The sequence below is a fragment of the Schistocerca piceifrons genome, chromosome 3, assembly GCF_021461385.2.
Source record: "Schistocerca piceifrons isolate TAMUIC-IGC-003096 chromosome 3, iqSchPice1.1, whole genome shotgun sequence".
Classification (NCBI taxonomy): Eukaryota; Metazoa; Arthropoda; class Insecta; order Orthoptera; family Acrididae; genus Schistocerca; species Schistocerca piceifrons.
In genome coordinates, this window is record NC_060140.1 from 742,134,913 (window position 1) to 742,245,791 (window position 110,879).

The following is a 110,879-nucleotide window of genomic DNA, read 5'->3' on the forward strand; positions in this document are numbered from 1 at the left end:
GACCACATGACGTCATCGCGCGTCAGCTACCCCGACACAATGGAGGTCGACCCTTCGGCCTCTACTGTCTTTTTACGGGCGCATACACCGCATGTTGACGTGCACCCTGGACTAGGTTTTCAGGCGTTTCCTAGCTCCCCTCGGACCGAATGGCCGGGTGCGGGTGGCACAGCCTCACCTGTTGTTAGGCTCCCCACCTCATCGCATACGTCAACATGGGGTCCTCCCCACGGCGGGCGGAAGCCTTATCTCACGACCGTTCGCCGATTTGCGGGGGAGGAATGTGGTGTCACCGCCAGACACCACACTTGCTAGGTGGTAGATTAAATCGGCCGCGGTCCATTTAGTACATGTCGGACCCGCGTGTCGCCACTGTGTGATCGCAGACCTAGCGCCACCACAAGGCAGGTCTCGTGATACGAACAAGCACTCGCCCCAGTTGTATTACGGCATTGCTAGCGACAATACGGACGAAGCCTTCCTCTCATTTGCCGAGAGCCAGTTAGAATAGCCTTCTGCTACGTCCATGGCTACGACCTAGCAAGGCGCCAATTGTAACAGTGCATGTATCTTACGAGTCGCATTTGTATAGTCAAGAGAGATGTATCACAAGTCCCAGACAGTAAAGTTAAGTATAAAGCAGCTACGTACTTTTCTTGCTACCATTCAATAGTTATCCTGTTCCAGACTTGACGCCCATCGGCGTGTGTGTACGCGTGCCTTTCTTTTGGCTACCTCAAGTGGCGTAACAGTCTTGTTACGTCACTACAGTGTTATAGTTGGCACATGAGCGGTGGGACACAGCATCTCTGAGATGGCGATGAAGTGGTGATTTTCCCGTACAACCATTTCATGAGTGTACCTTGAATATCAGGAATCCAGTAAAACATCAGATCTCCGACATCACTGCAACCGGAGAAAGACCCTGCAACAAAGGGACCAATGACGACTGAAGAGAATCGTTCAACATGACAAGTGCAACCCTTCTGCAAATCGCTGCAGATTTCAAAGCTGTGCCATCAACAAGTATCAGTGTGCGAACCATTCAATGAAATATCATTAATATGGGATTTTGGAACTGAAGGTCCATTTATGTAGCCTTGATGACTGCACGACACAAAGCTTTATGCCTCGCCTGGGTCCATCAAGACTGACATTGACTGTTAATAACTGGAAGCATGTTGCCTGGTCGGATGAGTCTTGTTTCGAATTGTATTGAGCAGATGGACATGTATGGGTATAGAGATAACCCCATGACTCCATGGACCCTGCATGTTAGCAGGGGACTGTTCAAGCTGGTGGAGGCCCTGTAATGGTATGAGGTGTGTGAAGTTGAAGTGATATGGTACCACTGATACGTCCATACAACTCTGACATGTGAGACGTATGTAAGCATCCTGTCTGATCACCTACATCCATTGGTGTCTATTGTGCATTCCAACGGACTTGGCAATTCCAACAGGACAACGCAACACCCCAGACATCCAGAATTACTACAGAGTGGCTCCAAGAACATTCTTCTGAGTTTAGACGCTTATGTTGGCCACCAAACTCCCCAAACATGAAGATTATTGAGCAAGTCTGGGATGCCTTGCAACATGCTGTTCAGAAGAGATCTCCTCCACCCCCCCCCCTTGTACTCTTACTGATTTACGGACAGCCCTGCAGGATTCATGTTGTCAATTCTTTCCAGCACTACTTCTGACATTAGCTGAGTCATTGCCACATTGTGTTGGGACACTTCTGCGTGCCCATGGGGTCCTACATGATACTAGGCATATGCACCAGTTTCTTTGGCTCTTCAGAGTAATTGACGAAGGATAAAGATCATCAACTAGCATTTTGTTAGTGGTCTCGTATTAGAATGTATGTCCCTTTAAACCAACAACCTGTACCTTTTAAACATTGAAGTCAAATGTTTCCTTGTCCAGCGACCGTAAGTTACAAAATAACATTTTAATTGTTTTAATTACGAGAGCCATTATTCTCTTGAGGCTTTGCAAAAATCACTGCAAAGAATCACCATAAAAGTCAAGCAAAGTTACATTAATACTAAAACTAAAAGTCTATTTGAGAGATGGCAACTCAAACCTGTAATACGAATATTTATCTCATTCCACAAATAAGCCAACCTTTATTTCTCAGTATTCATAGCTGGTGCAGTCTCCTAAACTTCCTTTCCACAGAACTCGATACATCAGAAATTCTTTTCATATATGCCACTATCATTATTGTTATTATTGTCATTATAATTATTACTAATATCACTATTAGTGGCAGCAGCAGTAGTACTAAAAGCACTGCCACCATTGACTTTATTATTTCATAGGCCGTATTATTTTCTCATACTGTCAATATAGACACTCAGATCTGTGGAACACTACTTGTCATATTAAAACTGTTATTTCTGAGATAACTGTGATATAAAAAATGTACTATATGTGTGAAACACTGGTTCGTTGTAGGAGAGTACGATATTGCAGTGCCTGTGGTGTATGCATGTCCGAAGGAACAGGCAGTTGCGAAACATACAACCATCAGCTGTATAAGGGAATGAAAATGAAAATATATGATGGACTGGGACTCGAACACAGAGTTCACGCTTTTACGCGAGTGGTCACCTAACAGCTTTGGCCATCCATGCAGGACTCACAACCAGACCCAAACCGAGCGAGATGGCGCAATGATTAGCACACTGGGCTCGCATTCGGAAGGACGACGGTTTAATCCCGCGTCCGGCCATCCTCATATAGGTTCTTTTCCGTGATTTCCCTAAATCGCTCCAGGCACATGCTGGGGTGGTTACTTTGAAAGGGCATGGCCGACTTCCTTCCCTAACTCAAAATGAGACCGATGACCTCGCGGTTTGATCTCCTCCCGAAATCGACCCCCAACCCAACCAGACCCAATTTTTCGGGCCTATTTTCCTGCTTTTTTTTTTTGGTCAAATATACATATACAAAACTTTTCGGTTCTTTCTACGAACTGAACGCAGTCGATTGTGTCTTATTCAAACATGAGATTTTGTGTCATAGTATTTGTTCCCTTAATGATCAGTAACAAAGTATACAGGTTCCTGCAATGATCTCTGGATTCCTCTTTTTGCACTTTCATTTGTTCAATGTGTAGCCAACGTTAGAAATGTCAAGAAACGGGATAGTTATTGAAAAATGAGCACGATTTCTACGACGATTGTGGCATTTGATCACATGTTCCTGCGTCCATTTAAATTTTACTAACAACTTTACAAAAAATTTTAATTTTTGACTTTGGACTGTAATTTTCTTCAAAGGAAGATAACAAACAAAGGTCGCAGCCGGATGGCACATTACACCATGAGACGTTGGCTGCCTGCGAAAAGTCATTTGTTTATAAGCAAGGGAAAGCTCTTTGCAGTCTATAATTTGTGTACAGCGTTATGATTGTTTAATGATTGGAGTGTTAGTACGGCATAGTTTTCGCTATCCTGTTACGTATAAGAAGTTGTGAGCTGTAGGTTTTGCTTCAGGAAAATGTGAATCACATCTAAGGTAGGAATTATCTAAGGTTTATGCCCCTGATTGACAGACAAGGTTTTGATTGTAGCGACAGTTAAAATTGCAAAATAGAGGCGTCGCCTCTATACTGTGCTGTGTAGTAAATAATTCGACTGCAAGCGGTACAAGCGAAATTTAGGGCTCGATGAAAATTGTTCTTTTGAGTAGCTAAAAATCCATTAATTTACGTAGGCGTGTATAATTTATTATGCGCCTTCACATATTCTCCTGTTTATCGTAGTTTTAATGTGGTGTTTAGAATGTATGTATATGTAGGATATTATTTTTTGTGATCGATAATTTGAAAGCCGAAGTTTGCTGTGGCACTTACTTTTTTCACAGTAAACAGCATAACACTGTGAATACAAGTTTCATGTATTCGCTTCCCCTACCACTCCCTGTTAAAGAACTGGATTTTCGTGTGACCTATGTATTTTCGTCATTTTTATCGATACTCTTGCTTTCTTGTATGTTGGTGCGGTACGTAACGTTAAGAATGAAAGGATGACACGTGTAGGGATGTAATGTGAACTACATTGCAATTGAACGCGTAAGAATACGGTTACTTCATAGAACATCTATACAATCTCCGATATTACAGCAACATAGAAGCAGCAGCAAGCCAAGTGGTGGCAGAGTTTGCTCAAAATTGATTACAGTTATACCTGTCTGCTTCTGTTTGCGTTTTTTATAGTTAATGTAAGATACTGTACACAAAATGCGACTGGTCTGTTACCATCACTCCCTGTTAGTGTGCCACATTGAAACACAATTTAAGCAGGCTTTGATGCTACTTACCTTCTTGCTATTTCTGAATTACTGTGCTATCAGACAATGCAGAGATAGTTTATGGAGTAACTACTTTTCCAGTAGTTACCGTTTTTCACATATATTCAGCAGCCTGTGTGATAGTACTCAAGACACACAATATTTATAAAGAGCAAAACTCATCTGAGTGACTCATCGTATTAATTGGGTCAACACTATCCATTGTAGTATAATAATGATTAAAAAGACCATATCAGCAGAAAATTTGAGTTAACTATTTACCAAATTCACAGCAGTTAATGTTACTGTATTCATTAGCTGGTCTGTATGATGAGATTAGTGCTGTAAATCATTTCCATTTAGGGCTACTGAAAAGTATGTGTATGGTAATAACAAAAAAGTTTTAAAAATGACTCATGTGACATTACTATAAGGAAAGGGGTATCCGAGCACGTGTTGATGCAATACCTGTCTTTCGGACAGTGCAAGTGGATTATGTAGTAAAGATATATAATGAAGGCATTTTTTTAATTTAATTGTCTGCTAATATCATGAAATTGCAATCTGTGTGTGTTAATTTATCAGATAATATTTGTATTTTGTTCTCAGCTGGTTTCATCACTTACAGTATAGTACCAGCTCCCCCCCCCCCCCCCCTCCCTTTTCCCCTCCCAGACAGTTTGTTTCATCAAGCACATGTGCTGCTTGATACTCCTGCAATACTGTAATCATATCTGCTTGTTATTGCTTGAGTCTTTTGATATATAGCCAGCCTTTATAAATTAGCTTATACTGAGATTTTGATTTGATATGTTCCAGAAATGCAAGACTGTCCCTGTTCGAGAACATGCATGTGCTGTTTGTTGAAGCCTGGGAAGCAAAACAAGAATTGTGAGCAAAGCAAGTTTGAAAACAAGGGCAAGCCCATCATATACATGGCATCTATTTCACATCCTGTGTAACACGTATGAGGATAAGTGACTTATTTGTAACTGAGTCCTAATGCAAAATAAAAGTTCGGCCAGAACAGTTCATATTAACCTGTCGAGTGCAGTGGAGTACCCACACACTCGGCTCGACACACAACCGAAGGAATCGTATATATTTTGTAGAACGTCAAAGTGTCCTCCAACTCATGACGAAGTCTGCTATCTTCTTCAAACAGAAGCGGCTAAGAGAAACCAACACACACCCTTTAGAAAGAATAACACTCTACTTGTGATGATATCAGGTGATAGCAGTCTCTCTCTTTGCTAGTGGAGTGTTGCAGATGAGTTAGAAAGGATCTCTTCATGAATGTATGGTTCTGCCATTAGCAGAAATTTTGTAGCTGTAGCGTATGTTGCCATCACCTGGTGCAAGTGCAGGGCGGCTGCTGGCACGGCTTTGGGTGGGTGATCCTCGGCCGCCAGGCTGCTCTCCACCATCTGCGCCACAAACTGTCAGTCGTGGCACTGAGACAACACCTCCAAGGCATACCCATCGTCCATTTGTGTGTGGGCACTGCGGTAAGGCTTATGCACAGTCATCACACCTAGCACACCACGGACGTACACACACCGGAGAGCGTCCATTTGCATGTCAGTTCTGTGGAAAGACATACATGCAGTCATCACATCTGACCCACCATCGCCGCACTCATACTGGCCAACGTCAGTTTGTATGCAAGGTGAGAATGTTATATATGTTGGCACTGGTATTCTATTAATGATTTTTCTTATTCAGTCCTCCTCCCTACGCATCCTCTATATTTATCCTGTCACTCTCCTGATACATCCTCCTAGTGCATTCACTCTTGCAGCATATTTTCCCATAATCCTATAATCTGTAGGTGTGTTTATGAGTTGCTGATCCATATTTTATTCTAAAATTGTTTCAAATTTGAATCGAGAACAACTGTCAACACACTGAGCAAGGTGGCGCAGCGGTTAGCACACTGGACTCGCATTCGGCAGGACGGCAGTTCAGTCCCGCGTCCGGCCATCTTGATTGAGGTTTCCCGTGATTTCCCTAAATCGCTCTAGGCAAATGCTGGATGGTTCCTTTGAAATGGCACAGCAGACTTCCTTCCCTAATCCGATGAGATCGGTGACCTTGCTGTCTGGTCTTTTCCCTCAAAAACAATCCCAATTTCCAACCTAGTAACTTAGAAGCAGATATCCTCAGTGTAACAAAGCTGGTTAAAGTACTTCATAATGGCAAGTGTTCTGGGCTAGATAGCATACTGATTGGGTTGCTATCAGAGTATGCCAATACACTAGCCCCATACTTAGAAATTGTTTAAACTGCTCACTCAACAAAAGACCCATTCCAAAAGGCAGAAATTTGCTTAGGTCACATCAACACTCAAGAAAGAAAATAGGAGTAATCCACTGAATTACAGACTTATTTCACTGGCATCAATTGGCAGAAGGATTTTGGACCACAAAGAAGTTTTACAGGCCCTCTGCTGTTCCTAATGTACATAAATGAATGATTTAGGAGACAATTGGAGCAGCACTATTAGACTTTTTGCGTGTGATACTGTCATTTACCATCTGGTAAAGTTATCAGAATATCACAACCAATTGCAAAATGATTTAGACAAAATATCTGCATAGTGCGAAAAGTTGCAGTTGTCTCTAAGGATAAGATCTTCCACAAGAGCACACAAGAAATCCGTTGAAGTTTGGTTACACGATAAATGACATGAATTTAAAGGCTGTCATGTCAACTAAATACAGAAATTACTACGAACAACTTAAATTTGAATGATCACTTAGGTAGTATTGTAGAGAAGGCAAATCAAAGATTGCTTTTCATTGACAGGCCACTTGGAATATGCAACAGGGTCGACAGAAGCGTCCGATCCAACGCGTCGGCTTTGACCCGTGACGTAAGGGTGTTGTCGTGTGTGACGTCATGACGGCGCGGAGTTTGGTTTGAGTGTGGCTGTCTCCAGTTCTGTTTTATCTTATTTTATTTACTTTTCTGATCTGTTCGTTCTATCTCGTGAGATTTTTTTAAATTTAAAAACACTTATTACTTGTTTTAATTATCTGTTTCCTCGAATTTCTGTTTTAGTTTATTATATTTATCTTTCTGATCTGTTCGTTCTATCCCTTGAGATTTTTTTTAAAAAAGACAAAAAACACTAATCAGCTACTGAAGCATCTTTCTCTTCTATGGGTTGCAGGGGTTACGACCCCTGGGGAGGTGGGTGGGTATTCATGCATGGCTGTCTTCACTTACACGTTGTAGCTACGCAAGGTGTCTAAATTTGTTTATATTTAGTTTGCCCCCCACCCAAAACACCCCATTTCCCGCGCTTGTCCCGTTAGTGTCATTAGGCTTCTTGTGGAAAGTGTGTGTGTGTGTTTGTTTTTGTTTCCGTCATATTTGTGGCGTCATGGGTCAAAGCAGACGGGTGGGATCGGATGCTTCCGTATTTCCTATGCAACAGGTCTGCTAAAGAGACTGCCCACACTACGTTTGTTTGTCCTTGCTAGAATATTGCTTTGCAGTATGGGATCCTTACCAGATAGGGTTGACAGAGGACATTGGAAAAAGTCTAGAGAAGGGCAGCTCATTTTGTATTGTGGTGAAATAGGGTAGAAAGTGTCAGGTATATGATAAGCGAGTTAAGTTGGCAGTAATTAAAACAAAGGTCTTTTGAAGTGTGACGAGATCTTTTCATGAAATTTTAATCACCAACCTTATTCTCCAAATGTGAACTTTTCAGTTTGTTTTCAAATTTTACTTTGCTGTCTGTCATTTTATATCACTGGGTAAGTGATAAAAATGTTAGTTGCAGCATTGTGCACCTCTTTTTTTTTTTTGTGCTGAAGATAACCTTAATGTGAAGTAATGAGTGTAAGTTTTTGTGGTGTTGTCATTATGTAAATCATTGTTCCTTTTGAACTGCAGTGGATTATTTACAACAAACTTCATGAGGAATAAATACACTGTGAAGCAGTAGTCAAGAGTGCCCAACTCCTCAAACACATGTCTACAAAATGTCCACGGGTCAGCACCAGTTATTATTCTTACAGCATGTTTTTGAACTATGAAGACTTTCTTAAAAGATTAGTTACCCCAAAACATGATTCCATATGACATATTTGAATGAATATATGTCAACTTATAGATTTGCCACTCCCTAAGATTTGCAGTGATCCAAAGTGCAAATGTGGCTGAACTGAGTTGTTTTAAGTGTTCCAAAATGTGCTTATTCCAGTTTGAAATTTCCACCCTATTCATTATTTCCTCGCCCTCTTACACATGTAATTGGTGTAGTATCCCTAGATGAGCAAAACTCGATATATTGTGTCTTTTTAAAATTCAGAGTGAGACCATTTGCATAAAACCAGTCAAACGTCATTGTTCACCATTTCTTCTTTTTCCGTATCTGTACTTGGATTGATTACAATATTAATGTCATCTTCAAAAAGAACTAATTCTGCTTGTTGCATATTAGACGGAAGATTATTTACAAATATGAGGAGCAATAGTGGATCTAACATCCAGCCTTGGGGAACCCCATACGTGATTTCTACACAAGTCAGAATAACAACCACAGTCTGTATTGGTTGAATTATGAAGTACAAATTTCTACATTCTTTTTGTTGAATAAGACATTATCCGCTGGTTGGCTATATCGTCAATATTACAAAACTTCCATTTATACAGGTGAATACTGTGATTCACATTATCAGATGCTGTAGGTAGGTCACAGAAAATACTAACCAGTGCTATTTTATTATTTAATGCTTGCCAAATTTTGTGACTGAACGTGTAAGTGGCAGTCTCAGTAGAGCAACTTTCCTGAAATCCTGAATGTGATTCAATGATTATATTGTTTCTCAGGTGAGATAATATTCTAAAACACATTACCTTTTCAAAAAATTTGAAAAAATGATGCCAACTGTGAAACGGGTCATTAGTGTATGACATCTCTGCTATTGTCTTTCTTGAATAGGGGTTTGTCAATGCAATATTTCAATTTCTCTGGAAAAATGCCTTGAGATAGTGATGCATTACACATTTCAGATAAGACTGAGCTTATGTGGGAACAAATCTTTAGTACTATATTGGAAAGACCACCAAAACCGGATGAGATTTTATTTTTTAGAGAATGGAATTTTTTTTTTTTTTTTTTTTATATCAGAAGGAGAAGTTGGTGCATTCATATGATTGAATTTTATGAGAGTTCCTTTCTCAACATACTGCTGTGATTTTTCTCTTGAATTTTTTCTCCCTGATGTTTGTAATATATTTAAGAAATGATTTACATGTATTTGCTACCCATGACCCTCCATTCATTTCAGTAGTCATGTTATCCTGTTCTGTGCCTGGTTGTCCTGTCTCTTGTTTCACTGTTTCATATAGCATTAAGTCTGTTGTTGGAATTACTATATGACATTATGTGCATGTTTCTTGTTTTTAATAACTTTTCTTACTAGTTTTGATTTGTTTTTTAGTGTACAACTAGTGCATAATGTCTAGTTGTTCTTGCCAGAAGGTACATTTCTCTTTTCCTTTCACAAGATACTTTAATCTCCATAGTGATTCATGATGCTTTACATGGATGTTTAATGTCTCTTCTGACTAGCTTATGCAGAAAGCTATTTTCAAATAATGATGTGAATGTACCACAGGATAGATTAACTTTTATGTTGGCATTTGGTTCATTATAAATTTCATCCTAGGAAATCTCTCATAAACTATTGATGAAATCATTTGTCCTCGAGTCATTAAGTATTCTGATTTCCACTGACAATTTTAAGGCATTGATATTTATCCTAGCTGTGCATCATGATTAGACAGAGCATTTGTTATTGAGGAAATAGTTATGTTCTTGTTTTGAGCATTATCAAAGAAAAGATTATCAACTAGGATCCTACTGTCTTTCTCCACTCGTTTTGTAACTTTAATTACTGAGATCAAATTGTAGGATCCAAAAAATATTTCAATGGCACTTTTCCTATTAGAATTCCTTAGAAAATTGAGAGGTGTTAACTGCTTGCTCTTGTGTGACAGCATACTAATAAATCAGGATTCCTCATAAACAGTTTAGTTTCCCAGTGGGAGTCTATATACAATTTCAATTAAAAGTTAGATATTGTTTAGCATTAATTCACAAGCACACACTTCTATGTGTTGATCACTAGAAAATATACTTGTTTCAATGTTTTTGAACTTGCATTCTGACTTAGTATAAGTAACAACTCCTTTTCATATATTAGCCTTACCTGAGTAAGATGCTAGTATGTAATGTTTTGTATGTAACTGATCTAACCCTGTGGTTGTGTGGTGCTCAGATAGGCACCGAATGTCTATCTTTTCAGAGTACTCTTAAGTTTTTGAAACAGACAGAAAGCTCTTGTACCTTGTCACGCAGTCATCTAATATTTAGATGAAATAAGCTAACTTACTTTTTTGTGCATTCTTAAGCATTTTTAGGGCTGTTTTGTTATTTTGACTTCTTTTAAATCACATTGCCTGAATTCTGACTCTAATCTAGAAAAAGATACCTCTCTGACGCCAGTAACCACACGGGTCTTGCTTATGTGATGGTGCACGACTGCCCCACTCCCACCCTCCCCGGTATGTTTTCTGCAAGAAGCTCAGCTAATGTATCTTTCCCTCTCCTATTCAGGTTTAGGCTGTGTCAAGTGTATCCTCGTCTCCCAATTATAGCAACAGGTACTGCAGTCTTATTTGATTTAATTTCAGTTAGCAACATCTTCTTCAACTCAGTGTTAACACAGCTGATAGCGATGTTAACTCGGGCTGTTCAAGACACTGTGGGACCACCACCACCTCATATTTGTGCGTATAGTTGCCATTCTTATTTCATTCTGGTCATCCCATTGCTGTAATTGCTGTCCTTAGTCAGACTTTCCCCACTCCACCTACTACAATAACCTGATCCTATGTGCCAAAATATTTGCACAAATTCCCTGTATCTTCTGTCTCCTGGCTAAGCACAGCATATGGCTTCACAATACTTGTGATCCTGTTCCTGTCCTGTACCACCTGGCATACATCCTTCCTGTGGCTACTATGTAGCAGCAAGGCTCTTCTTCCTACTCTGTTGGTACCAAGTTACACTGAATTTCTTTGCTAGAGGTCTGCTGCACTCAACAGTGGCCTACTTCTGGTAACACATTAAACTTATTCGATACTGCAAGCTCAGCTGTTGGTGAAAAAGTTGATGAACTCTTCCCCTTGTGCCAATTGCTTGTTACCTTTACCCGGTTCCCACAATCTTTTCCCCCTTCAATCTATAGATTTCAGATTTCGCATGTTCTTATTCAGCCTGAAGGGTACAGATCTTGTCTTCTAGAGTGTGGGACAGCTGAGAAATAGTCTGAAAGTGTTTCGAAGAACCCCTTACCAGGCATTTAAGTGTGAATTGCAGGGTATTGATGTAGATGTTAAGGAAAAAAGAGAAAAGTATTGGTAATTGTGGTATTGCTTGTGCATAAATTTGCAACCAGCTCATCTTTTTCACTTTTTATGTGAAAAATCAATCCATTATTGTGTGGAGTGTTAAAAGTAGATTTTTACTATTTTGATGAGATTTATCTGGTTTCTTTCAGACTCTCAGGTCATGTCCAGTAAAGTAAACTATTATGCAAATAAGTTTATCGTGTGGTAACTAATAACACAATACAGTTTATTTACTGTATACTTTGTTAAAAAGAAATAAGATTGACTGTAGTAGCTTGCTCAGTAATTGTTCCATTGACATTGGCTGATGTTTCCCCCCGTTATTTTATTTTGTGTTTGTGATTCTTGATGCATTTTAGGCAATAATGCAAATAGGATGTAAATTCAGGCAAATGTGATGTCAGTGTTCTGTAAGCGTTCTGTAATATCAGTTTTCTCCATATTTTTTTGTTGTCAAGGAATAGTGTCTATACTTATTGTTTTATCTCTGCTGATATGTAGACTTTTTAAGTATTTAGAAAAGTACTGAATTAGACTACTTGGAACTGGTGTGCACAGCCCAGAAATAAGGTATAACTGTGATTAGCAGTTTGTTGCTGTCTTTTGTATCATCATCAGTGTTTTGTCTGTTGATGCTATTGAATTGGAACATATCTGTTAGTCTTTGGATTTCAAGTAGTGGTGATAGAGGTACAGTAATAAAATAACTTAATAAACAATTTACCAATACATTTAATTTACAGAAGAGGGAAAACTTTGTTTATATAGTTATTTACATGTCAAGTTCTGTAGGATCAAGTTGAGGAGCAAATCTCACAGGTCATGGAACGTGTCAATACGTGAAATTACAACATAAAAGTAATAAGATAAAAATAAAATATTTATGAACCTGAAAAAGTCAATCCTTAAGCTTAAGTAAACATAATTAACAATACAACAAGAATCAGCGTAATTTTTTTCAAGGAACTAAACAGAATAGGAGTGACCCACGAGGAAACTCTTCAGTTTTCATTTGAAAGCGCATGGGTTACTGCTAAGATTTTTGAATTTGAGTGGTAGCTTATTGAAAATCGATGCAGCAGTGTACTGCACACCTTTCTGCACAAGTTTTAAGGAAGTCCAATTCAAATGCAGGTTTGATTTCTGCCAAGTATTAACAGAGTGAAAGCTGCTTATTCTTGGGAATAAGCTAATATTGTTAACAAGAAATGACAATAAGGAATATATATATTGAGAGGCCAATGTCAAAATACCCAGACTCATGAACAGGGGTCAAGGGGTTCGTGGACTTCCACTTATTGCCCAAACCGCCCATTTCTGAGCCAAAAACATCCTTTTAGAATGGGAAGAGTTACCCCAAAAAATGATACCATACGACATAAGCGAATGGAAAATAAGCATACAGTATTTCAGAATTACCGGTAATACTAGAAGGCATATAATTTATATAAATAAGGAACAGGAGTGGCCCCAACACTGATCCCTGGGGCACCTTTCATTTGACCGTACCCTACTCAGACCCCATATCACAGCCGTTATCAACATTGTGAATAATGACCTTTTGGTGTCTGTTGTTAAAGTAAGAGGTGAACCAATTGTGAGCTACTCCCCATATTCCATAATGATCCAACTTCTGGAGAAATATTTTGTGATCAACACGAATGCCTTGGTTAAATCAAAAAATAAGTCTAGCATTCGAAACCTTTTGTTTAATCCATCCAGTACTTCACAGAGAAAAGAGAATATAGCATTTTCAGTTGTTAAGACTTCTAAAGATGCAGCCTTTTCAATAACTTTAGCAAACTCTGATGGCATTGAAATAGGTCTAAAATTGTCTACATTATCCCTACTGAGTACTTTAAGTGTTCAGGAAACTGACCATTCCTAAAGGAAAAATTACAAATATGGCTAAATACAGGGGTAACACTTGCAACACAGTACTTTAATATTCTGCTAGGGACTCCATCATAACCATGAGAGTCCTTAATCTTCAGTGATTAAATTGTTGACTCAATCTCCCCGTCTGTATCACAGAGGAGTATTTCAGACATCAATCTCAGAAAGGCATTTTCCGAGAAAGTTATATGATTTATGTAGGAACTAAATTTTTATTTAATCCACCAGCAATGCTCAGAAAACGATTGTTAAATAAGTGTACATATATGTGATATATCAGTAACAGAAATATTTTTACTACGAACTGACTTCATATTGTTGACCTTGTGCTGCTGACCAGACACTTCCTTCACAATTGACCATATGGTTATAATTTTATCCTGTGAATTAGCTATTCTATTTGCATACCACATACTCTTTGCCTTCCTAATAAGATTTTGAAGCACCTTACATTACTGTTTGTAATGGGCTATTGTAGCTTGGTTGTGACTATTTCTAGCATTTTGATATAATTCCCACCTTGTTCTACATGACATCCTTATCCCACTAATCATCTACCCGGGCTGCCTGTTACTGCTAGTACCCTGTTTAGAACATTCTAATAGAAAGCAACTCTCAAAGAGCATGAGAAATGTGTTATGGAAAGCATTATATTTATCATCTTTGTTATCTGCGCTATAAACGTTCTACCACTATTGTTCCTTAACGAGGTTTAAAAAATTCACTGTTGCTGTTGGTTTAGCTTTCCTACATAGTTTTTAATTATATGTGACTTTTGTTTGAGCACAAAAGCCTTTTAGTGTTAAAATTTGTGCATCATGGTCTTTTACTAACAGAATGCCCGTGTAGTAGTGAAGAATGAATAAAAATATTTTCTATGGCTATGCTACTGTTCCCCTGCACCCTAGTTGGAAAAAAACACAGTTTGCATCAGATCATATGAATTTAGGAGATCTACCAACATCCTTTTTCTTGCACAATCATGTACAAAATTAATATTGAAGTCAACATATAGAACTACTTTTTGGTGCTTCTTACAAAGTGAATCAAGAACCCTCTCTAGCTTGAGCAGAAATGCTCTGAATTCTGAGTTAGGGGACCTAGAAACAGCAACAATTAGAAGTTTAGTTTCACTACTTTCAACTGCCCCTGCACAACATTCAAATATCTGTTCAATGCAGTGTCGTAATACATCTATGGACCCAAATGTTTTTTACGTAGGTAGCCACACCCCCACCCCGCAAAGAACTCCTTGGAAAAACAGCCAACTAATCTGTATCCTGGTAATGGAAGCCTCTGAACTGTCAAATTACTTAAGTGGTGCTCCGATATACCAATAATTTCAGAGTCAACATCTATAAGCGGTTCACTAACTTTATCTCTAATACATCTAATATTTTTATGAATTATGGTAATTCCTTCTCTACTAGGAAACATGACATCCTCTGAAGGTGAGCCCTTCTCGAGGGACTTCCATTAAGCAGGTATACCTATCAGCTGACTTCAGTCTAAAAGAAGTGCACCTCTAACACCAACTACTACAGGAATTTTTCCACAAGTGATTCCACTACCACCCACTACACTGTAACCTATAAACTTCGCCAGCCTCCCCTTCCCATACCTATTGAGATGCAGGCCATGCCTGGTGAAAACTGATCTACTGATACACCCAACTGGCACCACGAAAATGTGACCCATGCCCTCCGCCATCAGTGCCTAAAAGCCGCATTAAGATGAGGCTGATCATGACGCTGAAGCAGTTGTAGGAAATGCACATTAGCACCACCAGTTTGAATAGGTATCTTTACCAGGTCACCACTGACATCATATTCCCCGTCCCTATTGAGATTGTTTCCTGCTCCACCCACTGTCACTAACCGATCCTCCTTTGTAAAATTCCTACATAATTCCCCTTTGCTGTCAGTCATTTGAGCCAACTCTGCACTAGGCTTCACAATGCTGATGACCTGGTACTCAATCCCCAACACTTCCTGCAACTGCTGGCCCACACCTCTACCATGTGAATCTGGATACTGATAGTCACAAATTAACTTGGAGGCATATTTGCAGTAGAAAGGATTACCATGAATCTGGAGGCTGCATGAAACATTTTGCCAACAATGTCCACAAGTTTTGACTGTGGTATGATAACAATACTGTATTTTTAAACATGAATGTTTGATATGTTTGAGCTTAATATTTACATTGTAGGAAAAGATAGATTGCTGCTTAGTGAAAGATGACACATTGACCTGCACACAGGCACAACTAGAAGACCTTTACGCATTAGCTTTCAGCCACAGCCTTTATCAAAAACAGAAAACACACACACACACACACACACACACACACACATTGATACAAACGAGCAAAGCACATTTCTCTCATCCATGACTACCATCTCCAGTAGCTCGGACTGGAATGAAACCGTCATGTAGAGTGGAAGCAGCAATTTGGAGAGGAAGGGTGAGTAATAGAAGTGTATGGGTGGAGGGAGAGAAGAATGTGCAGCATTGGGAGGCTGTGGGGTGAGGATGCAAAGGAGGAGGGGAAATAGAGTGAAAACAGAGAGAAGCTGGAAAAGATGGGCAGGGGCTTTGGCAGAGGATGGGAGACAAGAATAGTGAGGAGGTGATAGGAAGGAGAGGGTGGAAATTGTTGGATGGAGGGTGTGGGGACAGCATGTTACTGAAATTATTCCGGCTTCCACCTAAGGTAACATCAACGTACAGTAACATACTGCCCACACGTGCTCCACCCAACAGTTTCCACCCCCTGTGTGCTGTCACCTCCTATTCTCACCTCCCACACACTTTGTGTGCTGCCAATTCACCACCCCCCCCCCCCCCATCTTTTCCTGCTCCTCTACTTTCTCACTCAGTTTCCCCTCCCTCCATCCTTCCCCAACAGCCTCACAACACTGCACCTTTTGGAAGTCTAGTACCTGCACAGTGCTCTTCTCTCCCACATGGCCCATACACTGCTATCCCCTCACCACCACCTCCACCACCACCACCACCTGATTACTGCTTCAGTTCTATGTGACAGTTGCGTTCCAGCCCGAGCTGTTGGAGGTGGTGGTCACGCGTTGTGTAAGGTGTGCCTGCTTGCTTGCTTTTGTGTGTGTGTGTGTGTGTGTGTGTGTGTGTGTGTGTGTGTGTGTGCGTGCTTTTCTGGTGAAGGCTGCGGCTGAAAGTTAATGTGTAAGTGTCTTTTATCTGTGTCTGTCTGCAACTCAATGTGTCACCTTTATGGCAAGTTGCAATTTATCTTTCCCATACACTGTTAATATTCCAGCCCAAGAGTTTCCATTGTTTGAGCTTAATATTTTTCATGTACTTTCCATTCTCATTTTTGAAGTGCTGAGTAGAGTCTGTTTCAGATGTTCAAATAAGTACATATGAAAACTGTAAGAGACAACATTGTGATAATATGCAGTATTTGTTGTTGTTGCGCAGTCACTTTCGGATTCAGTTTTGGTTGTTCTTAGTTGTACTTCATTTCCTTGGGTGCATCTGAGCTAATTCCATACACACAAAAATCTTCTGTGGGAGAAAATGACACACATCAATGGAATAGGTGAAATGCTGTACACCCTCTCATAGTCATAGTTCAAAGGGACACTATAGTGAGGTTAAAAAACTTGCAATTTTGGCAGTTCTGTGGATAATGATTGAATGGGAACATTGCTGCCAGAATGCACCTACCACTTGCCTACTGCAATAGGTGCTTTGTTGTTACCCAGCTATCAGAGAAACAATGTTACATTACTTTTCACTTGGGCTGATTTGAAATAAGTCAGATTTGACAGTGCATGAAAGAAAGGGTATACAGGAAGCCTAATTCTGCTATGCACTTCATTCATTTTGTCGAGCTGGAAGTGTGGGATTTTTGGCTGAGACATCTTTACAAGTTCTCTTAACTCTGCTGTATTTGTGCTAGGTTCAGAGTCCTCTGATGCAACACTTTTCTATATCAAAAATAAAATATCTGCTTTCCACCGCTGCATTGTTGGAACTTGATACATAATGGAATGGTGTGACACATGTCCATTGCTGTTGTTGAATTCTGAGGAATATTTTGGAGCAGAAAAGTAGAGCCTCTTTCATGGAAATTTTGGCATTCATTACACCATGAGAGTCACTTTGGAAAAACACAGCAATAAGCAGTTTCGAACACAGTCAGAAGCGAAACCAACATGAAGCCCAAGTATTCTACTACATTTGCCTGATGTTTTAGTTGTTTCTTTGGTCGTGTAATCTGTGCAGTCTTTTGTCAACATGTGTCATTCAGTAACCCACAACTCGGCAAGCCACATGATATTTTCAAATGAAATGCTCCTCACAGTAGATAACTGGCATTTCTGAGCTACTATGTCATTTCTGTTGATGATAAACATTAAGGACAAAAGTTTTAATGCCAAAAACAAGCTTGTGAAGATAATTTCAAAGAGACATCTTGCTCCCAGTAAATTGTCTTTATTAAAAGTGGGTTATTACTTACCTTGATAATGACCACACACGTTGCAAGATTACATCTTGCTGGAATATGTTCTTCGTAGTTATCCATCCAGCAAAACTTCTTTCCTTGTCTGGTGGTTCAGGGGAAGCGTGACTTCATGTTGCTTCATCATTCACATCTTCTTTTCTTTCCTTTCCTTTCCATTCTATTCTAATTCTCAGCACAATAGGTTTATGAATGTTAAGTGGAGTGGCATTTCTGTCCACCAAGCATCTAAAACTAGCCTTTCAATTCAAAATACACACAGAGTACACAAATTCACAGCTGTGTTCATGGATTGGAATTCCACTTCCAACCCAGCTGCATTCAGATTGTGTGTCGGCGGGATGCACTGTAACTGCTGACAGTGACCTGTCCAAAATTTGATTATAGTGTGTACAGTAAATTTTGACATTGCTGACAAGGTACTAGCCTTTGTGCAAATTAGTGTCATTTTATTGCTAGTTGCTGATATGGAGTGTTCACCAAAGTTTTTTATGTCAGAGTTCCTCCCTAACATTTCTGATAGAGGTTTAGTATGCCAAATAAGGGCAAGTTTACTTAATTTTGTTGGATATAAATCACAACCTCTTATGACAAAAGCATTTTGTTTGTACATTTTTCTTACAGTATTACAAGGTTTCTTTGTACATTTCTGTGTATACAACTGCTATTAACACATATGAAATTTATTTCTTTGCTTATTGAAGGATGCTAAATACAATTTGACTGGGTGTTGTATCTCCAAACTCTGTCCGCCCACTTACCGCCATGTGTCTTCGTGTAGTAGTCCTAGAAAATAGGAAGAATTAACCTTCCTTGTGGTAAACAGTTATGATGTAGCAAAAAAATAAAAAAAAACTACATCTATACTCTGCAGACAACTGTGAAATGTACAGAAAGGGATTTCCCATTGTACCAGTTCTTTCATCCATGTATGAAGCACAGGAAGAATGATCACTTAAAAGCACAACCTCATGCACTGTAACTAGTCTAACATTGTTTTCATGATCTGTATGAGAGTGAAATATAGGGTCCTGTAGTAAATTTATAGATTCGTCATTTAAAACTGGTTCTTGAAACTTCATAAATAGGACTTTGTGAAATAGTTTGAAGTGCTTACCATTTCAGTTTTTCAGCATCTCCTTGGATCAAACAAACCTTTGACCATTTGCACTGCTCTTCCTTGTGTAAATTCAATATCCCTCGTTTGACCTATTTGTTACATGTCTCTCACATTTCAACAATATTCTGTGATGGGTAGATAAGTGTTTTGTAAGTAGTCTCCATTGTAGACCGATTATATTCTCCCAATATGTTACCAGTGAAGCAAAGTCTTCTACGTACTTCATGTACTGCTGAGTCCCAAACGATCTTTAGATTTCATATCCCAACAAATTGTAACACCAAGTCTACATGTGAGCTGATGGATTCCAGTTGACTCGTTCATATTGTAGTATTAGGATACTACCCATTTTTGTTTTCTTTTGTGATGTGCACAATTTCACATTTCTGGACACTTGGAGTATGTTGCCTGTCTCTGCACTACTCTGAAACCCTGTCAAGATCTGACCGAATTGTTGTTCAGTTTTTTTTTCATGCAGCACTTAATTATAAATAATTACATTGTCTGTGAAGAGTTTGAGGTTACTACAGTGTTGTCTTCAAGGACATTAATATACATTAACAGAGAGTGCCACAATACAATTTTGTAACGCGGTTTACTGCAGGGTAGGAGTAGGTGAATGGTTCTCAGCTGTAGGTTGGCTATGTAGCGGGTGAAGAAGGCAGCAGTCAGTTGATTAAACACTTTATTAATGAACACAAACAGATGCAGTTCAGGACATCTGAAACAGACTACAGATGATGGGTGGTGATCCTCGGTCCCCAGTACTTGGGTATGGGTGTGTCGACGCAAGCGTTTCCTGTGGTGTAGCAGTGAGCCAGTGTCTTTGTGCCTGGGTTGAACACTAAAGATAGTACTTGTTGATTCACATGCTGGTGGAGGCAGTGTCATGGATGAGGTGATGACTGTCACAGGCTGAACAACCCAACTGTTAAGACTTGCTGAGGGGCTGGTCCTAGTGGTTTAAATCCCATTTCCATGTGCTGAAGATCATGTTTAACGAGGCCGTGTCATAATATCTGTAACCAGTCGATGGACTGGTGTAGCGCACTCAGGGGGTTGATCAGTCATGCAAAGGGAGTCGGTGTGACATTCCTAACGTGAAAGCTCTGACTACAGAAGCTGTGTCTGCTGATGCTGCTGAGCTGGCAGGGCATTGGCAAGCAACTGTGGCCTGACTTAGGTTGCTGGGCTGTGGTACTGGCTCTCAGTATTTGAGCTGTTACATTTCCTCCCTCCTTGGATTAATCTAGTCTTCTGGATTCTGGTTTTGTTGGTCTGACTAACCAGACACTTTCACATGTATTCGTTGCTTGAATAAGACTTTGCCGTGTCCTCCTTTTCATTATATTTACAGTAGGTACGGTATTTCCCCTCTTACAGTGCTTAAGCAATGAGTTTCTACACCCTTTTTTCTTTCACAATTTGTTAATGTTCACTATGGTTGAGTCACTACTTCACTGGTACTGGGATGACTGTTGTATTGTTGTGGATCCGCTGCCTGAAGGAAGGTAAGGATAGGATTTGGGCAATTCTACATCCGAGGTGGCAGTACACAATACTTACTATGTTCAGAATTACACAAATGGCAGATGTGGTAATCCCTACAGCTTTGAATTGATCTCTTCATTTGTTCTTATGTTCCCTGATGTGGTTGAGTAGATCTTCCATTGTCACATGATCATATTGTGCTGCTATCATCTGGTGCAGGGTAGCTAGAAGAAGTGCGTCTAACATATTGTTTAGGAAAGACGGGTTTTCCTTGGGCAGGATTTTGAAAGGTAGGTCCGGAAGATGAATTAATGAGTAGCTGGTGTTTAGAGTTGCGGTTCTGTTAATAACCAGAAAGTGAGATCTGAAATGTTGCATTGTGTACCATTCATTAGCAATCCCTGACCTTGTAGCTTCATGTGCTGGGCACTGCCAAAATGTCCTTGGTCACAGCAGGTGGCAATGACTACTATCATTTTCAGTACTTAGAGTTCAGCCAGTGTGACCCTATCTTCTGGAAAAATTCAGTTTTATTTGTAATGACCTCTTTGACCTTAGTTGTGGGCTTCTCAGAGCAAAACGTGGGGCAAACAGTGACTTACCTGGCACAGCACTCCAGTGGCTCAACGGTGGAGAGTAGTACTTCCTCAAATCCCTCATCTTAAATGGCTGAAATGACCAAGAAAACATCAGTTGTAAACAACCTTCAACCCTTATGGCTACACACCAAAGCGTGTCACACATATACTCACTCGCTACCAACCCACTTTCTGTCTGCTTAGCTGCTACTATACCAGCTACATATAAAACAAAACAATTTATTTAAATTAGACACACTAATGTTCTATTAACAGTTCTATAACCAATTTCCTATACGCAAATGTCCTCCATGAACCGTTCCTGTAGAAATAACGCATCATAAATATAGGCATAATTCAAACTGATCAATAATTACAAACATTCAACTCGCCTCATGATCTTAAGATGTATGAATGTGGTGGAACAATCTCGGGTACACTCTGTGTCATTTTCTACCCTTTTGTTATGCTTTCTTTACTCGAGTCCCTTCCCCCTTCAGAAGGAGTGCCAGCAATTGAGGCAGAGCTTCCAGCCCACCTTGAAATGGGCAGTTTCTACTCAAAGGAAAACTGTGGTTGTATTTAACATTAACTGGGGATGTCGTTTAGACTACGTGATAGGGTCTTTAGTATTTCAGGATTAATTTCTCTGTTTTACCCATCAGAACATGAGGGTTATACATCATAATTCACTCTCCAGTGTGATACTTAGATAATTTTGCTTTCTTATTGTGAATGTTTTCCTGTCATTAAAGAGTCTTTGTGTCCTTTTTTCACTTGACACCTTATTCCTTTTAGCCTAACCTTTCAGTAACGTTCTGAACATAGGATACAGCCTCCCCTGGAAATAGGTTGACATAATTCAAAATATGAGGATGTTTTTCTACCAAAAAGGATCTCATAGAGTGTAAGATATGTGGTTTTGAGGATTTTTGAATTATATGCACTAATGACATGCAGTAACAGGGTGTCCCAATTATCATGACTACTATTCTCATAATAACTTAGTATTTTGCTCAATGTCCCATGCCCTCTCTCATGTTTTATTGTTCACTTGAAGGGCAAGTTTGTAACTTCTTAATGTGCAGTAGTCGAGATAGCTGTTTAAAAAATTCAGACATAAAGTTTGTGCATTGGTCTGTTGCTATTGCTTCCGGTGTGCCGAATTTCAATAGCCAGTGGTTAATGAAAGCGTGAGCCACTGTGTCTGATTCTTGGTTTGTTATGGCAGTCATGGCCAAGTACATTCAAAAAATGATTGATTATGTTTAGTAAAAGGTTTATCTGCTTCATGATTATGTTTAGTAAAAGGTTTATCTGCTTCATGCAGCCTTTGCAGTTGTATTTGCGAACACTCTATGAAAAATCTTTGAATGCAATGGATGAAGCTCTTTATGAAGTCCTCAGTGTATTGTTTCCACTGTGACCACCAGTAATTTACCGCAATGCAGTAGTCCATGGCTCCTCATCCTTTGTGCTCAGCTGTTTCCAGGTCTGCTGTGCACTGCTGTGGATAGTCTTTAGTGTGATGTTTATTCAGCAAGCCCAGACCCAGAATGATGACGTAGCCAACGCCCACGAAAAGCAGAACTTCCGTGCACATTCAGAAGTCTCTCCCTCCAGCCACCATTACCTGTGATCCTGTATCCAAAAACAGCTTACAAGACCTTTCCTTTATATAGCTAAATAGAGAAACGTATGTTACTGATTTTGCACTAGGATCTCCCATAGTCAAAACTTACTGGGAGCGTTGCACAGTGGTCACATCACCCCACAGACCGTTTAACACAGAAGGCAAGTGTTGCACTGATTTGGTCATCTATGTGCGTTTGAACATTTTTGAAGAGAGTGCTGCTCCGCCTTTGAAATTGTACTTTCGTATGGAAAAATTGAATTTGTCCTGGAGCACCATACCTGTAACAGTCTACCAGTGCATTAAGGGATACCCATTTCTCCCTGGGTCTTCTACAGAATCAAAGCTACTGCAGTTGTCACTGCTTCATCCAGGTCTCTTGGAAACTCCATGCATACTTTCTGTAACATTTCAGATGGCAGGCCCTGCAGAAAAGCATCATGTGCACATTGTTCTGCATCCAGCAAAGTGGCTTTATTGGCACAGTCATCACTCATTGATTCATAGGCATTGACAAAGATTTGCCCAATATGGTCCACAAAACTCTGACTGACTCTCCCTGCTGCTGTGATACATCATTAAATTATTCGCAGTAATGCTGCAAGGTGTTCTTCTTTCTACAAATGTCCACTAACCTTTCCTGAAAGTCTGCGAAACACTGAGCATCTTGCTATTTCTCATTGCACATAGTGTATGACTTGGCATTCCCTACTAATTTTAAATGAGCTCCAGTTCCCTAATTTCACATCCGTGTCCAAACTGTCTGTAAATACAAAACTACCTTCACCAGATCCCAGTATCACCAATGAGGCCATACCAGAATCAAGGATGGGTGAAGACACAACAGATGGCCTTCCATTCTTTCTCCCTCTACACAAAACTTCATTGTCATCTCTAACCTTAGCTACCTCGTCAGCTCTAGCCTTAGCTACCTCATGTAGTAGATGTTGAATTGTTTCCTGGGTTGTTGCTTTCTCATGTACAGCCATTTCGCTCAACACTGCCACCACAAGTGTATAGTTTAATCAAAATAGACAGGAAAGGACAGACACAATGAGACAGGCCCAAAATAAAACATTTTGTTCTGTCACTTACATAAAAACTTGCACAGACCACCACTGCTGCTGCACATCTTTCACTTCAATGCCCCATTGGACAACATTTACAGTTCCAGCAGGTATTCTGACACAAAATATTGTAACAATTTTTATTGCAGCATAGGAGTGGGCGACTGTTTCTCTATTTGAGGTTGGTAGTGGAGAAGGCAAAGAGGGCAGCCAATATGTTTATATATCACTTTATCAATAAACACTAACAAATATGGTTTGAACCATCTGATCTCCATCCCTCAGGTGTGCCAATGCAGCATTCCTCGTGGGGAGTAGCAGTGGCCCAGCTACCACAGTATGCTGGTGAATGGCGGCTGATGATCGTAGGATGGGGTGGTAGTGTGGCAGCAAGACGACATCTCTTTGCCCGGGTTGGATAGTCGGGCATCAGTCATTGGTTTGTGGTCCTGTGAAGGCAGTGTCATAGATTCAGTGACGACTGACACAGGCTGTGTGTCATAGGGTGACTCAGCTGTGATGACTTGCTGGTGGTTTAAATCCCATTTCCATTTGCTGACTGTTGTTGAAGGACACGTTAAGACATATTGAGCAGGATCAGTGGCCTGGAATGGTGTAATCAGTAGTTTGGTCGATCATGAGGCGGGACTCCGCTTGTTGTCCCCCACGCAGAAGTGTCAGCCGTGGAACCCCCCTCTGTTGATCCGGCATTGGCTGGTAACTTGTGTGTGTGTGTGTGTGTGTGTGTGTGTGTGTGTGAGAGAGAGAGAGAGAGAGAGAGAGAGAGAGAGAGAGAGAGAGAGAGAGAGAGAGACAATACAGAATTACAATGAATGTTGTTTTTCTGTGTTGACTGCCATTCTAATTGTTTGTGTTTGCAGGTATGTGGGAAGTCGTACTGCTATTCATCTCACCTAGCAGTACACACAAGGACACACACAGGTGAAAGGCCCTTCACATGCCAACAGTGCGGGAAGACTTTCGCACAGTCATCGCACCTGTCACATCACCGCCGTACTCATACAGGAGAGAGGCCATTTGTGTGTAAGGAATGTGGGAAGTCATACATGTACTCATCCCATCTTGTAGTACATCGACGGTCTCACACTGGTGAAAAACCATTTATTTGTCGAGACTGTGGTAAGGTCAGTACTCCGAAATAACTCTTGACCAATAATAAATATTTTAATTCCAAGTTATTATTTTCTTTTGTTTTGAATAATTTTAGTTTAACAGTTATGTTGTAAGACATGATCACTATTCAGAATTTGTTTCTGTGTCATCTGCTACCTATCAATACAGAGGAGGTTTTTGATGTGTGACACTCATGAATGTAAGCATATGGCTTAGTGCTACAGGAAATGAGTGACAGTAGAGGCTCATTCCAGAATATTGCTAAAGTGTGTGGTACCCATACCAAATAGGACTAACAAAGGATGTTGAATATATACAGACAAGGCCAGCATGAATGGTCACAGGTTTGTTTGACCTGTGCGAGAGTGTTATATTGATGCTGAAGAAACTGAACTGGCAAGACTCTTGAAGATAGACATAAACTATTCCAAGAAAGTCTATTAACAAAGTTTTAAGAATTGGCTTGAAATGATGACTCTATGTCAACGCACACACAGAGCCATTCAAACACTGACTCTTCTCGTACTCATACGTGAATGGACCAGGAACAAACACTAATAACTGGCACAATGTGACGTACTCTCTGCCATGCAGTTCACCGTGGCTTGCAGAGTAGTTCTAGAAATTTATTTCCTCATTCTTATCTTTTATGCCATGCGAAAGTGACTTCATATTGATGCAGTTTGGAAGCTCCACATATAAAGTGTTTGCCTCTAACAGTGAGATATTGCATCATTCACAACTTCAGAAGTTGCCTTGTGCCTGCAAATGTTCAGATGTTTCAGTGGAATGTAGTATATCGTATTTATCAAGGTTCGTAACACCTCCTCCCTCCTCCCAGGTTCTCTACAGAGTAATTTACATGAAAAGGAGACTTCAGCCAAACTCTCCAGAGGTACAATAGAGGATTGGAAAAGGCTAAGGAATGCTCAGCTGCACACATAAAAGCTTCTCATAAGCAAAAATGTCTTTATTTTATACAGTGTATTCCATCCTCCCAAAAATAAATTAAATCAACACAATATTTATTTATGAATCTATTTGGTACATCCCTTCACAAACCATGAATCTTGCTGAGGTGGGGGGCATGCACGCCTCAAAGATACAAGGAACTGTGGATGCAACCACCTTGGAGGGTTATCGTTGAAGAAGCTAGACCAATTACTGAAAAGAGGCAACAAACCTTTTCAGTACTTTTATGGACAACAGTCTGGGTAATAAACTGATCTGGCTATGTAACATTAGCTAAAATTCCTTGCTAAGTGCAAGGGTAAACTACAGCTGTTCAATTTCCTGTGGACATGCAGCTCTGCTATATGCCTGAATGATTTTTGTGCCCTCATAAGTAAAATATTCTAGAGGTAAAATAGTCCCCCATCTGGCTCTCTGGGCAGGCCTACTCAGGAGGATGTTACAAGGAAAAACAAAATTGGTGTTCTGCGTGCCAAACTGTGGAATGTTATAACCCTTATAGGTGGATAGATTAGAGAGTTTATAAAGGAACATGGATAGGCTAAAGTTAAATATAATGGGAATAAATGAAGTGCGGGGACAGGAAGAAAAGTATTTTTTGTTCTGTGAGTACTAGGTTAACAACACAAAATCAGAAAAGGGTAATGAAAGAGTAGGTTTAATAATGAATAAGAAAATAGGAATTGTGAAAAACTGGTATGAACAGCCTAGTGAACACATTACAGTAGCCAACTTCCGTACAAAACCAACACCCACTACAGTAGTACATGTTTATTCCTTCACAGACCTCCCCTGTGGGTCCGGGGGTTAGAACAGGCCCGAGGTATGCCTGCCTATTGCATGAGATGACAAAAAGAAGTCTCACATGTTTCGGCCTTTATGTGATGATCCCCTGTGGTGGTTTGACCTCCATTTTTCAAAATTTTCCTGAAGAGTGAGCCAATTGGGAAACGGCGCCTTACATGGTGCATCGTGTCCATCGTGCCTTGAGATTTTTAGCCCACTTTCTCGCCGGCGGACTGCAGTCCAGCTCATTCTCCATCTCTTGGGTGAGGACGCCTTCCTGGGTGCGTTTTCTACCAAGCACTATGCAGTGTCGCTTTTTGTGCCGACGATGACCGTGGACTTCTTTGCACCTGATATCCAGCACGGTAGCCAGTCCATTGTGGTGAGGCCGCCATGTACCCTGTTGGTTGTAGCCCCCTGATAACACAGGGATTGTTCTGCTGATGCCTGCGCCGTTAACTCCCCACCCATGCCAGGGTGCCTGTCACCCTGGGGCATCGGGACTCCCAGCAGTGGCCATCCTGCCAGGTGGCCTTTTGTGCAGCTCGGTGGCGCCCATGGGGGGACCCCTGGTCGGAGTGGGGGGCATCAGGGCAGATGACGCGCAATGAAGCATACCACGTCATCACTTGCTGGTGATTAAACACCAGCAGTCTCTAAGTGTTCCAAGTCTCAGTACAATGCAACAAAGTACTGATGGGGACTCATTTGTTTCGATGAAGCCACAGTTTTTTTTTTTTTTTTTTTTTTTTTTTTTTTTTTTTTTAGAGGAAAAGTTTGGGGAAGTGGAAGGCTTTTCCAAAATGCTATCTGGGTCAGTATTGATAAAAACAGCATCCTCTGCCCAGTCACGTACTTGCAACAAGTTGGGGAATGTTTCTGTTACCATCATGCCACATAAGAGCATAAATATGGTCCACGGTATTATCTTCCACAGGGACCTTTTTGTGCAGTCTGATGATGAGCTGCACGCCAGTTAAGAGCGACGAGGTATTCATTTTGTGCGGCGCATCCATTGGGGTCCGAGGGATAATGAGGTTGCCACTGGTGACTCTATCTTGGCCTTCAAGGGTGACACCTTACCTGAGAAGGTCAAGGTGATGGTCTACCGCTGTGATGTCAAGCCATATATCCCTCCCCCAATGCGGCACTTCAAGTGCTGGAAGTTTGGCCGTATGTCTTCCCGCTGTAATTTTTAACGAAATCGTCGAAATGAATGGAATTGATTTGAAATTTCGTTAAAGAAGAATAATAAATTTTATCTTTTGCTTTTAAGTTAATTTTCTTTCGTGCGAACTTTGTTGTAGAACCACTCTCTTATTTTCGTGTGGTAATAAAAATTTTTACTTTCTTAAGAATTACGTACATTTAAAGAAAAAATAATATTTACGTGAACTCATATGAACTGGTTAAGAATATTAGGTTGAGAATTGAGTCCTTTAAATCTTTCGGCCTTGGCATACACTTTCCAGATGCAGTGGGTTTTTTGTTAAATATTTTTACTGAATTTTATCCCGGCACTAGCCATAGAACACAAGATTACCTCTATTAGCAGAAAATGTTTTAATTATTGCCAAGCCGACATTTATCACTGATCAAACCTACTTCACTATGCATTTGAGTTATTTTAAAGAACCAAACTGTTTAAATTTCAATGTTAACTAACATTAACTATCCGCCTACGAATGCACAAACGTATAATTAATTCAAATTTTATCAGCCACAGGATAACTGAAAAAGAAGAACAATTTCTTAATTCACTATTGATTTTTATGCATCTGTTCCCGATTTACGGCTTTGATAATTTTTTAAATGTGCCGCCTCTGCTATTGTTGGTCGCGGCACAGCCCAGCAACACCGCTAAAAAAATGCTGAAAAATTCTTAAAGAAATTTTATAGATGACGTGGGCAAGCTAATTTACATAAATAATTCACACTTTTGATAAACTGTAATATATTTAGATCAAACAACAATACGACTCACATTAATTCGTAACACATCGTCTAATGGCGGCTAAGTCCAGACAGAGACAAAAGAAGTCTACACATTCGTAAAAAACTCTTTCACAGTGTCCTACCGCAATGACTTCTGAACAGAGAAGACCAAAGAATACATAATGCATTGTGCTTAAATAGTATTGCTGACTATTAACATTTCTTTGCAAATTGACGATATTATTCTCTTCTGACAACATTTTATATCTCTGCTATCGCAAATACTGACACATTTTACAATCACATAATAAATACAGAAAAATTCCTATCCTAAATACAGAGAAATATTACAACAAAAAATAGGATAGGTAAGACAGAAAGATGTCAAGTTCTACGAGAGGTCAGGATTGAAACAAATCTTCAGTTTAGGAAAGAAATTAAACAGCACAATTCTAGCACATTGGATCACCTATCACAGCTATCAATTATAAATTTTCACCAATCACCAGAAATTTTATCTCCACCAAGTAGTATCTCAGTCCTAGGTAATTGCATTGATGAATTAAAGTCACTCAACCCAGTTGACATAATCTGCCTCTCTGAACACCATGTGACCACTGGTATAGGAACTAGGCCTAAGCACAATGAGAAACTCAGACAGGAGAGTACTGCAAATGTTAGAATAAGGAAAGGTTCTCATAAAAGAATAATTAAAAATAATGTAAGTATATTTCATCAAAATATTGGGAGTTTAAAGAATAAAGTAGATGAGCTTCTGGTTTGTTTAGAAGATTTAGAAGCTGAGAATGAAATAGATATACTATGCCTGTCTGAGCATCACATTGTTACTGATATGGATAAGGTAAATGTAAGTGGTTATAAGCTCTCTGCACATGTAATGAGAGAAAATATGGAGAAAGGAGGAGTTGCCATATATGTCAAAAGTTATCATTGTGCAAAAAGTATAGAAACAAAAAAGTTTTGTGTAGAGAAACATACAGAAGCATGTGCCTGTGAGCTTAAATTAAATAAAGGCACATTTATAATTGTAACTGTATATAGGTCCCCCATCAGGAAAGTTTCATCTATTTCTGAAAAATTTGGACTCCTTGTTGTGCTATCTGTGAGACAGGGGGAAGCAAATTATTATTTGTGGGGACTTCAATGTAGATTCTCTGAAAGAGGGTAATAGGAAAAATGACCTTGAAGTATTACTCGGTTCTTTCAATTTGACACCCGTTATTGATTTTCCTACTCGGGTGGTAAAGGATAGCAGCTCACTGATAGATAACTTCTTTATAGACCAAGATAAGTTTAACCAGATAAATGCTCAGCCTGTTGAGAATGGTCTTTCTGATCATGGTGCACAGCTAGTTACAATGTATGACATAGCTCCATTCAGCAATACTAAACAGTCCTCCAAAGTAGTACGTTCAGTCAACGATTTAACAACTGCAAATTTCAGGGAAAGCCTACAGCAGTTAGACTGGGATGAGGTGTACCGTGAACCTGATGCCAATTTAAAATATAATTTATTTCATGACATTTTTGTAAATGCATTTGAAAACTGCTTCCCCAGGAAAATAGTTAAATATACTCATAAGAAACCTTGTAACAAACCATGGCTTACTAAGGGTATAAAAATATCTTGTAACCGGAAAAGGGAAATGTATCTGACAGCAAGAAAGAGTAGTGACCCAGAAACTATCAAAAATTATAAAAACTACTGTGTTATATTAAGAAAAGTTATTAAAAAATCCAGAAGTATGTGTATCATGTCTGAAATCAGCAACTCTGATAATAAAATTAAAACAATTTGGAATATTATTAAGAGAGAAACACGTCAACCAAGAGCAGAGGAAGACAGTATTACCATCAAATTGAATGAAAACTTTACGAACAAAAAGTCAGAAGTTGAAAATATTTTTAATAATCATTTTCTAAATGTTGTGGATATAGTAGGATCCAGGTGTTCATTAGAAGATGCTAGGCTGTTAATGGAAGAGGCCATACCTATGCAGTTTGATACAATTGAAATCTCACCCACTTCTCCCTCTGAAATTAGGATAGTAATAAACTTGCTTAAAAGCAAAAACTCACATGGAATTGATGGCATTTCCAGCAAAATACTAAAAGCTTGTTCTCAACAGATAAGTAAGATTCTCAGCCACCTGTGTAATAGCTCTCTGGAACAGGGCATTTTCCCTGATAGACTGAAATATGCTATTGTTATACCTTTGCATAAAAAGGGGGATAGATCTGATGTCATCAATTACCGTCCAATCTCCCTTCTAACAGCTTTATCCAAAATTGTTGAGAAAGTAATGTATTCAAGAGTAGCTTCACATATCTGTAAAAATGAAGTACTAACAAAATGTCAGTTTGGTTTCCAGAAAGGTTTTTCAACAGAAAATGCCATATATGCTTTCACCAGTCAAATTTTGAATGATCTGAATAACCAAACACCACCCATTGGGATTTTTTGTGATCTCTCAAAGGCTTTTGATTGTGTAAATCATGAAATTCTGCTAGACAAGCTCAAAGTATTGTGGCATAAGTGGGACAGTGCACAAATGGTTTAATTCGTACCTAACTGGAAGAGTGCAGAAAGTTGAAATAAGTAGTTCTCGTAACATGCAAAGATCAGCACATTCCTCAAACTGGGAACTATCAAGAATGGGGTTCCACAAGGGTCAGTCTTGGGTCCTTTGTTGTTCTTATTATATATTAATGACTTGCCATTCTATATTCATGAAGAGGCAAAGTTAGTTCTCTTTGCTGATGATACAAGTATAGTAATCACACCTGAGAAACAAGAATTAACTGATGAAATTGTCAATACTGTCTTTCAGAAAATTACTAAGTGGTTCCTTGTAAACGGACTCTCACTGAATTTTGATAAGACACAGTACATACAGTTCTGTACAGTGAATGGTATGACGCCATTAATAAATATAGACCTTAATCAGAAGCATATAGCTAAGGTAGAATATTCCAAATTTTTAGGTATGTCCATTGATGAGAGATTAAATTGGAAGAAACACATTGATGATCTGCTGAAACGTTTGAGTTCAGCTACTTATGCAATAAGGGTCATTGCAAATTTTGGTGATAAACATCTTAGTAAATTAGCTTACTACGCCTATTTTTCACTCATTGCTTTCATATGGCATCATATTTTGGGGTAATTCATCACTGAGGAATAAAGTATTTATTGCACAAAAGCGTGTAATCAGAATAATAGCTGGAGTCCACCCAAGATCATCCTGCAGACATTTATTTAAGGATCTAGGGATATTCACAGTAGCTTCTCAGTATATATACTCTCTTATGAAATTTGTTATTAACAACCAAACCCAATTCAAAAGTAATAGCAGTGTGCATAACTACAATACTAGGAGAAAGGACGATCTTCACTATTCAAGATTAAATCTAACTTTGGCACAGAAAGGGGTGAATTATACTGGCACTAAAGTCTTTGGTCACTTACCAAATAGTATCAAAAGTCTGACAGATAACCAACAAGTATTTAAGAAGAAATTAAAAGAATTTCTGAATGACAACTCCTTCTACTCCATAGAGGAATTTTTAGATATAAATTAAGAAAAAAAAAGAAAAAACAAAACAAAACAAAAATATTAAAAAAATAAAAATAAAAAATAAAAAAAAACAAAAAACAAAAAAATAAAGTTGTTATTTAACTTAAGTATGTTGTTAAATTAACCTAATTATGTCATGTATTGGAAAATTCGACTCGTTCCACATCATTACGAAATATCGTATTCATGATCCATGGAACTATTATTAATCTAATCTAATAGGGAGAATAACAAATGTCTTTAACACCACATTCAGTAATATTTTTGTTCAATAATTACGATATATACAACTTGCCCAGAGCGGCGTATATGGTACAAATAAACTCTTGTTCTTTAATAACGTGAGTTTGCCAGGGAACGTTACATTGCCCCCTGGCAGCATTTGGCAAAGAGTTTTTACACTTTGACACAATGGTGCCAGTAACATTCTTTACACTTGTATATTTTACGGAATGGCTCTTTTATTTAGTCCCAGGGTTATATAAGTTCATGGCTCCCCCATTTGGGCGTAGGCAAACAGGAAACTTGGGCAAAACTGTGCCGGAGCCCAGCCATCCCAGTTGGTTCATGGTCAATATTGTCTCTTTAGCAGTTATTCATTTGAATTAAATTAGCAGTTCGTCACAAACGGTTACACAATTACACAATATCACAGTCACATACAGTTCAAAGGAAGTTTTTGTGTGTGACACTATTATTCTTGTGATACACTACAAGGTCACTTGTCCTAGGATATATCACTTACGGACATACATAGTAAATGTTCAATGTTTATCGAAATGAAGTCATTGACATGTTATTCAGTTTATGTGAACATAAAAAAAATCAGTAATGCTGTATTTGGTGAGCGGTGCGGAGTGATTGTTGAGCGGCGCTCGGCGCGGCGCGCTGACTCCGTGTAGGTCACCGCCCCCGGCGTTGACAGCTACGGCGCGGAGGGGGCGTGGCTGTCTGTCTGGTCTGCTACGGGCTGCTGCGGCTGCTGCATAGCTGATGTAGCCGGATGCGCGTTGGATATCCGTTCGCCCGTGCGACGTCTTCTTGCAGTGCTCCAGGAAACATGCAACAAGTTCAGAAACAGTGTACTATCCTTATAGGCATTTTTCCTGCTGTGGGAAAGAACGCACACAGTTAGTGGCAGTTATTACTCAGTAGGCCTTCACTAGTCTGGTTTGCACAATGTTTCGTTGTCACAGTAACACGTTTTATGGGCATACAATATTTTTCACCATGTCATGACTTGTCATTAGTCACACGCAAGTTTTCACCTTAGGACAAAATGTATCTTCGTAGTCAATGCGCTTTCCTAGCGTCCCTTGACACACAAAGAGTTAAAGTTTGACACTAATTTGATCCACCGTCCGTTATCGGCTCACTGTTCGTGTCGTGCTAGTTCCTTGTCCATTTGCACACACGGCGATGATACAGTTTTTTATCACTTATACACAACTACTCCGTGACGTATTGCTGCAGGTTTAACAGTCACTGTCTGTCTCTGCCGCACAATACTGCACTTTTGTTAAAGTTCCTTTATTTTTATTTACAATGTCCGCTGTACAATTTTTTTTTTTTTTTTTTTTGTAACAGCACATTCGTAACTCTTTACCAAGGTGTGATATTTGCGTACATGGTAACAAAATATTAAAATTTGGTATTAGTTTGCCCAAAAGTCATCTATATTCGTGTTCGAGTAGATTTTATTTGTGCATTCCAGCCGGATTCAGGCATATTGTTCAATAACTCCTTTGAACTCATGTCACACTTTACTATCAACGTCCTACGTAACTACAGTGTAGTCTCTGTTGGCAAAAATTGACTTGGACTGTATCTGGCTAGCTCTTTTTTACTGTTTGAATCTGCACATGCTTCAATTGAAGCTTCTTTGTGCGTAACTTTGCATTACATAAATTTGCAACAAGTTTGCCTCCCGTGGTGCCCTCGGGTCACTACTGGGTGCATTATTTTCTCTAATAACATTGGTGAGATAATAAAGTTCTCAGGGCCTCATATTATTGATATTATTCTGGGTTCGAATCTGTCAATCTGACAACTACACATATATACATACATACACATAATAGAAAAGATTGTGCCAAGAAATATTTCAAATTTGGGCACATAGAAAATTATGTAGTACACTAACTAATCATTACTAAAATGTTCTTTTTGATTGAACTCTGTCACAGCTTAACACTACAAATAATTGCACTAATCAGATTATCTGTGCAAACATTTAGAGCATGTTCTAGATAACACAAATTAAACGAGTACATAACACAAATATCCATACACATGAGAAAGTCAATCATATTCTTATAACTAAACACTTCTACACTAGTACATTATCTCTAAAGATCACACATCATTAGTGTTCATTATTTACAAAAGAATGGTGTCCACATAGGACTATTAGTCTTTTACTGTAGGAATGCTTTTACATCCTTACGCGGATACAGTCCCCGTACTCTCCCTGAGTGGGGATCTGCTAAGAGATAGCTACACTCATGTGGCACACTTACTACTCTAAAAGGTCCATTGTACACCAATTGCCACTTGCTATTCTGTTTCAAGGATGCCGAGGACTTAGGATGATTGTGTAAGAGTACCAAGTCCCCAACACTAAATTTTTGGTTATTCGTCACATGTCGATTATATTTTTCTTTCCTTTTCTGAGCGCACCTGGTAAGGTTGCACCCTGCTTTTCTTACCTTCTCTTCCTTAGGCTCAGGAATGACTGGGACCTTAGGCAAAGGTGCCAGCCACTCATTCAAAACTCTATTATTATTCATTATAATCTCGTTTGGTGGATACCCCGTAGAAGCATGCGGGGTTGCGTTGTGAACTTCTACAAACTTAGGTATCAGATCTGGCCATCTTGTGTGTTTATATGCAATGTATAACCTGAAAAATTTATTTAACTCTCCAAATGTTCTCTCTACTAAACTTGCTTGTGGGTGAAAACGGGAAATTAGTATATGCTTTATATCTTGTTCATGTAAATAGTTTTTCCAGGTATGGCCTGTAAAATAGGAAGCATTATCTGATATTATCGCTTGAGGCTTACCCACTTGTGTAAAATATTCCTTCCCTAACCATTTAACTATTCCACGAGCAGTGGCTGATTTAAGGCAGTATATTTTTAAATATTTAGAGAAAAGGTCATACACCGCTAAAATGTACTTCAATCCACCCCTGGCTCGTGGGTAGGGTCCTGCTATGTCTATAGATACTAACTGAAGTGGTCGATGAGGCACTATAGGATGCAGTTCAAACCTTGTGGACTTATTTTGAAACTTAGCTTTTTGGCACAGAGGACAAGTCCTGATAATGGTGCGAGTCTGCTGGCTTATCCCCTTAAAATAACAGAATTTGGACAAAATCCTTATTGTCTTGCCTATCCCAGCGTGACCCCATGCTAAATGCGTGTGCCACACTACAGCTGGGATAGCCTGTTGTGGTATACACACGACTCCATGGTCATTTGACACACCTGTTTTATAATACAGAATATTATCTACTATTTTGAAATTCTGAACACTTTTAAGATTGGTTCGTTCTTTAATTTTACTAATGATATCTCGCCAGATCGGATCAGTTTCCTGCAATATAGACATATTTTTACACATATGTAAAAAGTCCCTCCTATGTACCTTATCTTGTACTAATAGTATTCGATGTTCCTCCGATTGTTCCAAAATATTTGACATTGAGGATTGCCCTAGTGGAAGCCTCGACAAGGCGTCTGCTACAACATTATCTTGTCCTTTTAGGTACATGATTTTGATTTTATATTCCTGTAATGCTAACCTCCATCTTAGCAAGCGGGTATGGTATAATTTGCAAGTCATTAAATAGCTCAGAGCCTGCTGGTCACTGAATACTTTGACTTCTTTACCATAGATGTAATAGTTAAATTTCTTTACCGCCCAAACCACTGCAAGAGCCTCTAATTCGGTAGCGGAATATGCTCTCTCGCAGCTGTTTAGTGTGCGGCTGGCAAATCCGATTACATTGATTGTTGTGGGGTCGTTGCTCCTGTCCCACTGAAATAAACACGCGCCCAGACCGTATGAACACGAATCTGTCGCTATACAAAAATCTTTTGTCATGTCTGGGTGTCGCAGTATGTTTGCGTTCACCAAGGCATTTTTGATAGCGTCAAATGCGCGTTGACATTCTTCTGTCCACACCCAGTGCGCATTTTTACGCAACAGGCTCAATAAAGATTCGTTATTCATTAATTGGTTGGGAACAAACTGTCTAAAAAAAGATGCTAGACCTATAAATGCTTTGAGCTGTTTCTTAGTTCTCGGACTAGGAAACCCACGAATTACATCAAGTTTTTTGCTGTCAGGCTTGATGCCTTGTGGTGTTATTATGTGACCTAGAAATTTAATCTGATTACGTCCAAATTTGGATTTATCAAGATTCGCTGTTACTCCCGCTTGCTTAAACCTTTCTAAGACTTTACTCAGTAGTTCTACGTGCTCCTCCCAGGTGGCAGTGGCAATCACTAGATCGTCTACATACACTGTTACCCTTTGCAGCAAATCCGGACCTAAAACCGCGTCGAGGGCTGTTATGAAAACTCCTGCACTTACATTTAAGCCGAAAGGTAGTACCCTAAATTGGTAGCTCCTTCCCCCAAATATAAATGCAGTATATTTCCTCGACTCGGGTGTGAGCAGGATTTGCCAGAATGAACTTCTCATATCAATAGATGTCAAATATTGCACTCCATGAAATTTTTGAATTTGCTCATCAAGATTTTCCGGATGAGTCCTAACGGGTACAATAATTTCATTTATGTCTCTCGCATCTAGTACTAACCGTACCTGTCCGTCTGCTTTTGCTACCGCCACCAAAGGACTACTATAAGGGGACAAAGACGGTTCTATTATTCCCCACTCAATCAGTTTTCTTATTTCTTTAGCTACTATTTCCTTCTTGGACCAAGGAATGGAGTATGAGGCTCGACAGTAAGTTTTGTGAGGCTTCACCTCGATATTGTACTGATATCCCTTAACAATTCCTGGTTGTTCTGAAAATACGTCTGCATAATTAGATAATAACTGTACCAAATCCTGCTGTTGCATAGAGTTCAAATTTTCGGACTGTGATACTTTGTTCACAAGTGCGTCCACATTTGCTTTTAATTGATCACCTTGTACGTCAGGATAATAGAGATTCTGTCCTAGACAATGATTGTCTAAATGTAGTATCGACTGATTCCTACACTTCATGTTAATAGCATTACAATTAGGTACAGGTACCTCTTCAGATCTGAGCATGGACAATTCTATTCTCCTACCAGCATTCATCAAACTTAATTTTCCCCGAGAAAGGTCGATTATTGCGTCCCTTTCTCCTAAAAAATCTACCCCCAAAATGCAGGCTACCTTTAAACCCTTTACTACCAGGAATGAGCACGCTATGGCTTCATCCCCTAAATACATCTCTACCCGCACTTGGAGTTTAATTATTTGTCGCTGTGCACTTATGGCTCCAGTGACTTTACAATTATTCACGGGAAAAGTCAGCATACGCCTTTCCTTCCCCAGTACTTTGAATAAGTCCATACTCATAACACTAACAGTAGCACCTGTATCTACGACCGCTTGCACATCAATATTGTTAATTTTGATCTCTATTATCGCTTGTACTTTGTCTTTGTGCTCCTTTATGCATGTGGATGGTTCAGTTATTAATTCATCTCCCATCTGTACCCCGTCATTATACCTAAGGATACAGATTTTGTTTGGTGTTTTGTTCTGTGTCGGGCTGCTCTCACTCCAAACCTCAGCCGACGATGGAGAGCGTATCTCGGCTGCATCTAGTTTGTTGAATTATTGCTAGTGGATGGGCGTGGCTGCTCTGTGTCACTGACCTCCACTATGTGCACGTTGTGTTGCGTCGGCCGCCACGGTTGCGCAATTGGCGCATTTTGTGGTGGCGGTCGGTTATTGTCATATCTATCACTGTTTTGCCAGTCCGGACTGGGCCTCTGGTTCTGCGGCCAAGTTCGGTTTGCATCATTATAAGTATTAGTGTTGCTCGGCCCCCTGGCATTTTTCCATCTACTATTGCTTGGTGGGCCTGTTTCATACCGGTCATCGAACCTCCTTTTCCGGTCATTATTCACCGGCGGACTATTGCCGTTCCGGCCTCTACCTCTATTTCCGTTTTGTGCATACTCTTGTCTCCTATTATTACCTCCGTCGTTTCCATTACTTGGTGGAGGCGTGTTATTTCTACCACTTCTATAACCATTTCCGTTACTTCTAGCCTGTTCAGAGGCTGCCTTAACGTCCTCCTGAATCAGGTCAATTGAGTCCAGAACAGACAAGAAATGTTCCATATCATTTTCGGGCACGTGTATAAGTTTTTCCTTTACATGTATCGGCAAGTGTTATTTCAAAAGTCTGATCAAATCCCGGGATGAAATCTGTTCGTCCCAGTAATGGGTCTTATTAATGTACTTCTCAAAATATTTTCGCAAATTGCCTAGTCGTGGAGAATACGGCTCTGGATTATATACCTCCTTCCGTAATCTCTCCTGGATACATGTTGACCAATATTTGGCCAAGAATGCTTTTTCAAATTGCTCATATGTATCGCAACTATCAGCTGCTTCGGTTGCCCATAATGCCGCATCTCCTTGTATGTAAGACATAACGAACTGTATTTTCTGGGTATGACTCCAAACGCTAGGCAAAATGTTTCTAAATCCCTTGATAAACACTACAGGGTGAACAGATTTCTTCTCCGTTGTAAAGATCTGAAACTGTCGGTTCCTAATCAAGCTTTCTTCAATCACTACTTTGGAATGACATTTATTTGTTTCGCTTACATTGGTTGCCTGTTCTGTCTCGCAGTCGCAATTTTTTACTGCAGTATTTATATGCCTATCATTGTTGGACCTGTCTGGCGTGACATACGCCCGTGCCTCGTCATGCCGCAAGCCAAGCTCCATCTCGGCAAGACGACGGTCCACACTCCGCTGCCACAGCGGAATGTCTTTGTGCACTATCTTTTTTAGATCCTGCACATCCGCACTTGAGCCCACATCTCTGGCCTCAATTGCAGCGTGCACTTTCTGATCTATTTCTTTTATGACTTCATTTTCTACTTTGTGCACTTGTTCGATCACTTTGTTCTCAATTACTTGAGTTGTGTCAATTTCTAGTTGTTCGACCCTATTAGTCAGGACACTGATTTCCTCTACGATATTGGCGTTAGCCACTTGAATACTGTCTACTCTTTCGCTTAATTCATGCACTGTTTTGGGTATGGTTTCATATTTTTGTTTCAAACTAACAAGCTCACTTTGCATAACTTCTAAAGTTTGCATCAACTGCAGGTCCCTCTCATGCAGGCGTCGGTCACGCTCTGCTTGTTTAGCATCACGTTCTTTATCGCGTTCTGCTTGCGTACATGCAAATTCAGCTACCAATCTCTGGTCACGCTCTGCTTGCATATGTACAAATTCAGCTTGGAAATTGAGCATGCGCTCGAACATAACTCTTAATGATTGCACTTCTGACATCACACCACTCTCTGGTCCGTGTCCAGTGCTTGCGGATGGCACAGTATTTCCGCTATCAACTGAATCACTGGGTGGCAGTGGCAACATTTCTTGTCCTTCTGCCCCCAGATTCTCACATTGTACTTCCTGAACTACGTCACTAACATTACTTTGTGTCCCACTTTCCAACTCGGTATCACTACTTACTGACTGTTGCTCATTATCCATGTTGATATCTTTCTGACTACGCAATCTAACCATAGTAAACAAAAGAAATAAAATCTGAACTAAATATCCTAACACTCAGGTTTCACTGACATAATCACACAAGAAATGGACATTAACTAATACACACTTACTATATACTACAATGACTAACTACCTAAATGTCCTGTTATTTTAAAACAAAGTACTAACAACAAGCACACCACTAATGATCCGAGAACACTGCACTGAGGCTACTTTACTACCCACAGGACAACTACACTGTAGCTTTACCTTTTGGTGATCTATCTTGGGTGCAGCTGCCCCCTGATATTGTGGTAGGTAATTAATTTTTCGAAACATTGAGCTCTCTTCTTCAGCTTGCCTCTGGGTACATAGTGTTCTCATGCAAAAAATCATACACAGGTATTACCACACAATATTGGTTATGCAATACATACAATACATAGAAAAATTATTAAATGTTCTGCAACAAAGTTCGACTATATTAATTCCCTAGTTATCTCACGGGTATTTAGTGGCCACGTTATAACTTCCAGTGTCACATGTCACAATTGTGGACGTCCATCACATCCCAATAATCCATGTGCCCCGCCTCCTACCTGTGTCAGTTGCGGAGAGCATCATTCACATTGCTCGCCACACTGCAGGATTTTACAGAAAGATAGGAAAATCGTGGAATACAAGAACCGGGACTGCCTGACCTACACTGAGGCTAAGAGAAAATATGAGCGCCTACATCCTGTGGCTATGACCTCCTCATATGCCACTGCTACGAGAACAGTTGTAGCCCCATCAGTTCCGCGAATTCCAATCAGCTCTCAGAGCCAGAAGGCTGCACCTGCCCCCTTGATGGTGGGGGGCACTTTCCCCCCTGTTGCTGCCACTCCCCACTTCTCAGCCGGAGAAGCCTAAGTCTTCTTCAGCTCCTCTTGCAAAGAAGGGGTCACACCCTTCCAGGTTTCTGCTAATGGGAGAGATGACACCCGCCAGTGGCTGAAGTGCCCAAAAGCAGCTGGTTGTAGGGCTTCACATTTATCAGTCCCGGAGACTGAATTAGTGAAGTCCTCCCAGCCAGAGAAACCCAAGGAGCAGCGAGAAAAGTCCAAAAAGAAGGTCCTGAAATTGTGGTGGCACCTACACCACCGCTACCTATAAGCTCTGCGTCTGGGGATAAGTTGGAGATTCTGGCGTCTGCTGAGGACATAGATCTTGCCGGACCCTCAGACTCGATGGATATAGACTGCTCAGGCAATAAGGCAGTGGCAGCAGGTGACCCAGAGGTGTAAACTGCCTCATTGAATGTTCCATACCTTCCCAGTCTCATGATGACTTCATCCTCCAGTGGAATTGTGGCAGTTTTTTCCACCGCCTGGCTGAGCTGCGGCAACTGTTCAGCTTTACACCTGCTTTCTGCATTGCTCCCCAGGAAAACTGGTTCCTGGGAATGCGGACCCCTGCCCTCTGTGGCTATAATGGATATTACAGGAACCGCAGCGACTATAATCTAGTGTCAGGTGGAGTTTGCATTTATGTTGTGAACTCAGTCTGAAGTGACACTGTGCCCCCTCAAACCCCTCTTGAAGCTGTGGCTGTCAGAATAAGGACAACGCAGGAAATAACTGTCTGCAATGTACATCTTCCTCCAGATGGTGCAGTATCCCTTAATGTATTAGCTGCACTGATTGACCAACTCCCTAAACCTTTCCTACTATTGGGAGATTTTAAGGCCCATAACCTCTTGTGGGGTGGCACCGTGCTTACTGGCCGAGGTAGAGATGTTGAAACTTTACTGTCTCAGTTCGACCTCTGCGTCTTAAATACTGGGGCCGCCGCCACATTTTTGTGTGGCTTGTGGTAGGTACTCGGCCATTGATTTATCCATTTGCAGCCCAGAACTTCTCCCATCTATCCACTGGAGAGCACATGATGACATGTGTGGTAGTGACCACTTCCCCATCTTCCTGTCACTGCCCTGGTGTCAGACCCATGGACACCTGTTCAGATGGGCTTTAAACAAGGCAGACTGGGAAACATTATCCTCTGTGGTCACCATTGACAAGGTAACATTGATGTGATGGTTGAGCACGGGACTACAACAATCGTTACTGCTGCAGAAAACGCGATCCCTCGCTCTTTAGGGTGCCCCCGGTGAAAGGCAGTCCCTTGGTGGTCGCTGGAAGTCGTTGAGGCAATTAAGGAGCATCGACGAGCCCTACAGCAGCATAAGCAGCACCCTTTACTGGAGCACCTCATAAACCTTCAAGTGGCTCTGTGCCAGTGTTCACCAGCTTATCAAAAGACAGTAGCAGGAGTGTTGGGAGAGATACGTCTCGACCGTTGGATGCCATACATCAACAGCCCAAGTCTGGATGAAGATCAGACATCTTTCTTGGGTACCAGACCCCAACTGGTATCCCCGCCATTAACATCAATGGCGTGTTATCTGCTGACGCAAACACGATTACTGAGCACTATGCTCGAGGCTCTGCATCGGAGAACTACCCCCCCCCCCCCCTTCCTCCCCCAGCCTTTTGCATCTTCAAACGGCAGATGGAAAGGAAAGTCCTCTTGTTCGCTACACGCCACAGTGAACCCTATAACACCCCATTTACATAGTGGGGGCTCCTCAGTGCCCTTGCACATTGCCCTGACACAGCTCCTGGGCCAGATCTGATCCACGGTCAGATGATTAAACATCTCTCATCTGACTACAAGTGAGCTATCCTCCTCATCTTCAACCACATGTGGTGGTGTCTTTCCGTCACAATGGCGGGAGAGCACCATCTTTCCGGTGCTCAAACCCGGTAAAAACCCGCTTAATGTGGATAACTAATGGCCCATCAGCCTCATCAATGTTCTTTGTAGGCTGCTGGAACGTATGGTGTGTCAGCCGTTGGGTTGGGTCCTGGAGTCACATGGTATGCTGGCTCCATGTCAGGGCGGCTTCCGCCAGGGTCGATCTACCACTGATAATCTTGTGCCCTGACCGAGCGAGGTGGTGCAGTGGTTTGCACGCTGGACTCGCGTTCGGGAGGACAATAGTTCAATCCCACGTCCGGCGATCCTGATTTAGAGTTTCTGTGATTTCCCTAAATCGCTTCAGGCAAATGCTAGGATGGTTCTTTTGACAGGGCACGGCTGACTTCCTTCTCCATCCTTCCCTAATCTGATGAGACTGATGACCTCGCTGTTTTCTCTCTTCCCCAATTCAGCTCAACTCAACTTTTGTGTCCCTTGAGTCTGCCACCCGAACATCCTTATCCAGATGCTAACACCTGGTTGCCGTCTTTTTTTTATTTAAGAAAAGCGTATGACACGACCTGGCGTCATCATATCCTTGCCACATTATACAAATGGGGTCTCCAAGGACCGCTCCCGATTTTTATCCACAGTTTCCTGTCACTTTGTACTTTCTGTGTGCAAGTTGGTGCCTCCCCTAGTTCCCCTCCATAGCCAAGAAAATGACGTCCCACAGGGCTCCGTATTGAGTGTATCTCAATTTTTAGTGGCCATTAATGGTCTAGCAGCAGCTGCAGGGCCGTCCGTCACACCTTCTCTCTATGCAGACGACTTGTGCATTTCACACTGCTCCTCCAGTACTAGTGTTGTTGAGCATCGCCTACAGAGAGCCGTCCACAAGGTGCAGTCATGGGCTCTAGCCTACAGTTTCCAGTTTTCGGCCGCAAAGTCGTGTGTTGTGCACATCTGCCGGCATCGTACCGTTCATCCGGAACCAGAACTTTACCTTAATGACGATTCACTCACTATAGTGGAGACCTATCGACTCTTAGAACTGGTTTCCGACACCCGATTGACTTGGCTTGTTCACCTCAGTCAGCTTAAGCAGAAGTGCTGACAGCACCTCAATACCCTCTGCTGCCTGAGCAACACCAACTGGGGTGCAGATCGCTCTACGCTGCTGCAGCTCTGCAGAGCCCTTGTTCAGTCCCACCTTGACCATGGGAGTGTGGCTTATGGTTTGGCGGCACCCTCAGTGTTGTGTTTACTTGACCCAACGCACCACTGTGACATTCACCTAGCAACAGGAGCTTTTAGGACGAGTCCGGTGACCAGTGTCCTTGCGGAGGCCGGAGTCCTTCCATTGCAGGTTAGGCATGCGCAGTTGTTCTCCAGTTACGTTGCACATGTTTGTAGTTCTCCTGTGCATCTGAATTACCGTCTCCTTTTCCCACCCACGGTGGTTCATCTTCATAATTGGTGGCCCAGGTCAGGGTTAACAATTGCAGTTTGTGTGCGATCCCTTCTCGCTGAACTAGAGTCCTTGCATTTACCACCTGTACTTGAGAGGTTCCTTCACAAACACCTCCATGGTGTACACCTAGACCGCGGCTTCGCCTGGACCTTTCACATGGCCCTAAGGACTCAGTTAACCCTGCGACTCTCTGCTGTCACTTCCTCTCGATTCTCGACATGTACTGGGGCCATGAAGTGGTTTACACCGATGGCTCGATGGCTCGATGGCTGATGGTCATGTTGGCTTTGCCCATGTTCATGGAAGACATGTAGAACAGCACTCCTTACCAGATGGCTGCAGTGTTTTCACTGCAGAGCTGACGGCCATATCTCATGGTCTTGAGCACATCTGCTCATGCCCAGGCGAGTCATTTTTCCTGTCTGCTGACTCCTTGAGCAGTCCACAGGCTATCAACCAGTGCTACCCTCACCATCCTTTGGTAGCAACTATCCAGGAGTCCATCTAAGCCCTCAGTCCAGTCGTTCAGTGGTGTTTGTCTGGACACCTGGTCACGTCGGAATCCCAGGCAACGACAGGTTGGCCAAACAGGCTACGCGGAAACTGCTTATGGAAATTGGCATCTCTGTAACTGACCTGCGTTCAGTATTAAGCTGCAAGGTTTTGTGGCTTTGGGAGACAGAATGGCGTAACCCCAGTACGCGCAACAAGCTGGGTGCCATTAAGGAAACTACGAATGTGTGAAAGACCTCTGTGAGCACCTCTCGTAGTTATGTCGTCTCTGTATTGGCCATACGTGGCTGACGCATGGTTACCTCCTCCGTCATGAGGACCCACCTCAGTGTCGCTGTGGCTCACGAATGACAGTCATCTCTCTCTTGCTGGAGTGCCCACTTTTAGCTGCTCTGCAGTGGACTTTTAACCTTCCCAGCACCCTACCTTCGATGTTGGGCGACAATGCCTCAACAGCAGCTTTAGTTTTAAGTTTTATTCATGAGGGTGAGTGTTATCATTTGCTCTCAGTTTTAGCACATGTTCTTTGTCCGTGTGTGTCCTCCACCCTAGTGCTTTCAGGGTGGAGATTTTAATGTGTTGCAGAGTGGCTGGCTTCTCCTTTTTTATTTTCATTGTCAGCCAGCCATGGTAACCTGCTTTCTTGTTTTAACCTCTTCTACGTGTTTTGTGCTTCTTTGTGGTTTTCTTCTCCCCTTTTGTCTGTTTAAGTGTTTGTTGCGCTTCAGTCATTGTTGTGGTTTTTCCTTTCACTCTGTTTTGTGTTGTAAGTCTCATTGACTTATTCTCACCCTTGTGACATTGTTTCCTTCGGAACAAGGGACCGATGACCTCGTAGTTTGGTCCCTTCCCCCCTCTTTTAAACCAAATTTCACAGATGACGAAGAGACCGAAAGAATTTGTGACGAGATAAAGCAGTACAATTTTGCTCTAAGCATAATTTAATCATTGCTAACAGTATAGTTTAAGAATCCTTATAGGAGGTTGTACACATGAAATACACCTGGAGGAACCAGAAGATTTCAGATAAATTATATAGTGATAAGGCAAAGATTTCAAAAAGATTAAAGCTAAGGCAATTACGGAAAGGTAGAAAGTTAAAGGAGACAGGATCAGGACATTTTAAAAGAACCAGAAGTTGAGTTTCAAAGATACACAAAGCTGTGCAACGGATGCAACCAAAATGGGGGAAATGAGTACAATACAAGATGGATGCATAGCTCTGAGTGATGGAATCCTATGGACAACAGTGAATCAAATAGACAAATAGAGAAGGTCTAGTAGAAGTCTGTGGACCAGACAAAAGATATTGACTGTAACTGGTGAAAGGAGAGAATATAAAAATGAAGTGAATGAAACAGCCAAGATGAAATATATAGGTGTCTAAGAAATGATGACATAAAGTGCAAAATTAGGAGACCGTTGGAGAAAAGAGAAGCCCTAATGAATATTAAGTGCTCAGCTGACAATCTAGTACTAAGGAAAGAAGGAAATGTTGGAAGGAATGTGTGGAAGGGCTATACAAAGGAAACAGACTTGAAAAATGTTGTAGAAAGGAAGAAAAAGTAGATGATCAGATAGGTAATATGATACAGCAAGAAGGATTTGACACAGCAGTGAAAAATCTAAGGGAGTAGATGTCAGGCCCTCAGAATTATTGAGATTTTTGGAACAGCATAAAATATGAGTAAATTGTCCCACCTTTTATGCAAAATATGAGACTGTTGAGTAACCTCAGACTTCTAAAACAATTAATTCAAATTCCAAAGAAGGCAGGTGCTGACAGGTGTGACTGCTATCAAGCTGTTAATTATGTCATACTTATGAGAGATACTGACAAGAGTTACTTACGGAAGAATGGCAAAACTATTGGAAGCCAAGCTCAGGAGAGACCAGTTTGGGTTCTGGGGAAATGTAAGAATATTCAACACAGTACAGACCTTATGTCTGGTCTTAGAAGTAGATTGACAAAATTTAGAGAGCTTTCGACAATAGTGACTGAAACATACTCTTAGAGATTCGGGAGGTAACAGATATCAAATACAGGGGATGAAAAGAGACTGATTGAGAAGGGAATCAGATAGGTTTATAACATGTATCCTCGATGTTATTTGATCTGCCCTATAGCAAGCACTAAGGGACACCAAGGAGAAATTTAAAACTGGAATTAGTTGGGAGAAAAGAAATAAAAGCTTTTGGGTTTGCTGATGGTGTTGTATTTTTGTAAGATAAAGTCTGTATTATTAAACCACTCTACTGCCTGCTGCACTGTGACTTGTAAAATCTGTGGCTCTTGGGGGCCCAGACAGGAATTGCTCACATTAGATTCAGTTTTCATTCCAAAAATGAGTTCTCGTGGGTGTGGAACATGTCAAAAAGTATAACATACAAAACTTAGAACATTTGAATATAATACTCACTTCCCTGGTCAATGGTCAGGATATTGTCGAGATATGTGAATACATTACAGTAAAGTGGAACTGCAAATATTTAACAGGATTAATATACTGTCAGAATGCAACATGATTATGCACTTTTAATAAATTTATCATATACAAAATACCTAATCTTGCCTGTTGTGACAAAGTGCCGTGAAACTGAAATCTAACACACATTTTTACTGGTCTGACAGCTCCTATTAAGATATTTGTCTATAGATTAGGAAGAGTTTCCCTACCAAAATGTCTTTAACTCTGTTTGAACTATGATTTAGCTGAAACCAAGTTTCTGATTGTTGCTCGCAATTTATTGAAAATTTGTGTTCCTGAGTATTGGACTCTTTTTCTGGTTTTAGGCCTTATTAGTAGTATTGACACTAGGTATGAAGCTGTTGTTTGGAAATATAGATATATTATTTGCAACTAATTTAATTAATTAATAAATATACTGAGAAGCAGTGGCTAGAATACCCTGTTCTTGAACAGGTTTCTACATTATGTTCTTGAATTTACACCACAAATGAGTGTTATTACACACTTTTGCACTCTAAAAATGTTAGCTCAGTTTGACAAGTTTCTCCAGAGTATGACCCCATATGATGTAATAGACTGAAAGTAAGCAAAGTAATGCAAGTTTTTTATATTTATATCTCCTACATACGACATTATTCACAGTACAAATACAGATTTGTTTAGGCACTTCAGCAATTCTGTGATATGCCCTTCCCAACTGAATTTATCGTCAAATTGTAACCCCAGAAATTTAAAATCTGTACTTGACTTCCTATTTATTGCAATGTTTGTATCATCTGCAAACCAAACAAACTTAGCATCTGTCAGTGTAACATATGAGAGGTCATTGATGTATCCAAGAAAAAGCAACAAATCCAGGATGGAACTTAGAGGAACCCCACATGTAATTAATTCCCAATCAGAAGAAGACTGATTGCTTACTCCACAAGTATTTTGCAACAACCCCCTTTGTTTCCTGTTAGTTAGGTAAGACTGGAACCATTTTGTGACGGTGATTCACATCTCCAAACTCTGTATCATCACATTTTACTTAATCTGTATAAAATTGGGAACAGCTAAGCAGCTCTTGATTCGTCTGTGGACAGGAAATTCCTTCAAGTGATAATAAGTGATAAATGTTCAGTCATAATGAACAAACTAACTGTTCATTCATTAGAGAAATACAATTACCTTTGCATTCTTCAAAGCCCCAAAGTGATCATGATGGCTACGACTGATAATATTCAGACTTCGCATAAGTAACAGATTCTTATACTGTCTAAAAAATTATCACAGTCAGACTTATCCAAATATATGAAGTCCAAAACTGAGTACTTGACGTAAATGAAGTCCAAAACTGAGTACCACGTAAACTAAGTTCAGAGTATCTGCAAAATTAAACTGTCCAACATGACCCCAAAAAATAATCAAAAACCTTATGAAAATTCTTCAGGATCCAGACTGTGTGGCTAATGTGCTTTGAATATTGAAAAAACTGAAAAACCCTCCAGGGGGTCCACAACTCTTTTGTGGATACATGCGTAGCGAGCACGGGACCCCGAGCTAATGTGGCTCTCCTTCCTTTCCGGGCTGCATACCTTCCTTTACCGCATCCTACCCTATCCCCCATCTTCGCCCCCTCTCCCCTCACCTCTGGCTCTTTCCTTCCCCTTCTCCCCCTCTGGGAGTATGGTTTGTGCCTATGTCCGGAGACGGACACTCGTCAATGTAATGCATTCCTCGCCTTCTCTGCTTGTATGTCTTTATCCTTCCTTTGTCCTTCTCTTTTCCTTACCTCTTCTCTTTACCCTTTTCTCCGCTGCGGTGTTTGAGACCTCTCTTCTTTCCTTTCCCTTTCTTTGTTTTTCCCTTTCTCTTTCTTCCTCCCTGTGCGTGTCTGAAGGCTGACCCACGCATTTTCGTGCGTAGCTGGTGACGGGGTAACGCGTAATTCCCCGCCCCGGGTAGACAGGTAGGACACGTACGTACCCCCTGGTAATGGCCAGGCCCAGGGAAGGGTGATTACCTGTGCTGATAACTTCCGAAAGTGCCGATTGGTCCCTCCGTCCGTTTGTCGGGAGGTGTGACCTGAAGTGTGAACAATCACCTAAGGCGGGAGTGCCCTCAGAGAGGGCTCCCACAAGGGAGGAGCGTGCCATCGGAGACGCCGGTAATCATGGGGGATTCTTCCGCAATGGTTTCCTCATCTTCCACTATGTCTGCTCACAAGCGTAAGTTCACTGAGTCTCAGCCACAGACAGTTCTTCCATCATTGCCACAGTTCCTTGTTGTTTCTCGGTCTGACGAAGGTCACGACTTCTCCACGGTCAACCCTTTCATTATTCAGAAAGGTGTCGACGCAATTGCAGGTCCTGTAAAGTCTTGTTTCAGATTACGGAATGGCACCTTGTTGTTAGAAACAGTCAGTGCCCTCCAGGCACAAAAATTGCTGCGTACTTCACTGCTCCACACCTTCCCTGTCCGGGTGGAAGCGCACCGCTCTTTAAATTCCTCACGTGGAGTCGTTTATACACGCTCCCTCGACGGATTGTCTGACGAGGAAATTCAGCACTACCTGTCTGACCAGGGCATAACGGCTGTCCATAGAGCTATGAAAAGGGTTGACACGAACATTGTTCCAACCCGTACGGTCTTCTTGACATTTGACAGAGTTCAACTCCCATCAAAAATAAAAGCGGGCCATGAAATAATTTCCGTTCGCCCCTATGTCCCAAACCCTACGCGTTGCTATCGGTGCCAGCGGTTCAATCACACCAGCGAGTCTTGTTCCAACTCGGCCAAATGCGTTACGTGTGGCAAGGATGCCCATGAGGGTGCTTGTCTACCTCCATCCCCTCGTTGCATCAACTGTATGGGTGACCACGCTGCTTCCTCTCGAGATTGCCCCATTTTTAAAGACGAAAAGCTCATTCAGGAAATCAGAGTGAAGGAAAAGGTGTTGACCTTTGCTGCTCGAAAATTATTCGCAAGTCGAAAGCCCACTGTGCCTCAGACAGGAAAATACAGCACTGTCCTTGCCTCTCCTCGGCCAACAAAGGAGGCGGCCACGCAGACTTGTGATCTCACCTTTAGTGACACGGTCATCAGATCGGCCAGCGCAAAGATCGCCCGTTCAACCTCCCCACTTTCGCCTGCTCAATCTATCGCTCACCCTTCATCGGGTTCTGCTAAATCTCGATCCCAAAAGTCAGACACTCGGATTTCCAAAAAAGAGCATACTCTTGAAGATTTTTTACATACCCCAACTTCACAACCATCGGTTCCTCCTTCATCTAAACATCATGTTTCCAAGAAAGCTAATAATATACCCAGTTCCTCTCATTCTCCGCCACGGCGTGTCTCATCTACAGCACCACCTGGCGGTAACCGCCCTTGGCCGTCTTCTGTGTCGCCGAGGCGCACTGCTGGCGGCCGATCAACCGGCTGATCGCTGGTGGCAGGAGCTGCTCCTGAACAACCTATGGATCAGGATGTTTTGCCTTCGGCTGAGTGCCGTTCCACACTGTCGGTCGCAAGCTCTGAGCAGTCGTTGAGTTGACGGCACCCTTGGTCACATTCTTCCATTTTCTGTCCACCCTATGTCCATTATCCATTGGAATATCCGCGGCATTCGAGTCAATCGGGATGAATTGACGATCCTCCTACGATCCTACTCGCCAGTCATCTTCTGTCTTCAGGAAACAAAGCTGCGTCCCCACGACCGCTTTGTCTTCCCCCATTTTCAGTCAGTCCGATTTGATCTCCCCTCTGTCGAAGGCACTCCAGCACATGGAGGACTCACAATTCTTCTCCACAATACTCTCCATTATCACCCAATCCCCTTAAACACTTCCTTCCAAGCAGTCGCTGTCCGTTTTTCCCTTTCTGGATACATCTTCTCTCTTTGTACTGTATACATTTCATCGTCCACATCAATGGCACGAGCTGATCTCCTTCATCTTCATGGTCAGCTTCCACCCCCCTATTTGCTGATTGGGGACTTCAATGCCCACCACCCGCTTTGGGGATCTCCACATCCATGTCCGCGTGGCTCACTAGTGCTAGACGTTTTCCACCAAGCGGATCTTATGTGCCTCAACACTGGGGACCCTACATTTTTGTCTGCCTCCACGACAAATTTCTCTCATATGGACCTTTCAGTCAGTAGTGTTCCGCTAGCTCGGCACTTCGAATGGTTCGCACTTGCTGATACACATTCAAGTGACCACTTTCCATGTGTCCTTCAATTGCAGCCACAACTACCATATATGCGCCCGAGACGCTGGAAGTTTGCCCAAGCCGATTGGACACTTTTTTCGTTTCAAGCGACATTCGATGACCGTCACTTTCCTAGCGTCGACGATGAGGTCACTCATATTACAGACGTTATTCTTACAGCTGCGGAATGTTCAATACCACGCACCTCCAAATTGCCCCGGCGCCCCACAGTTCCTTGGTGGAACGAGGCATGCCGTGACGCAATACGTGAGCGGCGACGTGCTCTTCGCGTTTTCCGCCACCATCCTACTTTGGCCAACTGTATCCGCTATAAGCAGTCCCGTGCGCGATGCAGTCGCGTCATCCGCGATAGCAAGAAGGCAAGCTGGAAATTCTTTACTAGCTCATTTAACACCTTCACTCCATCCTCGGAAGTTTGGAGTCGGATTAGACGGTTATCTGGCGCGCCTAGTTTCTCCCCAGTCTCTGGGCTCACTGTCGCACATGATACGTTAGTGGACCCCGTCGCAATTTCTAACTAATTGGGTCAACACTTTGCTGAGATTTCGAGCTCTTCAAATTACCCGCCAGCGTTTCTCCCGAAGAAACGTGCAGCGGAAGTGCAACCTCTTGCTTTCTCCTATCAAAATCGCGAAAGCTGTAATACTGTTTTCTCCATGCAGGAACTCCAACATGCACTCTCTTCTTCTCGCTCCTCCGCCCCAGGACCGGATGGTATCAGCATCCAAATGTTGCTGCATTTATCAACCCATAGTCTGCGTTACCTCCTTCGCCTTTATAATCGAATTTGGACCGACAGTGCTTTTCCCAGACAATGACGGGAAGCTATCGTCGTTCCTGTTTCGAAACCTGGAAAGGACAAACATCTCCCCTCTAGCTATCGCCACATTTCTCTCACGAGTAGTGTATGTAAGGTTTTGGAGCGCATGGTGAATTGCCGTTTAGCTTGGTGACTGGAGTCCCGCAGTCTTTTAACACCTGCCCAATGCGGTTTCCGAAAGCATCGTTCTGCAGTTGACCATCTTGTTGCTCTCTCCACTTATATCATGAACAATTTTCTCCGGAAACGCCAAACAGTAGCAATATTTTTTGATCTGGAGAGAGCATATGATACCTGTTGGAGGACAGGCATCCTCTGCACACTGTTCTCTTGGGGCTTTCGAGGTCGGCTGCCACTATTTCTTCGCGAATTTATGGCAGAGCGCACATTTAGAGTGCGGGTGAACACTACTCTCTCCCGTACTTTCTCCCAAGAAAACGGGGTACCCCAGGGCTCCGTGCTAAGTGTTATACTGTTTGCCATTGCCATAAATCCAATTATGGACTGTCTCCTTCCCGATGTCTCAGCCTCCCTCTTTGTGGACGATTTTGCGATCTACTTTAGCTCTCAACTTACCAGCCGTCTTGAACGACGTCTTCAAGGCTGTCTCGATCGCCTCCACTCTTGGAGCATCAAAACAGGCTTCCGCTTTTCTCCCAGTAAGACCGTTTGAGTTAATTTTTGGCATTGTACGGAGTTTCTTCCACCCTCCTTACATCCAGGACCTGTCAACCTCCCGTTTTTGGATGTCGCTAAATTCTTGGGTCTTATGTTTGACAGAAAACTGTGCTGGTCCTCCCACGTTTCCTATCTTTCGGCTCGCTGTCTGCGATCCCTCAACACCCTCCGAGTCCTGAATGGTACCTCCTGGGGAGCGGACCGAGTGGTCCTTCTCTGCCTCTATCGCGCCTTAGTGCGCTCGAAATTGGACTATGGAAGCATAGTTTACTCCTCTGCTCGGCCATCTATTCTTCGGCGTCTCGACTCTATACACCACCGTGGATTACGTTTAGTGTCTGGAGCTTTTTTACACCAGCCCTGTGGAAAGCCTTTATGCTGAGACTGCTGAACCTCCGCTGTCCAATCGGCGAGCAGTCCTTCTGAGTTGTTACGCTAGCCATCTGTCTTCCATGCCTGCTAATCCGGCCCATGACATTTTTTCGACGCCTCCTTGGATGTAGGGTATGCAGGCCGCCCTTCCTCCCTACTACCACCGGGAGTCCGCTTCCGTCAACTGCTCCATTCTCTTTCCTTCCGCTTTCCTAAAACCTTCTTGACAACTTGGGGTACAGCACCGCCTTGGCTCCGTCCCCGGACCTGCCTGCTCCGTGACCTTTGTCAATTTCCCAAGGATGGTACCCCTTCACTTGTTTATCGTCGGGCATTTGCTGCTCTATGTGCACAAATGAAGGAAGCCACATTTATTTACACTGATGGCTCGAGAACATCGTTAGGTGTAGGGAGTGCCTATATTGTTGGCGACACCCCAAATCGATTTCGGCTTGCCGGCCAGTGTTCGGTTTATACTGCCGAACTTTACACTGTTCTCCAGGCTGTCTAATACATCTGCCACCATCAGCGGATACAGTATGTTATCTGTCCAGATTCTCTCAGCTCTCTCCTCAGTCTCCAAGCTCTCTACCCTGTCCACCCTCTGGTCCACCGGATTCAGGACTGCCTGCGCTTGCTCCACTTGGGGGGACGTCTTGGTGGCATTCCTCTGGCTCCCAGGACACGTTGGTGTCTGTGGAAATGAGGCGGCCAAGGCTGCAGTCTCTCTTCCTCGCCCAGCTATTCGATCGATTCCCTTCGCCGATCTACAGAGTGTTTTATGTCGTCGTGTTGTTCTTTTATGGCACGCACATTGGTCGACACTTCCCCATAATAAATTGCGGAACGTGAAAGCTCTTCCCTGTGCTTGGACCTCTTCCTTCAGAATGCGTCGTCGGGAGGAGGTAATTTTAACTAGACTTCGGATAGTGCACTGCCTTTTTAGCCATCGACATCTTTTAAGCGGCGATCCTCCCCCACTCTGTCCCCACTGCTCTCAGCTGTGGACCGTAAGGCACCTTTTAATTGAGTGCCCCTATTTTTCTCCGTTCCGCGCCCGTCTACAGCTGTCGCCTGATATATCGTCCATTTTAGCAGATGACACGCGTTCTCGAGTTTATTAGTGCCAGTGAGATGATGTCAGTCATTTGAAGCTCTTTTTGGGGACAACCAACCCCTTTCTGTAGTGGATTTTTAAGCTTTCCTTATGCTTTTAGTTTCTCCAATTTTTTGAGTTTCGTTCCCACTGCTGCTGGTTTCCATTTTCGTTTAAAAAGACGAGGGCTAGCAGAAATCCTTGGGTAACAGATGAAATATTGAATTTAATTGATGAAAGGAGAAAATATAAAAATGCAGTAAATGAAGCAGGCATAAAGGAATACAAACGTCTCAAAAATGAGATCGACAGGAAGTGCAAAATGGATAAGCAGGGATGGCTAGAGGACAAATGTAAGGATGTAGAGGCTTATCTCACTAGGGGTAAGATAGATACTGCCTACAGGAAAATTAGAGAGACCTTTGGAGAAAAGAGAACCACTTGCATGAATATCAAGAGCTCAGGTGGAAGCCCAGTTCTAAGCAAAGAAGGGAAAGCAGAAGGGTGGAAGGAGTATATAGAGGGTCTATACAAGGGCGATGTACTTGAAGACAATACTATGGAAATGGAAGAGGATGTAGATGAAGATGAAATGGGAGATACGATACTGCGTGAAGAGTTTGCCGGAGCACTTAAAGACCTGAGTCGAAACAAGGCCACCGGAGTAGACAACATTCCATTGGAACTACTGACGGCCTTGGGAGAGCCAGTCCTGACAAAAAACTACCATCTGGTGAGCAAGATGTATGAAACAGGCGAAATGCCCTCAGACTTCAAGAAGAATATAATAATTCCAATCCCAAAGAAAGCAGGTGTTGACAGATGTGAAAATTACCGAACAGTCAGTTTAATAAGCCACAGCTGCAAAATACTAACACGAATTCTTTACAGACGAATGGAAAAACTAGTAGAAGCCGACCTCGGGGAAGATCAGTTTGGATTCCGTAGAAGTACTGGAACAAGTGAGGCAATACTGACCTTACGACTTATCTTAGAAGAAAGATTAAGAAAAGGCAAACCTACGTTTCTAGCATTTGTAGACTTAGAGAAAGCTTTTGACAATGTTGACTGGAATACTCTCTTTCAAATTCTGAAGGTGGCAGGGGTAAAATACAGGGAGCGAAAGGCTATTTACAATTTGTACAGAAACCAGATGGCAGTTATGAGAGTCGAGGGACATGAAAGAGAAGCAGTGGTTGGGAAGGGAGTAAGACAGGGTTGTAGCCTCTCCCCGATGTTATTCAATCTGTATATTGAGCAAGCAGTAAAGGAAACAAAAGAAAAATTCGGAGTAGGTATTAAAATACATGGAGAAGAAATAAAAACTTTGAGGTTCGCCGATGACATTGTAATTCTGTCAGAGACAGCAAAGGACTTGGAAGAGCAGTTGAACAGAATGGATAGAGTCTTGAAAGGAAGATATAAGATGAACATCAACAAAAGCAAAACAAGGATAATGGAATGTAGTCTAATTAAGTCGGGTGATGCTGAGGGAATTAGATTAGGAAATGAGGCACTTAAAGTAGTAAAGGAGTTTTGCTATTTGGGGAGCAAAATAACTGATGATGGTCGAAGTAGAGAGGATATAAAATGTAGACTGGCAATGGCAAGGAAAGCGTTTCTGAAGAAGAGAAATTTGTTAACATCGAGTATAGATTTAAGTGTCAGGAAGTCATTTCTGAAAGTATTAGTATGGAGTGCAGCCATGTATGGAAGTGAAATATGGACGATAAATAGTTTGGACGAGAAGAGAATAGAAGCTTTCGAAATGTGGTGCTACAGAAGAATGCTGAAGATTTGGTGGGTAGATCACATAACTAATGAGGAAGTATTGAATATGATTGGGAAGAAGAGAAGTTTGTGGCACAACTTGACCAGAAGAAGGGATCGGTTGGTAGGACATGTTCTGAGGCATCAAGGGATCACCAATTTAGTATTGGAGGGCAGCGTGGAGGGTAAAAATCGCAGAGGGAGACCAAGAGATGAATACACTAAGCAGATTCAGAAGGATGTAGGTTGCAGTAGGTACTGGGAGATGAAGAAGCTTGCACAGGATAGAGTAGCATGGAGAGCTGCATCAAACCGGTCTCAGGACTGAAGACCACAACAACAACAACAACAACAACAAAAAACCATTTCCTAAGTCACAGACCGGGCGCTAATGACCATAGCAGTTTTGCGCCCCAAAACAAAAACAAAAAAAAAACTGACAACTACAGACTGCCCTCCACACCTGCCCCACTGGCTGTTAAAGATACCAAAGCTAACTGTCATTAAAAACATATTTGATTACCTAATTTATCAATAGATGTTTCTTTCTGCCATGCATCTGCCAATATGCCCACAATTTTGATATGATTAATACCATTTTAGTAATGTTTGAAAGAATGAAATGCCTTTTGTCTTACTAAACTAGAGGGTCTGGCAATAAAACATCCCGCATTTGATGTAGCAAGCGTGCGAGTTGTAGTGAGGATACGGATGTGGAGTGTGTTTTGTTTGAAAGCAGTGTACGTCCAATTTTAGGTGTGCACCATGGCGTGGCTTGGTGAGCATCGTGCATTTGCTGTGGAGGAATTTATCTGTAACGGTTGTTCTGTGATTGGTACTCAGCTAGCATTTCGGAGATGATTCGAACTTGGCAGACATGATTGTGTCATGGATAGAAAACCTATTCAGCTGTGGGTGTCAAACCTTAGGAAGACAGGTTCAGCACTGAAAAGAAAACCTACTGGCTGTCCTTGGACTGCAACAATGCCAGAAAATATGGTGTGCGTGCATGTGCGCGCGCGCACACAAGTCGCGAGTGCATTGAGCACTTAAACATGCAGCTGCCCTGGGATTATCTGATAGGAGTGTAAGAAGAATTCTTCATAGGTAACTTCATATGCACCCCTTCATAATGATTGTTACCCAGGAATTAAATGGAAAAAGATTTTGAAACTCGCAGAGCTGCATGTGAGGAAATTCTTCAAAATATTCCACTTTGCGCTTTGTTTATTTTTTCAGATGAGGTCCATTTTCAGTTATCAGGAACTGTAAACAAACAGAATTTCCCCTACTGGGCTTCAAAAAACTCTTGTGAAATTCATCAGTGACCACTACACAGCCCTCATGTGACAGTTGGTGCACCATTGCTGAACGTTTTGTGTGGGGACCATATTTTTTCGAAGAAGGTGGCCACACGGTAACGGTTAATTCAAACTGTTATTTTCACAGGCTAGCGACCTTCCTCCAGCCTATGCTAAACCAGTTTATTGCAGATCATGAAGATCAAGAAGTGTGGTTCCAGCAAGATGGAGTGACATCCCACACCTCTCAGCATTCTACGGAAATGTTGAGCGAATTGGTTCCTGGTCATCTTAATTCTGTGCTACTAAAAATACAAGAAACATAAGAAATTCACTATTTTGCCTAGGAATAGTTAATGATTTGCTATTTGATTCTTAAAGTCATCTTTAATTTCAGGTCCATGCTGCACTTTGTAAAGTTACAAATTTTCATTCATAAGCCTTTATCTGTCTTCAATGCTCTGTAGCTTGTGAAGAAATCAGGCTATCACATACTGCCTTGTCATATTTTCTTTCTTTGGGGCCTTTCTGTTGATGTACCACATTATTACACAAACTATTACTTCGCATATTACTCCTCTCTTGTGTGAAAATAAGTGTTATTGATCCACGAGAGTTGTGCATAATATTTAATAATCGCTTCTTCCCTCTAGTCAGCAAGTTGAATTGCAGTATTACTGGTACTGGTTAGTGTGAAGAACTCTTGAGAACTGATGTAATAGAATACTAGATCACATGCAGCTACAGAAAACAAGCAAAGGTCAAATGGAACCAATTGTTAAAACACTAAAGAGTAAACATTTCCATGGCTGTAATGAAATTTCAAGTAGGATTGTGGAGGTCAGGACAAATACATAATACTCAGTCATATGCGCAATATGTCTTTCAGGTATCGTCAGTATCCTCACAGATTGACACACTCATTTGTGAAAAGACTAAAAATGGTGAAAGTGATTATTTAGAGCATTAACAGCGATTTTTTTTTTTTTTTTTTTTTTTTTTTTTTTTTTTTTTTTTTTTTTTTTTTTTTTTTTTTTTTTTTTTTTAATTATTATTATTATTATGAGTGTTTTGGAAATGTTCTGAGAAAACAGTGTATTATAAGAAAGTAATGACACAGGTCACAGTTTGGTTTCAGGAAAGAAGTATCCTGAGAATGCAATTTGTTCTTGTACCTGTGAGGCACTAGAAAGGCTAACAGATAAATTGATAACAGTAAGTATTTTCTTTGATTTAACAAAAGCATTTGATTTTACGGACCATAAGTTGGAACATTAGGAAGTAGGTTGTCCTCCAGTGTCACCAAATAGGGTTAAAGTTTATATCTGATGGGGGTAATATAAAGTGGGAGGGAGCATACTACTCTGATTGGTGGAAAAATTACTGAAAAATTTTATCCCTTTGCAGTACAGTATAATTGGATGGACCAAAAAATCTATTAACACTAACATTTATGCGTGTTTTCCCCTGCTTCTACTTAGTGAGTAGAGTGTTTATCTACCCAGTCAGTCCGTGCATGATAGTGCACAGTTCCAATATGTTCCAAAAAGCCACATGTGAAAATGCAGTTTTTTTGTGGGGCTCATAACTTGGGCTCTATTGATCACAGAGATAAGGGGTTAAGTGTTTTGGATAGCCCTTGGCCTAGTAACCAATTGTATGCCTATGGAAGAGTGGACATACTGTAGCTATCCTACAGTACAGGGTCAAAATTTAAACATTATGCACTTCTTCTATCCCAGGACAATTTAGCAGATTGGTTGGTTCTTTCGCATTACGTGTGGTCTAGCGTGGCCCTTTGGTGGTGTACAAAAGCACCATTTGTTTGAGAGCAGTTCCTGGAAAGGAAAAGAGAGAGAGAGAGAGAGAGAGAGAAAAATACTATATGTTCTCAAGATTACATTCTTGAAGCTCATTGAAGCCATCTTCACCCCCCCCCCCCCCCCCCCCCCCCATTACCGAGATCCAGAGGTTCAAAACTATCATACTTATGCAAATAGTATCCAATCTGAGACATAAATGTAGTTTTAACTGTTATAGTGAACACGTGGCAAGGGTTCTAGGGTCATTGCAAGGGATCTCAGGTCACCAAACTATGTTTTTAGTAAATAAAAATTTGACATGCTGCCTCTGCGTAATGAGCACTTCATGCTTATACAAATATGCCCAATGTGGTACTGCAGTGACAAAAAATGGACTAAAAGGGGTCTCAGCATTCCCAAAAAGAACTTAAAATGATAGCCAAAAACAATGTAAAATTGGGAAGACTGCAAATATTTCTGATAACATTTTTACTTTTTTTGAGATACAAGTCGTAAGCAAGGCATTTTCAATGAATTGCGATCAGTGAGCAAAGAATCCAGAAAAAATGCAAATCAAATGATTTTGTGTTAACCTTATATTATGGTAATTATGTGTCATTTATATTTGTTGAAGTACGTAAATGTGTCGAAGTATATAAACTGTCAAAACTTTACTGTTCTATAGAATTTGTTTCATGTAAGCAGCACTTCCTACTGTAGCATGGAAAAGAAGGGAACCAGTGGAAAAATGCTCTTGTTTGAGCACAAATAAAAGGTAAATATCTTCCTCTTTAGAAGATTAACAGGAAGATGAGGAAACAGCTGTCTCAATTCTCATTCCACCATTGTCACAAAAAATTTTGGAATGCAAACATATTCACACTTTCGTGTGCTGAAAGAGAGTAACGGAGACAGTCACAGTGAAAAAGAGAAGAGACAGTACCAGCGGGGGGGAGAGAGAGAGAGAGAGAGAGAGAGAGAGAGAGAGAGAGAGAGAGAGAGAGAGAGAGAGAGAGAGAGAGGAGAGAGTGGGGGGGGGGGGGTGAAGACAGTAACAGTGTAGGAGCCTGAGAGGAGATATTGATGGTCAGTTGGACCACAATTTTAAACACTTGGGTATAGGGGAAAAGGAAGTTGGACCTTCAGAAGTTTTGAGCTGCTGAGGTATGGTGCACATAGAGGCAATGGGAAAAGCAGCACGAGGAGACAGTGTGAGAGAGGAGGCGGTGACAGTGCGATACAAGGTGTTTGAGAAGAGTAATGAGATCACTTTGTATCTACCAAAGTTTTTATTTTTTCAAACAACAATACTGTTGCCCACAAAGTTGTTCCCTTTGGCAGCTGTACACTTTGCACTGGTGGAGTCATTGTCCCCAGTCTTGGTAGCAACACTGAAAGGCTTCAACTTGTAGGGCCTTTAATATGGCAGTCACATTCTTTTGAAAGTCCTTATAAGTCCCAAAATGACATCCTTTTAAGACATATTTTAATTTAGGAAAAGAAGAAAGGTCAAAAGGGCTCAGATCATGTGAATAGGGAGGCTGTGGAATAACAGGAACACCTCTTGAGGTTAAAGATTCCATGATGGAAGCGGCCTTGTGACTTGGGGCATTGTTATGATGCAATGTCCGGTCTCATTTGAGCCACCCTTTCCCTTGGCTTTTCAAGGATGTCTTTGTAAAACACCTGGTTGACAGTTTGTCCTGGAGGTACAAATTATATATGCGCAAACCCAGTACTGTCAAAAAAGCAAATCAGCACTGTTTTCATCTTTGATTTGCGTATTCGAGCTTTTTTCGGTAAAGGAGATGTCACGTTGTGCCAATCCTAAATTTCCAGCTTTATCTTGGGATCCTATTAAAAAATGCAGGATTCATCACCTGTGGTCAAACAACTGAACCATTCATGGCCATTTGCAGTCCTCTCAAAATAATCACACACATTGTTCTTTGATTGCCCTTGTGCTCAGTTGTGAGGTTTTTCGACACCTTCTTGGCACAAATCTTTCGCATGTGCAAAACTTGGGTGAAAATTTGACACAGTGAAAGTGTTTAACAAGTCCTTGTTGTTAAATGTCTGTCTGCTCTCACAAGAGCGCACACACATTCAACTTTTTTGTTGGTTTTTGAAGTTCTGCCTGAGTGAGATTCATCTTCAATGTGTTCTCAGCTGTCCAAAAAAAGATTTGTGCCAGTGTAAAACTTGTACCCTTGATAAGGAAAGTTCCCCATAGGCCTGTTCTAAGTTTTCAAAGGTCACATTCACAGATTCCCCAAATTTAACATAAAATTTGATTGCATAATATTGTTCTAAATTCCACTGTTCCATTTTCAGAATGCGCAACAGAATCACAACTTCAGTAATGGCAGTCTCAAAAATCACGTAATGGTTGTATGGAGTTGAAATTCAGCCTGAGCATCTGGAAGGGATGAACACACTGGTTTACACAAGTAGAACAACACAGCATTGCCAGATCACTTGCAGTGTTGTTAGTCTCATTTTTTATCCGCATACCTCATATACTAGGGGAGAAAAGAGACAGTGGAACAGAAACGTATATAGACAGTGGCAGTGATCAGGAGATGCTGAGTATGAAGGTTTGACTACAAAGAGAGACTGGATAAAATTATTTAGCATGTTCTTTGTTAAAAGAGCATGAATGTGTTGATACGCCAAAATTTTTAATGAGGGAGGCAAAATAAGGATTGAGGCAGCTGTTTCCCCACTTTTCTGTCAGTCTTTTTAAAGAGGAACATACTCACCTTTTTTGTGCTCTGGTAGCAGTATTTTTCCACTGATTTATATTATATTTTCAAAATTTGATTATTTTCATTGATGTCTTGCCCTTTGCAGCATTATTTTGAAAGACGTAGAATGTAGTATAAATGATGTATCCAATAGTGTTTTTCAACCTCTGTGTTGTGATACATTGGTATGTCGCAAATACGTGTCAAATGTGCCACGAGATTTTTAGTGTCTTCTGTACTTCTGCAGATAAAGTATCGAGAACATAAAAGATTTATCACCAAATTGTTTCTTGGAGTAGCCCAATGTGCAATAAATCATCCATCATTATACAAGATTATACACATTTAAATATGTATGTTATAATAAATACATTTTTTGCATTTATCTCCAGACTGAACTATCTCTCACTCCATCAAAAATCTTCACACAAAAATTTCTCATTTATTGCGGTTGGCAGCATCCTTCAATCTTTTGTTGGACTGGCCGCCATTGTCTTAGACTCTGTCAGTATTGTCAGCTGTGTCAGTAAAATATGTTCGTGGATACTCAAAGTGGGGTTTCTGGAAATTCTGGATTATTCCTCTTTCAGTTCGCTACATATGTATAAAAAGGTTGACATCATCATCTCAGTCAGTTTTTCTTGGTAATCAATCTTCACATGTCTTTAGTTTTACTGCTTGGTAAAATTTTGTACTAGTTTCAGTAGTTTAATGTGTGTGCAATTCACTAGTCCACTATTCTCATTGTGGACAACTTTGTATGAGGGTAAGCTGAAAAGTAACGTACACCTGCTTGCAGAACGTAATCAAAATGACCTTGAGAAACGTTCTAGGTGGCATATGCAGATAACATTCCCCTGTATAAAAGAGCGCGGTTTTAATATGTTGGGTTTATCCAGTGTGTTTTGAATAGCAGAGGTATGGGGACATGCTCTAGTGCTGTTCCGTGAGTTAAACAGCACGTTGTTATCAGATTTTTAATTATTGGGAAAGTGAGTCCTAGCGATATTCATCATGGTTTAAAGGCTGTTTATGGTGACAATGCTGTTGATAGGTCTGCTGTTAATCAGTGGCATGGTTGTGAGCTGGAAAAGTCACAATTATTGATGGAACATGCAGCAGACATCCAATCACTGCCAGAGACATTAAACTTTGATTCAGTGTGGCCAGCAAAATACTCAAGAGTATTGCAAACTGTATTGGAGTATCCAAGGAGTCGACTTCATTATTGAAGTGTAAGAATGCTGTATCGTCAAACGGGGTGATTTCGGATACTGGGGCGAATTTGGACAGTATGACTTATTTGCTCCTTGCTACTGCATAGAAACAAAGAGTTACTTATTTTAACATCTGTGTGCCAGTTATTTTAAACGCAAGATTGCATTTACCACTTTCCACAACTTTTATTTTGTGTCAGTTGTTTCCATAGGTGAATAATTGAGGAACAGTCTGTGTTAAAAATCCATTCATTATCGTAAAGTGGAAACTTTCTATTTTTGCGCCGAGCGGGAAGTTATTGTAACTGTAATTGTCGACGCGCTCAGTAGCTAACAGCATTGAGACAATTTCTGTAAAAGTTCGTGAGTTTCTCGTGCAAGGTTATAAAATAACGACGGTTTTTGTAAAACTGTGTATAGTGTGGGGTGTTTTCGGGCAATGCTAAGAACGTATAAGAGCAGGAGAGGTGCTACAGTACGGTGTAATTATGACCCAGAACTTTTAGATAAAGCTGTTTGTAATATTCAGAGTGGTAAATTTTCGTACAGAAAAGCATGTGATTTGTGTGGTATACCTAAATTAACCCTACAAAATAAATTGCAGGAAGCACATCCGAAAAATGGGACAGCCATTGCTAAATAAAGAAGAAGAAGAAATGTTGAAGTAAGGTATCTTGAGGGCTGCACATTGGGGATTTCCCTTCACTAAATTGGATATTAGATATTTAGTTAAAGGCTACCTTGATAAATCTGGCCGAAAAGAGAAGAAATTTCGAAATAATTTGCCAGGAGAAGAATGGGTGCATTTATTCCTCAAACATCAGTCAGAAGATCTTTCCGTTCGCTTAAGCGAAAATATTAAACGAGCTCACACAAAAGTGAACAAAGAGACTGTTTATTTTAATTCTTGCAAAATAAAAACTTACCTGTAATATATGAAATTCATATCATCATTCCATATCACTTATTCGTAACAAAGGGCTGTCTTAAAATGCCACCGAAATCAAATGAAAAGCATGTAGAATTTCTTTTAAAAAAAAAAAGGCAGTAACTGTCCGAATTCACCCTCTATATATTGCAACTTTGGACAAAGATTTAAAAGACATGTGTCCGAAATCACCCCAATCCATGGGGTGACTTCGGACACTTTATTTAACTGCCTCAGATAAATATACCTACACATACACTTTCTGGTTCTGGGATATTTTATTTGTTCCACATATACCCTACCACTTGCGTAACCATAACAATCAATTTAATCTAACAATATATACGAAAGTTACAATCAAAATAATGACAGAACCGTCCGAAATCGCCCCGTTTGACTGTACAATCTGTGCATGAAGGGGCACCATGCCTTCTCACAGACAAGAACTAATAGCACTGATTGGAATACTGCAAGAAACTTTTACAGTGCTACCATGACGAAGGAAACTACTTCCTTTTGAATATTGTGACAGTGGGCAAGACATTGGTCCATCATTACAACCCAGAAGAAAAGGCACAAATGGCAGAGGGTATGGCTCAAATTCCAGTGGGGCCAGTTGAGTCTATCAATAGATCAGGTTTCACTTGGTATGGCTTGCATCTCAATAGGTATTGGAAGGGGAGGCTGGCAAAACTTACAGGTGACAGCGTAGTGGGTGGTAGTGGAATCACTTGTGGAGAAATTCCTGTAGTAGTAGTTGGTGTTAGAGCTGCACCTTTCTTAGATTGAAGTCAGCTGATAGGTACACCCTACTTAAAGGAAGTCCCTCTAACAAAGGAATCACCTTCAGAGGTGGTCAGGTATCCAAGTAGAGAAGGAATTGACGTATTTCATTGAAATATAAAAGGTAGTAGAGATAAAGTTAGTGAAGTGCTTGTAGACATTGACTTTGACTTTATTGGTGTATCATAGCACCAGTTAAATAATTTGACAATCCAGAGGCTTCCTTTACCATGGCACAGATTGATTAGCTGGCTGTTTTTCAAGGAGATCCTTGCAGAGTGGGGGGAGTGTCCATGTACGTAAAAAAACATTATTCAATTTGAGTTCATAGGTGTATCACAGCTGTGCACTGAACAGGCATCTGAATGTTGTGCAGGGGCAGTTGAATTTTGTGCAACTAAACTTCTAATTGTTGTTGTTGTTGTCGTCTGTAGGACCCCTAACTCTGATGACTTCAGGGCATTTTTGCTCAAGCTAGAGAGGGTTCTCGGTTCACTTTATAGGAAGTTCCAAAAATTAGTTATATGTGGTGACTTCAATATTAATTTTGTATATGATTGTGCAAGAAAAAAGATATAAGTGGATATCCTAAACTCGTATGATGTGATGCAGACTGTGTTTTCTCCAACCAGTGTGCAGGGGAACAGTAGCACAGCCATAGACAATATTTTTATTCATTCTTCATTACTAGATGGGGATTCGGTTAGTAAAAAGACCATGATGCACAAATTTTAACACAAAAAAGCTTTTGTACTCAAACAAATGTTGCATATAATTAAAAACTATGTAGGAAAGCTAATCCAACAGCAATAGCGAATTTTGTAAACCTCGTTAAGGAAATGGAATGGAGGGATGTTTAGAGATAGATGACAAATATAATGCTTTCCTCAATACATTTCTCATAATCTTTGAAAGTATCCACAATCAAGTTACAGTACACCATTACAAACAGTATTGTAAGGTGCTTCAAAATGTTTTAGGAAAGCAAAGAGTATGTGGTACGCAAATAGAGAAACTAATTCACAGAACTAAATTAAAACCATATGGTCAGTTGTGGCGTAAGTGTCTGGTGAGGAGCACAAGATCAACGAAGTAGTCAGTTCGTAGTAAAAATATTTCTGTTACTGATAAGTCAGATATATGTACACTATTTAACAATCATTTTCTGAGCATTGCTGGTGAATTAAGTAAAAACTTAAGTTTCTACAGGGGATCATCTAACTCTCTTTTAAAATGCCTTTCAGAGACTGGTGTCTGAGATATTCCTCTGTGATAGTGACAAGGGAGATATTGGGTCAATAATTAAATCACTAAGGTCTAAGGACTGTCATGGATATGATGGAATACCTAGCAGAATATTAAAGTACTGTGCTGCACTTGTTAGCCCTGTACTTAGCCAAAATTTTAGTTTTTCCTTTAAGGATGGTCAGTTTCCTGAATAGTTAAAGTACTCAGTAGGGATAATGTAGACAATTTTAGACCTATTTCAATGCCATCAGAGTTTGCTAAAGTTATTGAAAAGGCTGTGTATGTAAGGATACTTGAGCATTTTGTCACATAATTTGCTATCAAATGTACAGTTCAGCTTTAGAAGTGGTTTAACAGCTGAAAATGCTGTATTCTCTTTCCTCTGTTAGGTACTGGATGGATTAAACAAAAGGTATCGAATGCTAGGCATATTTTTTGATTTCACTAAGGCATTTGATTTTGTTGGATCACAAAATATTGCTCCAGAAGTTGGACAGTTATGGAATACGGGGAGTGGCTCAGAATTCTTTTCACCTCATACTTTAACAATGGACAGCTGTGATGGGGGGTCAGGGAAGGTTACGGTCAAATGGAAGGGGGGGGGGGGGGGGGGTGCCGCAGTATTAGTGTTGGGGCCAATCCTGTTCCCTATTTATATACAGGTAGTTCTAAAATATTTTTGTTTGCTGATGACACTAGCTTGGTAGTAAGGGATGTTGTGTGCAACATTGGCTTGGATTCAAATAGTACAGTTCGTGACCTAAGTTCATGGCTTGATGGCTTGTAGAAAATAAACTAACACTAAATCACAGTAAGACTCAGTTTGTACAGTTTTTAATACACAATTCAACAAAAGCTGACGTTTTAATTTTACAGAATGGGCATATTGTTCATGAAACTGAACAGTTCAAATTTCTAGGTGTTCAGATAGATAGTAAACTGTCATGGAAAGCCCATGTTCAGGATCTTGTTCAAAGACTTAATCCTGCCATTTTTACTATTCGACAAGTATCTGAAGTAAGTGATTGTTAGACACAAAAATTAGTCTACTTTGTTTATTTTTATTCCCTTACATCATATAATATTATATTTTGGAGTAACTTTTCCCATTCCCAAAGGATATTTTTGGCTCAGTATTAGGCAGCTCGGGCAATAAGTGGTGTAAGTTCATGAACTTCTTGTCCACCTGTAACGCTGCGCTTTGTGCACACACGATACTCTTTAAAGCCTGTACTATGGTAAGCTGACGGGCTTCACCTTGTGAGAAAGGATTTTTGTATAGATATTGACCGCGTGTACCTGAATGGAGGCAAATCAGACTTACATCCACTCTGTAATAACAATGATACGTCAAGCAAGTCCGAAATGCAACTACACGTCAGGACGGACCAGAAACAACACAGAAGATGATACCAATTTGTTAACAATACGGTCGCCAGCCTAAGTAGGCATTAACTGAGTACAAGTTGATGCACGTTCGTGCAAAACAACACGTAGTAACACTGCATAATGTGGTAAATTTTAGAACCAGAAAATCTACTGAACTGATAATTTCACTTTCTGTACTAATATGGATAAACCATAAATACATAACATTACACTATAATGTTTACTATAAAACTTCGTACTGCCTATTTATCTGATTAAAATCGGGCATAGGTTACCCTAGAAATAGCACTTTCAAAACACACACACAATGTCAATCTTTGATAAAGGTAAAACACTGATAAATTTTGGCCTTTATATTGGCTTTAACTTTGTTGGTCAAATCAGTTCAGTACACTTCAGAATTCAAATGAATAAGAAAGGGGGGGGGGGGACCTTGAAACTGTTATGATCACTGTATTAAAACAACCAATTACTGAAATCATTATGCACTCAAGATTTCCAATATATGATTTACTACTCTTTTTGTCTTATTTCCTGCTCATTTAAATACCATTATATCTGTCTCGAAATAATTAAACTTCATTACTAAATAAATTTCAAAATTATCTTCCAACTTTGTCAGATCTTTGTTATTCGTCTATTAGTTCATTAACAAAAAAGTTCTTTAAACATCATTCTAACATAGCTAGGTCTGCAGGTAATTATTATTAACATAAACTTTAATTCTTCATTTCGGGACACTCGGATTGCACAACATTTGGAAAGGACCCTGGGTAGGTTAGTTGTGAGGATAATTAAATGATAGGACAGTTCTGGTAAAATTTAAGTTGTTATTGAACAGTATGGAATAAAAGTAACACTGGTCCACACGAATACAATACTAAAAGTTTCAACCTGTTTGTATCGATGTGGTGGTTGGCGGGCAGCGAGATGGCGAGGCACAGGGCACACATACAATCACAGCCATGGCTCTTGATGTATCGGCACTTTATTTCTTCATAGCGTTGCAATACTTTTCCATTTAGTGCCTATGGAATTTTGCCATGCTGTATAGGCGTCGGAACGGCATATCCGAGACTCAATGAAACTACGTCCTCCGGGAGAGCCTCCTCGATCCAGAACGTGTTGCTCAGACCAATGCCCAACTCCGACTACCACTGCTGAGCCCGTTATACCGTGCAGTGCCCGTGTGCATTTTCCCGCGCTCGCCTGCCATCCACCTTTTACCGCTCCCTTACAGACAGGGTATTCACCCAAGGTTTTGCATTCTACATATCCTAACACATTGCCTATGTATGGACCAGATGCACAACTACGATTTTAACATCTTACAACAGTCTCAACAATTGTTACACTTCAATTCTATTGCAATATTGCTTGAAATTTGACATAAACATTAATATTTACATCGAAATTTGTTTACAGTTTTCTTTAACATAATGGCATGAAACAAAAAAGAAATGAAATCAGAACATCGATTACACTAATTTATCGAAAATCAGAAGAAAAAATTATTATATGTACACTAGTACAGCGTTGTTGTTGTTACAAACCCCTGTTCACTAGTATGGGTATTCTGACATTGGCCTCTCATTATATAAATTGTTTACTGTAGTATCTTGTTAACAATGTCAGCATACTCCCAAGAGTTAGCAGCTTTCACTCAGTTAATACTAGGCAGAAATCCTATCTGGATTTGGATTGCACTTCATTAACTCTTGTGCAGAAAGGTGTGCAGTATACTGCTGCTACCACAAGAATTCAAAAATCTTAGCAGTCCACGCACTTTGAAATCAAAACTGAAGAGTCTCGTCATGGGTCACTCTTATTCTGTCGAGCAGTTCCTTGAAAAATTAAGCTAATTCTCATGTCACATTGTTTATTGCGTTTACTTAAACTTATGGTTTGACTTTTTTGGATTCATAAACATTTTATTTTATCTGTTATTACTTTTATGTTGTAATTTCATGTACTGACACATTCCAGGACATTGGAGATTTGCCACTCAATTTGGTCCTACAGAACTAGACATGTAGATAAATAAATAGGCAGAGCACTGAATATCGATACCCATCTTCTCCTCAGGCGAAAAAGTTCAAAACAGAACCACCCACCAAAAAAAAGGAAAAAAAAAAGAAAAGCTTCTGATTGTGTTTTGGGATGCTCCCACATGTTTACATGACTGATTCTGTTATAAGGGATAACAGAAAATTCTTTAGTGCATAGAGACACTAAAACCCCCAACGTCAAGTTTGTTGTATTAGACACAGCCTAGCACCAATAATCTGGCAATCTGATAGTGCTTGACCACACGTTACGTGCAGCTGAGGAGGCTCTGCGAAATATGAAAGTTCAACTGGTTCCAAGCCCTCCTTACATCCTCAGTCTTGTGTTTGTTTTATTCATTTTTCCCCTCTACTCAAGAGAGACACCAAGGGTAATCATTACACCGCAAACAGTGAGATGAAGGCAACTGCAAGTCCTGGATTTGAGAAAAGTCAGAAGAATTTTTCAGTGATGAAATAAGAAAACTTGGCACACTTTGAGAAAAATGTGTTTGTCATAATAGTACATATGTTGAAAAAGAAATACATGACTCTGAAGCTTAAGAATTGTACTTTGATATACTTTTTGCCCAATCTTCCTAATTGTTTTGTTTGTGTTTTACAAGCATGTGTGCTTTACTTTTGAACTTATCCTTGTAATGGGGGAAAAGAAAGCCTTCAACTTTGACAGCTTTTCTATGTCTGAGGAGAGTGGTGATAAATATACTAATATTTGAAAGAGAACAAAAATTGTGCTATCTTTGTCATCTGATAACCAGAAAAATGTAAACCCAGTATCAAGCAAGCTCCAGTATTACAGTCACTATAAAGAATATATAAATTTCAAATTTACGTGGACAGATGAGGCAAGCAAGCCTACATCAAAATGATTGGTGTAATGTGGTGTTGTCAAATGGGTTTATGGTATATAACAAGCTGAAAAGGCATTGGCAACAAAACCATCTATCAACAACCACTAGAGTATTTTCAACATGTGTGTACATTCATTCATCTTCTGTCATGATGGAAATAAGAGTTAAACTCTCAGGTGAAGTCCTTCTGGCATCATTCAAAATTTCTGAAATGATTGACAAGAAACAGAAACCCCAACATGTCGGCAAGCTTATTTTACTCGCATGTAAAGAAATTTTTGTCACTGAGTTGGGACAGGAAGCAGTTGGAATAGATTTCAAAAATACTTCTATCAAATAATATAGTTAATCGCTGCATTGTGGGCATGTTAGTTGATATTCAGAGTAACATTAGAGAAAACTTAACATGTAATTTGCACTACAGTTAAATGAAAGCAGTGACATTTCTAAAAACACTTAATTATTATCTTGTGAGAGATTTTTTTTTGTAAATCAGGAGTTATTGAGCAATTCCTGTTTTGTTGAGAACCGGAAACAATCCCCACTGGAACTGATACACGCTGAAGTGCCAAAAAAACTGATATAGGCATGCATATTCAAATACAGAGATGGGTGAACAGGCAGAATACAGCGCTGTAGACAGCAATACCCATATAAGACAAGAAGTGTCTGGCGCAGTCTGCTGCTACAATGGCAGATTATCAAAATTTAAATGATTTTGAATGTTATGGTATAGTCGGCGCACGAGCGATGGGACACAGCATCCCGAGGTAGCAATGAAGTGGGGATTTTCCTGTACGACCATTTCACAAGTGTACTATCAATATCAGCAAACCAGTAAAACATCAAATATCCAACATTGCTACGGCCAGTAAAAGACCCTGCAACAACGGGACCGACGATGACTGAAGAGAATTGTTCAGTGTGACAGAAGTGCAACGGTTCTGCATATTGCTGCAGATTTCAGTGCTCGGACATCAAAAAGTGTCAGCTTGTGAACCATTCAATGAAACATCATCGAAATGGGCTTTCGGCATTGAAGGCTCACTCGTGTCCCTTGATGACTGCACGACACAAAACTTTACACCTCGCCTGGGCACCCCCAACACCGATATTGGACTGTTGATGACTGGAAACATGTTGCCTGGTAGGATGAGTCTCGTTTCAAATAGTATTGAGCATCTTCGACATGTACAGGTATGGAGACAACCTCGTGAATCCATGGACCCTGGATGTCGGCAGGGGACTGTTCAAGTTGGTGGAGGCTCTGTAATGGTGTGGGACGTGTAGTTGGAGTAATAGGGAACCCCTGGTACTTAAAGATATTACTCTGACAGAAGAGACTTATGTAAGCATCCTATGTGATCACCTGCATCCACTCATGCCCGTTGTGTATTCCAACAGATTTGGACAATTCCAGCAGGACAATGCGACACCCCTCATGTTTAGAATTCCTATAGAGTGGCTCCAGGAACACTCTGCAGAGTTAAACACTTCTGCTGGCCACCCGACTCCCCAGACGTGAACATTATTGAGCATATCTGGAATGCTTTGCAATGTGCTGTTCAGAGGAGATCTCCACCCCCTCATGCTCGTGCAGATTTATGGACAGCCCTGCAGGATTCATGGTGTCAATTTCCTATAGCAATACTTCAGACAGTAGTAGAATCCAAGCCACATCATGTTGCGGCACTTCTGCGTGCTCGTGGGGTCCTTACACAATATTAGGCAGGTGTAAGTTTCTTTGGCTCTTCAGTGTAAATGCTGCTGTTCAGAGTTTCTTTCAAGATAACGGACTCAAGGTTGATGGATTGCTTTGCTATATGTACTGATGGCATAGTTACAATGAGAGAAAATACAAAGGTGCTTCTAACTTCTGTGCAGAATAAAAACCCATCAGTAATAACTGCTCATTGCTTTTTACATACTATCTCTGATGTTGAAGACTACCGACAGAAATGGTTTAGGTGATGCCATTCGAATGGTTGATTCAGTTACCAATAATGTAGAAACTCGTCCTTGAAAATCGTGACTGTTTGAGAAACTTTGTCAAGAAATGGGTGCGGATCGTAGTGTTATTCCACAGCAAAATCCATTGGCTTTCCAAAGGGAAGATACTTACCAGAGTTTTAAAAGACAAACACTTGCATTTTGTGAAACTAATGATGATAAGTTTGGTTACTGTAAATCTCCTAAAACTTCATTTACCGAGCGAGGTGGCGCAGTGGTTAGCACACTGGACTAGCATTCGGAAGGACGACGGTTCAATCCCGCATCTGGCCATCCTGATTTAGGTTTTCCGTGATTTCCCTAAATCGCTCCAGGCAAATGCAGGGATGGTCCCTTTGAAAGGGCACGGCCAACTTCCTTCCCCATCCTTCCCTAATCCGATGAGACCGATGACCTCGCTGTTTGGTCTCTTCCCTCAAACAACCCCAAAACCTCATTTGCTGTTCTGAGATGGGGAACTCTTCCAGTATTTTCAACAAACTTAATGCTTTGAATTCAAGTATGCTGGGACAGCATGAAACGATCTTATGCTCAAGTGATGAAATCAGCTCATGGGGTTGTTGTTGTTTCTTTTTTTTTTTTTTTAAGGATCTCTGACATAGGAGAGAATAATCTAACAGCTTCTCGAGCTACAGCTATCACATAAAGTGACTTGAATACAGAAGGAAAAAATCAAATAAAGGAACACACTATAGGGCACATACCTAAGTCAAAATACTTACCCTTGATCTTGACTGTTGGCTTAGTTTGGTTGGTTGCATCTGATGAGGAAAACCTATCCAAAGCAGAATTAAACAGCTTCAAAAAAGAGAAATTAAAGAAAATACTTTGTTTTTTTGGATCTCAATAAAAATGAATATCTGGGTGTCGTGAGTAAAGCTATGTTATTTATTGCCCTTTGTAGTGTCTTCCTTGTGAGAGTCTGGATTCTCTCTGTTGAAGACTATAAAATGTGACCATAGGTCTCAGCTCCTGGACATGGACAGTGCGGTGTGTGTGTGTGTGTGTGTGTGTGTGTGTGTGTGTGTGTGTGTGTGAATAGTTCCTCCATGCATAGATCTACTTTGCAAAAATCACCAGGGACAAGTATCTCACTAGTTTTAAATTTTGTCTTTTTACATTTCTGATGTTATTGTTTATTTTATATGTTCCTGCTTAAGAGCCATAATTCTATGTTCTTATGTTTCTATGCAAGTGTCTTACATGATTAGCTTTGTGAGATTAGTATATCATAGTTTGCACATTAAAAAATGTGTTCTTTGTACTTTGTGTGGTTTTTTCATGTTCTTGTTTAAGAGTAATAAGCTTGTTTTATTTCATGCTTTATGCTTGTTTCTGTTAAAGAGCCTTGCATAATAAAGTTGTAAAATTTATATGTCATAGTCATTCCATAATTTTTAAAAATGTATTGAGTGTACTGTATGTGTTTCCTTTTTTGCAACTAGGGAAAAAAATCACATGTAGGGATGTAGCAAAAGTTTGGAACATATTTCCATGTGCCTGAAAGGAAAAGGGTTAGTCAGCAATGTTGGCAATTGGCATTCAGAGAAAAGATTAACTGTTACCTGCAACAAGACACGATACACACAATTTCTGACATGTAATTCTTCTAAAAATAATCTGATTTCCCAAGATGGGCAAACAGTTGGTGAAGTAGACCATTTAAAAATTTTATGACTGAGGATACATGGAAAGTTGTCTTGAATCACATTCAAGATCTCGTGCAGAAACTGAATGCTGCTTCTTTCACTATAAGAAACACTCGGAAATGGGCAGTCAGACAACAGATTTGTATTGTCGGTTTGTGAACTTCTTGTAGGCTATTGATGAGATTTCAGATTGACGCCAGATCATGCTGACTTCTTGCCACAGTATTTCTGCTGGCAACCATCCCGCCATCTTCAGGTGAGTGGCAGACACTTGCCTGAAGATGGCTGGATGGTTGCCAGCCGAAATATTGTGGCAAGAAGTCAGCATGATCCGGCCGCAATCCCAAAATCTCATCAAAAATTCAGTACACCAGGAAAATTTAAAGAATCACTTCTTGTAGGCTATTGTTCAGGTGCCTTGGAATCCCAACTCTGCCATCTTATGTATAGATTTCACCATGGAATTTATCATCTTCAGTATTGACTCATAAGAAGAAAATGCAAAACATTTAGTGAACACTTGATGGAAAAACGATATGCACTTAGATAATGCTTTGCTATGGTAGTACAGAAAGGTGTGCAGCTGTACAGTAGATTTCATTTTCAATAGGCTTCCAGTACAATTGGAAAAAAAAAAAGTGATCAACTCAAAGTATTCAAGTTGAAAGGTTTTCTTGCAGGACACAGGAACTCCTTGCGGTAGTTGAGAAGTTTTATCTGCAATGTGTTGTTTATTTGTATACTGTCTCAATATTTTTCTTATTTTGTAAATTCATTTGTGTACTTCATTTATAAATTTTCTGATCAGCATTCTGTAAACTATGCAAAGACTTGATCCATTACCAACTAGCTCCCACTTGTGTGGTATCAGGGTGTTTGACAAATAAAAATAACCATATGTATTCAAATACTTGTAAGTGAGCTCCCACACATGCTTTTGCACATAGCCCGAAGGCTGCCATCTTGCAAAATCCCACTTGCAACTTCATGAAACAAAGTGACAGTGGAGCTGTGATTAGCATCCAACCATGTCACACAAGAAAGGAAATGCCATTTGTTTACTATGCAGTACTGTGTTGCAGCGTACACTGAAACTAGAAACAATAATACAGTGTGTTCCACGTAAAACTAGTACACCTCACACCTGAGATTCAAGTAACAATGAACTAACTGAAAATGAGTAGATAATAGTATGAATGTGAATTTCTGTAGTTATGTTCCATCTAAGATTGTCTATTGTATGAGGATTGTCAGCATACACGTTGCTTTTTAGCGAGCTCCTTAAATAAAATACACAGTGTAAAGTAGCCAATGTTTGAGGCAGTGTTGCCACTTCACAGGCAATTCGACTAGAGATGATTAACTGGTACGTGAGGCATACCAGTGTTATGTGGTACACCCTGTTTTATTAGGCAACAAATGACAGTGTCTATTTTATGTGTTTTCCTCCTAAATACATCATAATCGTACATGTATAACTGTACCTCGCAAAATAAACAGTAGTAAATTTATGTAAAGAAACAAAATGGAAAAAATACAAGCAAAATCGCATTTTGTAAGGTGCATCATTTTGAGCGACATTACAACTACCACTCCAGAAAGAAGACCCTTTAATAGTAAACATCGAGACAGGAAACCATTAACGATACTGACATAGACTAGGGATCTTAATTTGTAACAGAATATCTGCACGTTGGGCGATAGTGAAGCGCACAGAGACGGGAGGCTGGCAGGAGAACGGGAAAGACACAACCAAGGCAGGCAGGCCTGAAGAGCTGAAGACAACAGTGAACGTAAGCTCCTGGAAACCCCAGGGGGTGGACCATGGCTTAGCGGGAGCCACGTGGCAGAGGACAAGGAGAAGACACAGGGGCTCGTTCACAAAACGCGTGGCGGCATGTAGGTGGTTTTCCTAACAGTCGGAGCGGAAGCTTCTGGAACCATCTGGAAACTTCTAGAAGCTTTGGTCGATTGCAAAACTGAGATTGGTCGGTGCTCAGAAACAAACACCTTCCAACAGCATGATTGGCCACGCACATTAAAGGGGGGAAGAAAAAAGAACAGGAGCTACAAAAAACCGTAGCGACTTTGAAACACTTGTTCCTGGGGCGTCGACGAGAGGGGTTGGTTCTGGCGAGGTGTGCGACTTTGTTACTGGGACAGAGTACTTGTAGCGAGAGCCTCAGGATCGTTTGGTGTTCCATGGCAGCCGTGGAGGTGCCTACGAAGCTTTTGGTGAGGTAGAATTTATATCTCGCTGAGGCGAGAACCTTTGCAGCGATAAGCGTTAGATCACTGTAGTGGTCGTACATTCGCAACGGCGGTTAGGGAAGTAAAGTAAATTGCTGATCACATGTCTTTTTCATTCTATACTGAGGCTTCACGTTGTTAGTCGCGAGTGTAGTTCTAAATATAATTGCAATTGCCATAGCTGATGTCAGTATTCCGCACTTGAATTAACGACTGCGAATATATCACAGGACAGTGCCAGACAGAGCGATTGCCAAATGTGAATAGGCAGAACTAAAATGTTGCTTGTACTGTGTAATCTTGTATAGAGTAAATTGCAGAACAGTAAAGAATTTAACACTACTGAGTGTATCATTTCATAGCTAGTACTTTCCTTTTTCATTTTATTATCTCCTTATTTGTGTATTTCATGTTTGCAACCACCTGGTGGAGGCAGTGTTTGCAGGTCAGCACATCTGAACATTCTAGCATATACTGAGGATATGGTTAGAAACCAACCAGATTTGCATACGACTAGTTGATGTCACATATAGAGCAAAGGATAAACTTACCCTTCCGGAGAGTGCATAAGTGTCAGGGTGACAAATTAGCATTGTAAAATCCGTTGTGCAAAATTTTTCATTTATACGTTCGGCTCACAGGCTTACCCATCAGCAGAAAAGAGCAAAACAGAAGCGGTAGTTTACAATTTCATCCACATGAGGAAAGTTGGACAGAAAAAGGCCCTGTGTGGATGCATCATGCAAGTTTATCGCAAAGCAGTAAATATCTGATATGTTAATGGAATTCATCATATAAGTTTTATTCCCAGGTATTTGACAGCATGTGGCAATGAAATTACAGCATGGAACTTGGGGTCAAGTAAACTCTTGAACTGTGTCCATGCAGTACTCTTTTAAAGACTTTCTCCCAATGGTATAAACATATGTGGTTAGCTAAGCAGCATTAGCCTAATATGTTAAGTAGTCAAGAAGTAATTACACTAAATTTTTTGTCTCACTTGGCGGTGCACATTCACAGGTAGCTCAGCTGGCAGAACAGTTTTAGAGTCAGCCTTGTGTGGCTATTCTCCACCAAATTTTGTCATGGCAAGTTTTACTTCCAATTTGTAACACTTGCCCATTATTGCAGTCTCCTGTGTAATATGTACTGACGTGTGTTGTACTAAGAGGGAGGGGTGTGTGTGTGTGTGTGTGTGTGTCTCTCTCTCTCTCTCTCTCTCTCTCTCTCTCTCTCTCTCTCTCATATCTCACTGATACTTAAGTTTGCATATTGACTTCTTTCCATAGGCATTTGCAGAATCATCAAAGTTGGCACAACATTCACGTACTCACACAGGAGAACGTCCATATTCCTGCTCAGAATGTGGCAAGACCTACTCTCATTCTTCACATCTTGCTGCCCACCGCCGCACACATGGTGGTGTGGAGGATGAAAGGGCATTTGCTTGCCCTTGCTGCCCTCGAGCTTTTGCTGCAGCTACAAAATTGGCTGAGCATGCCAGATCACACCTTCAGCAGCAGCAGCAGCAGCAGCAGCAGCAGCAGCATGGCCACAGTACAACTACATTGTCATCTTGCAAGGTGTTTAATTATTTTGATTCAGTTTGCTGGCGATCACTATTTTTTTGGATTAAGCTATATGTCTTTGAAAGGTTTTATATCTTAGTAAATTCCTGTGTAGAAAAAACTGTCTGTAGCCAACAGTGGCTGCTGTGTAAGAGCACATAAACACCCAAACATTTGACACTTTGGGATCTATTGGTTACTTTTCATTGACTGCTGTTAAACGTAATGCAGATGCAGTAACCTGGAATATACGGCTCTTAAATCTTCTGCACTACCCCTCTAAACTCCTTGAAATAGGGGTGAACCAAAATCGCGTATCTGCTACAAATATCACAATAACAACTTTACAGACTCTAACTACAATTTGAAGTCACAACTAGGAGTCACAAGTAGCGTTTAACAGTAAACGCAGTGTGCCGTCTGTTGGCCAAATTTTGTTCTTCTTTCTGTGAACTTTGCGTCATGCTAAGAAGTCTAGCTGGGATTTCAGTGACAAATAGTAAGAAGCGCATTTAACATTCAACACCATGTGCCGTCTGATGACTTAAGTTCGTACTACTGTATTTCTTTACAACATGCTATCGAGTCTTAACTGTGATTTCTGTGACAAGTCACAAGTAGCAACTAAAAAGTGCAGTTAATATTAGATGCCATATGGCATCTGTTGACCTACATTCGTATTTCGTTCTAAGAACCTTGTGTCTCATGATATGGATGTATTACGTACTTATGCTCGAAGAAATTAACCAAGATGCTAATTTGCTCTGGGACAAATTTTATACTCGGTTGAGAATTGGTGCAACCAGTGAGTGTGAAAGCCAAATAAAGGTTGTGCTAATAAGTAGATCTATAGTGTAGCCTGGAATTTTCTTGACATGTTTAAACATATTTTTCATAATAAAAGCTAAAACTGTAGGGTAATTTCAGAAAACAGGTAATGGATAAGGCTCTGATGAGTATATTGATGCATATTACACACATATGTAAACTACTAAAAATGCAATCTGGTGTCTATTATGTAAATGTATCAAATGTTTTAACAACTGTATTCACAAGGCGGATATTTTCTTTTTTTTTTTTGAGACAGTACAATATGTAGTTAAACATTTGTCTGTATTTTTCAAATATTGCATAAATACTTGATCTAGTGCCAACTTTTAACTGCAAGATCAGTATTTTCCACTGTTTTCTGTTGCACATTATCAACCTTAAAACACGCAGTCTTCCAACCTAACATAGACCATGGCTGGTCAGTCTGTTATCACAACCACAATTTCAAGGTGGGAGAGATGGACGGATCAATATCACACACTAGCAAGTTGTTATCACAGCAGAAAATTCTGTGGTAAAGGGTGACTTAAACAAGGTGTACTTCACATTTAATTATTATCCCTTTCAAATCACATGATGACTTCAGTGACCCACTATACCAGTACTGATTTTGCACACTTATGTTATAAATTATGGCTCTCTTAAGCTGTGAGTTCCTCAAGAGTCATCTTGAATCTTCACAATTCTCTCTTCTAAATGTGGAGAGGTGCATAGAGCAGCCAGTAATCAAGATGGGAAATGAATCTGGAAAATCATGGAATTATTAAACTTTTGTACTGCTTTTAATTGCTAACAATATAATTCACATTATAAAACTGCTAATATGTCTGGTAATGAAAGAAGTTGAGTGGGGGGATTTCACACTTTGCATAAACGATATCACTACATTATTTTATGAACTTAGAAACAAACCTTACTTCTGATGAAGAAGTTGTAAGGACGCTGTGGCAACTTCTCCAATTCTTCTGCCAATGGTATTTCAAATTATCGGTATATTGTGCAACAGAAAAATGTGATTTAAGTGCCTGTGAACATAAGAATGTGGTTAGAATCCGTATTCTAAACCTGTTACTCTTATGTTACTGTGTAGTAATTTGCTTCACTGCAAATTTAAACGCAGCCAAAACCTCTCAGACAAACAGAAGCTAAACGATGTCAAAGTTAGCTTAAGGAGGTCTATGCGTGAAGCGTTCAGTTAATTCGAAAGTAAAATTCTATGTACTGTCCTTACAGAAAATCCTAGGAAGTTCTGGTCTTATGTTAAATCAGTAAGTGGATCGAAACAGCATATCCAGACACTCTGGGATGATGATGGCATTGAAACAGAGGATGACACGCATAAAGCTGAAATACTAAACACCTTTTTCCAAAGCTGTTTCACAGAGGAAGACCGCACTGCAGTTCCTTCTCTAAATCCTCGCACGAACGAAAAAATGGCTGACATCGAAATAAGTGTCCAAAGAATAGAAAAGCAACCGAAATCACTCAACAGAGGAAAGTCCACTGGACGTGACGGGATACCAATTCGATTCTACACAGAGTATGTGAAAGAAGTTGCCCCCCCCTTCTAACAGCCATGTACTGTGTCTCTAAAGGAATGGAAGGTTCCAAATGATTGGAAAAGAGCACAGGTAGTCATTTCTGGAAACCCAGAATGTACTCTGTAGGAATCAACATGGATTCTGGAAACAGCGATCGTGTGAGACCCAACTCGCTTTATTTGTTCATAAGACCCAGAAAATATTAGATACAGGCTCCCAGGTAGATGCCATTTTCCTTGACTTCCAGAAGGCGTTCGTTACAGTTCTGCACTGTCACCTGATAAACAAAGTCAGAGCCTACGGAATATCAGACCAGCTGTGTGGCTGGATTGAAGAGTTTTTAGCAAACAGAACACAGCATGTTGTTCTCTATGGGGAGATGTCTACAGATATTAGAGTAACCTCTGGCGTGCCACAGGGGAGTGTTATGGGACAATTGCTTTTCACAATATATATAAATGGTCTTGAAGATAGTGTCGGAAGTTGCATGCGGCTTTTAGCGGATGATGCTGTAGTATATAGAGAAGTTGCAGCATTAAAAAATTGCAGCGAAATGCAGGAAGATCTGCAGCGGATAGGCACTTTGTGCAGGGAGTGGCAAGTGACCCTTAACATAGACAAATGTAATGTATTGCGAATACATAGAAAAAAGGATCCTTTATTGTATGATTATATGACAGCAGAACAAACACTGGTAGCAGTTACTTCTGTAAAATATCTGGGAGTATGCGTACGGAACAATTTGAAGTGGAATGATCATATAAAATTAATTGTTGGTAAGGTGGGTGCCAGGTTGAGATTCATTGGGAGAGTTCTTAGAAAATGTAGTTCATCAACAAAGGAGGTGGCTTACAAAACACTCGTTCAACCTGTACTTGAGTATTGCTCATCAGTGTGGGATCCGTACCAGATCACGTTGACAGAGGAGATCCAAAGAAGAGCGGCACGTTTCATCACAGGGTTATTTGGTAAGCATGATCGCGTTACGGAAAGGTTTAGCAAACTCAAGTGGCAGACTCTGCAAGAGAGGCGCTCTGCATCGCGGTGTAGTTTGCTGTCCAGGTTTCGAGAGGGTGTGTTTCTGGATGAGGTAACGAATATATTGCTTTCCCCTACTTATACGTCCCAAGGAGATCACGAATGTAAAATTAGAGAGATTCGAGCGCACATGGAGGCTTCGCGGCAGTCGTTCTTCCCGCGAACCATACGTGACTGGAACAGGAAAGGGAGGTAATGACAGGGGCACATAAAGTGCCCTCCGCCACACACCGTTGGGTGGCTTGCAGAGTATAAATGTAGATGTAGTAATTTGTGTTAAGATTCTCAACACCACTCTATCAGTATTTTCACACTTGTTCCATTAATACAAAATTAAAGTCAAAGGAAGAACATAAGTAAAGCATACTTGCTATTGACTTTTTTTAATATGAAATTTTGTCTGTGGGCAAGCGTATCATTCGTATATCATGTAATAGCTGTGGAAGAATCGATGGAAATACCATTTCATGTAACTTTTTGTCAGTTTGGTTATTGAAACGTTAACCTTAGGTCCTGACAGGTAATCGCCTATACAGGCGAGAATATATTTCTTACTGTATTTGCACGGCGAGCCTCCCGGTTCTCGATGTACATCTTGCGGTTCTCGGCTAACGCTAGCGGTCAGAATTTTCTAAGCCCAGAGTCTGGGATGTTATTCCGGACGGGTGCTATAGTAGTCTTTATAGCAGCACGCGTCTGCGCTTGTCATGTTTGTAAACAGAGAGCGATAAGCAGTTACGTAATCACTGAGGTCAACGCTCACACAGAGTCAATGCCGTGTGGCTGATGCAATAGGTTATTAAGACAGTAATGTGTAGTTTTTTGTAAGGATAAGGAGAGGGAAGTTTATTTAGTACGTGGACCTAAAGTCGATAAAGTTGCAGGTCTAGAAAATGTTAACAGCCGGGACGCCATCGCTTATCGGACATTTCAGATCGCAGAGGTCTATTCGGACAAAACTTCACGCTGTAATTTATAGGGAGCCATGTTTTCGCTCAGCTCACTCGTTTACAAAAACTTATCGAGTGTTTATCATATGATAAAAATAGCCCTTTCTGCGTATTGTCATTCCCAAAAAACGTCGTTTCGATAACTCGAACCGTTTAGGAGATAACGACGATTTTTACGACCACTTGATTCCTGAAGCGCAGGAAAGGATTCGGACGTGCCGCGAGCGACCCATCCGCGGATATAACAGCCAATATCTCAAGAACGAAAAGAGGTACCATTCCGGTCTCAACTTTAAATACAATTTAGATATATTGGTCACATTTCATACGCAATAATGTATGACCTTAAATGAGCTATACGGCTAGTCTACACAGTGTGATTTTACCTTTGCAAATTCTTAAAAATTTCGTGCAGCCATGTTTTCACAGTTTCGTGCAGCACAGTAACTATGACGAATAACGAAAATAAATTCAGACCTTTATCGGGCAAAGATGTCAAGCTATAAGATGCGGAAGAATCAATTTTTTTCACCGAACAGTTCTCTCAAAATCGGATGATAAATATTCCATAGCTAGCGTCGCGTCCGTTCTAGAACTATACCTGCGGTTGTGTTCAAGCTGTCGCGCTCTGTCGGTGGCTTCTGTCGCTCACTTAGGGCACGGCCTTGGTAGGAAGCGGAGGGAGAAAAGTTGCGAATTCGTTAACTGCGATCCTGAATTGTGACAAATCGCAGTACCGAAAACCAGCATTCACAGAAATCACCGATATCGGAAAATAGCATTTTAGCCTATCCGTACCGTGAAATTCGGCGTCAGGGGCGCGAGCACACCTTCTGTTGTGCACGTGTTAAGCAGCTTCTGCGCATGCGCTACTGGTCTGACGTAATTGCCTTATGGGTCAAATACATGCGAATCAGATGAACAGTGTGCACGGTTTGTTCTATGCGTTACACCTCAACTAGAAGTTTACGTCAATGCCACTAGATACGCTCACATATTTCCATTCGCTTGGCAATTCCATTAGGTGCTAGCACACCTGTCAGATGTGCCAATTCACTCGGTGTATAGTACATTAAATCGGACGTCAGTATAGGTTGTAGTTATACTGACAAAAAACTTATTACGTGAGTTTCTGAATGAGTTTTATATATATTAAGTTTTGGATTTTATCTTATATTTATCCGTTTTATTCCTAACAGAAGACTAGATCAATTTAGTTGGTTTCATTTACCTGTAGTCAGGTGACCATGTTGATAGACATTAAGGCGTTACTACCTGAATTTAATCAGTTCCATAAACGACAGTGTGTGTTTGAAGTTGATTTGGTGCTGTGTGGGTGACAGTATGGACACGAAACAGTGAATCGGATTGTGTGTGCAGGGTCAAGATGAACTCTGTTGAATCTATTTTAAGAGCTAACAGAAAACTAAATTACCAGGATAAGTTAGCTGCAAAGGAACTAGGGCCTCCCAGACCAGATCTCTTGATTGAGAATGTGACAAAATCAGTTAAGCGTGACTACAAGCGAACATTTAACAAAGAATTGTATGATAAGCACAAGTGGCTGTGTGGGTGCAACTTAAGACAGGCACTGTATTGTTTCCCATGTCTGATTTTCAGCCCGGAAGTCAATTCGTGGACTAATAAAGGTGTTAGAGATCTTGTACATTTGTCTGAAAAAATAAAAAAGCATGAAAAATCCCATGTACACAAAAATGCAAACATTGAACTCTCAGTTCTTGGTAAAGTGAACATCAGTACTCAGCTTGACGGTGTATACAGAGAGTCTGTCAGGAAACATAATGAGCAAGTGGACAGGAATAGACATATCCTCTCCAGGTTAATAGACTGCATAAAATTTTGCGGGGCATTTGAGTTAGCTTTACGTGGTCATGATGAAAGGGAAGATCCAGAAAACCCAGGAGTCTTCCGTGGGCTTGTAAATTTAGTAAGTGCTATTGATGGCTCAATGAAGGAGCACTTAGAAACAGCAACTGTATTTAAAGGTACATCCAGAACAGTTCAAAATGAGCTTCTGGATTGTATGCTAAGTGTATGCAGAGAAATTATAACGCAAGAAATTTTAAATGCGCATTATTTGGCTATAATGGCAGACGAAACAACAGATGTGTCCACCATGCAACAGTTGGTGATTGTGTATAGATACGAACTTAATGGCTCTGTTGTGGAGAGGTTTTGGGGCTTCTTTAACCCTGACACACAGGATGCTGAGACGCTATTTAAGGTGATAAAGTCTGAATTGCAAAAGCATGCAGATGGAAAGAAGGAAAAAGTGATCGCACAATGCTATGATGGTGCTGCTGTTATGAGTGGAGGCATCAATGGTGTTCAGGCAAGGATTAAGCAGATGTATCCAAGGGCTTATTACATTCACTGCTACGCTCATCAACTTAATCTGGTTTTGCAAAAAGCTGCATCTATAAACAAATCTGCTAGAATATTTTTTTCTAATCTCTCAGGCTTTCCAGCTTTTTTCTCCCGGTCGTCACACGGAACATGTGTGCTAGACAGAGTTGTGCAAACTAGTCTACCACGGATAGCAGCTACAAGATTGGTGTTTAACATTCAGACAGTCAACACAATTAGAGAGAACAAGGAAAGTATGATAGAGTGTTTAGGAGAAATTACCCTCTCTGATCGTGTAGATGACAAAACCAGACGAGAAAGTTATGGCCTCCTCTCCAATTTGAAAAATCCTGAGTTCTTGTTTTGGCTAGAATTTTTTCATAGGATCATGCCACATGCAGATATACTTTTCAGGAAACTACAACAACAGAATGTTGAAGCGATAACTGCTAGACAATACTTATTGGAGTTTGAAGATGTAATTACAAGAATAAGAACTACTGCCATTGAAGAAATTTCATTTGCCACTGAAGAAATTTCGTCATCGTGTGAAGAACAAATTCAGAAGAAAAGAAAATCAGAAAACAAAGTAGAAGATGCGAAGGAAGTTTGTGATGCCATAATAAGTCATATGAATGAAAGATTTTCATTCACTGATCACCTTGTGGCATCAAAATTGTTAGATGTGAACTCATTTTCTCTGTTTTCGACAAATTTTCCTGAGAGAGAACTTGATATTACTGTTGAAATGTACCCATGGTTATCGAAGGTGCAGCTGAGAACAGAGCTAGAAGTACTCTACAGTAGAAAAGACTTCCAACGCGCAGGTGGTGCTGTTGCAATTCTACAGCTTCTATTAGACAACAAATTGGATCTAGACACTTTTCCGCAGTTGTGTGAACTAATGAGGATAATTATAACTACTCCTCTTGCAACAGTTGAACCTGAACGTTGTTTCTCAACAATGAAAAGGATAAAAACCTTTCTTCGAAACACAGTGACAGAGAACAGGCTTTCGGCATTGGCAATGCTCGCAATTGAGAAAAAGTTTGTTAATCATACTAAAGACTTCAATCATAGAGTGATTGAGACATTTGCTCGATTAGAAAACAGACGCATGGATTTTCTTTATAAATAGGCAATGTCAGTCATGCTGCAGTGTAGTTTTCTCTGTTTAATATATACCTACAGTACAGTGTAATGTGTATTAATATTAACTTTTGTGTGGACTATACGGAAGAATAGGACATTTCGTAAGAAGAGGTTATGCCTGTTTCCTGATTCAGAAACTGAGATTTGGTGAGTGATAAAACTTAAGCAATAGTAATATTTAGCTGACGAGATGGAGAGTAGTGAAAACTTAATGATTAATGGAAAATCTCACATAAAGATGTGAAACAAATACTAAGAAAGAGATAGAGGGGCTGGCCAGTACTTACTTCAGCTCAGTACAGCCGATAGATACACAGAACAGAAAATTTACGTATCCTTGCTTTCGGAACTTTGTTCCTTCGTCAGTGAGGAGAGAGGGGAAAAAAGGGGAAGAAGGGAAAGTGGATTCAGTTACTCACAACCCAGATTATGAAGCATCAGGGGAAAGGTTTACCTCCCTGTTTACCTTTCCCCTGTTGCTTCATAACTTGTGAGTAACTGAATCCACTTTCCCTTCTTCCCCTTTTTTCCCCTCTCTCCTCGCTGACGAAGGAACAAAGTTCCGAAAGCTAGGATACGTAAATTTTCTGTTCTATTTTGTGTATCTATCGGCTGTACTGAGCTGAGGTAAGTACTGGCCAGCCCTTCTATCTTTGTTAGTAGTGAAAACTTTACATTATTTCACTCTTGTCCGAAACCCTACTAAATTATGTACAAAACAATAAAATTTCACAAAAACAAGTCTTTCTTTCATCAGATTATTATAATTATTATAATAATAATAATAATAATAATTATTATTATTATTACTGGCAGTGGCTGCAGTTGTAAAAATTTTTTCGTAATCACAACTGTTATGCAGCAGACGCTATTTCATGCATTGGGTTACATGTTGAAGAATTTAACACTCGAGTGCTTAAACTCATGCCAAACTGTAGTCAGTTGAAGAGGAAATGTTCAAGGAAGAGCATGTAAAAACAGATAAATGAAAAGGTCTTTGCAAGATTTGTAGATGTCTACATTATACAGTATCCGTATTGTACACTTTCATTGAATGAATACTTTCTTTAGTTTAGCTATGTTGCCCCAGGATAATGTCATGAGACATCAGATAGTGAAAATATTAGATGAGTTAACTCCACTGTCTTCAACCAAACATACAACAGATGCTCTCAAGTGTGATACCAAACAGAGCTTCTTAATTAGTTTAGCTCCCGATTTACTCAGTTTTATCTGACTGGACCCAAGGTATTATATACATAGTCCAAAATTTCGTAATAAAGGTCTTCATGATTGCGACTTTAAGACACAAACTTTCTAAGAAGAAAATCACTTTTAAGTTTCTGCATTGAATAATGTGTTTCGTTATTAAGTACAGTCTGGTAATAAAGAACAAACTTGTTTTAAATTGTTCTTTGCTGTGTTACGACAAATGCTGTGTGCCCACTATCAACCAGAAGGTCAGTGTGTAGACAGCTGCTAATCTTTATGTAAGATTTCTTCAACAGAAGTAACAGCTGTTTGTATTCTGTTTTTGAGCTCATTAACATCACAAGTTGAAGGGAAAGTGAGAATGTTCCTTCATGTATCTCTATATGAAAAAGTCACATGGGATCATGCCTTGCCATCTCGAAAGCCAAGAATGTAGACTGATGTTGTGGGTTCCTGTTCACCCTATCCTGCATGGAGACAATGTAACATTCAGCTGTCATCAACCTGAGGGTTGGTTTGTACACAACGATTTACTAAGCATGTTGCTATTGAAGATGATCCGCCTTTGCCTTCACATGGCTATTGATCTTACTTGCCTACCCAGTTACAGTTCCCCAGCTACAGCTTAATGTGGACTCCAAACCTCAGTGCAAACTGGCACTTAAGACCTTACCAAATTGAAGCCGTTTTCACAATGATTTCTCAATGTGGCAGTGTATTATTGAAAAATTAGTGTACTTTCTTGTTAGTGTGGTGAGGCTCCATCCTGTTGGGGTGTGAAATCAGTAGTCCTCTTGACGTTGTGGAAAAAGTGACATCTCCTGGATATCAAGACAGTTCAAGCCAGTCACTGTGTTATCATCAAATGTCAATCCAAGTGAAGTGATAGATTAAAAATTAAGTTGGCTTCTTGACCATTTTTAAATATTTTGCTTTTCTTATGTGTGATTGCTCTATAACTGTGAAGTTCAGTACTTTTTTAAATTTTACCTTACACCATTTTTACTTGCAAGTGCACAACAGTTTTTCAATTTTGAGACATTAGTGTTAATTTTAATATCTCTGCACTGAGCTAAGTCACAGCATTGCAGTTGACATGATTGTTTTTAGGAAAGTCTCCTCTACAACAGTGTTTATTACTCAAAATACCCTAAACTCAAAAATAACCCGTCAAAATGACCTCTGAAAGTTTTGGTATTGAAAACTTGGAAACTGCCCTTTTTTAGACCCAAAAATAACAACGAAGGAGTGATCAATCAGTGTGTATTTTTTTCCCTCTGGTTAGATATCGTAAACTACTAGACTTATACGGAGCATGAAAATTGACGAATGTTTCCTTAATTTTTTATAAATTTTTGAAATTTGATAATCTTTGTTTGTGAAGTTTGGGGCCTATTATCTCTGATGGGACTGACTATAAAAATTTGATTTTGCACATTTTCTATGCCTATATGATGGCAAAGCTGTATTTTTCAATTACCATACTTTTGAGATGCGGTGTTTCCTAATCCTAGTAGTGACTGTTAAGAACACTTATTTCTTCAAAGAGCTTTAGTGATATAGAATAAGGCCTCCCAGTTGCTGTGGTAAGTTCAAGCTTTCTCAATGTTTTTCATTGGTACCCAACTTCGTTACTAGTACATTTTTGAATGATGATCATGGGTTGGCAGGGTGCTAAAAATGAACAAAAACATCGTTTTCCAAATATATTCTTTCAATCTGTGCAAACCACCATTGTCTATCATACACACATGCCACTGTGTCATTCAGTGTTAGACTGAGATTAATTTTGCTGACACTGTGATCCTCTTAAATTTCGGTTTCTGATGTTTCTTTGCATTGAACTAAGTTTTCAGCAATGCCAAGGAAATTGTAGAATTGCTTTGTTTCTTTTATTGATATACAGATTTCAAATCTGGTTTGAAGTGTTGTTCTAATATGAAGAACTACCTCTTCTTTCTTGATGGGAAAATATGTGATGCCTTTAGTATTATCTTTGGAAAACACATATATGTCCTCCGTTGTAAGAATTTGGTCTGCGTTCTTTCTTTGTGAGCTGGCTTTACTCACTTCAGATTTTGTTGTACCTCTTCCTCCATTTCATGCATTTTTACCATGGCAAGAGACAAAAAAAGTACCATTTGGTCTGCAACCTGGAATCTGCTTTTGTTTGCAAAGATTTGAAAAATTCTTTTTGTTGTTGTATTGACCACCACTTCCATGTGAGAAGTATATGAGCTCCTCAACCTTGGGCAAATTTTTTAATGTAATTTGTTACTTTTGAAACACATTGACAGCAGAAGTGTTGTGCTCCAAGTAGTCACTTAGAATGCAAATTGATGAATTGCAAACTTTTTTTTGAAGTACTGAACAAATGGATGCACTGTTGGCCTGACCATTGACCCAGTGGTACCCTTCTATTTCATCTTGAACCACAAATGTAAAGTTTTCTGCAAAATCAGCTAAGACTATGCATTCAGTTTCATAAAGTTGTGCCTTTTTGTCCTTCAAAAACTTGCTTTCAAGTTTAGAAACATAAGTGGTGAGTGTTGAGATTTTCTAAGTTATCAATTAAAGATTCAAATTAATCTTCCTGAGATTTAACGACTGTTATCATTTCAGCCCTGTCAGTTGTGATCCACTGTTCGAAGGTAACTCCTCATAGTTGTTATAGAATTCAAAAGCAGCTTCTTTACCATGGCATTTATCATACAAACTCATCATGAAGTCACAGTTGTTAGTGTCACAGGCCATTAAATCTAGTAACTTTTTGTAGCTAACATCATTGAGTTTTGCTCCTGGAGTCATCAGTTTACATTTTGAGAATATAAGCAAACACATACACTGTATGTTCCTGAAGATCCAGTCAAAATAAACCACATAGGGTGAAGGTCACAAAATTTTGACCTTATAATTTTGCATTCAGGATCAGCATTTTTGAAAGCTACATAAAGTTCATTTAAATTTTAGAGCAGTAGTCGTTATCGCATTGTTACTTTGTTTATAACAACTCTTGCTATCTTTGCTGCCTGAGCACATTGTTCCATTTTCATCTTCAAAAAAACTGCTGGATCTTTTCAGTTGTTTCTTCACTTAACACCTACTCCTATCTTCTTTCCTAAAACTGGTAGAATGCCTTGCTCTTTCATTAATTTTCGGGTTAGTCGAACTAAATGATCAACAACGTTGAACTTGTGAACCATTTTTTTCTCTTGACCATGAATCAGGGAGCAAACTTAAAATTTTAACTTTTTCCTCTTTAGGTGTCACTGAATGCTTGCTTTTCAATTTCTGAATTAAGCTCAAATATTCAGTGTTGGGTCATCCTGGAGGTAGGTTTTCTTCTTTTTTAGAAATACTGTTGGTATCTGCATTATTATAGCATGATTCTTACTGTTTGTCTTTTCTAATTTTGTCTGAAATTTATTGCACCTTGCTTTTCTGTTTCTGCTACTCAGTTTTTTTATTTGCAAAGTAGGAGATAACTGTAAATTGGAAAAATCAAAATCCAAATTGCTAGTAGCTTCGTAATTAGGAATATAAATGTCATTGACAAGGTTATATGATTATGATCCTGGATTCATGATAAGTACTTGTAAGTCAAAATTTGAGCACAGAGAATTTCCAGGAATCACATTAACTTTCTCTTGGGAAGCTGTTTTACTTGCACTGCACAAGAACAGATGTTCAAGTTTTATTTCCCTCAAAGCTTTAATAACTGCTCTTTTACAAAAAATGTGATTGCGTTTCAGAATATATTTTTTTCTCATGATACCCACAAAAATTTTAATACAGAAGAACCAACTCGTAATTTAAACAAATTTTATCTCTCTTCATGAAAGTAATTAACATTTTTTAAGCTTTTTTGAAACTGAACCCATAAACTGTTTCGTGGCACACTCACTTACTGTTGTACAATAGAGCTCTGTTCGGTCATTGCATTGCATTCCAGTTAGTCATTCAATTTTATTTAATATTAAGTTTTAAAATTATGTTAATTAATTTAAAAATTACACTCACAAGAGAAGCATTTAAAATATTCTACACACTCAACTAAGTGCATGCATCCACTCTAACAGAGGTTTCTGAACAGACTGACAACACCACCACACTCAGCAAATGTAGTGGGTGTACACAGTTTATGTAGACAATTGCCACTGACTACTGGGCTCCTGCGTAGACTCGTAAACCTGTTGACTGAACTCTTGTAAACACTTTTCTTGAGGACTAAACTCGTGCACAAAACTGTAGCCTTCTCAACAACAGACACATTTCACAAGTTTATTATTTTACTTTTATCATTTTCATAATTTGAGAATAAACCTAAATGTAAATGGGCAAATTTTTTAACATAGAACTGAAACAAAAACTCTTATTGTTCAGTATTTTATTATTATAATAAATAATACTAATTGCATATAGGGTGATAGTGTCAGCTAAATATAAGTTCCAACTAAATTTTATTACAATGAAGCAATAAGCCAGTTACATAGGCAACAACCATAAGATCAACTGTAGTGTAATGTCAATTATTTCATCATTTTCAAGAATTCATATCTTTGTTCACAGTCAAACATCAATGTTGAAATTTTTACAGTACTTTGCTATAATATGGGTGTACAAAATGTTTGTGTGGCAGCGATGACATTCAATAATCAGCACTTCAAAACACTTTGGGTATGACGTGCTTGACCTAACTCACCTTGCAGAACAATGAAGTCACTTCTGTCAGTCTGATAAAGAAATTTAGCTTTTATTAATCTCTTCGAGGCAGTCAGGTTATTTGAAATGAAGTGTTTCATTCCGTACTACTGGCTAGTTTCAACTGTTCGCTGAATTTCAAGAGCACGTATGGTATTGTGCCGTAATAAAGAACCAAACACGAGATAATACAGTACTGGTACTCCTAGAAAATTTACATCCCAAAACCACATTGAAAAGCTTAATATCAAGTTGGGGCCTATGTCTTCATGAATATGGACACACGAATGTGCACCTTAGGCCATATTATTCATTCTAGTATGGTTTACGAAATTCCGGTGCTGTTGGAGTATCCTCTGATGACCTGTTTCCTTTATGACATGATGTAAGATCTCGTAATGCTTTATACATACATACAGGCTTCCTACGTCATGGTGGCTGCGCACATACAGAGGCGCCTGTTTTCTGGCGCTCTCTAGCAACTGTTGAAATGAACCTACAGAGTGACAGTTGTTAAACTGTGTGAAATAAAATCATCATGAGTTCTGAATGGTTTGTGTTAAGATGTTCAAACTTCACAGTTGTCCAAAGGGCATGATGGAATTAGTGTGGGCTATGTGGTTTGGTTTAGCAACGAAGTGCACTTTCATTTGGGTGGGTTCATCAGTAAGCCAGATTGGCACATCTGGGGGACTGAGCACCCCATTTCGCGATCTAAAAGTCTCTCTTCACCCTCAACGGGTGACTGTGTGCTGTGGAATGTCCAGTCACGGAATAATCTGTGCAATATCCCTTGATGGCACAGTGACTACTGAATGGTACATGAAGATTTTGGAAGATGATTTCATCCCCATTATCCAAAGTGACCCTGATTTTGACAAGATGTGGTTCGTGCATGACAGACCCTATCGAAGCAGAAGAGTGTTTGTTGTCCTGCAGGAGCACTTTGGGGACCGCATTCTGGCTCGGGGGTACCCAGAGGCCACTGGAAGGACCTCGATTGGCTGCCATATTCTCCAGATCTGAACACGTGTGTCTCCTTTTTGTGGGGCTGTATTAAAGACAAGGTGTATAGCAATAACCCTAAAACCATTGCTGAACTGAAAGCTGCCATTCAGGAGGTCATCAACAGCATCGATGTTCAGACACTCCAGCGGGTCACGCAGAATTGCGCTAGTCATGCGCGCCACGTCATTGCCAATGATGCGAGGCATATCTAACATGTAATAACCTAAATTCGAATATCTGTAGTGACATTTACATGTTGAATAAAGTGTATGCACACCATAGTTTGTAAATAATATAGTTTTTTCATATAGTTCAATAATTCTCACCCTGTATTTCTAGCAGGCCGCAGGAAAATATTGTCTGTGGTGGTTTGAAAACTGTTACTTTCAAAGTAAATTTACTTTTATGCAATATGTATTATGTTACATATGAGAATGTGCGATAGCTTTCTTAAACCACAGTGTGTTTGACTCTCATTTAAAACTTAACTCTTTGAAAACCAGCCATGTAAAAGAATTTCGAGCCCAGAAGACCAGACATTTATCCCATTATTTAAAATTTTTGGATACATTTGTGTAATGTATCTTGAAGTGTAACACACACAATAAAAGACCAACATTATAGCTTTTCTTGTAGCTATTAATGTTCTAGACCAGTATTATATGTGAAAGCTTAGCTTTTCTTGCAGATACACTATGTATATCAATTCAAACCCTTAACTTTTCTATTCGTTTGTTTGCGCTACTAAACAATGCTGTTGCTGCTACGTGACGACATTACGTGTCCTATGCTCTGAATATCTGCTGTCATTGGCTGGCGAGATCAAGTTACTTGAGCCATGATTAGCTTACAAAAGCACAACGCACTCTCAATTTCATTGCTTCGGAAATTAACTTTCTGTGTTTGGTGGTCGGTGTTGATTTCTAAAACACACAACATGTTTGATATACACTGATTCTTCTCCAGCAAGTCCTCCAGCCAATTAAAAAATTATCAGTGCTGCTTCCAGGTGACATAAAGATAGCTGCTATAATCAGGCTGTTGTTCCCTGGCTTTAAATTTATTGCTGCAACTTCTAGTACCATTTTATTACCCAGGTTGTCAGTCCATGTGACTTTTTCACCTGCTATATCATTTTTACTGTAAATGCCTAACTGATCACCTTTATGCATCTTCCTACAGAACAAGTTTATGAGTTTGTAATTATTTAGCATTTGTCTATACTTTCATCTTCCTTACAACCCAGTTCATACGCTATGAAGAAATGTGGTTATTTTCTTGTAGTTATACACCCAAGTGCTCTCTCTTATTCATTATGTACTAAACATTCTGGTATATGGTTAGTTTGGTGTGCTTTGCTCTATAAAAGATCAGCTGTTTTGGCAGATACAAGAGAAGCATTGTGCAACACAAAAAGATTTACTGTTCATACTCTTAGAGTGTATAATCGAAGAAGAGTGAAGCAGTGTATTACTTCCTCAGGTCCACAAGAAGGAGAACCTGAAGGCTGTAAGAGAATATCATGAAATAAGATCACTTGTTGATAAAAGAGAGAGATAGTAGTGTTCCTTCCACAGATCTTATGTGAAATTGTCCACAAGGATGTTATAAAGAGAACAAACTTGTTACAAAATACATAAATTTCTTGTACACTGCAGTGCTTATGAGATCCTTATGCTATTGTAGGCACACAATCATCAAACAAAAGTCAGTTACAACATTTAGATATATTGATCACATTACTCCTCTTGTTTGATGTTACAAATTGTACATACATCAGTTGACTGCACAAAAAAAAAACATCCGTGGGGCAAGAGTTGCCTACAAATAAATTCTTTACACTCCTCTTAAGCTAAACTTATTAGTAGCTAAATTTTTTGCGGCTATTGGTAAGTTTGTGTGTTTCTGAGTGATGGGCTTCTTTCTAAACCAAAGTATGTGACTGTATGTGAATTATTCTTATTTTGGTATTGTTGTAGGAACTGAGCTGTTTGTTTGAAATAAAGATGTATTATTTATGACAAATTTCGTTCAGGATTAAATACACTGTTCAGTCGCATTATTGTGTCCCTCTTTCAAAAGGCTGAGTAACCACCTTTTGGGTTTCAATCCAGAGAGTTTGGAGACGAGGAGTATCGTAAACTTGTCCTGATGCTCTTCGATCCACAAGCATACAATGTGAGCTGTGTGTGACATTGCGTTGCCCTGCTAATACATGCCATGACACCTACGAGTAAGAAATTGCACGTGAGGTTGGACGTGGACCCCAAGGATGGATGCATACTTGTATTGATCCATTGTGCTTCCAGAATGACGAGATCACTCAGGGAATGCCACAAAAGCGTAATCCAGACCACAAGGCTCTCTCTTCCAGAGATTGTTGCAAGGTGTTTGCTTTCAGATGTTTCATGTCGTACACAACCATCATCATCTGTCTGATGGAGCATAAAACGTGATTCATCTGAAAAGGCCTTATGTTGTCACTCAGTGGATGTCCTGTTGCGGTATTGATGTGCAGACTCCAGTCTTCGTTGCCGATGAACAGCAGTCAGCACATGTGCATAAACCATTCTCCTGCTGCGGAGGCCCATATGCGGCAGTGTTCACTGAACTGTCATTAAGGAGACTGTTGGTAATCCCTTGGTTCATCTGAGTGGTCAGTTACTCAAAAGTTGCATGTATGCTCACCCATACACCTCTCCACTTGGGTTGTTCACCCCTGTCATCTATCACCAGTGGTGCACCACAGTTGCCTTGGCACTGGTTTCAGAGAGCACCATTTTGCCACACGCAGTATACTTTTAACTGTGGCAGCCCATGAACAGTTTGGCAATGCTTCCATCCTGGGCCCAAAAGCCAATGATCATGCCCTATTGGATATCAGGTAAATTGCTCTGCTTCCAAATTGCGACAGTGATTGCACTGTTTTCCTCATCCGTCCGATACACTTTATATATCCTCCACTGCTAGTGCTGCCGCCTGCTGTCTGTGAGTGGCTATTGCACATTGAAATCAAATGTAGGCTTTGGTCACAGTAATGTGACTGGACTGTGCGTATTGGGAATCAGTAGTTAGTATCCCCATTTCCTTGAACTGGCTTTTGCAGGACATTCTTGGGTTCATAGCATAAATAATTCATGTTAAATAGTTTTGGATTCTGAAAACTTTAAATTTACTTACCTCAGAATATGATTCCGTGTGACGTAATGGAATGAAAGTAAGAAAATTATGCTGGTTTTTATTTATTTTCATATCACCTATGTCTGTTAACAGCATTGCAAATAAAGATTTGTTTATGCACTTCAGCAGTTCTGTGGTGTGCTCCTCCCAGTTGTATTTAACAAGCTGCGTTCCAAAAAATTTGCTGCTGTCAACCTTTTCTATCTGCTTGTAGTCATATTTTAGACATGCATATGATGTCTCATCTCAAAGTTTGGTGTCAAAGAATTAGCCAAGAGCCATTTATTAATGTTCCTAAAAATTTCATTAATCGGTCTTTCAAAAACTATACTCATTTGGTAGTTATTGGAACGTTTGCATCATCTGCAAACAAAACAAACTTGGTGTCTAGTAATGGTACTGATGAAAGATTAATACACACAAGGAAAAGTAGGGTGCCCAGAATGGAACTTTATCAGACACTTTTAAATAGTCCCCATAGAGTGAAAATTTATGGTTTAAGTTGCATGAATGTTTTCTGAAGGCCCCCTTCATTTATTCCCAGAGAAATATCATTTGCAGCATTTCCTGTTGCAACATAATACTGTAATTTGCTTGAAAGATATTGTGATTTGCATATTAAAATGTCTTTGGCATATCGGAGCATGCTAAAGTGCGCGTCATTTATGTTGGCGGCCGAGTTTAGGTTCGTTCTGTGCATCTGACTTCACATAACACAGCCAGCCAATGAACAGAGAACGACGTTGCCAAATCTCGACTGCAGAGCAGAGCACGGACGAGTGTCTTCAGATTTAGGAACGTTCAGTCATAAATAAAGTAATAGAACAAAAGCAATGTCTTGATAGCAGATTTCTTTTATAGAAAGTTTCGAAAAAGCATTCTTTATACCAATTGCTTCATATTCTATTAATTAATTAAACCAAACAAGCAATAAGACTCCTAATTCAAGCGATAGCAAGGAAAGGTGTTTGCATCAATCTCACGAACCGCTTTTCGCAATAAAGAACAGCGGTAATTGTTTATTTCCTATTGTACTTCGATGAAGTTTGAGTAATTCATAGTCGTACCAACAGTGTTTGTCAGTATTTTGTGTGTCCTCTTAGAATCCTCATGGAGTTACATTGTACGACGAGCTGCGTTAGCGTAACGGTTAAGGCGTTGGGTTAGTATGCGAAAGGTGAAGAGTTCAAACCCTGTGCAGTGCTTGATATTTTCTTTATTTAAAAACAATATTGAAGTGTCTTACTGCACAAATTTTATTCATTTGAATGCAATTTTTTGAAATTTCTAGTGCTTTGTCTCTTCATTAACCCTTTCGCTGCTGCAGACACGTGCTCCCCGCATTCCGCGCTGTGCGCGATTTTGTCATCACTGCACTGCTTGCCTGTGCAGACACATGGTGTTCCCACTGCTTTGACACACTTATCATTCGATTTCACAAAAACTATTTGACCCAAAAATTAGATTTTTACACATCTTCTTGACTGATACCTTCCCCCCATAAATGACTTAATTTTGTTTCGATGTTCAACCCAGTTATTGTGCAGCATTAAATGTAGTAAACCATTGCACGAAATTTTGAAGAGTTTGCAGAGGTAAAAGTCCATAGCGTGTGTGTGTGTGTGTGTGTGTGTGTGTGTGTGTGTGTGTGTGTGCGCGCCATACCTTTCATTGATTGAAGTGCTTTAAAATAAAGCCAAACGTGCCCGGTGTGAATAAAACTTTTGTTACAGTCGCGAAAGATGGAATATTTCTCAAAATTACATACGACACCTATGTGGTACTTAAATTAAATGAGATATAGTTATACAGTAAATTTTATATGAAATTTAGGTATCTTGTCCACATTTTATTCTCAACATTGTGGCAACTAAATTCGACCATACAGAAAGTCTACTCTATGGACTTTTACCTCTGCAAACTCTTCAGAATTTCGTACAATGGTTTACTATATTTAATGCTGCATAATAACGGCGTTGAACATTGAAACAAAATTGTCATTTATGGGGGGAAGGTATCAGCCAAGAAGATGTGTAAAAATCTAATTTTTAGGCCAAATAGTTTTTGTGGAATCGAATGATAAAGAGTATCAAAGCAGTCGGAACACCATGTGTCAGCACAGGCGAGCAGTGCTGTGACAAAATCGCGCACAGCGCGGAATGAGGGGAGCACGTCTCTGTAGCAGGGAAAGGGTTAATGCGGCCGTGGTGGCTTTACTTCATGAACTGCGCGCTCCCCCCTAAACGTAAGCTTGCGAACTATGCTATACTATGGCGCTGCTTCTCTTGGCGCGTGCGCCGTGTGCAACTGGCAACGCAGCAACCTCCCGCGTCTGGGTGGGCATGTGCGAGCCGCCAAGATAAAAGAATTGAACTATAGTAGCTTGTAATTTATCTAACGAGTTAAGTACATCCTCACTGTACATGTGAACAGCATCTCAAGATTGGAAACCTTTCAAAATATGAACTTTGACAACATACTATTTGTATTAGATGGCCAAGAATTCACACATGTATTACCTTTCCTAGAATTTTTGAAAAAACTGGCTAAAATGAAACTGCGCAGAAGACTGGCAGTATTTCTTCATCTTCTTTCTCATATAAGAAGGTTAAGTTAAACTTCCTTCAGTCGGTCAGGGAATGTTCCATTGATAAATGACTGGTAACACAAGTAAGTTGGTATGTTATAAAATTCAGAACAACAATTTTAAACTTTGTTGTTATTTCATCATAACCACAAGACTTCTTTTTTTATTTTAAAAATTTTGTGGTGGCATTACTACTTCTCATGTTGTGATGATCATATTTGTATTACTGAAGTTATTTTGAATGGGTGGTGTGAGATAGTCCACAGTAGCATCTGCTGAACCTGACAACTCTATCTTTTCAGTTACAGTTTTGAAATGCCTGTTAGTTTTGCAACACTGCATTACGTCTATTACCAGTCTATCGCTTACTTCTAAAGGTATCTGCTCCTCTTATTTATGTTTATGCAAGCCACCTCCTTCACTATATCCCATATTGAAATTACAATGAAATTCAGACCTTGAGCTGCTTACAGGAATTGATAAATATCAAAGGGGACAGTTTTAAATGTGTGCCCTGACAGGGACTCAAACCCGGGATCTCCTGCTTACACGGCAGACACTCTATCCATCTGAGCCACTGAGGACACAGAGGATAGTGCAACTGCAGGGACTTATCTCTGGCACACTCCCCGTGAGACCCACATTTCCAGCATACTGTCCACACACTACATTTGTAGTCCCCTGCCCACTATACTCATTACTCATGGCAGTCATCTACTGATTCCCGTAAGAGTTTGGTCAATGTGAGGGCATCTGCACTGTCCGAAAGAACACATACCATCTTCATATATCCCATATTGTCTTTCTTACCTGACATACCTTTTTCTCCTTAATGGGTTTGCTCCGCTGTCTGTATTACAATATTTGATATACCTTTTTCCTTGAGTAATTCGTGGCTTGTTTGTAGACTTCAGATCTAATCTGAGTTTTGGGAAAAAACAGCTTTCAAATAAGGTAAGCTCTTGTATTAATAGATGTTTTGTATTTTTCGGTCATATTATAAAGTTGGTATATGTTTCCAAAATAATGAGACTGAAAATAAACGGAAGTCAGAGCTCATAAAGAGACTTGCCAAAAGTTTTTTCTTCCTGTGACTCAGACGTGAAAGGGGAAAAGTACAGTAGTAAAATAGTCTTCTTCAATCTCTCCCCTTTCTTCCCCAGAATGTAAAGTGGCTTGTGGGTCGTAGATGTGTGTGTTTCCGGACAACAGGGTAACTCGTCTACATGGTCTAATGTGCTAGGGTCCTGAATAAAAAGTTCTTAGTCAACTTTCCATGTCAAATTAGGGTAAGTCATACATTTCAATGACAGTTTTTGTCATTATAGCCAGTGCAAAGTCAGGCTGTTATGAAACTGGTGAAGCAACCAGTCAATCTCGTGCCCAGATAAAGCAATCTGATTGGCCAGCTTAGCGAAATACCTTGCCAAGAAGCGGAGAAATTTCTGATCCTATATAAAATTACTCACTTGTTGGCCTGTCTGGTGTGGCTAAAGAAGACAGGAAAAGGAAAGCTGAAGTTTAAAATTTTGCATTTAAAAAAATCAATACACACAAGGATTGCTCAGACATACCATAGTTCGACCATCACACAGAATCCTGTATGGAGGGACATAAAATAGGGATCCCTGGCACTGAGAATCAACTGAAAGAGTTAAAAACCAGTAAGTCACCAGCTCCGTATGGAATCCAGTTCGAATTTACCATTGGGCCCTTGCTTAGCTTGCATTTATCAGAAATCTCTGGGTGTAAAGTACAAAGCTAAATGTTGGTTTGCTGCAGAATTCTTGACCGTATTTTAAGTAAATTTAATAAATTTGCTTGAGGCAGGAAAGCTTCTGATCAGAAATCGGCATAGATTTAGAAAGAATCACTTTAGCAAAAGTCGGTTTGTTCTTTTCTTGCACATCATGCGAACCATGAATGAAGGCCAAAAGCAGACTATTAAGGAAGGTTGAAGCATGTAAAATAGGTTATCAGATATATGAGCATCTAGAAGACTTCTTAAGTTATAGAATCCATTATGTTGTCCTGTACGGCAAGTGTCTTCAAACACGAGGAAATTTTCGGGGGTGCCCCAAGAATGTGTGATAGGACCACTTTTCTTCCCTTTACAGATAAACGACACATGTAGCAGTCTGTTATTATGTGCTGATGACCCTGTAGTGTCTGGGAAAATGTCGTCATTTAGTGACGGGGAGAATACAGGATGACTTGGATGGAATTTCTAATTGGTTTGATGAATGGCAGTTTGCTGTGAATGTAGAAAAATGTAAGTTATGGCAGGTGCATAGCAATAACAGTCCTGTAAGGTTTGAATACAGAACTAGTGGTGTGCTGCTTGACACAGCCACATCAATTAAATATCAAGGCATAACATTGCAAAGCAATACGAAATGGAAGGAGCGCTTTAGATCGGTGGTAAGGAAGACAAATTTTGGACTTCAATTGGTTGGGAGAAATCTAGGAAAGTGTAGCTCATTTATAAAGAAAACCATGTATGCAACACATGCGCAACCCATTTTTGAGTATTGCTAGAGTGTTTGAGATTCCCACCAGGTCGGGTTAAATGAAGACATAAAAATAATTCAGAGGCATGCTGCTTGATTTGCTACCAGTAGGATCGCTTGATGTGCAAGAGTTATGGAAATGCTCTTAAACTCAAATGGGAATCCCTGGAGGGAAGGGTCTTTTTCGTGAAACATTATTGAGAAGTACAAGGAACTGGCAACGCCATTTGAGTGTGAATGGCAAAGGGAATAAATATTAGTAGTACAAGATACCCTCTGCCGTGCACAATTTGGTGGCTTTTGGAATATGTTTGTAGATGTAGATGTAGATGTCATTGTGGAATCATGGAGGTGGCAAATGGTGATATAGTTTCCTCTGCACCCAGAGATAGCATTTGTGCTCATGGGCCAATGTAGCCTGTAGCATCACTGCTCATATCGGATATTAAACTGTTCAATGTATTCCTCTGTGACCTGTCTTTGATAAATACCTGCTTGAACACATTGTTGAATACGTATCTGGTGTATCATGTCTTGCCTGATAAAAACTTTATCTATCTTTCTATTTGTTGCACCATGGGGGGTGTGTAAGCCCTTCTGGCTTTTTTGAAAGGTACTGTCTTGGTTTTGTAATGTCACAGACTATATACCCAATCCTTCTGAACACTCGTCAGATGAGTACTTTCACAGCCAAGAAAGCTTGTGCAAAATTGACCTTGTGCTGTGTATTGGGGTGTTGAACACATTTCTCTTCTGAGCTCAGTGGTGAACACTGTGCTCCCTGAGATATGCATCGGCTTTCGAGCCACGGAGTGGTTGAGCTGTCCATCTGGTTTCCATTCAACCACCACAGCTAAGAAAGACAACATTGTATCCTTTTCTGTTTCCAATTTTAGATATAATGTTCGGTTTATACTATCCACGTAATCAGTGAACTGTTGCAGCATCTCACCGCATTGGGGCCAAAACGAAATGTGTAATCTGTGTAATTGCAGAAACAGGATGTATGGACGGAGGCCCTGTTCAGCACTCATTCTTTGAAATCCTCCATGAAAAAAGAAGCAGCAAAAAAAGTAGGTGGTGACACTGGCAAATCTATGGCAGTTCCTTCTGTCCCCTATATAAATAAAAAAAGGGGAGGACTAATTAACAGGGATAAGGGGAAGGAGGAGGAGTTGGACAGAAAGAGAGGGAAGAGGATACGGACAGAGAGAGAGAGAGAGAGAGAGAGAGAGAGAGAGAGAGAGAGAGAGAGAGAGAGAGGGAGGAGGAGATTAAGAGGTATATGCAGTTCCAATTCATATTAAAAATGTATGCTTTCCCTTTTCTTACTTCTCCAATTAACCAGACCCAACCGCAGCAATGCGTGGCCGGGAACAGCTAGTTTCGTAACAATTGCCAGAAAAGTACATTGTTCGCTGAATGTGTGGAAGCAATTTGACAGTAAAGTTACTTGTAATGATATCTTCGTAGACAGAGAGCTTTTAACTTGATGATCGTCCTTATTTCTTATTTTCTCCACCCTTTCCATAAGCATGGTACATTAAAATTCAAATTGGAAGATTTTTATACTGCAGTGTTTCAGATACAACTTGCAAATTATGAAATGTTGACTGTTCCAATTTATTATACAAGACTAATGGCAAATGTCCCCCCATGATTGCACTACATTTTTAGATAATAATGTTTTCTTCTTTCTCAGCAAATATGCAATTTGCATTGCCAGGTACTTGGAGAACCTTTGTGCTCATCATATTTTTTCTTAATTTAGATTTGTTATTTTTTGGAATTGCAGCAGCTGATGTCTGAAAGTTGTTTTCTCACATTTCTTCCATACAGTTTGGAAATTTAGGTCTATGTGCAATACTAATTTTCAAATAAAGTGAACAACTTATAAAACAGCCCTGTAAATGAATATGACTGTTACCTTTGTTCATTGTTCCTTGTCATGGATTAAGAAGAGGTAATAGAGTTTAATTGTAGTAGTTGTCTTGAGTCTGTAGACTTGTTTGTCGCAGCTCTCCAAGTTAGTGTAACCTGTACAAATCAGCTATTCCTCTGTGCCTTAGGCTGTGACCTGTCCTTTATTTTTAGCCAAGTTCTTCCATACAACTCTCTTCTTGATGCCCCACCTCTTCATAAGTTACTTGATCTGCCAATCAGAACTTCAGCATTGTTCTGTAGCAGTGCATTTCGAACATCTCTGTTCTCCTCTTGCCTGTACTCTTTGCCTTTTGATATATTGCAGTACTCCATACAAATAATTTCAGAAAAGGCTTCCTAACAGAAAAATTTATATTTGTTGTTAGTGAATTTCTCTTTTTCAGAAATACTTTCCCTGCCTCTTAAAGTCTTCATTTTATATTCTATTGACTGGTGGCATCCATCGTCTGTTAATTTTGCTACCCAAATAGCAAAGTTCATCTATGGCTTTAAGGTCATATTTTCTACTCTAATTCCCTCATCATTGCCTGATTTAAATTGATTCACTTTATTATCAATTTTGCAATGTTGTTGTTGATCATCTTAAAACACTATCTATCCCATTTAAACAGTCATCCAAATCTTTTATTGTTTCTGACAGAATTAGTGTGTCATGAAGACACCCTGAAGTTTTTATTTCATTGCCCTGAACTTTTATTTTATTTTCCAAGTTTCCCACTGGCTTCTTTTAATGTTTTCTCTCTCTATCGATTTGAATAACACGAGGGATATGGGTACAACCCTGTCTGATTTCTTAATCCCTGCTTTCTATTTCATGCCCTTTAAGTCTCAGAACAGCAGTCTGGATTCTGTATAATTTGTATATGACCTTTTAATCCCAGGATTTCATCCCTGATAATGTCAGAATTCCAAAGAGTATATTCCAATCAACATTGTCAAAAACATTTATCTAACCTACAAATGTTACAAATTTTTCTCACTATATTGTGCCTCCGACACCTCTGTTATGTATTTCAGTTTCCATAATATTGTCTTTTAAGTTTTTTCCTTCATATAGTAATATACATTCCTTCCACGGTCATAGGACCGTTGCTATTCACAATATACATAAATGACCTGGTGGATGACATCGGAAGTTCACTGAGGCTTTTTGCAGATGATGCTGTGGTGTACCGAGAGGTTGTAACAATGGAAAATTGTATTGAAATGCAGGAGGATCTGCAGCGAATTGACGCATGGTGCAGGGAATGGCAATTGAATCTCAATGTAGACAAGTGTAATGTGCTGCGAATATACAGAAAGATAGATCCTTTATCATTTAGCTACAAAATAGCAGGTCAGCAACTGGAAGCAGTTAATACCATAAATTATCTGGGAGTACGCATTAGGAGTGATTTAAAATGGAATGATCATATAATGTTGATCGTCGGTAAAGCAGATGCCAGACTGAGATTCATTGGAAGAATCCTAAGGAAATGCAATCCGAAAACAAAGGAAGTAGGTTACAGTACGCTTGTTCGCCCACTGCTTGAATACTGCTCAGCAGTGTGGGATCCGTACCAGATAGGGTTGATAGAAGAGATAGAGAAGATCCAACGGAGAGCAGCGCGCTTCGTTACAGGATCATTTAGTAATCGCGAAAGCGTTACGGAGATGATAGATAAACTCCAGTGGAAGACTCTGCAGGAGAGACGCTCAGTAGCTCGGTACGGGCTTTTATTGAAGTTTCGAGAACATACCTTCACCGAAGAGTCAAGCAGTATATTGCTCCCTCCTACGTATATCTCGCGAAGAGACCATGAGGATAAAACCAGAGAGATTAGAGCCCACACAGAGGCATACCGACAGTCCTTCTTTCCACGAACAATACGAGACTGGAATAGAAGGGAGAACCGATAGAGGTACTGAAGGTACCCTGCGCCACACACCGTCAGGTGGCTTGCGGAGTATGGACGTAGATGTAGATGTAGATTTGCTTGCCATTTGAGCTCTTGTTCACACAACTGCTATATGCAGTGTCTTTCTTATATTCATGGGTTCTTCTACATCTTTGCATTTTTCTTCTAGCCACTACTGCTTTGCCTCTACACAAATCTCATATTTAGACATTGTATTTCTTTTGTTTGTTTCACTTGCCACATTTCTGTATCTTTTTCTTTCATCACTTAAATTTAATGTAATTTGTGCAAGGATTCATACTCAGCCATGTCTTTTTGCTAGGTATTCTTCTACTGTTTGCACTGTTTCATGTCTCACAACAATCCATTCATCTTATTGTATTTCTGATGCCTATTTGAGCCAGTGGTTGCCTAATGCTCCCTTTGAAACTCTTTGTAACCTCTGGTTCTTTCAACCTATCCGGGTCCCATCTCCTTTAACTTTCTACCTTTCTGGAATTTCTTCCACTTTAATTTGCATTTATTAACTAATAAATCATGCCCAAAGACCACGTCTGCTCCTTGAAAGGGTTTGCAGTTTAAAAACTTGTTTTCATATCTCTGTATTAACATTATATTGTGTCAGAATCTTCAACCAAACTTGGTACGTGTAAAAAAACTGTCAGGCAGCAACCAAGTATCTGTCAAAGGTGTGGGGGTGAAAAAGGAACATAGCCCACGACAATGGAGTTCCCAGAATTTACTCATCCAGTATTTGAGAATGAAAGTACTTAGCAAGCTTCAACAAACTTAACACACAATTTCAAACCTTTACAAAATTGTTTCTTGCTGATAACATATGCAAAATTATGGAAGGAAAAATGTGTATCACCTCCTACTTTCCCATATTCATGCCATAAATGTACTGCATGAGACGTAACATTGTAATTTACTAGCTGCAGTGCCCAGAGTTGCCCAGGATGTTTATATCTACTACAGAAAGTGACTGGCCCTGTGCCTTGTTGATACTTAACAGCGACTGCAAGCCACATGGGTAACTGCAACCGCTTTAAATCGAAGCACATGTTTGAATCGTTGGGTTTCAACAGAATGCGTCGAAAGAATACTTGTTCACCTGTGGCATTCATAGTATGAGGTTCTAGGTTTCCAGTTCTGACTTTCACAAATATACACTAATTTCAGAGCAAAAGTTTAGTAATAACAGTTGCTTCCTAGATTGTGCTTTAATTCCTTTTTAAATTACAAATTAAAGTAATACGAGGGTTGACTGAAAAGTAATGCCTCCACCTTCGTAACTATTCAACAGTTGGTAGCATTGGTATGTGGCAGCTACTGGCTTATTCTGTAGCCTCTTCTCTACAGCTCCAGTTGGTGGGAAGCCTTAGCATTGAATGGTTGTGTTGTTACAATGTAAAGTATGGAACCGTGCGCAGACAGTCAGTCAATGCGATTTAAGCAATGTGCAGTCATTGAATTCTTGACAGCAGGAGGTGTCACCAAAGGAGATTCATCAGAGAATGAAAGCAGTTTATGGTGATTGTGTTGATATGAGTGCTGTGCGTCGTTGGGCAAGTAAGCTGAAAGATGTTGAGGCGGGAACATCTGACCTGCGTGACAAACAGTGTTGGATGTCCTCTGACAGCAGCTGCAGAGTTTCACAAGCAAAATGATGACAGATTGATTCAGGATGATCGTCGTATCACTCGGAGACAGAAATTGCAAGCACAATCAGCATTTCACAAAAAGTTTGGGTCACATTATTGCTTCGCTTGGCTATCGGAAGACCTATGCGCAGTGGGTGCCCTGGATGCTGACTCCTGAAATGAAAGCGCACAGACTTGAAATTTCCCCACATCTTTAAACTTACTGGCTCAACGACGCACAGTACTCACATCAACACAGTCACCATAAACTGCTTTCATTCTCTGATGAATCTCCTTTCGGGTGACACCTTCTGCTGTCAAGAATTCAATGACTGCGCATTGCTTAAATCGCATTGACCGACAGTCTGCACAGGGTTCCAAACGTTACATGGTAACAACACAATCGTTCAAGGCTAAGGCTTCCCGCCAACTGGAGCTGTAGAGAAGAGGATACGGGACAAGCCAGTACCTGCCACTTACCAATTCTGCCAACTATTGAAGAGTTACGAAGGTGGAGGCATTACTTTTCAGTCAACCCTCATATATCTGTAATGCATAATGTTCCTTAAATCAACTGTAAAATGCAGAATTTTATCATTTCAATAGTCTACATTTTCCACAAGAAATGTTTTGACTCTTAAAATATGCTGTATGAAAAGATTTAGTTGTGCCATCTGTTGTTACATTTAGAAGTATGTATCTCACAGTGTTTCTGACGAATTAATAATAAAAGTAACTGTGAAAAACAGGTTGAAACATCTTCTAGTGTGTACGTCATATGTAACAAATGAAACTATTCAATAAATAAACAATCATGTTTCTGTCAAAGTCTCGAGTCTTCATTCGTCCCGCCATGTAGTGAAGTGTGATGGTATTATCTCGAGGACGGGTAATGCCACTGTAATTTATTCACGGAATAGGAATTAGTCATTTTACCACAATATATTTTGTTTGTTAGGTATTTAATTATTTTGTGTGTGTTATATTCTTTCACCGGGTCGTAGTGGAATGCTGCATTTGTTAGGTTGTACTATTTACTTCTCCTCATCCGCACTTTTCATAGGGTGATATTTTCAGGACTGGCTTGAGTTCACAGTCTGTTATTACAAGATAGTGTTGCAATTCTAGATTGTTCAATCCGTTCATTTCATTGTTCTTTGGTTGTTCTGCTTCTCAAGGTGCTCATTGTCATTTGTTGGGAACTTCAGCGTGCTTTGCGCCATTAGTCTGTTTCATTTTTTTCCCCTGTTCTTTCTGTTTCTGCTGTTATGCCTCAGACCTGGCAACATCGCCTCCTCTTTTACATTTGAGCATTATCTAAAATATAAATCAAATCAACTTTTTACTAACAAATACACTAAGTATGCTTTAGATGCTTTTCACATTTTATTTTCAGTTTATATTTAATCACTGTCAGTTTGACTACTCACACTTCCCTGTTTGTTTTTATTCACTCACTGCACCACTTTTTTGATTCCTTCATTCATCACTGATAAGAAACTAACTTTCAAACCCACGATGGGTTCCGCTTTATATACCCTTAACAATTGGTAGTCCCATCAGTGACGAATTCCTGAACATACCAGAAAGGCTTCAGATGGTCCACAGTATTCCAGAATATTCCACAACATTAGTGTGTGTTCTGGAATGTTCCACAATAATCTGGGATGATCCCAAACATTCTGGAATCTTCCCGAATGTTCCAGACTATTCCAGAACGTCCTGGATCATTGTGGAACATTCTGGAATGTTTTGGAAATTTCAAAAGGTTGAAACTTCACAGCCGTTATATCTTCAAAAGTACACCCTTCAGATAAAAACAGGAACGTTCTTCATGGCTGGGGAATTGAGGGCTACCACACCATATAACTCACAAAATCTTACTGGGACTCGTTTCTGAGTTTTAGTGGTGCGCACATTATGAACTTACTTTTATAATATGTATTGATTCTCTCTGTACTACTAACTGTATTCGCAACACATTTTACAGACAGTATGTATATATATCACTGAATGTAAATGCAAAATTATATCATTTGACACTGTATATTTCAGGAGGTATGATGTCATACACAGTGAGATCAGTATAAAACTGCTGTATCATGAATGATATTTAACTTCATTACTTCTTTGCTACTCACCATATCTGCAATAAGTTTTGTAGACAGTATCCAAATATGCCATTGAATGAAACTACAATATGATATCATTGTACGAAACACAGTTAATGAGATATGATGCCATAAACATTTAGCACAATGCCAGAAGCGACATGGTACGGGAGTGGACACACAGTTATAAATAAATCCTGGGCAAAGCCAGGTTTGTCCACTAGTGTACTCATAAAGCTTAAGTCTGAAATGCACAAAATTGTAAGTAAAAGGAGAAGACTAGTGATGGGTGTGTTGTTTATGGTTTGCTAACAGTAGAAGTATGTATTTGGAGAAATTAAGTTAGGCTGCTAGTATATGTTGTCTCCAGACTGTTGACCTGTTTAAAAAAGACAAATAAGCACCTCCTCAACTATTAAGGAACATACATAAGAAATAAACAGTTGATCTCTTTCTTGAAACATATTAAAATGAAGTTCATATTCTCTGCCAGTGATTTGAAAAGTTTATGGGAAGTAAGTCAGTATGTTGCGTTTGGCGGTCGTGCGGTTACAGGCACCGTGTCACTAGACGTTAGTGGTTTGGTCCCATAGTAATTCACACACATTTGAACATTTTGCGTTTGGTGATTTTGTGTGAGAAGAATCCTATATACACAAGTCTTAAAATTTGTTTTGATTTCACGAACAAACCTACGTGGTTGAAGTATCAGTAAATTTTATCTTTGTGTGGTAGTCTTTCTTCTTGTTCCCTGTTGCTGAAATTTTATTGATTACATGCCATTTCAGGTGTGTGGAAAAGCTGTTACAAGAAGCGCTGATTCTCCTGCAAGTGATATCCCCCCTGTCTGCCAAGAATGTGAGGAGAAAGCATTTTCACATTGCCTTGCTTTGTCGTGGCATGCTCATATGCAGACACAGAATGGAGAACGCCTGAAGTTGACTGTAACAGCAACACAACCAGCACTGACACTGCCACGTCCAGCAACTGCAACACGCTGAGAATGTTATAATCAGACGAATATCTTATATGTCTAATCTATGATGTTTTTGGATATGATTACTACAAACTATCAGGCAATTTCAGAACCCCTCCAAGTGCATTTTTTAACAATCTGTTACTTACCATAATTGATTATTTCTTCTTAAGAATGGTGGGGGATAAGGTTATTGACCACCTAATTTTTGTGCATCATTTGTAACAAAAAGTGTATTGTGGAAGTCAAGAATTGGCTTGTAAAAATACTTAAACATTGTGAGCTGGATGCAACATAATTTTACAATAAAATAATTGCAGATACTGTTGTAAATACGTGTAATAAATGTTTTCTCTGTGAAAGTACTATTCTTGGTGTTTGTGTTGCAACATTATTTTACTTGTTTACACACTGGCTGGGAAATGTAATTTCACTGCCTGTAATTAAGAATAAAGGAAAAATACTTATTGAAAAAGAATACTTCAGAAAATGTGAAATAGCCATATAAACGGCACACAAAAATTTGACTGGATTGACAGGTATGGTAGGAAGTTGCATTCAAGCAAAACTAATTCTGAGAGCTTCAGTATCTTGTGTTTTAACGGCTGTCACCAGGCTCACTTTTGCTTTAGACCGAAATCCTCTTAGATTGCAGTGAAGTGTTCACTGTTCTAAACCTTCATATGAGTTTAAATTGTTTTCTGAATTTGAACTTCAACCCAAATTTATGCCATTCTCATTCATTACTCCACCACCTATTATCCTAGAACATTTTGTGGAAATATTAATATATCAAAAGTCTAATTTTGGAACAGTGTGTTAATCTGCTACAGAGGTTTAAAAAGAATGCAACAGTTGTGTAACGTGCAATTTAGCCTTATTCTTAGTATTAACTGTTTTCTATCATTATTCCATTATATGTATGGAAAGCTTCATAAACCGAAGAAAATTCCTTATACTTCATGTTTTAGGACATAGATAATTTATAACCAGCTGTATGATGACTAATGAGCTGAATAATTTCCTCATACTTGATTATTTAACTGTCCATATTTATTGTGT

The 110,879-nt window shown here is 40.0% G+C and overlaps 1 protein-coding gene and 1 long non-coding RNA gene across 3 annotated transcripts; one reads left to right on the top strand and one right to left on the bottom strand.

The window, feature by feature from the left end:
- Positions 1–3,349: 3,349 nt before the first annotated feature.
- LOC124789812 (zinc finger protein 239-like) lies at positions 3,350–110,182 on the top strand. Of its 2 annotated transcripts, XM_047257293.1 has the most exons (5): positions 3,350–3,530; positions 5,124–5,973; positions 24,911–25,174; positions 77,890–78,183; positions 109,630–110,182. In XM_047257293.1, exons 2-5 carry the CDS (start codon positions 5,644–5,646, stop codon positions 109,840–109,842), a joined length of 1,101 nt encoding a protein of 366 aa, XP_047113249.1. In that variant the 5' UTR covers positions 3,350–3,530; positions 5,124–5,643; the 3' UTR covers positions 109,843–110,182. The 2 variants fall into 2 exon arrangements, 1 of the variants encoding a protein (XP_047113249.1); XR_007016170.1 differs by lacking the exons at positions 3,350–3,530; positions 5,124–5,973; positions 24,911–25,174; positions 77,890–78,183 and adding an exon at positions 83,663–86,194 and having other exon boundaries at positions 109,630–109,763.
- LOC124789813 lies at positions 79,526–82,279 on the bottom strand. The gene is made up of 3 exons (XR_007016171.1): positions 82,134–82,279; positions 79,912–80,024; positions 79,526–79,743 (listed from the first exon to the last, which is right to left on the bottom strand). It is a non-coding gene; the product is annotated as an uncharacterized LOC124789813 (long non-coding RNA).
- Positions 110,183–110,879: the final 697 nt, after the last annotated feature.

Bases quoted from the DNA above. Each gene is read 5' to 3' on its own strand.
- LOC124789812 (XM_047257293.1), top strand. From the start codon at position 5,644: ATGTTGCCATCACCTGGTGCAAGTGCAGGGCGGCTGCTGGCACGGCTT. The intron at 5,974-24,910 runs GTGAGAATGTTA...TTGTGTTTGCAG, and splicing joins AACGTCAGTTTGTATGCAAG to GTATGTGGGAAGTCGTACTG. The intron at 78,184-109,629 runs GTGTTTAATTAT...ATGCCATTTCAG, and splicing joins CTACATTGTCATCTTGCAAG to GTGTGTGGAAAAGCTGTTAC.